This window comes from Lepidochelys kempii, chromosome 9 (assembly GCF_965140265.1).
Source record: "Lepidochelys kempii isolate rLepKem1 chromosome 9, rLepKem1.hap2, whole genome shotgun sequence".
NCBI lineage: Eukaryota > Metazoa > Chordata > Testudines > Cheloniidae > Lepidochelys > Lepidochelys kempii.
This window is the reverse complement of record NC_133264.1, coordinates 51,572,240-51,716,418: the sequence shown is the minus strand read 5'-3', so window position 1 is coordinate 51,716,418 and position 144,179 is coordinate 51,572,240. Positions and strand designations below refer to the sequence as shown.

At 45.9% G+C, this 144,179-nt stretch overlaps 2 protein-coding genes across 3 annotated transcripts; both read left to right on the top strand.

Annotated features, from left to right (window-relative positions):
• Positions 1-70,503: 70,503 nt before the first annotated feature.
• LOC140917010 (alpha-1,4-N-acetylglucosaminyltransferase-like) lies at positions 70,504-72,722 on the top strand. Its single transcript, XM_073358906.1, has 2 exons — positions 70,504-70,914; positions 72,111-72,722. The coding sequence occupies exons 1-2, from the start codon at positions 70,504-70,506 to the stop codon at positions 72,720-72,722; spliced, it is 1,023 nt and encodes a 340-aa protein (XP_073215007.1).
• Positions 72,723-77,649: 4,927 nt separating this feature from the next.
• Positions 77,650-119,230, top strand: DZIP1L (DAZ interacting zinc finger protein 1 like). Of its 2 annotated transcripts, XM_073360343.1 has the most exons (16): positions 77,650-77,723; positions 86,052-86,630; positions 88,420-88,504; positions 89,887-90,011; positions 92,420-92,581; positions 93,315-93,452; positions 95,244-95,306; positions 97,406-97,546; positions 98,817-98,847; positions 100,452-100,502; positions 103,726-103,859; positions 106,093-106,285; positions 107,245-107,455; positions 109,255-109,454; positions 114,088-114,227; positions 115,118-119,230. In XM_073360343.1, the coding sequence occupies exons 2-16, from the start codon at positions 86,115-86,117 to the stop codon at positions 115,295-115,297; spliced, it is 2,370 nt and encodes a 789-aa protein (XP_073216444.1). In that variant the 5' UTR covers positions 77,650-77,723; positions 86,052-86,114; the 3' UTR covers positions 115,298-119,230. The 2 variants fall into 2 exon arrangements, with proteins under 2 accessions (XP_073216444.1, XP_073216446.1); XM_073360345.1 differs by lacking the exon at positions 114,088-114,227 and having other exon boundaries at positions 115,118-115,199.
• The last annotated feature ends 24,949 nt before the right edge of the window (positions 119,231-144,179 follow it).

The following is a 144,179-nucleotide window of genomic DNA, read 5'->3' as shown; positions in this document are numbered from 1 at the left end:
AGCCCATGACCTATCCCTGACTTTTACTAAAAATATGCATGACAAAATGGGGAGCTTCAGGGTCCACACACTACCCAGGGGGCCCTGGCTTGGAGCTCCCAGGGCTCCCCTGCCACCCGCGGCGGCTACAAGCTGTGGGGCACCCGGGGAGCTCCTGAGGACCTCGCAGTTCCCAGCCTCTACAGGCAGCAAGGGGACCCTGGAACTCCCAGGTGCCATGGGCTCAAGTCACATAGGTCTCTGGGACTCATGGATCCCATGACTTCCAAGACAAAATCATAGCCCTAACTATGGGGTATACGGATGTGAGAGTCTCTCCTGATGAAGCTTGGTCAAGTTTGTATGAATAATTAAATATGCATTGGGGCAGAGAAAGCACGACCCTCGGTACATCCGCAGGCAGTTAGCCTCTACCAGGCAATGTCTAGACTGCTATTTTTAGCATGTTATCTCAATCAGTGGTAACACATGTACATTTACGTAATATAAGAGACCACGGCACAGGCAGTGTGGCCAAGCAGTTACAGCTGGGCTGGGATCCACATGGCAGTGATAGTGATCAGAGGAATCACTAGAGCCAGGTTCAATAAATAAGAGTTGCAATTGAAGTCAGGCGATGGTCAGAGACCAGAGAAAGCACCAGGCTGCAGTCAGGAGGCAAGGGTCAGGGTCAGGCTGAGATCAGAGAATGGAGAGCAGGCAACAAGATGAGGTCTGGAGTCAAAGCAGATCCAAAGTCTACATGGTTGCCCAATCAGCTTCCTGGGGCACCCTCCAGGGTTAAATAGGGCTCCAGGGTATTGTCACTCTGGGTCACTTGAGCAGTACTTCCTGCAGCTCCGACTCTCTACCTTGCTCCCTGGCTTAGTCCTGGGGGAATTCTGTGCCAAAAAATTAAAAATTCTGCAACAAAAAAATTAAAAGTTTGCACACAATATTTTAAAATTCTGCAAAATTCTGCATATTTTATTTCTCAAAATAACACAGTATAATCACACCAGTTTCAATTATTTTTCATTATTTATTTCAAAATACCTGTCAGTAAGTATATCTGTAACAATACAGGCAACAAAAAAGATTCAGGAAATTTTTTTTTTACAAATAGATTCCTTACTAGGCATATTAATACAGAACTCTGAGTAATAATTCATTTAAACTACAATACAGAACTGTATTCCCCACACTCCTCAGAAGCAGTGAAAAGGCGTGGGGGAGTCAGGGGTAATGGAGGAGCTGAGGGACAGGGATGTAAATTGCTGGGAAGAAGTCAGGGAGTGAACTTGGAAGGTTGTTGGGTACGGGTGGGAAAAGTATGGAACAGGGTTTTTTTGGGGGGGTGGGCAGGGGTGAGGAGGGATTGTTACATAACTTCCCCTGTGCAGACCCTGGCTGACCTCTTGCCTCTCCCATTCAGTCAGGCACATCTGCCCCGTCCCATTGTGTTCCTGCACCCCCATGTGTCCTTGTAGCCCCTGTCCACATGTGTCCCTCCAGCCCCACTCAGACATCCACTCCCACATTCCCATGTGGCCCTGCACCCCCTCTCCCTATGTAGCTCTCTCCCCCATCCCCATGTGTCTCTGTGCCCCCACCCAGACACTCCCCTGTCCCTATGTGTCCCTGTACCCCTTCCCCTGTCCCCATGTGTCTCTAGGCCCCCACCCAGCCACCTTCTGTCCCTATGTAGTGCTGCACCCCACCCTCCATCACCATGTGGCTCCGCACCTCTCTCCCACCTGTTGCTCTGCGCCTCCACTCCCATTCAGCCCATGCCCCAGTCTGTCCTCTCCCACTAGTCCTTATGAGCCACTGTCTGACCCCACCACCACCCCATGCTGTCTGTCTCCCCATAGCCCCTGTCTCCTGACCTGTCCTGACAGGTGCTGTGAAGAAGGTAGACTTTCTCTTCCTTAGCTGGCCAGGAGCTGCTGCTTTGGTTTATCAACACAATGACCTCTTGTGAGCAAAAAGCAGATCTACAGAAGTTGTTTTCTGCCCGAAGCTACCGCTGTTGTTGTGCCATGGCACCATCTGGTGGGCAAAAGGCAGAACTGCAACAACATTTTGGCAGAAGCTTTTTTTTGGTGCAAAAAATTAAAAAATATGCTGGGCTCATTAATTATGCAGGTACGCAGTAGCGCAGAATTCCCCAAGGAGTACTGGCTGTGGCTTTGCATGGGCTCCTGGTGATGATGTGGGACTATCAGCTGTTCCAGGATCTGCAAGCCTGGGGTCTCATCCCTAAAGCCTTACACCTGTTCTGGAAATTACACCTCCAGCTGCAGTGTAGCTACACCCTGAGAGAAAAATGAAAAGATTGTTCAGCACCCTGTCCCATCACATCCTGTCGTGATTATTCACCATGATGCTTTCCTCCACTCTGTGGTACAAACAAACCCGCACCCTGTCTTTCCTGTGGTATGATTTGCAAGCCACAACAGCAGAAGGTCTTCCCACCATTTAGTCTCCTGGCCTTTTATGAGGGGATTACATTTACTTAGAAAGAAATGTAAGCTGGATTCTTTCCCAGTGTTAATTCAAATCCTTTCAAACCCGGACTTCTAAGAAGTCTAAAAGGCAAATCCCTTCCTGCTCTGCTTGAAAGGCTGTTTAGAAATCTAAACACAGGGGATGCACAGGGGATGCCAATTTAATAATCCGTTATCAAACGTTTTCCATTTGTGATACGGTATCTTTTGTAAACAAAGCGGCTAACAAGCAGAGTGCATTCTGTAGCCTTTTGTCTGCTTCATCAATTACAGTAGAATTAGCTAGGGAGAGTATGTACACTAGGGTTGCCAACTTTCTAATTGGACAAAACGGAACACTCTTGCCCCACCCTCTGCCCCACCCCTCCTCTGAGGCCCCAACCCTACCCCTTCTCCGAGGCCCTGCCCCCACTCACTCCATCCCCCCTACCTCTGTCGCTCACTCTCCCTACCCTCATTCACTTGCTCATTTTCATCAAGCTGGCTCATGAGTTTGCAGTGCGGGAGAGGGTGAGGGCTCCAGGGTGAGGCCATTGTGACACTCTGTACCTCGGGGGAACACCCTGTACCTCCATGTTCATCCTTATAATATGATTGTGTGGTAACCAATACAAAGTTTGTCATGTGAGGGTCTTCAGAAGGTTCATGATGCACTGAGCATTGTTGTTATAGTAATTTTATAGGTTGTAATTTCATGCAAAACTCCAGGAACAGAGGGGCAGTTCACACCTCATCAGGGCATGTATGGGACAAACCCAGCCCAACCTCACAGGAACACAGGATCACAGGAAATGGCCTAGGCAGCAACAAAGGATCTGTTGGACTCTAGAGTGAGTCACCCCGCTTCCCTTGGTCAGTCAGAAACTACAAGATGGTAATTCTCACCTGACTCTGAAGGGGAGGGCAAAGCCAAGAGGGAAGAAAGAACATGATAAAAGGCAGAGACGTTTGCCAAGCTCTCTCTCTTCCACCTCCATGTACAGACACCACCACCAAGCAACTGAAGCTCTGATCAAAGGGGAGAGCCTGGCTGAAGCGCAACCAGCCAGCCTGTGGTGAGAAGTATCTAAGTTTGTAAGGGCACCAAAAATGTTAAGATCAGTTTAGAATGCATTTAGCTTTTATTTCATTTGACCCGATCTGACTTCTTGTGCTTTGACTTATAATCACTTGAAATCTATCTTTTGTAGTTAATAAATCTGTCTGTTTATTCTACCTGAAGCAGTGCGTTTGGTCTGAAGCATGTCAGAGACTCCTCTTGGGATAACAAGGCTGGAACATATAAATTTCTTTGTTAAATTGATGAACTCATATAAGCTTGCAGTGTCCAACAGGCATAACTGGAGGAGGTTCCTAGGGTTGTGTCTGGGACCAGAGATATTGGCTAGTCTCATTTGCTTGCAGGTCGCTGGGAGCAGCTTACATGCCAGAGGTGGGGTGTGAACAGCCCAGGAGTGGGGGTTCTCACAGCAGATCAGGGTAAGGTTGGCTCCCAGAGTCAAGGATTGGAGTGACCTAGCAAATCACCAGTCCAGATAACACCAGCTGAACATAACACTGGGTTAATCAGCACTCCCAAGCTGACCCCTTATATATCCCTGGATTCAGTAGGCTTCCAAGCTGTCACCCTCATAGGACCTTGGATTCAGCAGGCTGGGTGGAACAACACCTCCCAGCTGTCACCCTCCTATGCCCTGGGCACCGCACTGGAATAGAGCACGCCTGAGCTGGCTGGGTCGAGCAGCACTTTCAATCTGCCACCCTCATATGTCCCAGGTTCAGCCCATCCCTATCCCCACTTTCACATTACAATTGTTCTGGTAGTAACCCACTTGATGAGCAACTGCCACAGGATTTTTGGGTGCTGCAGGGATCTTTAGCTTAGGTACGATGAGCATTGCTGCAGAGTGAACAGGGGGTTCAGAACAGAACACCCACAAGGGGGTAGGGAGGAAGAGAGAGGGAGAGAGAGAGACAACCAGCTTAACCATGAAAGTTATTTATTGCCAGGAAATAACCACAGGGGAGGCAAACAAACAAAACAGTTATAATATTAAATCTAACTTAAATTTGATTATAAAAGTCAGGTTTAGAAAACTATAACTGATCACACAAGTCAGGGTCAAAAAGCTATACGAGGGGGGGGGGGACTGGGTTCTCACCACTCTGTGAAGCTTGAATTGATCAGGGTTCCCAGGTGGTGGTGGTAGCTGAGCATCCGGACTGCTGGAGATAAACAGAGCCCTCAGCTTGATCAGTCAGGAGAAGATGAAGTCCCAGTGGAACTGTTGCAGATTTTGGATCCAGGCATCAGAACACTTACTTGAGCATGAGTAAGGTTTTTTGTAGGGAAAGAACAATGGTTCAAGGGAGAACACTAGATTTGTTTATTGCGAAACTGATGACTCAAGGGAGTATACCAAAGTTGTTTTGCTCAGGCTAGACAATAGGAACTGATCATTCCTACCTATGGGCAGTATTCCTTGGAGGGAGCTCACAAGGCAATTCGGGAGCTTCACTATTTTGGATATCAATAAAGGATTTATTACTAGAATTGTTCTGATAACTACTGAGCTGGTTTCAGAGTAGCAGCCATGTTAGTCTGTATCCGCAAAAAGAAATGAGAGACTTATGGCACCTTAGAGACTAACAAATTTATTTGAGCATAAGCTTTCGTGAGCTACAGCCCACTTCATTGGATGCATTCAGTGGAAAATACAGTGGGGAGATTTATATACACAGAGAACATGAAACAATGGGTGTTACCATACACACTGTAAGGACAGTGATCAGGTAAAGTGAGCTATTACCAGCAGGAGAGCTGGGGGGAAAAGCCTTTTGTAGTGATAATCAAAGTGGGCCATTTGCAGCAGTTGACAAGAAAGTCTGAGGAACAGCAGGGAGTGAGGGGTGGAATAAACATGGGGAAATAGTTTTACTTTGTGTAATGACCCATCCACTCCCAGTCTTTATTCAAGCCTAAGTTAATTGTATCCCGTTTGCAAATTGATTCCAATTCAGCGTCTCTCGTTGGAGTATGTTTTTGAAGTTTTTTTGTTGAAGAATTGCCACTTTTGGGTTTGTAATTGAGTGACCAAAGAGACTGAAGTGTTCTCCGACTGCTTTTTGAATGTACTTGTGGCACCTTAGAGACTAACAAATTTATTAGAGCATAAGCTTTCGTGGGCTACAGCCCACTTCATCAGATGCATAGAATGGAACATATAGTAAGATATATATATATATACACACACACATACACACATATATACACATACAGATAAGTTGGAAGTTACCATACAAACTGTAAGAGGGTAATTAGTTTAGATGAGCTATTATCATCAGGAGAAAAAAACTTTTGTAGTAGTAATCAAGATGGCCCGTTTAGACAGTTGACAAGAAGGTGTGAGGATACTTAAGAAAATAGATTCAATATGTCTAATGACTCAGGCACTCCCAGTCTCTATTCAAACCCAAGTTAATGGTATCTAGTTTGCATATTAATTCAAGCTCAGCAGTTTCTCATTGGAGTCTGTTTTTGAAGCTTTTCTCATGCAAAATTTCCACCCTTAAATCTTTTACTGAGTGGCCAGAGAGATTGAAGTGTTCTCCTACCGGGTTTTGAATGTTATGATCCCTGACAGGTTTCAGAGTAACAGCCGTGTTAATCTGTATTCGCAAAAAGAAAAGGAGTACTTGTGGCACCTTAGAGACTAACCAATTTATTAGAGCATAAGCTTTCGTGAGCTACAGCTCACTTCATCGGATGCATACTGTGGAAAGTGTAGAAGATCTTTTTATACACACAAAGCATGAAAAAATACCTCCTCCCACCCCACTCTCCTGCTGGTAATAGCTTATTTAAAGTGACCTCTCTCCTTACAATGTGTATGATAATTAAGGTGGGCCATTTCCAGCACAAATCCAGGGTTTAACAAGAACGTCTGGGGGGCGGGGGGCTAGGAAAAAACAAGGGGAAATAGGTTACCTTGCATAATGACTTAGCCACTCCCAGTCTCTATTCAAGCCTAAGTTAATTGTATCCAATTTGCAAATGAATTCCAATTCAACAGTTTCTCGCTGGAGTCTGGATTTGAAGTTTTTTTGTTGTAATATAGCAACTTTCATGTCTGTAATTGCGTAACCAGAGAGACTGAAGTGTTCTCCGACTGGTTTATGAATGTTATAATTCTTGACATCTGATTTGTGTCCATTTATTCTTTCATGTAGAGACCGTCCAGTTTGACAAATGTACATGGCAGAGGGGCATTGCTAGCACATGATGGCATATATCACATTGGTGGATGTGCAGGTGAATGAGCCTCTGATAGTGTGGCTGATGTTATTAGGCCCTGTGATGATGTCCCCTGAATCGATATGTGGGCACAGTTGGCAACGGGCTTTGTTGCAAGGATAGGTTCCTGGGTTAGTGGTTCTGTTGTGTGGTATGTGGTTGCTGGTGAGTATTTACTTCAGGTTGGGGGGCTGTCTGTAGGCAAGGACTGGCCTGTCTCCCAAGATTTGTGAGAGTGTTGGGTCATCCTTCAGGATAGGTTGTAGATCCTTAATAATGCGTTGGAGGGGTTTTAGTTGGGGGCTGAAGGTGACGGCTAGTGGCGTTCTGTTATTTTCTTTGTTAGGCCTGTCCAGTAGTAGGTGACTTCTGGGAACTCTTCTGGCTCTATCAATCTGTTTCTTCACTTCCGCAGGTGGGTATTGTAGTTGTAAGAATGCTTGATAGAGATCTTGTAGGTGTTTGTCTCTGTCTGAGGGGTTGGAGCAAATGTGGTTGTATTGCAGAGCTTGGCTGTAGATGATGGATTGTGTGGTGTGGTCAGGGTGAAAGCTGGAGGCATGTAGGTAGGAATAGCGGTCAGTAGGTTTCCGGTATAGGGTGGTGTTTATGTGACCATCGTTTATTAGCACTGTAGTGTCCAGGAAGTGGCTCTCTTGTGTGGACTGGACCAGGCTGAGGTTGATGGTGGGATGGAAATTGTTGAAATCATGGTGGAATTCCTCAAGGGCTTCTTTTCCATGGGTCCAGATGATGAAGATGTCATCAATATAGCGCAAGTAGAGTAGGGGCGTTAGGGGACGAAAGCTGAGGAAGCGTTGTTCTAAATCAGCCATAAAAATGTTGGCATACTGTGGGGCCATGCGGGTACCCATAGCAGTGCCGCTGATCTGAAGGTATACATTGTCCCCAAATGTAAAATAGTTATGGGTAAGGACAAAGTCACAAAGTTCAACCACCAGGTTAGCCGTGACATTATCGGGGATAGTGTTCTTGATGGCTTGTAGTCCATCTTTGTGTGGAATGCTGGTGTAGAGGGCTTCTACATCCACAGTAGCCAGGATGGTGTTATCAGGAGGATCACTGATGGATTGAAGTTTCCTCAGGAAGTCAGTGGTGTCTCGAAGGTAGCTGGGGGTGCTGGTAGCGTAGAGCCTGAGGAGGGAGTCTACATAGCCAGACAATCCTGCTGTCAGGGTGCCAATGCCTGAGATGATGGGGCGCCCAGGATTTCCAGGTTTATGGATCTTGGGTAGTAGATAGAATATCCCAGGTCGGAGTTCCAGGGGTGTGTCTGTGCGGATTTGATCTTGTGCTTTTTCAGGGAGTTTCTTGAGCAAATGCTGTAGTTTCTTTTGGTAACTCTCAGTGGGATCAGAGGGTAATGGCTTGTAGAAAGTGGTGTTGGAGAGCTGCTGAGCAGCCTCTTGTTCATATTCCGACCTATTCATGATGACAACAGCACCTCCTTTGTCAGCCTTTTTGATTATGATGTCAGAGTTGTTTCTGAGGCTGTGGATGGCATTGTGTTCCGCACGGCTGAGGTTATGGGGCAAGTGATGCTGCTTTTCCACAATTTCAGCCCATGCACATCAGCAGAAGCACTCTATGTAGAAGTCCAGTCAGCAGGAGAGTGGGTTTGTGTGTGGGGGGGTATGGAGGGGGGGTGAGAAAACCTGGTTTTGTGCTGGAAATGGCCCAACTTGATTATCATACACATTGTAAGGAGAGTGATCACTTTAGATAAGCTATTACCAGCAGGAGAGTGGGGTGGGAGGAGGTATTTTTTCATGCTTTGTGTGTATAAAAAGATCTTCTACACTTTCCACGGTATGCATCTGATGAAGTGAGCTGTAGCTCACGAAAGCTTATGCTCAAATAAATTGGTTAGTCTCTAAGGTGCCACAAGTACTCCTTTTCTTTTTATGATTCCTGACGACACATTTGTGTCCATTTATTCTTTTGCATAGAGACTGTCCGGTTTGGCCAATGTACATGGCAGAGGGGCATTGCTGGCACATGATGGCATATATCACATTGGTAGATGTGCAGGTGAACAAGCCCCTGATGGCATGGCGTGGTTAATGTGATTAGGTCCTATGATATCCTCTGCAACATGCCATCCTTAGACATCTTGTTACTATTGCATGACACACCTAGTAAAATGCTGTTGCTCTACACAACCCTCTGTTGTCAGTCCTCTTGGTGTTCAGAGTTGATCTGAAAATATGGTATGTAATATTTTATAAATGGCATTTTGTCTAAATATCTTCTTTTACTCCTGGGGGAATTCTGCACCACTGTGCATGCATGGAATTTATGTCCTTTGCAGATTTCTTTGCTTCCCCACAGCAAAAGGAAGTCACAAGAGCGGTCATGCAACCCTCCCCGACAGTATGTTTCGGGTGTCCAGGGCAGCTGGCAGAGAGGTAAATCACTGTGGGGCAGGAAGCGGAACTGAGGAAGTCCCGGCTGCTGGCTCCTACCCAGTGATAAGCTGCCAAAATTTTAACAATGGGTTCCCTCCTCACCCCACGAGGGGGTCGTTGCACACCCCCGCCCCCCAGAACTCCTGCCCCATCCACCCCCCTCCCCTGTCTGCCCCCAGAACCAGGCAGGAGGGTCTCATGGGCCACCATAGTGGGTGCCCACCCCACCCCTAAGAGCCAGAAGCACCTGCCGGGGGGCGAGGTGGAGAGTCCAGGCGGTGCTTACCTAGGGCAGCTCCCAGGAAGTATCCGGCAGGTCCCTCTGGCTCCTGGGGTGGGGGAGTGTAGCTGGGGGGGAGCAGCTGCTTCCCCCACTGATCACATCAAAAGTGGTGCCTTAGGCGCTGACTCCCTGGGTGCTCCGGGGCTGGAGCACCCACAGGGAAAATTTGGTGGGTGCAGAGCACGCGCCCGGCCCCAGCTCACCTCTGCTCCGCCTTCTCCCCGAATGAGCCACCCCGCTCTGCTTCTCCGCCCCCGGCTTCCCGCAAATCAGCTGTTTGCATGGGAAGCCGGGGAGGACTGAGAAGCAGGCAGTGGCTTCCTGCTCAGGCTGAGGGTGGCAGAGGTCAGCTGGGGCGGGAAGCGGTTCCCCTGTGCCCCCCCAGGGTTACCTGCTGCGACGCGGGTGGCCCTCCTCGCGCCTCCCGCCCCAGCGCACCTCCGCCTCCCCGGGCCTGAGCGGGAAGCCGCCGCTTGCTTCTCAGCCTGCCCCGGCTTCCCGTGTGAACAGCTGATTCGCGGGAAGCCTGTGGGGGCGGAGAAGCAGAGCAGGGCGGCGCGTTCAGGGGAGGAGGTGAAGGTGAAGTGGAGGTGAGGTGAGCTGGGGCCAGGGGTGGGGTGGGGAACTGCCGGTGGGTGCTCTGCACCCACCAAATTTTCCCCTTGGGTGCTCCAGGGCTGGAGCACCCGTGAAGTCGGCGTCTAAGGAGCCACTTTTGGCTGGTTAAATTTAGAAGCTCTTTTAGAACCAGTTGTCCCTTGCGGAACAACCGGTTCTAAAAGGGCTTCTAAATTTAACAACCGGTTCTAGCGAACCGGTGCAAACCAGCTCCAGCTCACCACCGCTCCTAACCTGTGCTAGGCTCAGCTGCTAGTCTTGGCTCGGCTGGGCAGGATGGGACTTCCTCTTCCTCTACACAGCAACTGGGGCTGGGTCAGATGCACCCCCAGATTTCTACCCTGGCTGCAGGAAGCTCTGCAAACTGCCCCACTCCCCCCATGCTTCCTGCACCCATCGCTCCTCAGCTGCAGGGGGAAGGATCCCTGTACAGGGAGCTGCTCCCCCATCCACCCAACTCCTGTGCATCCAGACCCCGTCATAACCATACCCTCCTGCCAAGCTTCGTCCCCCCTGCACTCAGAACCCTCTGATGAGCCCCACTTCCCCCGCACCTGGACCACCACAATGAGCACCCTGATCCCCATCCCACAAAGCCTACCCAATTGCACCTGGATCCCCACCCTCTTCTGAGCCCCACTCCCCCAGCATTTGGACCCCCACTGAGTCCCTGACACCCAGACCCCCTCCGCTGAGTCTCAGTGACCTTCACCTGGACCCTCCTCCAGAGACCCATTACCATTGCACCAGAACCCCCCAACAAACCCCTGTACATCCAGATCCCCTCCACACCCAGATCCCCCACTGAGCTGCCTGCACCTGGATTACCCCACACAGAATCCTCTCAACCCACACCTGGATCCCCCACACTAAACCCCACCACTCTTGGATCCTGCCTTGCTGAGCCTACGTGGTGCACCTGGCATGGAGGGGCAAGGCCATGGGGTATTTCTGGTGCAGGCCCCGTCTTTGCATCTCCCACCTCTGTGCAGCCAGTGGCCTGTGCTCCCCAATACCATGCTGGAGCCTCTACATTTATTTGACAAATACAATTGGCAGAATTTTGCAGAGTTTTAAAATATTGTGTGCAGAATTTTATTTTTTTGGCACAGAATGCCCTCAGGAGTATTCTCTGTAGGAATGTACAACAGCAGGTATTCCATCCCATTCTGGATGATTCTAAAATTCTGTTCTCAGTGTTTACAATCTTGCAACTGATGTCTTGATTTTAATGGTTAAATAGTTGCTACATTTTACAGTTTGTAGATTTTAACCCACATTAAAATTTCTAGCTACAAAGGCTAATGCAACTGTATAGAGATGTTACTTTTTGGCCCCAGGGCCACATCTGGGTATGGAAGTTGTATGGCAGGCCATGAATGCTCATGAAATTGGGGGTTGGAGGACAGGAGGGCTCCGGCTGGGGGTGCAGGCTCTGGGGTGGGGCTGGGGATGAGGGGTTGGGGGTGCAGGAGGGTGCTCCTGGCTGGGACCGAGGGGTTTGGAGGGTGAGAAGGGGATCAGGATTGGGGCATGGGAGGGGTTCGGGGGGCAGGCTGCGGGCAGCGCTTACCTCAAGCAGCTCTCAGAAACAGCGGCATCTCCCCCCTCCAGCTCCTATGTGGAGATGCGGCCAGGTGTCTCTGTGTGCTGCCCTGTCCGCAGGCCCCGCCCCTGCAGCTCCCATTGGCTGCGGTTCCCAACCCATTCCCTGCGGTTCCCAGCTGCGGTTCCCAGCCAATGGGAGCTGCGGGGGCAGCGCTTGGGGTGGGGGCAGCATGCGGAGCCCTCTGGCTGCACCTACACGTAGAAGCCAGAAGGGGGACATGGAGTGGGGCAAGACCCCGACCCTGGTCCCCAGCTGGAGCGCCAGAGCAGGGCAAGCCCCAGACCCCACTTCCTGGCAGGAGCTCGAGGGCTGGATTAAAACATCTGGAGGGCCGGATGTGGCCCCCGGGCCATAGTTTGCCCACCACTGGCCTAGGAAGACACGATTAGGGTTATTTCTTTTATTTTTTATTGGCTTGTGGACTCCTCTGTGCTAACTCCCAAACTCTTTGGTTTTGCTTGTAACCATTAAGGTGGAACTCAAGAAGGTTACTCTTGATGTTTAATTTTTATAAGTGGGTTTTTTAATCTAGCAAAGCCTAAGTTCCATATATATTTTCTTTCTTTTTGTTTTTAATAAAATTTACCTTTTTTAAGCACAGGATTGGTGGGGGTTGTTTGGGTTTTTTTGGTATCCTAAGAGATTTGTGCATATGTTGTTTAATTAGCTGGTGGCAATAGCTTATTTCCTTTGATTTTCTTTCTCAGCTCTTCCCCGGGGGGCAGGGGTGTGAAAGAGCTTGAGGGTATCCTACAGGAAGGAATTCCTAAGTGCGCCAGAAAGGGTTTTTTTCACTTGGGTGGTGGCAGCATCTACCCATCCAAGGACAGAGAGAAGCTGTAACCTTGGGAGTTTAATACAAGCCTGGAGTGGTCAGTATTAATTTTTAGAATCCTTGCGGGCCCCCACCTTCTGCACTCTAAGTGCCAGAGTGGGGAATCAGCCTTGACAGGGAGGAAAATTGATTAGGAGTAATTAAAATTAAAAAATAATCTCGAAAATTCTTTGGATCCAAAGAATGGAAATGGATATTTCATGTTGAATAAGACTTTTTGTTTCATTGAGGAGAGAGACGTACCAATGGCACAAACAGACTTTCAATTAAAAATCTGTATTCTAAAAATTTCTGATAGATAAAAATTCCAATATTTGGCTTTATTTTTTCTTCATACAATTATATCTACCAAATAACAGTTTAAATCTCTTTGATCATGGCTAATATGATTGAACTGAATTCCATAAATGCCACCAGTCCTAACCGTAATTTAAAAAGGGAAAAAAGGGTTTTCAAGCTATTAAAACTGAGGCCCCAGATATGTTTTCTACAAAAAAAACCCCAAAAAAAACCAAAACCTCACACCTTAAATAAGAACATAAATCCCTCAAAGGTAACTGGTTCCACACTTCTTATATTTTTCCAGGAACATCAAATAAAAGAGGAATAGCAATCATTACTGCCAAACATATCTTTCAAATTAAAGAATAAATATACGGATAATCATAGAATCATAGAACCATAGAATATCAGGGTTGGAAGGGACCCCAGAAGGTCATCTAGTCCAACCCCCTGCTTGAAGCAGGACCAATTCCCAGTTAAATCATCCCAGCCAGGGCTTTGTCAAGCCTGACCTTAAAAACCTCTAAGGAAGGAGATTCTACCACGTCCCTAGGTAACGCATTCCAGTGTTTCACCACCCTCTTAGTGAAAAAGTTTTTCCTAATATCCAATCTAAACCTCCCCCACTGCAACTTGAGACCATTACTCCTCGTTCAGTTATCTGCTACCATTGAGAACAGTCTAGAGCCATCCTCTTTGGAACCCCCTTTCAGGTAGTTGAAAGCAGCTATCAAATCCCCCCTCATTCTTCTCTTCTGCAGGCTAAACAATCCCAGCTCCCTCAGCCTCTCCTCATAAGTCATGTGTTCCAGACCCCTAATCATTTTTGTTGCCCTTCGCTGGACTCTCTCCAATTTATCCACATCCTTCTTGTAGTGTGGGGCCCAAAACTGGACACAGTACTCCAGATGAGGCCTCACCAATGTCGAATAGAGGGGAACGATCACGTCCCTCGATCTGCTCGTTATGCCCCTACTTATACATCCCAAAATGCCATTGGCCTTCTTGGCAACAAGGGCACACTGCTGACTCATATCCAGCTTCTCGTCCACTGTCACCCCTAGGTCCTTTTCCGCAGAACTGCTGCCTAGCCATTCGGTCCCTAGTCTGTAGCTGTGCATTGGGTTCTTCCGTCCTAAGTGCAGGACCCTGCACTTATCCTTATTGAACCTCATCAGATTTCTTTTGGCCCAATCCTCCAATTTGTCTAGGTCCTTCTGTATCCTATCCCTCCCCTCCAGCGTATCTACCACTCCTCCCAGTTTAGTATCATCCGCAAATTTGCTGAGAGTGCAATCCACACCATCCTCCAGATCATTTATGAAGATATTGAACAAAACCGGCCCCAGGACCGACCCTTGGGGCACTCCACTTGATACCGGCTGCCAACTAGACATGGAGCCATTGATCACTACCCGTTGAGCCCGACAATCTAGCCAGCTTTCTATCCACCTTATAGTGCATTCATCTAGCCCATACTTCCTTAACTTGCTGACAAGAATACTGTGGGAGACCGTGTCAAAAGCTTTGCTAAAGTCAAGAAACAATATGTCCACTGCTTTCCCTTCATCCACAGAACCAGTAATCTCATCATAAAAGGCGATTAGATTAGTCAGGCATGACCTTCCCTTGGTGAATCCATGCTGGCTGTTTCTGATCACTTTCCTCTCATGCAAGTGCTTCAGGATTGATTCTTTGAGGACCTGCTCCATGATTTTTCCAGGGACTGAGGTGAGGCTGACTGGCCTGTAGTTCCCAGGATCCTCCTTCTTCCCTTTTTTAAAGATTGGCACTACATTAGCCTTTTTCCAGTCATCCGGGACTTCCCCGGTTCACCACGAGTTTTCAAAGATAATGGCCAATGGCTCTGCAATCACAGCCGCCAATTCCTTCAGCACTCTCGGATGCAACTCGTCCGGCCCCATGGACTTGTGCACGTCCAACTTTTCTAAATAGTCCCTAACCACCTCTATCTCCACAGAGGGCTGGCCATCTCTTCCCCATTTTGTGATGCCCAGCGCAGCAGTCTGGGAGCTGACCTTGTTAGTGAAAACAGAGGCAAAAAAAGCATTGAGTACATTAGCTTTTTCCACATCCTCTGTCACTAGGTTGCCTCCCTCATTCAGTAAGGGGCCCACACTTTCCTTGGCTTTCTTCTTGTCGCCAACATACCTGAAGAAACCCTTCTTGTTACTCTTAACATCTCTTGCTAGCTGCAGCTCCAGGTGCGATTTGGCCCTCCTGATATCATTCCTACATGCCCGAGCAATATTTTTATACTCTTCCCCGGTCATATGTCCAACCTTCCACTTCTTGTAAGCTTCTTTTTTATGTTTAAGATCCGCTAGGATTTCACCATTAAGCCAAGCTGGTCGCCTGCCATATTTACTATTCTTTCGACTCATTGGGATGGTTTGTCCCTGTAACCTCAACAGGGATTCCTTGAAATACAGCCAGCTCTCCTGGACTCCTTTCCCCTTCAAGTTAGTCCCCCAGGGGATCCTACCCATCCGTTCCCTGAGGGAGTCGAAGTCTGTAGGCAGATGTCTACTAGTTAAAGGCACAGTTGGTGATAGACTGCTAATTTTAGGATTTATGCTCCTAATCAAGGTCAAATGCCTTTTTTTCAGGAAATTATCTCAGATTAGAAGATCTTAGAGAAGGAACTGTTATTATTGGAGGTGATAATTGTGTTCTAGATACAGACAGCAGTATAGTAAAGTAGAAAATTCAGTCAATTTGTAATCTTTAATTACTAAAGATGATTTGTGTGACTCCTGAAGGTGTCTTAGTCCAAAGGAAAGAGACTACTCCTTTTCAATACCCAAGAGAATATATGCAAGAACTTATTATTCTAATCTCTAGATCTTTGCTTAATACAGGAACATCAAAGTAGCAAGGCTGTATCTCCTGTTCAACTCATGGCACCATTTCTTATTAGAAACTGGAAGGAGACACCTAAAAAAAATGGAGCTTAAACACCCCATTAGTAGATGATCAGAAAAAAGTTCAAGAAATCAGGTATAAGCAATTTAAGAAAAACAATGCTGACCAGATTTTAAAAAGCACTCAGTGGTAGGCCTTCAAAACAGTGATTAGGGGCAGCTTAATTAACAAAGAATCCTATCTTAAAGTTAGAGAGAGGAAATGCAAACATTACTCAATGAGGTTGAAAAATTGAAGTTATAGCAGAAATATCAATCACAGAACATTTTAAAAAAAATTAGAGGCCACAAGCAAGTTAGATTTACTACAAACAGACAAAGCTGAACAGGCGATCAGACACACAAAACAATTGTGTTATGAAAAGTGGAACAAAAGCGATAAATTACTAGCTAACAGACCAAAAACACTTAAGTAAAATTTACCTTCAGTCTGGAAAACTCCAAATCAACTAACAACTCGTTCAAAAATATGACAAGTTGGCAAAAGCCTCAATAGGGAGCTTTACTCCCTAGAGTCAGCTGACCATAAACTGATAAAGGAATATTTAGCTAAAGCTAACATATCAAAACTAGAACATGCAGACCTAGAATCCCTGGAGGAAGATATTAAACCAGAGGAAGTCCTAGAGGTTATTAAGCCCCTTAAAATGGTAAATGGCCTGGCCCTGATGGATTTCCTCCAGAATTGTTAAAGTGTTTAGGGTATATCTAATGCAACAATTAACAGATGTCTTCAGTGAAATATCAAAAGAAAGATCCTGGAGAGAAGCACAAATTGTAGTTATCCCAAAACCTGGTAAGGACTTATCCAAGTGTGTTTTTTAGAGGGCCTCTCCTTATTAAATCAAGTTGCACAAATATATGTTTCAGTCCTAGCAAACAGACTGAAAAAATTACCTAGATACATTACGAGAGACCAGACAGGGTTTGTACTAAAACAGATAACTATTGGATAATGTTCACAGAGCTTTAGACCAGACCCTCTCAGAATCTACCAAAGAGACCCATCTGTTTTTATCACTTGATGCAGAAAAAGCTTTTGATAGAGTAAACAGTCAGTTCTTAAAATTAAAATTATTAAACTCTAGATACATTTGGGTTAGGCCCTAAATTTTAAAATAGCATATGGACTGGAGTATAAGACAAATGCAACTATAAAAGTAAAAGGATATCTATCAGAAAATTTCCCCCTCCTTAGAGGTACATGCCCATTATCACCTCTTTTTTGCTGTGATAATAACATGTTTGAAAGGATCAGGTGGGCAAAAGGGGAAGGGGAGTGGCACAGTATGTAAAAATGGCATCACCTGTTTCTAAGTCACTGACCACTTGGAAGAAAATGATCTTGAATGCTTGTGGATCAGTGTCCTAGGAGATAAGACACAAGATGAGGTACTAGTTGGTGTCTGCTGCAGACCATCAAATCACATTAGGGAACAGGATGATGACCTCCTTATGCACCTATCTACAATGTATAAGAGGAAAAAACCTGATTGGAGACTTTTCCAGCATAGGTCACTCAAAATTGGTCTCATGCTGCCAGTTCTAAACCATCCCTGGACGTCCTAAATATAATAATGACAATTTCCTAACTCAGAAAGTATTGCAGTCAAACATGGGGGAATTCTGTATTAGACTTTATCCTAACAGACAAAGGAGGAATGGGTCACAGAACTAAAAGTTAATGGTAGCTTAGGTACAAGTGATTATGACTCATATGTATAATGTGCAAGCAGAACAAAGTCCAGACCAGTCATATATATACTTGGTGCTTTAATAGGGCCAATTTCACACAGCTGAAAACAATTATGAGCCAAAATCAGTTGGGAGCAAGAAATGAACCAGAAAAATGTGAACAATAATTTAAAAAACATTTAAAAACACCTTACTAGATACCCCAAAAGCCACAAATCAAGGGAGAAGGTTGTGCTGGTTTAAAAAAATAATCCTGATTTAGAGGAGAAGCAAAAGCAGGTATTTTTTTTTTACAAAATATTATAAGAAAGGGGAAGTAGATAGTAATTAATATAAATCAGAAGTTATGAATTGTAGAGAATAGATAGGGGAAGCCAAGGGAGACAAAGATAAATTTATGGCCAGCAGAGTTAAGAACAATAAGGTGTTTTTAAAATATATTAGGAACAAAAGAATCCTGGCAATGGTGTCGGTCCATTACTAAATGGAAATGTTAGAACTATCAGTTATAATGGAGAAAAGGGAGAGGTGTTCAAAAAGTATATCTGTTCTGTATTGGGGGAAAACCAGTGATGCAATTTCATCATATGGTGAGAACACTCTCTCTATTCTGCTAGTATCTCTGGAGGAGTTACACAGAAACCACAAACATTAAACATTTTAAAATCAGCAGGTGTGGATAACCGGATGACTAGCTGAGTTACTCACTGCACTGTTAATGCTGATTTTTAGTAAGTCTTGTAGCACTGGAGAAGTTCCAGAAGACTGGAAGAAAGCTAATGTTGTGCCAATGTTGAAAAGGGTAAATGGGATGACCCGGGTAATTATATGCCTGTCAGTCAGACATCGTTCCCGGGCAAGATAATGGAGTGACTGATGCGGGACTTGATTAATAATGAACTAAAGAGGGTAATGTAATGAATGCAAATCAACATGGGTTCATGGAAAACAGATCATGACAAATTAACTTGATTTTTTTTTCATGACAAATTAACTTGATTTTTTTTTGAGATTACAAGTTTGGTTGCTTAAGGTAGTAGTGTTGACTTTTGTAAGGCATTAGACTTGATGCCATGTGACATTTTGATTAAAAAACTAAAATAATATAAAATTAATATGGCATATTAAATGGAGTAAAAACTGGCTAAGCTATGTCTCAAAATGTAATTGTAAACAGGGAATCATCAAATGGATGTGTTTACAGTGGGGTCCCTCCGAGGGCAGAAGGGATCTGATCTTTCTGCCCCATTTTTGGCCTCCGCAGCTTTGTGCCCTTGGCAACTTGCCACATTCACCATACCCTGGTTATGGCCCTGCTCTCAAGTAGGAGTAGAGAAGTTATTTTATGTCTGTATCTGGCATTGGTGCGACTGCTGCTGGAATAGTGAGTCAGTTCTGGTGCCCACAATTCAAGGAGGTTGATAAATTGGAGAGGGGTCAGAGAAGAGTCACAAGAATGATTAAAGGATAGAAAACCTGCCTTATGGTGATAGACAGAGCTCCATTAGTCTATCTAGCTTAACAAAGAGAAGGTCACAGAGTGGCTTAATTACAGTCTAAATATCTACACGGGGAACAAATATTTAATAATGAGCTCTTCAATCTAGCAGACCAAGGTAGAACACAATCCAATGGAAGTTTATGCTAGACAAAATCAGACTGGAAATAAGGAATAATTTAACAGTGAGAGTGTTAAATCATTGGAACAATTTACCAAGGGTCATGGTGGATCCTCCATCGCTGACAAATTTTAAAAATCAAGATTGGCTGTTTTTCTAAAAACTCTGCTCTACGAATTACTTTGAGGAAGTCAGACTAGATGGCCAGAATACTCCTTTCTGGCCTTAGAATCTAATAGAGTCAATCGATCAGAAATAATTACAATACGAATCAAGGAACACAAATTAGCCTTACATGCAGATGATGTCTTGGTATTTTCTTATTAATCCAGCTCATACACTACTAGAATTGCAAGAGAAATCTTAACATTTGGTGAGGTGTCAGGATTTAAAACAAGTCATAACTCCTGTATGTAGATGTGGGAAAAAGATCTAAAAGATAAATACAAATGAGTAACTACCTCAATCAGGTATCTTTGAATATGCATTTCTAAAAGATGGCAAGTGTTGTATAATATTAACTATACTTCCAATTAAGGATATAAAAACAGATTTGGATAATTGGCCAAAATTAGATTTCATTGTCAGGCAAAATTGCAGCTGTTAAAATTAGTATCTTACCCCTAATTAGTCTCATTTTCTAGACACTCTGGTTTTAGTTCCAGTCTTAGCTCAATGGCAATCCATGGCAAACCTAAATCATTTGGGGAAATAAGAAACCCAGAGTTAACTAACCTACCTTACAAAGGGCATGGCTCTACCAAACATTAAGCTCTGTTATCACGCTAGTCATAACAGAAACCTGATGTACTGGGTAACACCAAACCCTGATAAGCACTGCGTAGAGATAGAACAAGCAAAAAGAGCAGCTTAGATAAGTTATTTAGAAAGCTAAACACATACCCATTACCTTTAACACCCATAGAAATTAATATAGAATTAAACTGCAATAAAAGCCTGGGAAGTTTTGACATTTGGGAACTTATAGGTATATCAGAATTTGGCCAACTGTTTAGAGTCAATACTTTTAGATAATTTGATGAATTACAACTTCCAAGACACACCAGAATTCCAGTATATCAATACCTATAATTGAGAGTTTTCAAATAGGCAAACCTAAGTAGGAAATTGATGGATTTTGGAAAACCACTCCCTACACCTATGAAACACAAAGGCTTATGCTCTACTGTATAACTCATAGAGAAACTGATTACTCATAGAATAATCTCTGCTAGTTAGAAGAAATAACCATGTTCGTGAAAGGATGTAAAGCTGACATAGGCACAGACAGCAAAACTGAGGAATGGAAGAACATATGGAGCAATGGTTCCCTCACATCAATAAACCAATTAATAAACGAAAATTAGAATAAAATTCTTTACCAATGGTACCTCATGACCCTTAAAATTAAATTAATTTATGGTACAGGGACAGGCTAATGCTGAAGAGAATATAATGAAATGGGAGATACGGTGGATGAGCCCAAAAGTTAAGACATTTTGGATAGCCATTGAGATTGCGTAAGGGAGATAGTGGCAGCTTGCAATTAACCTCTTGGTATTTTTATTTAATTGTCCTGAAAATGCTGCACCTTGCAAAAGTCAAAGATTTACTCACTCACCTCCTAGTTGCTCCTAGAAATACCATAGCAAGCTGGTGGAAGAAGGGTGACTCCTCTAAACCTATTGACTTGTCTCAGGAAGTGCGGGAAATTCTGGTACAAGAAAACTTCACTCATGTTAATTCCCTAAGTCAGAGTTTACAGGGGAGAAGGAAAACAGATAACTATTTACAAATCCAGTGGAACTTTTTGGAGTTTGCTGGAAGAGGGTCATCATCCACCATCAAGCCTGATAGTATTCAAGAAAAGTTCTCAAACTAAGGAAAGGAGAAAGTCCTTCAACAGTAGTCAAATTTAAATTTAAGATGTTTTTTAAAAAAGGAAAATAGATGGGGGGGGAGGAGAAAAGCTTACTATTGCATAGAGTTTAGAGAGGATAACTAGAAAACAGATTATGCATCTAAATGTAAGAACAACAGAAATTTGAACATAAACATGAGATAATGAAAAAACTTGAACTGAATCTATCAACTGACAAGGCAGAAGACAAAAAGCAGAGAAATGTCAACCACAGGATGTGAACAATATCACAAATTTGAAGAAGGCGACTGGTAGCAGGTCTTATCAATACAGCTTTAGGGGTTTCCATAGCATAATTTATAATCATATAGGCACTAAAGCTATACGATTTTATAACTTGTTTTATAAAAGAATGGATCTGTTTAGAGAAGTGATGGGTGGGGAGCTGAAATCCTGAGAGTGGGGCCTTCAGTGCACTATGGTGGGCAATACAGGTGTAGTTGCTCTGGACTGTGACACTTTTTCATAAATAAAACGTTTTAAAAGCAGCAAGAATCTAAACTGCACGTAATAGGTTTAAAACATCAGAACCTGAATAAGAACACAAGAACATAAGAACAGCCATACTGAGTCAGACCAATAGTCCATCTAGCCTAATATCTTCTCTTCCAACAGTGGCAAATGCCAGCTGCCCCAGAGGGAACGAACAGAACAGGTAATCATCAAGTAATCCACCCCCTGTCTCCCATTCCCAGCTTCTGGCAAACAGAGGCTAGGGACACTTCAGAGCATGGTTTGGATCCCTGTCCATCCTGGCTAACAGCCATTGCTGGACCTATCCATCTTAAACTTATCTCCTTCTTTTCGGAACCCTGTTACTCCAGCAGCAGTCATACCAGTGCCAAATACAGAATGCAGCATGTGTTCGGCCTGTGGCATTAGCCAAGATCTGCCTTTCTGAAAAGTATGTAGAAGAACAGAAGGAATCTCCCCTACCAGTTATGACAAATGGAGGATATGTGATTGAAATCTGTTTACAGTGCAACAGCTTTCATATCTAGTTTGGAACCAGTGGGCTGGTTGGTGGGCCAGGCCCTGGGGTTCAAACCATTTCTACATTTGGGAAGTAAAATACCAGGGCCTGATTCTCATCTCATTTAAATTTTACGCTCGTGTACTTCAGTGGAGGTGCTCCATATTTACATTAATGTCACTTGAAGAAGAATATGGCCCCAAATCAGTAAGGAACAGCCAATGAAGTTGTATCACCCTCACAGTGATAGTATGAGTTAATTCTTTGTGCTAATGAAGGAAACAGGACTTCCTTCTCTTTAAAGGTCAGCTGAGTTGCCTTTTAAAAAAACTATTTAAGATCCCAAACCTTTACTAGAACATGCATAGAGTTAAAAGTTGTAAATAAATGTTAACAAAATAGTTGGAAATTTAACTTAGCTCTTTTACTTACCTGCCAAGATCTAAGCTCAGAGTTCTGTTTCTCATAATAGTGTTACAACTGCACCGTAAACACCTTGTAAAACTTTGGAGCCTTCCATCAGACTGGAACAATGCCACTGGCTTCAGTAGAGCTGTACTGATATGCAGCTGAGAGGAGAATTTGAGTACCAGTGTTTACTGGTCCATTAAACTTGTAGGCCCAGAGTCTGCTCTCAGTTCCACCCATACAGCCCCATTGAGTTGGACCTCAGTCATCGGTTAATGGAGAAGAATCTGACACATGAACCTTCTGGGGGAACAGCCAGCTACTCTTTATTCGAACTATGTCAGCAAAACACCACTTGCCTGACTCTCAGCCAGCCCAGCCTCTTGGGGATGCATGATGAGAGGCTGGGGCAATGCACGATTATCATGCCCAGTGCATGACACCAAGGAACATTGCTAAGATCAACACTCAGCTCATACAAAGCAGTGCCCTGAAGAGCTACTCAACAAGGGCTGGGATGGGCTCTGGTGGGGCTAAGGGGAGGAACCCTGTGACCCGGCTCAGAGAGGAACTTAAACAGAATATTCTGGAGATGGCCATGAGCCACTGGCGGGCAGTCTCAGAATGAGGTGCATTACTGGAACCCCACAGGGCCAGACTTTCAAGAGCTGGTGGAGGTCTGAACTATCTTGCCCAAAGGATCTGAGACCCCAGAGCAGGAATCTAGTCACAATGGTGTCTTTGGAAGAGACCAGGCCAAGCTGTCATTGTGAAGTGACGGCTTCTGCAGCAGAGGAAACACACATTTCTTATGCACACTTGGCAGCCTGCCCACCTTAAAGGAGGTTCTGACAATCTCCATCAGCAAAAGCACCCAGTACTTTCCCACTAGCCAGAAAGAACATGAGTTCACAACATTAACTATGGAACAGAGATCTGCAGCACTTCTAGAACCCCAATCTAATATAAAAAAAAAAATCAAGCTGAGGAAACCTCACCTCCATCTCTTCAAGATTCTGCTCTCCTTCCACAGATGTCATCAGCTCGGCTGAATCCCAGGGATTTTTCACTGCAGCATGTAATTCAAATCACCGCCCAAGAGGAAATAGCCCAGATTCAGCAGCCTTGCCTGGTTTAAATAACCATTTTTTCATGCATCCTGAGAATCAAAACATCTTAAGATACTACAGATGTGTAGACCTGTTTGAAGTTTTTCAAATTCTGATATATTTTTGGTAGAATAGTTTGAATTTTTTTAAGACACCCCTCCCCCATTAAAAATTTTGATGACATTTTCATCAACATTTTTTCAATATTTTGAAAAAACAGTACCTTTCTCAGAATTTCACCTCCCTATGTGCACATGTAACCCACACACCTCCTGGGTGTGGTGTTCTGTCCCATCTAGTAACCCCAAGACCACTTAAAGAGCAAGATAAAATAAGTGTGCTTTATAGCCCTAGCTAACAGGGGGTTAAGTTTTAGCTCATGTGGTAGAGGCTCATGCTCTAAGCTCCAGAGGCCCCAGGTTCAATCCCGCCCGCCGACGACTAGGGTCTGTTGGCATTACATACACACATTTTCAACCAGCTCCACAGATTTCTTGGTTGCTTCACCAAGGGTCCTCTTGCTGCTCTATTCACCTATGGCCACTGTGCATCTGAATTTCACTTGAGTGTGATTTCCTAGGATGAAGTCAGCAGCAGTATCATTTGTCACATATTTTTATTTAAGGAAAAGCATTCTTGTGAAAGTCCCTTTCAGAGTGATACATTTACAAGTACTGTGTTACAGCAAGAAGTATATGGGCCTGATTACCCACTACATTACCCCAGCTTTTCACAGGGGTAACGCCCTTGATTTCAGTGCAGTTACACTGATGTAACATTGCAGCAATGCAGTGGGGCAGGAGGCCCTGTGTCTCCTGAACTAAGGCAGTTTTTCAAAGTAGGCTACAATTTTCTGCCTCTTAACTGGACTAATAGTTCTATTTGCATTTGGGGACTAATTTAAATGTCTCCATTCCTATTGTACTAGTCACGGCTCAATGGGCCAAGTCCCAGTTTTCTGCTTTTGGAAAATAAACCCACGAAGGAAATTTTCCCACATGCTCAGGGTCTAACTGATCATCATATCTGGGGTTGGGAAGGAATTTTCCCTTGGGTCAATTTGGCGAGACCCTAGTTTTTTGGTTTTTTTTGTTTTACCTTCCTCTGCAGCGTGGGGCACAGTTCACTTGCAGGTTTAAACTAGTGTAAATGGTGCATCCTCTGTAATTTGAAATTTTTAAGCATGATTTGAGGACTTCAGTAACTCAGCCAGAGGTTGGGGTCTGTTACAGGAATGTCTGGGCAAGGTTCTGTGGCCTGCAAAGGGTAGGAGGTCAGACTAGATGATCATGATGATCCCTTCTGTCCTTGAAGACTATAAGGGGAAAATGAAGACAAAGGGGATTATTGGGGAGGCTAACAAAAGAGGGAGTGCAGAAATAAAGGAACATGAAGAGTAAAATTCCTGTCCTAACAGCAACTGCAGTCAAAGTGTTCAAAGCCATAAAGTTTAATGAGTAACTTTACATACTTGGGGGGAAAAATCCCTGGCATATAAAAATGAACTGCAATCAAATAGATGGCAGAATGCCATAGAATCAAAAATGTAGGGCTGGAAGGGACCTTGCGAGGTCAACAAGCCCAGCCCCCTGCACTGAGGTAGGACCAAGTACCCTAGACCACCCCTGACAGTTAGGAAGTTCTTCCTATATCTAACCTAAATCTCCCTTGCTATAAGTTATGCCAATTACTTCTTGTCCTTCTTTCAGTGGCCATGGAGAACAACTGATCAGTCCTCTTTAGAACAGGCCTCAACATATTTAAAGACTGTTATCGGGTCTCCCAGTCCTCTGATTCTTCTTTTCTCAAGACTAAACATGGGCAGTTTTGTTTAACCTTTCCTCACAGGTCACGTTTTCTAAACTTTTTATCATTTTTCTAACTTTCCTCTGCACTCTCCAATTTGTCTGTATCTATCTTATAGTGTGGCACCCAGAACTGGACATAGTACTCCAACTGAGGCCTCACCAGTGCTGAGTAAAATGGAACAATTACTTCTCATATCTGCCATATGTCACTCCTGTTGATACACCCCAGAATACTATTAGCCTTTTTTGCAACTGTGTCACACTGTTGGATCATGTTCAATCTGTGATCCACTGTAACCCGTAGATCCCTTTCTACAGAACCACTGCCTAGCCAGTTATTCCCCATTTTGAAGTGGTGCATTTGACTTTTCCTTCTTAAAAGTAATACTTTGCACTTGTTTCCACTGAAATTCATCTTGCTGATTTCAGACCAATTCTCCAATTTGTCAAGATCATTTTGAATTTTAATCCTGTCCTCCAAAGTGCTTTCAATCCCTCCTAGTTTGGGGTCATCCACAAGTTTTATGAGCATACTCTCCACTCCACTATTCAAGTCATTAGTGAAAATATTGACTAGAACAGGGGTCTCAGACTCAATTTACCTTAGGGCCAGTGCCAGTCCTCGAATCCTTCCAGCGGACCAATAATGTCACCTCACTCCCTTGGCCTCATGCCACCCTGGCTGACTCTGCCTGGTGACTAGTGATGCTGAGTTCCATGGCTGACTATGGCCAGCAACTAATGATGCTGCCGCCATGGCTGACTCTGCCCGGAGACTAGTGATGGTTCTCTGTCCCTCTCCCCCAGCCAATGGGAGCTGCGGGGGGTGGCGCCTGCAGCAGACAGACAAAGCAGCGTGGCTGCATGGGTCTCTCCTAGCGTGACCAGATGTCCCGATTTTATAGGGACAGTCCCGATATTTGGAGCTTTTTCTTATATAGGTTCCTATTACCCCCCACCCCCGTCCGATTTTTCACACTTGCTGTCTGGTCACCCTAGTCTCTCCTCTGGGAGGAGGGGCATGTGAATCTCTCCTGCCCGCTGCCCCCCCACCTCCCATCCCCCTCGGCTAGCAGCCATGAGGGCCGGATGAAATAACCTTTTTAAAAGTTTCCTCGGGCTGCAGCTGGGAGGTTCTCGGGCTGCAGATGGCCCGCAGGCTGGGATTTTGAGACCCCTGGACTAGAACTAAACTCAGGACAGACCCTTTCAGAACCTCATCCTCCAAGATGAATGGTGAACCGTTGATAACCACTCTGAATATGGTTTTCAACCAGTAACATATCCCCTTTATAGCAATTTCCCTAGTCTCTTGGGTACTCCTGGACCCAGCCTCTCCAGCCCACCCCATATACAAAACTGTACTGCACCACAAAACAGGGGTCATAGCTCCAGCGTCTTTCTGGACAGCCATCTAATTTAACACAGAGCCATGCAGGGGACATAGGGCAGCTTCTAGCATCATTAACTCCTGTGTGGATTTCCCAGCAGAAATCTACCAGGTACAATGGAGACCAGAGAGGGGCTGATCCTGGCTCTGCCCCCTCCTGTGCCCAGCAAGGCCCCAAACAATCTGTAGAACTTCACCTCTATGGAATTACTGGGGAGGGTGACTCAGTTTCAGGGTTTACTGCACCTTTGACCCCTCCCTCTTCTGGTCTTCCTTGAGGGCATTCACTTAAGGTTTGGCTTCCTAGCAGTCTCCTGTCTTGGGCAGAGACCACATCTTTCTCTCTCCAGACCAGGGTTTAGGCTTGCAGTCCGCCAGCACCATATTGTGATTTGTCCAGCAGATCTGACCAGGGTCCAGCACCTGTGGTGAACCTTTCCCCAGGGGCTACAACAGTGTAACCCAGGTACCAACCAGACTTCACATAGCAAAGCAACTTTATTCTTCGGGCAAAAGGGTTACAGAAAAATCAAAAACCAACCAACCAACCTACACACATTCTATAGAGGGCCGGAGGCCACCCCTCAACTCCAACACAGGGCTCTGGTAGGTGTCAGTCTTTCAGACTCCTCAGTTGGGTCCAGTTCATGTCAGGTTTCAGGTCAAGAACCAGACCCCCTCTGGGGACAGTTCAGCTGTTTCTTTACACAGTTTTCACCTTTGGTCACTCACCTCCTGTAATAGGAATCACCAGTCACTGGCCCTCTCCTCAGAAGGAAGCTTCAAAAGCTGGGGTTTTGTATAACTGGTGTTGGGAAATTTGCATTAGTCACCCCCTAGTGTTCCAGGTTCAGCAAGAAACCTGCCCCTGTGAACCAGGAACACACAAATACACGTCATCTGTATTGAGACAAAGGGCTATGGATATTCCACAGCCCACACTGCCTGGCTCATCTCACTACAATGGCCTTTTGACATTTTCCTGTTTTAAACCTAAACTACAATATGATGCCCAAAGATGTTGCATGTGGCTGCAATATCAGTCACCGATGGATGTACACAGGAAATAAGGTGTCACTACTCCCCCTTGTGTGCCATCCTGACCTACAGACTCTAGGTCTGCTCCCCTCAGGGAGTGGAATTAGGGGAGCTTCAGGCTCTGCCCTGCTTCTCCAGCTACCAGTAACAGCTCAGGCCAATGCTTTCTGGGGGCAGCGTTACTGGTGCTGGAAGGCCAGTCTGGATCCTCAACTGGTATAAATCAGCATCCCTCCATTGAAATCAATGTGACAGATTCCCAGCTGGTGTAAATCCATGGAGTTCCATTACAGTCAACGTAGCTATGTTGATTAACACCAGCATTCTTCTCTGGGACTCAGAGTGCCAAATTTATTCCAAATTAAGCAACAGCTGGAGAACCCTTCCTGGCACTATTATGTTAGCTCCAGGTTTTGCTCAGGCAAATGCTGCTCAGACTAATTGTGAAACAGCTAACAGATTGTTAAAAAGCCCAGGACTTACCTTTTTCAGTTCTGCATTTCTTGAAAATATACTTACAGCTTGCATCAGACTTTAGACTGAGTGAGACGTTGTCAAGGCTAAATCCCCACTCTGGCACTTTGAGCGCAGAAGGTAGTGGCCTGCAAGGATTCTAAACATTAATACGTGCCGCTCCAGGCTTGTATTAAACTCCCAAGGTTACAGCTTTTCTCTGACCTTGGCTTGGTAGATGCTGCCACCACCCAAATGCAAAAAAACCCAAACCTTTGACCCAGAAAGGAACACTTGGGAATTCCTCCCTGTGGGGTACCTTCAAGCCCTTTCCCCCCCCCCACCCTTCGCGGAAGAGCTGAGAAAGAAAACAAAGGAAATTAGCTGTGCAACCAGCTAATCAAACAACATGCACAAGCCTATTAAGACACCAAAAATCCAATCCTGTTCTTAAAAGTAAATTTTATTAAAAACAAAAAGGAAAAAAAATATATCCGGAACTTAGGCTTTGCTAGATTTTAAAAGAGCAATTACAAAAATTAAGCACCCAAACTAGCTTTCTTGGGGGTTCAGCCTAAAAGTTACAAGCAAACAAAAGCATCAGGGGTTAGCACAGAGGAGATCCACAAGCCAAAATAAGAAATAAACCTAATTGCATCTAACTAAACATTCCCTATCTAAATTATTCTAGGTATGGAAGATACCTTTTCATACCCGGTTCAAACCTTACACAGCATTCCTGCTTATAGCATTGCTACTCCTGTCCCTGCAGCCCAGAGAACAACTGACCAAGAGAAAGTTTCTTTCCCCAATTTAAAAAGTTCTAGCCTTCCCATTGGGTCTTTTCATCAGGTGCCCACTTTTTTTTCTTTACCTGAACTGAAACATTTGGCAAATTTGTGCAGAATTCACCAAATTGTTTTGCTTGGGGAAACCAAACTCCAAAAAGATCAAAATGTTTTGTTCTCAATGTTTTCTAAACAAAGCATTGTGTTGTGAAAAAACTTTTCATTTCAACTTTTACTACAATGTTATTGTTAAAGAAGGTTTAAAAAACACTTTGACAAAATGTTTTCTTTCAGGTTGGACACAGCACTTTGAAATGCAATTGTTTTCAACTTTTTTGGTTCACCAAAAGTTTTTTGAAAAAATTGTTTCATACCAACTCCAAGCTATCTTTTTTCCAATGCTTTGGTTTGTCCAGCAAACCTTAAGCCTATATTTGCTTGCTTAGCAATGTGCTTGCTGTGGGCAGTCTGACTTTCCTGGGGAATTCACAGTGTAGGCAGAGAGCTGTGCAGCCTGGAAATACCCCAGTCAGGAGGGAGGGAGACATGTGTTTCTGCCCAAGAGAGGTGAGGGCTGGGGAGCCAGGAGCCTGAGGGTGGGTGCCCTGGCTGGACCCCAGAGGGGGAACACGGGTGCAATTGCCATGAACTGTAACAGTTGCAATGGCAATAAGTCACCCTGCTTTGCTTTTTGCAAGCTGGGTAGTTGTTGTCTCTTCTTTCCAGAGCAGATTTTTTGTTTTCTCCACTCACTCCCAGCTCCCTTTTTACCACACCGGGAGAATTAAGATTTAAAATTCTGCTTGTGGCCTTTATAAAAGAGATCGCTGCCCTGATGCAGGGAGTTCAGATTCAGACATAGCTTCACACGCTGATCGATCTTTACTCGCTCAGCTGCTGCTGCCCTCTGAGAATGCAGTGGAGAAGCACTGTGGCATCATCTCTCACCATGATGCTGTCCCTGCCCCCTCTCTCATGATGGGTCCAGGGTCTGGGGCCAGTCCGGAGGTTCCGCCACCTTACCCCGAAGTTAGGAGTTCAGCTCTAGTGGTGCTGGCTAGGTTACTTCCTGGAGGTTACTCAGCTCTGGCCTTGCACGCTGTGCCTTTTGCAAAGAGGTGCCTGTAGCTGGGGTCCAGTGGCATATCGGTCCTTCCAGCAGGGATTCAGTACTTGGACACAAGTCAGATAAAGGGGAAGGGGGGAAAAACTTCTGCCATGTGGCAAGATATTTTTTCCCCGCAGGTTTCTGGGTGGGGCTCAGGCTGGTGCTGTTTGTGAATTGTAAGAGGAACCCCTAGGTCAGTGATACTCAGACTGCGGCTCATGAGCCCCAAGTGGCTCTTTAATGTGTCTCCTGTGGCTGTTTGCAGCACATGGAATTAAAGCCCCATGTGATTTAATTTAAGTTATTAACGAGTCAGGATGCTTTTACTATGTTATTAACCAATTAAGTTATTGTCTTGTGCTAAGTTATTAACTTGTTTGTTGTGAGAATAAACTAAATATTTCCCTTCTCATACTAACTAAATATGAATAGTACTATAGTAAATGAAACCATGAACTCAAACTACAGTGGCTGTTCTGGTAATATTGATCATTAATTTGGCTCCTGAACCACTGAGGTCTGCGTATCACTTCCCTAGGTACTTGTGCCTGGCCCTTTTTGCTGCCAAACTCACCTGGCAAAGGCTTACATACAGATATGGAGGTGTAATGCAGTAAAATGTGACTGAAAGTAAGACCAAAACTGTGTAGCTGTGTACAGCTACAAAAATATTCAGGGATAATATATGCCCAATACCAGGCAAAGATGGCAATTCCCTCCCTCTCCCGCAGTGCCAGGGCTGGAGCCCACCTCTTAGTTGCCAGGAAGACGTTGGAGGCATAATTCTTCCCCTCACAATTACGTGCGTATGTTTCCCCTCACAATTACGTGCGTATGTGTGGCTTCCCCTCAAGATTAAAAAATCATGAGATCATCAGTGATGGTTCTTCCAAATCTGCCTCCTGATTCATGAACTCAGAGGGATGGGAAGAGGCTTTGCACCTGTCTCTTGTTCATCTGTGTACCGGCAGTGTCATTATAGGATAAGTATAAAATTAAAGAATTAGAGTTAGCTGAAGCTTGGCTAAGGAGGTATGTCTGTGTCTGTTTGTGTTGTAAAGAAGGCCCCAATCATTGAGTAACAAAGGCCGTGAGAATAATAAGTAGTATTACTCGCAGTGTGGGAAAGATGTCTGGTTCCAAAAGTAACTAATAAAATAAAGAGCTGCAGTAACAAGGCAAAGTAAAACGGTTTTAAAAGAAAAAAGCCCAAACCTTCCCACTGTTCTGCTGGCAAGCAAGGAGTGGGGGAGAAAATAAGAAAGGAAAGGTTTTGGAAGAAAGGAGGTTGTAAATCTTATTTGGATTAAGACTGGAAATAAGGATGAATTGTCTCAAATTATTTCTTGGGCAATCATGGAGACAAATATTAATGCTGCCTTCTTCAACAATTTTAAGGTAAAGAAAGCACAGCTGGGTTACCGAGCTTATACTTTGTGGCTAAGTCTTTCCAGGCAAAGTGCACCACCTGGAAGAATGAATACAAAAAAGCACAAAAGTAAGCTCAGTACCATCGAGAGAAATTGGCTGATGAATGTATCACTTTGAGAGATAAGTAAATGACTTAAGCAAGAGAAAGAGGAGTTAAAAGTAGCTTTTGCACAACAGAGTGTGTGGAGTATTCAACGGTTGGGGGGTTGTGGAAATGTTAAAGAGTGAAAGTGTTATAAGAAGAGAATGTTTGGTTTGGTGATAAAACCCAGTTGTGGCGATACAACTTGATAGAGTCACACTAGGTGGAACCCTGGTAGTCAAACAAATTACACAAGGGGGTCAAGTAGTGGCTACTATCACCATTATGTTTTTGTCCCCTTTACAGCCATTCTGAGGGAAAATGGGCCCTTTCCCCAAAGGAATGATTTGTAAATAATCAATTGCAGCAGGCAGAGATTCGAATAATTTGACTATGAACAATTTAGTCAAAATCACTAGCAGGAAATAAGGAGTTTCCATTGGAATTTGACTGCCTCCAAATGTACAAGATGGGAATGGAATCTGGTTATTAAGCAGTGCAAGGGATTTTAAGCCATTTTTTTTTTGAAAAATGTAAATATATTTTGTAACTGTGTAAGGTTTTAAGGACCTAAACCAACACTCCTGGTTTGTAAAACCCTATTTTGTATGTTTAAAATGAATTGGCTTTTTTAAAAAAAAATGTTTTTTTAACTGAAGTCAGTAATTGGCAAGGACATCACTTGTTTGTTAAGGGGTATAAAAAGTGCACTATTTTAAAGGGGTCTTTGCTAATACCTTTTTGACCACGTTGGAGCCAACCAATATGGGTATAGGCACCCTGGGGTTAGCCCATTTATAGGTATCTTGATCAAATGCTTATAAATGTTTTATTACTGGTTAGATATGTAAATTGCTTATTAGTTAGGCTTTTTAGGTATGTTTAGAGCAGCTGCATAAAAAATCATTTGGCCTTTGTATTTCATAAAGGAATTTATGGTGAAATTGGCATTTGGTGATTCCCCATATTAATATTAAGAATTTCAAATATTATTAATCATTCCAAGTCATCTCAGTGCTCTTTGTGCCTTATAAAATAAATTGCACTTGCACTCTGCGGACATGTAGCCACACTCCCTTTGTCCCCGCCTGTCCCAGCCTTTTATAGATGTGGTGGACTGCTAGAAATAGTGGCAGTAACACAAGACACTGGGGGAGCTGGAACAAGAGAGAAGTGTGTTTGGCTGGTTTGCAAAGGACACTCATTCAAGCTCACCATGGTGAGGTTGGAGACAGCATGAAAAGCCTAGGATGTGGTTTTGGAGGTAAGAAGATGGCATGGAGGAAAGACAAGGTCATGGGGGTATGATCAAGAAATAGTTTTATAGGAAGCTGCAGTGAATGTTTTGGATAATTTGTGTAAATGGTTCATACGTCTCTGAGCTCAGCCCTGGCTTGATCCAGGGCCAGAGATTAATTGTGAGCTGGATGTTGCTTGCTGGGATCCAGGTGTGGGTGCAAAGCGAGAAAAGCTGCTTCTAAGGAATATTTAAATTAAACCACAGTGTAATTTTGGCACATCTTTGAAACTGCTGTTTCCTTCCACTTTGATCCAAAGGGTCAAAAGTTTGTCCAAATTCTTTTTTAACATTTACATATAATAATCTTAAATGTAAGAATTGCACTATAGTTTTGGCAGAAAAGGCACTTTCAGCTAAACCCCTGTTTTCAAGTGCTTTTATAGCCCATAGCTCAGTGTTGCGTGGCCCCTCCGGGACTGATCCACCAATGATTTGACTTTTCTACAGCACCCAGCACCCCTTTAGTTCACTCTGAAGAAGCTCATAGAAATGTAGGGTGCAAGGGATCTCAAGAGGTCATCTAGTCCATCCTTCTGTGCTGAGGTAGGATTAAATACACCTCGACCATCCCTGTAGGAGTTTGCCTAGCCTGTTCTTAAAAACCTGCAATAACAGGGTTTCCACAGCCTCCCTAGGTAACCTGTTCCACTGCTTAACTATCCTTCTAGTTAGAACGTTTTTCCTAATAGGTAGCCTAAATCTCCCTTGCTGCAAACTAAGCTAATTACTTCATTGTGAGGCTTCCAAGGTGGCACAAGAGCAGGAATACCAATCTCTGGGCAGACTGTTAAAAACACAGAGCACAAACCCCAAATTGATCATGAGTTCTAAACTTAGATTTCACCAACCAACTGCACCAACTACAAGTGAGAGTGGCAAACTACAGGGCTCTACTGGCTAAGTATGATCACGGAAATTACAGAAAACTCATGGACTTTATTAATGACATCCCAGAGCACAAGAGACAACAATTCAAAGCAGTAGTCTCTGAAGGGCAGATTATTTCCCAACCAGCATCGCAGGTTGCCCTCGATGCTGTGGACCCAGCTGCCAGGTCCACCGCGATGGCCGTAGTGATGCATTGGGCTTCATGGTTTATCTCTTCTTCTTTCCCACGCGAGATATAAAACACCTTGGAGGATCTGCCCTTCGATGGTGAGAAGTTATTTGCTGCAAAAACCAGCGAGGTGTTGCACACCATGAAGGATTCCAGAACGACACTCACATTCCTAGGTATCCATACACCGGCAACTAGAAGAAGACAATACAGGTATCAGCCTTATCAATGCCCATGATACCCGGCCTACACATAACAACAGAGACCATATGACCACAAGCAGCAACACCGCCAGAGACCCAGGCATCAGCGACGACGCCCCACAACACCGGCACCATCCCAACCCCCTCCATCTAATAAGCAGATTTGAAGCCTTGGTCAAGGGTATAGAAGACCTCCCACCCCCTCTGTGCGAGGGCTGTCCCTTCATCCTCCCACTTCCTTGGTTCTTGTCATGCAGACAGCAAGCAGCAAAAGACCAGAAGTCTGAAGTACAGACAATGCAATGTTTATTGGGGTTAGTTTCCAAGGAAGCATATTCCGAAGCCCTTCACACCAGTCAGGCTTATCTCTATACACCGATAGAGCCTGTTTCCCAGTGTTCCCTTTCCCAGCTCTGATGCCACAGACCATTTACCCCATATCCCCTTTACCAGTTCTGACACCACAGAGTCTTGCCTGTGTCCCTGTTCCCTATTCCCGTTCCCCACCTTAGCAAGCATGATTCCAATTTCCCTTCCACTTCCTGTTTGACCCCCGTTTATAACCCCAATTATATCCCACTACACTAATTAATTTACACCTAGCAAAATTAATTATACAGCAGACAGAAACAATTAGAGAACCAGACAGATTAACAATAGAAAAGTGGGGGCCATAAAGATAAAACATACAGAAATGAGGGTTTCCCAGCCACAGTGATTGATAAGTGAGTTCTTGCCAGACAGGATGCTATCAAACTAAGTTTTCTTTAACCATCTTAAGATCTGTTTCTTTAACTGGTGGTGATGGGCACTATCAGGACAGGATCTCCTTCCTAACAGCCCAATACCACCTTATTTCAATGTGACTGGTTTGAAATGCGAGGATGTGGCCATACGCTTCCCAGCTTATGGCTGCCCCTGCTTCTTAGCCAAAGGCCTTAGCCTAAGAACAAGACCTCAGACTATCCTAGTGAGAGAAGGCCCATACACAGGTGGACTGTGGTTTTGATTCTTTGTTTTTATACAGCTAAGTGATAAAAATACCTCTAAGTTCTTAAAGTATAGGCCTTTACAGGCAGGCCTGAATATCTATATTCTAACACATTCCAGTACTTATGCTTCCCATCCAACCTTTTGCTCATCGTTTACTCCCATTCTAACACAACTGGAGAGCCATCACTACAGACAGATGGGCTCTAGAGGTCATTCAATTGGGCTATTCCATCCCCTTCCTGTCTGTACCAACCACCCCCTCCCCATCCCACCTCTCACGACCACTTGCTCCACCAAGTGGTGCAACATCTTCTACAAATAGGAGCAGTTGAGATGGTGTCCGATCAGCACAGGGGAAAGGGTTTATATTCCCACGACTTTTTGACAGAAAAGAAAAGTGGGGGATGGCGACCCATCCTCGACCCAGGCGACTCAACAAGTTTGTCAAAAAGCAAAAATTCAGACTGGTGACCCTCACAGCCATAATTCCAGCACTGGAGCAGGGAGATTGGTTTTCAGCCCTTGACCTGCAGGATTCTTATTTTCATGTAACTATACACCCTGCCCACAGGCGTTTTCTCAGACCTGTTATGGGTTCAAATTACTACCAATACAGGGTTCTGCCCTTTGGCATCTCAACAGCACCCTGCGTCTTTTCCAAGATTCTCGTGGTGGCATCGACGCACCTACAGAAAAAAAGGAGTCATAATTGACGATTGCCTGCTCAAGTCACAGACTCTCGGGGAGGCCATCCAAGCCACGCAGATGACCATTGACTGCTTCCAGGGTCTGGGCCTACAAATAAACAAAAACAAATCCACATTAACTCCTACTCAATGACTGGAGTTCATAGGCGCTCACCTTGATTCTACAACCGGACTTGCATCTCTCCCGTCCGACAGATTGGACATCATAAAGAATCTTGTCACCAGGTTGCAAAACAGCCTGCAGGTCACTGTCCAGCACCGACGGCAACTTCTCGGCCATATGGCCTCTTGCACTTTTGTGCTCAAGAATGCATGCCTTTACATGCGGTGCCTGCAGGATTGGATGACCACTGTCTAGAGACTGAATGTGCACGACCTAAACAGAATTCAATGCATACCCACCAACGTCACGGACTCACTCACATGGTGGACTCGTCCACACAACCTCTGCTCCAGAGTCCCATTCATGCAAGAATCCTCTTCCAACATAATTACCATAGATGCTTCCCTCATGGGCTGGGAGGCACACATGGCACACCACACCACTCAGGGACTCTGGTCCCCTACAGAAGCCTCACTACATATAAATCTTTTAGAGCTTTGAGCGGTCTGCAACGCCTGCCTCCAATTTCTCCCGTACATCCAGAACTGTCCCATCAGGATCATGACCGACAACATCGCCTGCATGTTTTATATAAACAGACAAGGGGGAGCTTGATCCCGCTCACTCTGCACGGAGGCTATGGAACTTTGGAATTAGTGCCTCCAACACAATATCCAAATTTTAGGGTCATACTAATAGCCCCTACATGGTCCAGACAGGTGTGGTACCCATTTTTAACGAGGATATCAGTTTCCCCACCCATTCCACTTCCCCCCTTCCAAACCTAGAATCACAATGCAGGGGTCAACTACAACACCCCAAAGTAATGATGCTGCACCTCAAAGTATGGCTCACCTGAGCAGTAAGTGCCGTTCTTTGAGATGAGTGTCCAGTGCGTGCTCCACTACCCACTCTCCTCCCCTCTACTTCGGAGTTTGGAGTGGTCTCCATTGTGGAGAAGGAAATGAGGAGCCCAGGCTGCGCACGTACGTTGTTGAGGCACATTTGGCTTGTGAGGTGGGCACCGCGTGTGCATGGCCTGTGCGAGTACCGCTGTAAAAATCTTTGAATGAAGACACAGGGGCGCACCAACACCTGGAGTGGAACACCCACAAGGACTGTTACCTTTCAGCTCTGTGTTCTTGGGGAACCAGGGCACTGTACGCAGCCTGTCTGACTCACGAAAAACCTTCCCTCCCTCAGCTTCCACTTGAACCAAAACCAGTCAAAAGAAAGATTTACAAAAAGCAATGAAAAGGCAGTGGGAGACACACCTAAACCCCTGGGACAAGGGTGACAGAATTAAGGAAACTCCCCTAGCCTCATTTGCATTGAAGATGGGACAGGGAAGCATCTCCAGTAGCATACAGAATGGAGAACAGAGATTCCAAGGCAAGAACTGCATGGAACTCTGGGACCAGAAAAGCAGGGAAGCACTGCATGATGGGGGATCTCTGCTCCAGTTGTTAATAAACCAACACCTGCACACACCCACCTCAGTAATTATCAGACCAATTCTAGTAATAAATCCTTTATTGATATCCAAAATACTGAAGCTCCCTAGTTGCATTGTGAGCTCCCTCCAAGGAACACCACCCATAGCCAGGAATGATCAGTTCCTATTGTCTAGCCTGAACAAAACAACTTTGGTATACTTAGTTTACCCATAAACAAATCTAGTGTTCTCCCTTGAACCCTTGAACCTACCAGAAACCCTACCCATAAGTGTTCTGATGCCTGGATCCAAAATCTGAATCAGTTCCATTGGGACTTCCTCTTCTCCTGACTGATCATGCTGGAGGCTCTGCCTGTCTCCAGCACTCTGGACCCTCAGCTACTACCACCATCTCGGTACCCCGATTGATTCAAGCTTCATGGAGTGGTGAGAACCCAGCGCTCTCTCTCGCTCTCTCTCTCTCACTCACTCACTCTCTCTCTCTCTCGGTATAGCCTTCTGACCCTGACTTGTGTGTTCAGTAATAGTTTCATGGAGTTAAGCTTCACGGAGTGGTGAGAACCCAGTGCTCTCTCACTCTCCCTCTCCCTCACAGGTGTTTGTCCAACCTGTTCTTAAAAACCCTACAATGATGAGGATTCCATAACCTCCCTGGAAGCCTATTCCAGAGCTTAACTACCCTTAGATTTAGAAAGTTTTTCCTAATGTTTAGCCTAAATCTCCCTTGCTACAGATTAAGCCCATTGCTTCTTGCCCTACATTCAGAGGACATGGAGAACAATTGATCACTGTCCTCTTTATAAAGCCCTGAACATAAATATTAATATTTGAAGACCATTATCAGGTCCTCCCTCAGTCTTCTTTTCTCAAGACTAAACATGCCCAGGTTTTTTTAACCTTTCCTTTTAGCTCAAATTGTAAAGCTTTGATCATTTTTGTTGCTCTCCTTTTTACTTGCTCCAGTTTGACCACATATTTCCTAAAGTGTGGCACCCAGAATTGGACACATATTCCACTATCACCCCCAGATCCCTTTCAGCAGTACTACCACCAAGATAGTTATTTCCCATTTTGTAGATGAGTATCTGATATTTCCTTTCTAAGTGAAATATATCACACTTATTTTCAATGTCTCATTTTGTTGAATTCAGAACCATCCTCCAATTAGTCACTCCACTCCATTGTCCCAGTCATTAAGGAAAATATTGAATAGCACTGGACCCAGGACTGACCTCTGTGGGACCCCACTAGTTACGCCCTGCCAGTTTGACTGCAAACCATTGGTACCTCCTCTTTGAATACAGTCTTTCAACAGCTGTGCATCCACCTGATAGTACATTAATCTAGACCACATTTCCCTACTTTGCTTAAAAGAATGTCAAGTCTCCTCCATCTCAGTCCCTCTGCTTTAACCCCTAGGGTTAAATGAAACCTCCTGCTGCTGTTTTGCCTCCATGACAGCCAGCAACTGTCTGCAAGTTTACTTCTGCGATTCACATACATGTCTAGATTCCTGGCCTGTTATAAGGTTTTGTGCCCTTCCTTGCACTGACTATTCTCATTAGGCAGGTTTTTTCCCCACGTCTTGCTGAGCAGTAACCTCACACAGAGCATCTCGGCTACCATCTTTACATCTGTAAGATTGCCTGTCCAGGCACTTGCAAGATCTGTAAAGCTTTCGTAGACTCTGAATTTCTCAGCAAATGCTCAGACAGCACCTTCACAGCCCATGACCAACCTATCTTTAGTTGGGGATTTTCTAAATTAAATGTTTAAAAATTTTACAGGGTATAATGTCATACAGGACAATCAAAGAGACAGAGCAAATTTGGGGTTACCTGCAATGGGAGGTTGAACTCAATGACCCAGGAGGTGCCTTCCAGGACAATTTAGGCCTTACAGGGTCCAAGACACCAGTACAAATAGGTTAGCCATGACTGGTGGAGGGATTTGTCCATGCTGCACGACATTTCTCTGTAGGTGTCATAAACAGAGGTAACAAGCCGGTCTTCTGCTACCCCGCCCATCCAATCACCAAAAAAAAAGCCAGAAAGCCAGGAGGATGGGGTTAATGAAGTTTAGGCCCCATGTGATTACAAGTGTCAACAATCTAAAAAGATAAAAAGTGATGTAAGGGGAAGAGAGGCAAATACATGCTACCATGGTACAGTTTGAAGCCTGCAAAAGTTACCAAGGTGGGTAGCCTGCAGAGAAGAGAGGAAGAGCTCAGGAGACCCCAAGTACAAGCAGAGGAGGTTCTCCTAAGGTTATCAAGGAATTGGCTGAGTTGAGAAATGTGGCTGATGGAAATGAGCCTCATGTTCCTTTGACAACCCCAGCCGTTTGTCATAATGGACTGCAGGGCTACCTGTGCTGATATCTAAAAGTCTCTGGTACTCCAAGTGATATGGTCTCTTTAATAGTGCAGTGGGGTTGTAAGTCTCACCTGCCAGTGTGAGAGTCTGGGCAACAATCCTGGATAGAACACAACTGAATAGGAGTTTGACAGTCTTATCCTAGCTCCCGCAGGTCACAAAACCACCCTGCAGTTAAGAAGTCTGTTTGAGAGAGGCTCAGTATCCGTACAGGAAGCATAAGTCAGATTACGACTGTGGTGAACTGAAAGAGGTCTGGTAGGCGCTTGTGCAAGAACTACCAGGTTACGCTTGACTCAGACCAGGCTCTTAACCAGTCACTTTCTTGAGCCTTTGCAGTATTGAGTACTTATTATTTAAATTCCTTACACTGGCTTCCTCTCAACTTTGCATACAATACTACTTTTCCCCAGGTAATGCTCATCACTAAGACATTGGCCATAAAAAACTTTGGTTTGCACCCAGCAGAGTTACTGAGCCTTCTCCTCAGCAGCTGAGAGCTGGTCCTGAAGAGACTTCTCTTTATTCTGAAGAATCTTAGAAACCGCAAACCCATTAAATCACCTTTGCTTGGGTTTCTGTTTCACGTGTTTTATATCTCAGCAGTTTGGGATCTAGTTTGATTTTGTTCCATAAGATGCTGAGGGTATTTTCCCTACAGATCTGCTTCAAGAACAATTTGGTTGCATTGGCTGCCAAAGCGAGGGTAAGCAAATGAATCAGACAAAAGACTAAACTCAGCGAACCCACATGGCTACAATTTGGATTTGGCAACAAGTAGCGGATGTTCAATATATGACAATGTGGTACCCGGAACTCTGCAGAGAAAAGCAAAATCCCCAGAATGTTCCTTGGATCGGTTCAGAGCAATTCAGGGCCAAGGTAGTTCCTTGTGAAACGAAATCAGCATCCCATGGCTGCATGCTGCTCCTGGGTTCAGTACTGTAGCTACAAATATAGTACTATTTCGGAGTGCAGATGCACCCACACAGACCTTCAAAATGGCCACAATTGTCGTTTCACCACCCATTTACCAAAATGTACCAAAGTATGTCATAAACCACGGGTGCCCTGAGAAATTTTTACTCGTCCATCCCTATGGAGCCATCCCCCACTGCAGCGGCTGGCCTCATGCCTTGCCCACCTAGTCTGTGCCATGCTCAGCCCCCATCTTCTAGCCCTGCCCACACAGGTGCAGTGTCACTCCCCATCCCTGCACATAATGCAAACCTCCAACATGGGTGAAAAGTGTCCTCTGTGGTTGGTATCACACTGAACAGAAGTGTCAGCCATCAGTGTGGGATTTCATCTACATCTGCACCAAACCAAAGAGGGTCATTTTCGTGAATTCTCCCTCAGCAACTACCTGAGTCCCACTGCAAACTAGGTGCAGATCTCCTCTGGCTCCTTCCCCTCAGGATCAGTTGGGTTGGTGCAGACAGAACTGGAACTCCTGTGGCCCCCACATGCTCAAGAGCTAGCTTCATCTTACTAGAGGCAAATGTAATACACTGGCTTGGTGTCATGTCTTTCACTAGTGGCTAGTTTACTCTGAGGAGAATAGTGTATCTAGATTCTTACATGGCCACCGTCAAGAAAGCCGTTGAGTGTTTGTTGCAGACTTACAGCTAACGATGTTTCTTCTTTGGGGCCTGCTCCTTCTCCCATCAGCCTTGATGGTGCAGAATCAGGCTCCTAGTGCACAGGGTGCTGGGTTCTGTTCCTGTTACGTTCATGGAACACACACTGTGGAGTTAGATAAAATATTCTTCCTGGAAGGTTGCAATGTCACTCTCCTTTATTTCATAAAATACAGAACCTTACCATACAAGAACCAAAAACAGAGAGAGACAAAGCAGGCTGCTCCCTAAGACAGAGGCACAACTCACCCCCACCTTACCGACTGCTGAAAGACCCAGGCTGCACATTTCCCTGTGAGAGAGGGATGGTGCTGCTTTGCCTTCTTCTCAGAGGCTATAAACCATGTGATAGCCCACAGATAAGTTACCATGCAGCTTTCTAAGCAAGCACATTTAGGCTTAAGGTTTGCTGGACAAACCAAAGCATTGGAAAAAAGATAGCTTGGAGTTGGTATGAAACAATTTTTTCAAAAAACTTTTGGTGAACCAGAAAAGTTGAAAACAATTGCATTTCAAAGTGCTGTGTCCAACCTGAAAGAAAACATTTTGTCAAGGTGTTTTTTAAACCTTCTTTAACAATAACATTGTAGTAAAAGTTGAAATGAAAAGTTGTTTCACAACACAATGCTTTGTTTAGAAAACGTTGAGAACAAAACATTTTGATCTTTTTGGAGTTTGGTTTCCCCAAGCAAAACAATTTGGTGAATTCTGCACAAATTTGCCAAATGTTTCAGTTCACCCAAATCTGCACTTTTCAGCCAAAAAAAAAAAAAAAAGTCACCCAGCTCTTGTCAATGGTGCTCGAACCCCCTAAGGAAACCCGTGCAGCAAAAGATTGAAATCGCAACTAAGCTTGTCAGGGAGAAGATGTTATCTAAAAGGTGTTTGCACACATCATCTTATGGAGTTCTAAATAGCCCCAGACCTTTGGGATTTGGGGGCCTGTGTATAAAGTATCTGTGCCAGGTATATGGAAAATCAGCAGTTACAGCATGTGCCTACAGGACAGTTGAGGAGTTTGGGGCTGCCCGGGGATGGGGGTTTATCCAAGTCATTCTATTTCTACATCTCTTTTAAATGCAATCTTCTGCTGAACAGTGTCCTTTGGCCTCTTGATAGGCTGTATTTTAAGCTCACAGCCTTGATTCAAACTGGAGCAGAGGTGATCTGAGAGCTCGAAAAACCATGGTCTGTCGTACTCTGCAAAGCACATTCTCCCTCTGCTGCCTGTTAATGATTCAGAGAATTTTAATGTTTGATTTTTATATTTCAGTCATGAACAGTCCTACAAACATCCTCCCATGCTGGCCCCTGTGGGTATGTGCACACAGCCCTGGGCAGCAGACCCCTCCCTAGGCCTTACAGCCTCAGCTCCAGCCCAAGCTGCAACGCCGTGTACACAGCTGTTTTGGGAGCACTAGCACAAGCCCCGCTAACCCGAGTTGGTCGCCCCAGGCTGGGAGGCTCGCTGCCACGGGCTGGGCAGCCATTCCCAGAGTCAGACATTCCTAGGAAGGCAAACAGATACGCGGCCCTCCCCTTAGCCTGTTTCTGTGACACACATTGTGCCTCTGCAAGAGTGGGACATCGTACCCGCAAAGCCTGGGGGCTCCCTGCAGGCTGCCAGGAATCCCTGTTGACGCCTATAGCCCTGCCTCAGCCACTCTCAGACCCCGGTTTGAGACCTGGCACAGCTAGATCAATGGACTGCTGTTTGTTCGCCCCTCAGGGGAGGACGAGACTTGGTCCCTGGGGTGGAAGGAGGGTCCAGTGGTTAGGGCCCTGGCCTGGGGCTTGGGAGACATGGGGCCTGTCTATATGGTGCTTTACTCCGCACCAGAGGGGTGTACATTTCGTCTGCACTAGCGTGTCTCACACCAACGGGCCCACTTGGCCCCTGCTGGCGCGCCCCAGAACTTCCCTGGTGCACGTTAGCATCACACTGTTTGAATGGCTCTACCATGGAGCTGTGCTGACTGGGCCCAGTGAAGGGTCTGGCCACCCTGTACTCGTCTGTAGGGTACCAGCACTGCTGCAAACAGGGCCAGTGGTACAAATGGGCTGGCTAAGGAATTTGGGGTCTGTGAAATGCCATAATTAAATGGACTAGATGCAGTGACTCTATGGTCAAGAGGGAAACAACCAGGTGAGAAGTTGGTGGATCATAGCGTGCATTTGCCTGGGTTCCCAGAGCCATCGCAGGCCAATAATACATAATGCAGAGTTGTAAAAGGGCTGTGACAGGGTAATTTCCGGCAATATCCTGAGCAAACCTTATTGAATTGAGTTTCTGTTTTCATTGTGGGCTGGGATTGTATGCACTCCATGGGGGAGGGGAGCACAGCCCCCCACACACTAATATAAAGCCACTCAGTTGTAACACCTCCAGAGAGACTGCGTCCTGGTCCAGCCCTCACTTCTCTTGGACAGAAACACATGTCTCCCTCCCTCCTGACTGGGGTATTTCCAGGCTGCACAGCTCTCTGCCTACACTGTGAATTCCCCAGGAAAGTCAGACTGCCTCAGCAGGCCGGGTTTGCTTTTCTTCTCAGAGGTGGCAAACAGTGCCATTGCCAGGGCCATAACCAGGGTGCGGGGAGAGGGGCAGGTGGGCAGCCGCCCAGGGCAAAAAAAACACAGGGGCAGAAAAATGGAGAGGAAAAATGATGGAAAAAACAGCAGGGGGTGCAGATATGCTTGCTCGCCCAGGGCACTAAAATGCCTCATTACGACTCTGGACACTGCCACCATTGAACTACCACCCAGCTCTTTCTAAGCAAGCACATTGATTCCTACAGTTCAAGTATTACAGAGAAAAAATAAAAGAAACTACATGCATGCTAATCAGTTTGCCAGCGGTCACTCCCCCTCCCCATCTCCACCAGGCCTCTGGTCAGTGTCAGACCTTCTAAGCCTTCCCTAAGGATGCGGGGGGCCCCTTGGACAGTCTGTTCATTCAATGGATCAGAAAGCAGGCCCTGAGTCAGTTTTAACTCAGGTTTCAGAGTAACAGCCGTGTTAGTCTATATTCACAAAAAGAAAAGGAGTACTTGTGGCACCTTAGAGACTAACCAACTTATTTGAGCATAAGCTTTCGTGAGCTACAGCTCACTTCATTGGATGCATACTGTGGAAAATACAGAAGTTCTTTTTATACACACAAACCATGAAAAAATGGGTGTTTATCACTACAAAAGGTTTTCTCTCCCCCCACCCCACTCTCCTGCTGGTAATAGCTTATCTAAAGTGATCACTCTCCTTACAATGTGTATGATAATCAAGGTGGGCCATTTCCAGCACAAATCCAGGGTTTAACAAGAATGTCTGAGGAACGGGGGGGTTGAGGGGGTGGGGTAGGAAAAAACAAGAGGAAATAGGTTACCTTGCATAATGACTTAGCCACTCCCAGTCTCTATTCAAGCCTAAGTTAATTGTATCCAATTTGCAAATGAATTCCAATTCAGCAGTCTCTCGCTGGAGTCTGGTTTTGAAGTTTTTCTGTTGTAATATCGCAACTTTCATGTCTGTAATCGTGTGACCAGAGAGATTGAAGTGTTCTCCGACTGGTTTATGAATGTTATAATTCTTGACATCTGATTTGTGTCCATTTATTCTTTTATGTAGAGACTGTCCAGTTTGACCAATGTACATGGCAGAGGGGCATTGCTGGCACATGATGGCATATATCACATTGGTAAATGTGCAGGTGAATGAGCCCCTGATAGTGTGGCTGATGTTATTAGGCCCTGTGATGGTGTTCCCTGAATCGATATGTGGGCACAGTTGGCAACGGGCTTTGTTGCAAGGATGGGTTCCTGGGTTAGTGGTTCTGTTGTGTGGTATGTGGTTGCTGGTGAGTATTCGCTTCAGGTTGCGGGGCTGTCTGTACGCAAGGACTGGCCTGTCTCCCAAGATTTGTGAGAGTGTTGGGTCATCCTTCAGGATAGGTTGTAGATCCTTAATAATGCGTTGGAGGGGTTTTAGTTGGGGGCTGAATGTGACGGCTAGTGGCGTTCTGTTATTTTCTTTGTTAGGCCTGTCCAGTAGTAGGTGACTTCTGGGAACTCTTCTGGCTCTATCAATCTGTTTCTTTACTTCTGCAGGTGGGTATTGTTGTTGTAAGAATGCTTGATAGAGATCTTGTAGGTGTTTGTCTCTGTCTGAGGGGTTGGAGCAAATGTGGTTGTATCGCAGAGCTTGGCTGTAGACAATGGATCGTGTGGTGTGGTCAGGGTGAAAGCTGGAGGCATGTAGGTAGGAATAGCGGTCAGGAGGCTTCCAGTATAGGGTGGTGTTTATGAGACCATCATTTATTAGCACTGCAGTGTCCAGGAAGTGGATCTCTTGTGTGGACTGGACCAGGACGCAGTCTCTCTGGAGGTGTTACAACTGAGTGGCTTTATATTAGTGTCTGGGGGGCTGTGCTCCCCTCCCCCATGGAGTGCATACAATCCCAGCCCACAATGAAAACAGAAACTCAATTCAATAAGGTTTGCTCAGGATATTGCCGGAAATTACCCTGTCACAGCCCTTTTACAACTCTGCATTATGTATTATTGGCCTGCGATGGCTCTGGGAACCCAGGCAAATGCACGCTATGATCCACCAACTTCTCACCTGGTTGTTTCCCTCTTGACCATAGAGTCACTGCATCTAGTCCATTTAATTATGGCATTTCACAGACCCCAAATTCCTTAGCCAGCCCATTTGTACCACTGGCCCTGTTTGCAGCAGTGCTGGTACCCTACAGACGAGTACAGGGTGGCCAGACCCTTCACTGGGCCCAGTCAGCACAGCTCCATGGTAGAGCCATTCAAACAGTGTGATGCTAACGTGCACCAGGGAAGTTCTGGGGCGCGCCAGCAGGGGCCAAGTGGGCCCGTTGGTGTGAGACACGCTAGTGCAGACGAAATGTACACCCCTCTGGTGCGGAGTAAAGCACCATATAGACAGGCCCCATGTCTCCCAAGCCCCAGGCCAGGGCCCTAACCACTGGACCCTCCTTCCACCCCAGGGACCAAGTCTCGTCCTCCCCTGAGGGGCGAACAAACAGCAGTCCATTGATCTAGCTGTGCCAGGTCTCAAACCGGGGTCTGAGAGTGGCTGAGGCAGGGCTATAGGCGTCAACAGGGATTCCTGGCAGCCTGCAGGGAGCCCCCAGGCTTTGCGGGTACGATGTCCCACTCTTGCAGAGGCACAATGTGTGTCACAGAAACAGGCTAAGGGGAGGGCCGCGTATCTGTTTGCCTTCCTAGGAATGTCTGACTCTGGGAATGGCTGCCCAGCCCGTGGCAGCGAGCCTCCCAGCCTGGGGCGACCAACTCGGGTTAGCGGGGCTTGTGCTAGTGCTCCCAAAACAGCTGTGTACACGGCGTTGCAGCTTGGGCTGGAGCTGAGGCTGTAAGGCCTAGGGAGGGGTCTGCTGCCCAGGGCTGTGTGCACATACCCACAGGGGCCAGCATGGGAGGATGTTTGTAGGACTGTTCATGACTGAAATATAAAAATCAAACATTAAAATTCTCTGAATCATTAACAGGCAGCAGAGGGAGAATGTGCTTTGCAGAGTACGACAGACCATGGTTTTTCGAGCTCTCAGATCACCTCTGCTCCAGTTTGAATCAAGGCTGTGAGCTTAAAATACAGCCTATCAAGAGGCCAAAGGACACTGTTCAGCAGAAGATTGCATTTAAAAGAGATGTAGAAATAGAATGACTTGGATAAACCCCCATCCCCGGGCAGCCCCAAACTCCTCAACTGTCCTGTAGGCACATGCTGTAACTGCTGATTTTCCATATACCTGGCACAGATACTTTATACACAGGCCCCCAAATCCCAAAGGTCTGGGGCTATTTAGAACTCCATAAGATGATGTGTGCAAACACCTTTTAGATAACATCTTCTCCCTGACAAGCTTAGTTGCGATTTCAATCTTTTGCTGCACGGGTTTCCTTAGGGGGTTCGAGCACCATTGACAAGAGCTGGGTGACTTTTTTTTTTTTTTTTGGCTGAAAAGTGCAGATTTGGGTGAACTGAAACATTTGGCAAATTTGTGCAGAATTCACCAAATTGTTTTGCTTGGGGAAACCAAACTCCAAAAAGATCAAAATGTTTTGTTCTCAACGTTTTCTAAACAAAGCATTGTGTTGTGAAACAACTTTTCATTTCAACTTTTACTACAATGTTATTGTTAAAGAAGGTTTAAAAAACACCTTGACAAAATGTTTTCTTTCAGGTTGGACACAGCACTTTGAAATGCAATTGTTTTCAACTTTTCTGGTTCACCAAAAGTTTTTTGAAAAAATTGTTTCATACCAACTCCAAGCTATCTTTTTTCCAATGCTTTGGTTTGTCCAGCAAACCTTAAGCCTAAATGTGCTTGCTTAGAAAGCTGCATGGTAACTTATCTGTGGGCTATCACATGGTTTATAGCCTCTGAGAAGAAGGCAAAGCAGCACCATCCCTCTCTCACAGGGAAATGTGCAGCCTGGGTCTTTCAGCAGTCGGTAAGGTGGGGGTGAGTTGTGCCTCTGTCTTAGGGAGCAGCCTGCTTTGTCTCTCTCTGTTTTTGGTTCTTGTATGGTAAGGTTCTGTATTTTATGAAATAAAGGAGAGTGACATTGCAACCTTCCAGGAAGAATATTTTATCTAACTCCACAGTGTGTGTTCCATGAACGTAACAGGAACAGAACCCAGCACCCTGTGCACTAGGAGCCTGATTCTGCACCATCAAGGCTGATGGGAGAAGGAGCAGGCCCCAAAGAAGAAACATCGTTAGCTGTAAGTCTGCAACAAACACTCAACGGCTTTCTTGACGGTGGCCATGTAAGAATCTAGATACACTATTCTCCTCAGAGTAAACTAGCCACTAGTGAAAGACATGACACCAAGCCAGTGTATTACATTTGCCTCTAGTAAGATGAAGCTAGCTCTTGAGCATGTGGGGGCCACAGGAGTTCCAGTTCTGTCTGCACCAACCCAACTGATCCTGAGGGGAAGGAGCCAGAGGAGATCTGCACCTAGTTTGCAGTGGGACTCAGGTAGTTGCTGAGGGAGAATTCACGAAAATGACCCTCTTTGGTTTGGTGCAGATGTAGATGAAATCCCACACTGATGGCTGACACTTCTGTTCAGTGTGATACCAACCACAGAGGACACTTTTCACCCATGTTGGAGGTTTGCATTATGTGCAGGGATGGGGAGTGACACTGCACCTGTGTGGGCAGGGCTAGAAGATGGGGGCTGAGCATGGCACAGACTAGGTGGGCAAGGCATGAGGCCAGCCGCTGCAGTGGGGGATGGCTCCATAGGGATGGACGAGTAAAAATTTCTCAGGGCACTCGTGGTTTATGACATACTTTGGTACATTTTGGTAAATGGGTGGTGAAATGACAATTGTGGCCATTTTGAAGGTCTGTGTGGGTGCATCTGCACTCCGAAATAGTACCATATTTGAAGCTACAGTACTGAACCCAAGAGCAGCATGCAGCCATGGGATGCTGATTTCGTTTCACAAGGAACTACCTTGGCCCTGAATTGCTCTGAACCGATCCAAGGAACATTCTGGGGATTTTGCTTTTCTCTGCAGAGTTCCGGGTACCACATTGTCATATATTGAACATCCGCTACTTGTTGCCAAATCCAAATTGTAGCCATGTGGGTTCGCTGAGTTTAGTCTTTTGTCTGATTCATTTGCTTACCCTCGCTTTGGCAGCCAATGCAACCAAATTGTTCTTGAAGCAGATCTGTAGGGAAAATACCCTCAGCATCTTATGGAACAAAATCAAACTAGATCCCAAACTGCTGAGATATAAAACACGTGAAACAGAAACCCAAGCAAAGGTGATTTAATGGGTTTGCGGTTTCTAAGATTCTTCAGAATAAAGAGAAGTCTCTTCAGGACCAGCTCTCAGCTGCTGAGGAGAAGGCTCAGTAACTCTGCTGGGTGCAAACCAAAGTTTTTTATGGCCAATGTCTTAGTGATGAGCATTACCTGGGGAAAAGTAGTATTGTATGCAAAGTTGAGAGGAAGCCAGTGTAAGGAATTTAAATAATAAGTACTCAATACTGCAAAGGCTCAAGAAAGTGACTGGTTAAGAGCCTGGTCTGAGTCAAGCGTAACCTGGTAGTTCTTGCACAAGCGCCTACCAGACCTCTTTCAGTTCACCACAGTCGTAATCTGACTTATGCTTCCTGTACGGATACTGAGCCTCTCTCAAACAGACTTCTTAACTGCAGGGTGGTTTTGTGACCTGCGGGAGCTAGGATAAGACTGTCAAACTCCTATTCAGTTGTGTTCTATCCAGGATTGTTGCCCAGACTCTCACACTGGCAGGTGAGACTTACAACCCCACTGCACTATTAAAGAGACCATATCACTTGGAGTACCAGAGACTTTTAGATATCAGCACAGGTAGCCCTGCAGTCCATTATGACAAACGGCTGGGGTTGTCAAAGGAACATGAGGCTCATTTCCATCAGCCACATTTCTCAACTCAGCCAATTCCTTGATAACCTTAGGAGAACCTCCTCTGCTTGTACTTGGGGTCTCCTGAGCTCTTCCTCTCTTCTCTGCAGGCTACCCACCTTGGTAACTTTTGCAGGCTTCAAACTGTACCATGGTAGCATGTATTTGCCTCTCTTCCCCTTACATCACTTTTTATCTTTTTAGATTGTTGACACTTGTAATCACATGGGGCCTAAACTTCATTAACCCCATCCTCCTGGCTTTCTGGCTTTTTTTTTGGTGATTGGATGGGCGGGGTAGCAGAAGACCGGCTTGTTACCTCTGTTTATGACACCTACAGAGAAATGTCGTGCAGCATGGACAAATCCCTCCACCAGTCATGGCTAACCTATTTGTACTGGTGTCTTGGACCCTGTAAGGCCTAAATTGTCCTGGAAGGCACCTCCTGGGTCATTGAGTTCAACCTCCCATTGCAGGTAACCCCAAATTTGCTCTGTCTCTTTGATTGTCCTGTATGACATTATACCCTGTAAAATTTTTAAACATTTAATTTAGAAAATCCCCAACTAAAGATAGGTTGGTCATGGGCTGTGAAGGTGCTGTCTGAGCATTTGCTGAGAAATTCAGAGTCTACGAAAGCTTTACAGATCTTGCAAGTGCCTGGACAGGCAATCTTACAGATGTAAAGATGGTAGCCGAGATGCTCTGTGTGAGGTTACTGCTCAGCAAGACGTGGGGAAAAAACCTGCCTAATGAGAATAGTCAGTGCAAGGAAGGGCACAAAACCTTATAACAGGCCAGGAATCTAGACATGTATGTGAATCGCAGAAGTAAACTTGCAGACAGTTGCTGGCTGTCATGGAGGCAAAACAGCAGCAGGAGGTTTCATTTAACCCTAGGGGTTAAAGCAGAGGGACTGAGATGGAGGAGACTTGACATTCTTTTAAGCAAAGTAGGGAAATGTGGTCTAGATTAATGTACTATCAGGTGGATGCACAGCTGTTGAAAGACTGTATTCAAAGAGGAGGTACCAATGGTTTGCAGTCAAACTGGCAGGGCGTAACTAGTGGGGTCCCACAGAGGTCAGTCCTGGGTCCAGTGCTATTCAATATTTTCCTTAATGACTGGGACAATGGAGTGGAGTGACTAATTGGAGGATGGTTCTGAATTCAACAAAATGAGACATTGAAAATAAGTGTGATATATTTCACTTAGAAAGGAAATATCAGATACTCATCTACAAAATGGGAAATAACTATCTTGGTGGTAGTACTGCTGAAAGGGATCTGGGGGTGATAGTGGAATATGTGTCCAATTCTGGGTGCCACACTTTAGGAAATATGTGGTCAAACTGGAGCAAGTAAAAAGGAGAGCAACAAAAATGATCAAAGCTTTACAATTTGAGCTAAAAGGAAAGGTTAAAAAAACCTGGGCATGTTTAGTCTTGAGAAAAGAAGACTGAGGGAGGACCTGATAATGGTCTTCAAATATTAATATTTATGTTCAGGGCTTTATAAAGAGGACAGTGATCAATTGTTCTCCATGTCCTCTGAATGTAGGGCAAGAAGCAATGGGCTTAATCTGTAGCAAGGGAGATTTAGGCTAAACATTAGGAAAAACTTTCTAAATCTAAGGGTAGTTAAGCTCTGGAATAGGCTTCCAGGGAGGTTATGGAATCCTCATCATTGTAGGGTTTTTAAGAACAGGTTGGACAAACACCTGTGAGGGAGAGGGAGAGTGAGAGAGCACTGGGTTCTCACCACTCCGTGAAGCTTAACTCCATGAAACTATTACTGAACACACAAGTCAGGGTCAGAAGGCTATACCGAGAGAGAGAGAGAGTGAGTGAGTGAGAGAGAGAGAGCGAGAGAGAGCGCTGGGTTCTCACCACTCCATGAAGCTTGAATCAATCGGGGTACCGAGATGGTGGTAGTAGCTGAGGGTCCAGAGTGCTGGAGACAGGCAGAGCCTCCAGCATGATCAGTCAGGAGAAGAGGAAGTCCCAATGGAACTGATTCAGATTTTGGATCCAGGCATCAGAACACTTATGGGTAGGGTTTCTGGTAGGTTCAAGGGTTCAAGGGAGAACACTAGATTTGTTTATGGGTAAACTAAGTATACCAAAGTTGTTTTGTTCAGGCTAGACAATAGGAACTGATCATTCCTGGCTATGGGTGGTGTTCCTTGGAGGGAGCTCACAATGCAACTAGGGAGCTTCAGTATTTTGGATATCAATAAAGGATTTATTACTAGAATTGGTCTGATAATTACTGAGGTGGGTGTGTGCAGGTGTTGGTTTATTAACAACTGGAGCAGAGATCCCCCATCATGCAGTGCTTCCCTGCTTTTCTGGTCCCAGAGTTCCATGCAGTTCTTGCCTTGGAATCTCTGTTCTCCATTCTGTATGCTACTGGAGATGCTTCCCTGTCCCATCTTCAATGCAAATGAGGCTAGGGGAGTTTCCTTAATTCTGTCACCCTTGTCCCAGGGGTTTAGGTGTGTCTCCCACTGCCTTTTCATTGCTTTTTGTAAATCTTTCTTTTGACTGGTTTTGGTTCAAGTGGAAGCTGAGGGAGGGAAGGTTTTTCGTGAGTCAGACAGGCTGCGTACTGTGCCCTGGTTCCCCAAGAACACAGAGCTGAAAGGTAACAGTCCTTGTGGGTGTTCCACTCCAGGTGTTGGTGCGCCCCTGTGTCTTCATTCAAAGATTTTTACAGCGGTACTCGCACAGGCCATGCACACGCGGTGCCCACCTCACAAGCCAAATGTGCCTCAACAACGTACGTGCGCAGCCTGGGCTCCTCATTTCCTTCTCCACAATGGAGACCACTCCAAACTCCGAAGTAGAGGGGAGGAGAGTGGGTAGTGGAGCACGCACTGGACACTCATCTCAAAGAATGGCACTTACTGCTCAGGTGAGCCATACTTTGAGGTGCAGCGTCATTACTTTGGGGTGTTGTAGTTGACCCCTGCATTGTGATTCTAGGTTTGGAAGGGGGGAAGTGGAATGGGTGGGGAAACTGATATCCTCGTTAAAAATGGGTACCACACCTGTCTGGACCATGTAGGGGCTATTAGTATGACCCTAAAATTTGGATATTGTGTTGGAGGCACTAATTCCAAAGTTCCATAGCCTCCGTGCAGAGTGAGCGGGATCAAGCTCCCCCTTGTCTGTTTATATAAAACATGCAGGCGATGTTGTCGGTCATGATCCTGATGGGACAGTTCTGGATGTATGGGAGAAATTGGAGGCAGGCGTTGCAGACCGCTCAAAGCTCTAAAAGATTTATATGTAGTGAGGCTTCTGTAGGGGACCAGAGTCCCTGAGTGGTGTGGTGTGCCATGTGTGCCTCCCAGCCCATGAGGGAAGCATCTATGGTAATTATGTTGGAAGAGGATTCTTGCATGAATGGGACTCTGGAGCAGAGGTTGTGTGGACGAGTCCACCATGTGAGTGAGTCCGTGACGTTGGTGGGTATGGATTGAATTCTGTTTAGGTCGTGCACATTCAGTCTGTAGACAGTGGTCATCCAATCCTGCAGGCACCGCATGTAAAGGCATGCATTCTTGAGCACAAAAGTGCAAGAGGCCATATGGCCGAGAAGTTGCCGTCAGTGCTGGACAGTGACCTGCAGGCTGTTTTGCAACCTGGTGACAAGATTCTTTATGATGTCCAATCTGTCGGACGGGAAAGATGCAAGTCCGGTTGTAGAATCAAGGTGAGCGCCTATGAACTCCAGTCATTGAGTAGGAGTTAATGTGGATTTGTTTTTGTTTATTTGTAGGCCCAGACCCTGGAAGCAGTCAATGGTCATCTGCGTGGCTTGGATGGCCTCCCCGAGAGTCTGTGACTTGAGCAGGCAATCGTCAATTATGACTTCTTTTTTTCTGTAGGTGCGTCGATGCCACCACGAGAATCTTGGAAAAGATGCAGGGTGCTGTTGAGATGCCAAAGGGCAGAACCCTGTATTGGTAGTAATTTGAACCCATAACAGGTCTGAGAAAACGCCTGTGGGCAGGGTGTATAGTTACATGAAAATAAGAATCCTGCAGGTCAAGGGCTGAAAACCAATCTCCCTGCTCCAGTGCTGGAATTATGGCTGTGAGGGTCACCAGTCTGAATTTTTGCTTTTTGACAAACTTGTTGAGTCGCCTGGGTCGAGGATGGGTCGCCATCCCCCACTTTTCTTTTCTGTCAAAAAGTCGTGGGAATATAAACCCTTTCCCCTGTGCTGATCGGACACCATCTCAACTGCTCCTATTTGTAGAAGATGTTGCACCACTTGGTGGAGCAAGTGGTCGTGAGAGGTGGGATGGGGAGGGGGTGGTTGGTACGGACAGGAAGGGGATGGAATAGCCCAATTGAATGACCTCTAGAGCCCATCTGTCTGTAGTGATGGCTCTCCAGTTGTGTTAGAATGGGAGTACATGATGAGCAGAAGGTTGGATGGGAAGCATAAGTACTGGAATGTGTTAGAATATAGATATTCAGGCCTGCCTGTAAAGGCCTATACTTTAAGAACTTAGAGGTATTTTTATCACTTAGCTGTATAAAAACAAAGAATCAAAACCACAGTCCACCTGTGTATGGGCCTTCTCTCACTAGGATAGTCTGAGGTCTTGTTCTTAGGCTAAGGCCTTTGGCTAAGAAGCAGGGGCAGCCATAAGCTGGGGAGCGTATGGCCACATCCTCGCATTTCAAACCAGTCACATTGAAATAAGGTGGTATTGGGCTGTTAGGAAGGAGATCCTGTCCTGATAGTGCCCATCACCACCAGATAAAGAAACAGATCTTAAGATGGTTAAAGAAAACTTAGTTTGATAGCATCCTGTCTGGCAAGAACTCACTTATCAATCACTGTGGCTGGGAAACCCTCATTTCTGTATGTTTTATCTTTATGGCCCCCACTTTTCTATTGTTAATCTGTCTGGTTCTCTAATTGTTTCTGTCTGCTGTATAATTAATTTTGCTAGGTGTAAATTAATTAGTGTAGTGGGATATAATTGGGGTTATAAACGGGGGTCAAAAAGAAAGTGGAAGGGAAATTGGAATCATGCTTGCTAAGGTGGGGAACGGGAATAGGGAACAGGGAACAGGGACACAGGCAAGACTCTGTGGTGTCAGAGCTGGGAAAGGGGAGATGGGGTAATGCTCTGTGGCATCAGAGCTGGGAAAGGGAACACTGGGAAACAGGCTCTATCGGTGTATAGAGATAAGCCTGACTGGTGTGAAGGGCTTCGGAATATGCTTCCTTGGAAACTAACCCCAATAAACATTGCATTGTCTGCACTTCAGACTTCTGGTCTTTTGCTGCTTGCTGTCTGCATGACAAGAACCAAGGAAGTGGGAGGATGAAGGGACAGCCCTCGCACAGAGGGGGTGGGAGGTCTTCTATACCCTTGACCAAGGCTTCAAATCTGCTTATTAGATGGAGGGGGTTGGGACGGTGCCGATGTTGTGGGGCGTCGTCGCTGATGCCTGGGTCTCTGGCGGTGTTGCTGCTTGTGGTCATATGGTCTCTGTTGTTATGTGTAGGCCGGGTATCATGGGCATTGATAAGGCTGATACCTGTATTGTCTTCTTCTAGTTGCCGGTGTATGGATACCTAGGAATGTGAGTGTCGTTCTGGAATCCTTCATGGTGTGCAACACCTTGCTGGTTTTTGCAGCAAATAACTTCTCACCATCGAAGGGCAGATCCTCCAAGGTGTTTTATATCTCGCGTGGGAAAGAAGAAGAGATAAACCATGAAGCCCAATGCATCACTACAGCCATCGCGGTGGACCTGGCAGCTGGGTCCACAGCATCGAGGGCAACCTGCGATGCCGGTTGGGAAATAATCTGCCCTTCAGAGACTACTGCTTTGAATTGTTGTCTCTTGTGCTCTGGGATGTCATTAATAAAGTCCATGAGTTTTCTGTAATTTCCGTGATCATACTTAGCCAGTAGAGCTCTGTAGTTTGCCACTCTCACTTGTAGTTGGTGCAGTTGGTTGGTGAAATCTAAGTTTAGAACTCATGATCAATTTGGGGTTTGTGCTCTGTGTTTTTAACAGTCTGCCCAGAGGTTGGTATTCCTGCTCTTGTGCCACCTTGGAAGCCTCACAATGAAGTAATTAGCTTAGTTTGCAGCAAGGGAGATTTAGGCTACCTATTAGGAAAAACGTTCTAACTAGAAGGATAGTTAAGCAGTGGAACAGGTTACCTAGGGAGGCTGTGGAAACCCTGTTATTGCAGGTTTTTAAGAACAGGCTAGGCAAACTCCTACAGGGATGGTCGAGGTGTATTTAATCCTACCTCAGCACAGAAGGATGGACTAGATGACCTCTTGAGATCCCTTGCACCCTACATTTCTATGAGCTTCTTCAGAGTGAACTAAAGGGGTGCTGGGTGCTGTAGAAAAGTCAAATCATTGGTGGATCAGTCCCGGAGGGGCCACGCAACACTGAGCTATGGGCTATAAAAGCACTTGAAAACAGGGGTTTAGCTGAAAGTGCCTTTTCTGCCAAAACTATAGTGCAATTCTTACATTTAAGATTATTATATGTAAATGTTAAAAAAGAATTTGGACAAACTTTTGACCCTTTGGATCAAAGTGGAAGGAAACAGCAGTTTCAAAGATGTGCCAAAATTACACTGTGGTTTAATTTAAATATTCCTTAGAAGCAGCTTTTCTCACTTTGCACCCACACCTGGATCCCAGCAAGCAACATCCAGCTCACAATTAATCTCTGGCCCTGGATCAAGCCAGGGCTGAGCTCAGAGACGTATGAACCATTTACACAGATTATCCAAAACATTCACTGCAGCTTCCTATAAAACTATTTCTTGATCATACCCCCATGACCTTGTCTTTCCTCCATGCCATCTTCTTACCTCCAAAACCACATCCTAGGCTTTTCATGCTGTCTCCAACCTCACCATGGTGAGCTTGAATGAGTGTCCTTTGCAAACCAGCCAAACACACTTCTCTCTTGTTCCAGCTCCCCCAGTGTCTTGTGTTACTGCCACTATTTCTAGCAGTCCACCACATCTATAAAAGGCTGGGACAGGCGGGGACAAAGGGAGTGTGGCTACATGTCCGCAGAGTGCAAGTGCAATTTATTTTATAAGGCACAAAGAGCACTGAGATGACTTGGAATGATTAATAATATTTGAAATTCTTAATATTAATATGGGGAATCACCAAATGCCAATTTCACCATAAATTCCTTTATGAAATACAAAGGCCAAATGATTTTTTATGCAGCTGCTCTAAACATACCTAAAAAGCCTAACTAATAAGCAATTTACATATCTAACCAGTAATAAAACATTTATAAGCATTTGATCAAGATACCTATAAATGGGCTAACCCCAGGGTGCCTATACCCATACTGGTTGGCTCCAACGTGGTCAAAAAGGTATTAGCAAAGACCCCTTTAAAAGAGTTCACTTTTTATACCCCTTAACAAACAAGTGATGTCCTTGCCAATTACTGACTTCAGCTAAAAAAACAATTTTTTTAAAAAAGCCAATTCATTTTAAACATACAAAATAGGGTTTTACAAACCAGGAGTGTTGGTTTAGGTCCTTAAAACCTTACACAGTTACAAAATATATTTACATTTTTCAAAAAAAAATTGCTTAAAATCCCTTGCACTGCTTAATAACCAGATTCCATTCCCATCTTGTACATTTGGAGGCAGTCAAATTCCAATGGAAACTCCTTATTTCCTGCTAGTGATTTTGACTAAATTGTTCATAGTCAAATTATTCAAATCTCTGCCTGCTGCAATTGATTATTTACAAATCATTCCTTTGGGGAAAGGGCCCATTTTCCCTCAGAATGGCTGTAAAGGGGACAAAAACATATTGGTGATAGTAGCCACTACTTGACCCCCACGTGTAATTTGTTTGACTACCAGGGTTCCACCTAGTGTGACTCTATCAAGTTGTATCGCCACAACTGGGTTTTATCACCAAACCAAACATTCTCTTCTTATAACACTTTCACTCTTTAACATTTCCACAACCCCCCAACCGTTGAATACTCCACACACTCTGTTGTGCAAAAGCTACTTTTAACTCCTCTTTCTCTTGCTTAAGTCATTTACTTATCTCTCAAAGTGACACATTCATCAGCCAATTTCTCTCGATGGTACTGAGCTTACTTTTGTGCTTTTTCTGCATTCATTATTCCAGGTGGTGCACTTTGCCTGGAAAGACTTAGCCACAAAGTATAAGCTTGGTAACCCAGCTGTGCTTTCTTTACCTTAAAATTGTTGAAGAAGGCAGCATTAATATTTGTCTCCATGTTGCCCAAGAAATAATTTGAGACAATTCATCCTTATTTCCAGTCTTAATCCAAATGAGATTTACAAACTCCTTTCTTCCAAAACCTTTCCTTTCTTATTTTCTCCCCCACTCCTTGCTTGCCAGCAGAACAGTGGGAAGGTTTGGGCTTTTTTCTTTTAAAACCATTTTTCTTTGTCTTGTTACTGCAGCTCTTTATTTTATTAGTTACTTTTGGAACCAGACATCTTTCCCACACTGCGAGTAATACTACTTATTATTCTCACGGCCTTTGTTACTCAATGATTGGGGCCTTCTTTACAACACAAACAGACACAGACATACCTCCTTAGCCAAGCTTCAGCTAACTCTAATTCTTTAATTTTATACTTATCCTGTAATGACACTGCCGGTACACAGATGAACAAGAGACAGGTGCAAAGCCTCTTCCCATCCCTCTGAGTTCATGAATCAGGAGGCAGATTTGGAAGAACCATCACTGATGATCTCATGATTTTTTAATCTTGAGGGGAAGCCACACATATGCACGTAATTGTGAGGGGAAACATACGCACGTAATTGTGAGGGGAAGAATTATGCCTCCAACGTCTTCCTGGCAACTAAGAGGTGGGCTCCAGCCCTGGCACTGGGGGAGAGGGAGGGAATTGCCATCCTTCCCTGCTATTGGGCATATATTATCCCCGTATATTTTTGTAGCTGTACACAGCTACACAGTTTTGGTCTTACTTTCAGTCACATTTTACTGCATTACACCTCCATATCTGTATGTAAGCCTTTGCCAGGTGAGGTTGGCAGCAAAAAGGGCCAGGCACAAGTACCTAGGGAAGTGATACGCAGACCTCAGTGGTTCAGGAGCCAAATTAATGATCAATATTACCAGAACAGCCACTGTAGTTTGAGTTCATGGTTTCATTTACTATAGTACTATTCATATTTAGTTAGTATGAGAGGGGAAATATTTAGTTTATTCTCACAACAAACAAGTTAATAACTTAGCACAAGACGATAACTTAATTGGTTAATAACATAGTAAAAGCATCCTGACTCGTTAATAACTTAAATTAAATCACATGGGGCTTTAATACTATGTGCTGCAAACAGCCACAGGAGACACATTAAAGAGCCACTTGGGGCTCATGAGCCGCAGTCTGAGTATCACTGACCTAGGGGTTCCTCTTACAATTCACAAACAGCACCAGCCTGAGCCCCACCCAGAAACCTGGGGGGAAAAAATATCTTGCCACATGGCAGAAGTTTTTCCCCCCTTCCCCTTTATCTGACTTGTGTCCAAGTACTGAATCCCTGCTGGAAGGACCGATATGCCACTGGACCCCAGCTACAGGCACCTCTTTGCAAAAGGCACAGCGTGCAAGGCCAGAGCTGAGTAACCTCCAGGAAGTAACCTAGCCAGCACCACTAGAGCTGAACTCCTAACTTCGGGGTAAGGTGGCGGAACCTCCGGACTGGCCCCAGACCCTGGACCCATCATGAGAGAGGGGGCAGGGACAGCATCATGGTGAGAGATGATGCCACAGTGCTTCTCCACTGCATTCTCAGAGGGCAGCAGCAGCTGAGCGTGTAAAGATCGATCAGCGTGTGAAGCTATGTCTGAATCTGAACTCCCTGCATCAGGGCAGCGATCTCTTTTATAAAGGCCACAAGCAGAATTTTAAATCTTAATTCTCCCGGTGTGGTAAAAAGGGAGCTGGGAGTGAGTGGAGAAAACAAAAAATCTGCTCTGGAAAGAAGAGACAACAACTACCCAGCTTGCAAAAAGCAAAGCAGGGTGGCTTATTGCCATTGCAACTGTTACAGTTCATGGCAATTGCACCCGTGTTCCCCCTCTGGGGTCCAGCCAGGGCACCCACCCTCAGGCTCCTGGCTCCCCAGCCCTCACCTCTCTTGGGAAGAAACACATGTCTCCCTCCCTCCTGACTGGGGTATTTCCAGGCTGCACAGCTCTCTGCCTACACTGTGAATTCCCCAGGAAAGTCAGACTGCCTCAGCAGGCCGGGTTTGCTTTTCTTCTCAGAGGTGGCAAACAGTGCCATTGCCAGGGCCATAACCAGGGTGCGGGGAGAGGGGCAGGTGGGCAGCCGCCCAGGGCAAAAAAAACACAGGGGCAGAAAAATGGAGAGGAAAAATGATGGAAAAAACAGCAGGGGGTGCAGATATGCTTGCTCGCCCAGGGCACTAAAATGCCTCATTACGACTCTGGACACTGCCACCATTGAACTACCACCCAGCTCTTTCTAAGCAAGCACATTGATTCCTACAGTTCAAGTATTACAGAGAAAAAATAAAAGAAACTACATGCATGTTAATCAGTTTGCCAGCGGTCACCCCCCCCTCCCCATCTCTTCCAAGCCTGTAGTTTGCGACTCTCAGTTGTAGAGTGGATGATGCATAAACTTTGCACCCAAATAGGTCCATTCTTTTGCTGTCCTTGTCAGAAGGAGTGGACTGGAAATGCTGCTGTTTGTTCTTTGGTTGTCTGCTTCTACTACTAGTGAATTTGGTGCTGCATGCATGAAAAGGAATTCTGAGCCCCTGGAGGGGACATAGTATTTCCGATCTGCCCTTTTGCAGGTAGAGAGTATGGTGGCTGCGGTTTGCTAAATATTCTTGGCAGGGTCCATAATGGCTAGGGTGATCTTGGAGGAGGTCGAAGGTTGTAATATGTCAGTCAGCTCATGCTTAGTCTCCGACACCTCCTCTACAGTCATCTTGAGCTCATTAGCCACTCTTTTGAAGAGGTCCTGAAAATGAGTAAAATAATCCGCTGTTATTGGGGGTGGGGGCATAGCCTCTTCTTGTGAGATGGATGAATTATTATTATTTGGAGAGGGTTCAGGTGCCTCCTTGTCTGTGTACACCATTGCAGGTTGCTCCTGTCCATCCGTCGCATTGATGCATGGATCCCTAGGAATCTGGGTATCTATACAGGAGAAGATCTAGTGTTGCTTCTGTGTGGGTTGTACCAGCTACTGTGGTGCCTGCTACAGGACCCCCACAGGTTCCAATAATGCCATTGTCCAGGGAAGGGCATGGGTGGTCCCATCCACGGATGTCCATACAAGGGTGGTAAGTCCCTAGAATATGAGGACTGTGGTCTCCTTGGTCCCATGCTAGCAGGAGTGTGAAGGATGGAGGACTGCTATGGTGAAAAAACTCCCTCCACTTCATCGTCCTCATCACTAGAAAAGTGAGAGGGAATAGGGAATAGCTGTTGGTGTTGTGACAATGGTTCTGGTGAGAGATCGGTACCAAGTAATAGGGAATCTGGAGTTGGCAAGACTAGCAAATCGCTGGAATTAATAAATTGTGGTGCCACGGTAGAAGGAGCTGGACTATATAGTGTGTAGTGTATCTCTTAAAACCTTGTGAGCCAGGCATAGTATAAACTGTCTAGCTGACAGGAAAAAAACTGGGAAGGAAAAAAAATTAAGAGAAGAAAGGGGAAAGGAAGCTTATCTGACTAAAAAAATTAGATAAACTGTATAAACAACTAACTATCTAAAGCAAGAAATAATTGAACAAGATTGCTGAGCTCTGTCTCAGACCAGGGACAGTAGAGAAGGAACTGAGAAGCCAGGTCCACGTGCGCATTATTGAGGCACATTTGGGGCATGAGGCAGGCACCGCTTGTGCGTGGTCCGTGTAAGTACTGCTGTAAAAATCTCCAAGTGAAGGTGCAGGGGCACACCAACACCTGGAGTGGAGCACCCACAGGGACATCTCTCGAAGAAGAACCCATGGCGGTGTTTCCAGGAGGAAAGATGTCAATGATAGATAAAATAACTGTAAAGAAAGAAGCGCAATAAATGCCTTCAGGAAAGTAAGCATGTCTCTCAGAGCAAACTACAAAGAGAACAGAATATCTATCGATGACAATGACAGAGCTAAGGAACCTCCCAAATGAGAACCTGGGCACGGGCATCATTTTGAAGTATACACAGTAACGCACTCAGGGTGCAATGTTCAAACGAACTCCGCATTGGCTATACTCTGGAGTCGGGGCAAAACTTCCATTAACTTCATTGAGAGAAAGGTTAGATAAAGGCTGGGAGCTTCTGAAAAATCCCACCCTCCACAGGAGAAAAACAGTGAGATCTCTGTGCTTGTGCTAGGATCCCAAGGAACCAGATGCCAGCATTATAAAAGAATGTCATCATATGCCAACCAAACATGAACACCTAGAAGATATGGCAGGTGCCACATTTTTCACCATTCCCGATGCAATCCTAGGATGCACAAGGCAAGGTATTTGCAACAGAGACAGGGAAGTGTTAGTACCATTATACAAGGAGATCTCATCTGGAATATTGTGTTCAATTCTGGTCTCCAATGTTTAAAAAAGATGAATTCAAATTGGAACTGGTGCAGAGAAGGGCTACTAAGATGATCAGAGGAATGGAAAACCTATCTTGTTTAGCCTAACCAAATGAAGGCAGAGGGGTGATATGATTTCTCTCTATAAATCCATCAGAGGGATAAATAGCAGGGAGGGAAAGGAGTTATTTAAGTTAAACACCAATGTGGACACAAAAACAAATGGCTATAAACTGGCCATAACGAGTTTAGCCTCAAAATTAGGCAAAGGTATCTAACAATTAGAGGGGTGAAGTTCTGGAACAGCCTTCTCAGGGAAGCAGTGGGGGCAAAGATCCTAGATGGCTTCAAGACTGACCTTGATAAGTTTATGGAGGGGATGGTATGACAGGACTGCCTATGATGGCATGTGGCCCATTGGTAACTGCTAGTAGCAAAAATCCCCAACAACTGGAGACAGGACACTATATGAGGAGGGCTCTGCGTTCCTACAGAGAATTCATTCACAGGTGTCTGCCTGCTGGGTCTTGCCCACATGTTCTGGGTCTAATTGATCACCATATTTTAGGTTGGAAAGGAATTTACAGATTGGTAGAAACCCAGAGGAAGGGGTTCCACCTTCCTCTGCAGCATGGGGCACGAGTCACTTTAAGGTTTAAACTAGTGTAAATGGTGAATTCTCTGTAACTTGAAGCCTTTAACCATGATTTGAGGACTTCAGAAACTCAGTCAGAGGTTAGGGGGCTATTACAGGAGTGGGTGGGTGAGATTTTATGGCCTGCACTGTGCAGGAGGTCTGACTAGATGATCACAATGGTCCCTTCTGACCTTAAAGGCTATGAGTCTATGTGTTATTTTTGGCTTTTTTTGTAAATTTCCTCTGCTAAGCAGAGCACAAGAACATGCACTTCTAATTTATGAATTTGCTCCACACAGTGTATTCCCTGCAACCCTGCAGGAACTCCTGGGTGATATTAGAAGTGTCTGATAATCCAGAGAGGATCAGTTTGATTTCCTTCTTTGACAGGGTAACTGATCTGGTGGATAGGGGGAATGCAGTGGACATAATATACCTGGAGTTCAGCAAGACTTCTGACACAGTCCCTCATGACATGCTGATAAGTGAGCTGGAGAAATGGGGGCTCAACAGAACTACCCTTAAGTGGATACATAAATGGTTAAACAACCACAAATAAAACTATTAATGGAATATAAATTTGGAGGGAGGTCTCAAGTGAGGTCCCACAGGGATCTGTTCTGGGTCCAGTGTTGTTTAACATCTTTATGAATGACCTGGATGTAGGCATAGGGAGCACACTGATCAAGTCTGCAGATGACACAAACCTGGGGAGGTTGCCAATACTTTGGAGGATAGAGTCACTGTGGGAGTGACAGAGGTTTTGAAAGACTGTACCCTGGAAGGGGGAATGCTGAGGGAGTTAGCCAGAGGGCTGAGTCATGAAGATGACACTGCAGTTCCTGGAGTGAGAGAGGGGCTGCAGACCAGAGAGAGAGAGACAGAGAGAGAGATGGTGTGACAGCATGCAGGATCCTACAGGCGGGAAATAGGAGAAGGTGGAAGGGCCAGAAACGGTCTGGCACTAGGAGATCAGAGGCCCAACCCTGAAGGTGTTAAGGTTGTGGGAGCAAGAGGCAGCTGAAGAGGGAGTGTCCCGAAGTAGATGAAAGGAAAGAGTCATATCAGGAGGCAAGGGCCCAGGAAGCCCCACTCAAGAAGTGACTGGGTCAGAGGAGAACCTGTTTTTGGTGTGGGGAGAAGGGCCATATAATGAGACATTGCACCTACAGAGAAAAGAAAGGAGTACTTGTGGCACCTTAGCGACTAACAAATTTATTTGAGCATAAGTTTTCCCACAAAAGCTTATGCTCAAATAAATTTGTTAGTCTCTAAGGTGCCACAAGTCCTCCTATTCTTTTTGTAGATAAAGACTAACATGGCTGCTACTCTGAAACCAGAGAAAAAAAAGACAGTCAATAAAAGAAAGGAGCAACAGAGGCCCATAATGAACCTATAGATGTTGTGGGAAAAGTGGAGAGGCAGCTGAGACTGTGGGGGAGGAGGAAAATCCCCAGGGAGAAAGCTGAAGCATGTAGGAATTAGTACCAAGATGACCCACAAGACTGTGGGGACTCAGACTCTGGGAGAGAGGGTTCTGGGGGACTCACTGGAGAAGATGAAGCAGCTGCAGGGGAGGTTGGTAGCTACAGAGCAGGTCTTTCAGGTGGCTGTGCATGACCCAGAAACCTAGTGGAAGAAATTAAGAGATGACATGCGGGTGGTCTTCTCATGAAGGATGATATAAAGCAGGAGAGGGATGGTCTGTGTGCTTAGCTTTGTAGGAAGCTGGGGAGATGATGCCTGCCCCCTTCCCTAGCATGGGTAGCAATCCTGAGTGGGAGAGTATGTGATGGGGTTTCCACCCCACACAGACTGGAGGTGGGTAGGCCTATTAACTCCACAGCCCGCACCTGGAGGAAGAGCCATGGAGCGGGGAACTGATTGCAAGCAGGTTCACCTGGGCAGGAACAGGCGGGGCCTATAAAGCCAAGAAGCTGGTAACAGAGAGGCTGCTGCTAGGAAAGGGCAGTCACGCCCTGGGAAGAGGGAGGAGTGTCTAGAGCTGATCTACCCAGAGAAAGGAGGGGAACTAGGAGTTGTAGAAAGCAGTCAAGGGAAGGAGCAGTGAAGGCTGTGATAGGAAAGCTCAGAGCTGCTGGGTTGAGGGTCCCTGGACTAGAACCCACCCGGGTTCCCCCACCTGTGACTGGGGAAGTGGCACCAGCAGGGCAGTGAATAGGAAGACTGCCTGAGTCACTGGAAGTGACAGAGATTTGAAGGAGTGTACCCTGGAAGTGAGGGAATCCTGAGTGACCTGGCTGGAGGGCTAAGTCACAAAGAGGACGCTGTGGTTCCTGGAGTGAGAGAGGGGGTGCAGACCAGAGAGAGAAAGATGGTGTGACAGCGTGAAAACTGTGGAAGGAGGTGTTGAGCTCAAGCACTAATCCCCAGAGTGGTCAGCAGGAGGTGTGCCAGACAAGAGGTGAGTGGAGCACCCTGTGACACCCACCTTGGTCAGTGCCAGATGCTTCAGAAGGAATGAACAGAACAAGGTAATTTTGAGTGATCCCATCCCAGCTGTCATCCCATCCCAGCTTTTGGCAGTCTGCGTGTCCCTAAATCTCTGAGCATGGGGTTGCATTCTTAATCATCTTGGCTAATACCCAGTGATGGACCTTATCCTCCCCGAACTTATCTAATTCTTTTTTGAAACCAGTTATATTTTTGGCCTATGCAACATCCTCTGGCAACGAGTTCCACAGGTTGACAGGGTGTTGTGAGAAAAAGTACTCCCTTTTGTTTGTTTTAAATCTGTTGTCTACTGTATTAATTTCATTAGGTGATCCCTGATTCTTATATTATGTGGAAGATTAAATAACATTTCTCTATTCACTTTCTCCACACGTTCATGATTATATACTACTTTATTTTATCTCCCATTTGTTGTCTCATTTCTAAGCTGAGCAGTCCCGGTCTTTGTAATTTCTCCTCATATTGCAGCTGTTCCATACCCCTAATCATTTTTGTTGCCCTTCTCTGTAGTTTTTCCAATTCTAAAATATCTCTTTTTGAGATGGGGCAAACAGAACTGCCTGCAGTATTCAAGATGTGGGCGTATCATGGATTTATATAGTGGCATTATGATATTTGATGTCTATCTATCCTTTTCCTAATGCTTCCTAGCATTCTGGTCACTTTTTTGACTGCTGCTTCACATTGAGCAGATGTTTTCAGAGAACTATTGACAATGATTCCAAGATCTTTTTTGAGTGGTAACAGCTAACTTAGACCTCAACATATTGTATGTATAATTGGGATTATGTTTGCCAATGTTCATTACTTTGCATTTGTTGGAGACCCCAGGGCATGGCCACTAGTTAAGTCGAGGGGATGGAAGGCCATAAGGGTCGAGGAGGTCTCCCTGCTGAAGGCCTAAGGGCTTCTTCTTAACCCCCCCTTAATAGAATTCAGGCCTGGCTGGTTTGAGTAAGCTCTTAAAACAATGTTGCAGCCGCAGATAATGCCTTATAGTGTAAGGTTTGCTGATGCCAAGCTAAAGATAATAGGAGATAGTTACAAGGCCAGACAGAATGTGCTGATTGTTTAAGTTGCTAGGAATGCTTGTTAGAGGTTGCAGGAAATAAACATTGTTGTAACCCATATAAGGAAGGCAGAGTGTTAAGTTTTAATGGGCTGATGTGTAGTGCAGTAGCATTAAGGAATATAAAAGTGTGTGTAATGACCTGCTCTGGTGTGCAGGATTTGAGATTCTATTGTCCCTGTACCTTGTTTGCAGCTGCAAATAAACTTTTCTGCTTCTCCACCCCGTTGTGATTGAGTGAAGAACACCGGGTAACGAACCCCTGCTGTTGTTTTGCCTCTTGGGACTGGGAGCCGGCAACAGCTTTTGGCGTCCAACGTGGGGCGACGAGGCTGCTATTTAGCCTTGCCTGGATCTCTTCTGGAGGTCGAGGATTGCAGCGACAACCAACGCACAGCACGCACCAGTGAGTTCATCGGGGGCCTTGGAGGAGATGCAGTTTGATCGACCCCGGAGGGCACGATGGTGCAACGCACTCACATAGTGGAGAAGCAGCTGCGGGCGACAGTGGGGAACTGCTCCCTTGGATAAGGTAGGAACCTTTTGAAATCCGGATTGTATGCTCTGTTGGAACCTGGGGACGCCCAGAGTTACCCTGTAGGTATGGGACAGGAACAGAGCACGGGAGGTAGGGCACAGTGCACGCCCCTAAGAGTGTATTTAGTAAACTGGAAGGTATTTGGATCAGATCCAATGACTAAGAGTAAATTGAAGCGATTTTGTACAGTTGACTGGCCTCAGTACCAATTAGAGGACCAGGAACAGTGGCCTCCCAGAGGATCACTAAATCATAATACAATCTTCCAGTTACTCCTGTTCTGTCAGCGAACGGGGAAGTGGAATGAGCATTCATATGCTTACTTGTTTATGACCTTGTGGTCTTGTACTGATATTTTACAACGCTGTAATTTAACCCCGATTGGCCCGGTAGCAATTAATGTCAGTCCCCGGACCCCCACCCCAAATGTAATGGCAGATCCGGTGTCCCCTTCGACCCCTACAGCCACACAGAGCGAGGCTCAGAGTAAGATTCCTAGTGAAGCTCATAGTGAGGTTCGAGCTCCATTTGCTGGACTATACCTGTTACTTACCAAGACTAAAATTGCTCGAAATGCAGCAGAAGGTAGACCAGCCCTTACCATGCAGGTCAATACTCATGCACCTTTTAATCCTATGGACCTGGCTGCTTTCAAAGCACAGGCTGGAGAATTTTCTATCAACCCAAGCAAGTTTGTATCAGTTTTTGAGGGATGTCTTAGCAGCTACAAGCCAGACTGGGATGATTGTAATGTCCTTCTGCGAACATTATTGACTGAGGTTGAACGAGAACAGGCCATAGCTAAAGCAAGGGAGGAAGCAAAGAGGCGATATGACCAGGACCATAACAATATCCCAACCCCAGATGATCAGGTTCCTATAAAGGATCCTAGGTGGGACCCAAATGACAATCAGGCTATGACCCACCTCACCTCCTATAAGGAGTTGCTACTGTGTGGACTCAGTCATGCAGCTGTCAGACAGAATAATTGGACTAAACCATATGAGGTAGTGCAGGATTTGAGATTCTATTCTCCCTGTACCTTGTTTGCAGCTGCAAATAAACTTTTCTGCTTCTCCACCCCATTGTGATTATTGAGTGAAGCACACTGGGTAACGAACCCCTGCTGCTGTGCCTCTTGGCACTGGGTGCTGGCAACACATTTATCAACACTGAATTTCATCTGCCGTTTTCTTGCCCAGTCACCCAATTTTGTGAGATCCCTGTTAACATTTCACAGTCAGCTTTGGACTAACTATCTTGATTTTGTATCATTTGCAAACTTTGCCACCTCATTGTTTACCCCCTTTTCCAGATCACTTATGAATATGTTGAATAGCACCAGTCTCAGTACTGATCCTTCAGGGGGTCCCTGATATTTACTTCCCTCCACTGTGAAAACTGGTCACTTATTCCTACCCTTTGTTTCCTATCTTTTAACAAAGTACTGATCCATGAGAAGACCTTCCCTCTTATCCCACAATTGCTCACTTTATTTAAGAACTTTTGGTGAGGGACCTTGTCACAGACTTTCTGAAAGCCCAGGTATGCAATATCAACTGGATCACCCTTGTCCACATGCTTGTTGACCCCCTCAAATAATTCTAATAGATCAGTGAGGCATGATTTCCCTTTACAAAGCCATGTTGACTCTTCCCCAACATATCATGTTCATCTGTGTCTGATGATTGGTGTGCAGTACATGGTACTTTGTCTATATTCTGATCTGGTTAATTAGTTAATAAAACAAATTACCAGACAAAGAAATGTGGGTGTATCTCCTAATTTTACTAGAAGTACAATTTATTCAGTTTACTCGCAGGCTTGGTGAGTATTATAGATGGTTACTACAGATTTCCCCTTCAGACACCTCAAATCCACAACTGTCAAACAATCACCCCCATGCCATATACTGGAATGGGAGCCCAGGTATGTATCTCTTTCTTGCAGCCTTATCCTAAACATAAAACAAGTGGCCCCCTTAGGTACTGAGGCTGCTGTTCAAAACCTCAGGCTGGCTAATGAATATTGGCAGATCTGACTATAATGGATATGCACTGGTAACATGCAATCAAGCGGCACACCCAGAGTGAATGCACCTGAAACAGTCCAGTCCAGATATAGGGCCAAATTCTGCCTCTTATGCAGCAACTTCTGATCTACTGGGTTGTGCAGGAATGCCTAATTTGGCCTATGCATTTATTTTTCACTTCATGCAGCCAAAAGAAAACAGAAGACTAATGGATAATAACTTGGCTTCCACAGGGACTGCACAGCCAAGTAGACTGGGCTTCTTCTAATATTACCAATGCCCTGCAGTGAGAATATACATACAAAAATACACTACCCACTTCTTTTGGGATTTCATATAATCTGAAAGGTGTGAGTGACTGATTCTTCTGCTCCTTTATATGGAACTCCTAAGACAAGAGAGAAGGTTGTTCATCGGTGCCTTTAACTGGGTCTTCTTCAAACACCCACCACCTTAGCTCAGGAGGGTCCCTTGCTTGCTTGTGTGCAGCATGCCACTCAACTAGAGTCCAGGCAGTTTCTCCTTCCTGTTATGACCTAGCGCCCTTTTCGTGCACTGAATTCCATTAAGATCAGTAGAGAACATCTTTGGTTTGAGGACTGCAAATTTCAGGGCTCCAACCCATAGACCAGTGGTTCCCAAACTTGTTCCACCGCTTGTGCGGAGAAAGCCCCTGGTGGGCCAGGTCGGTTTGTTTACCTGCTGCTTCTGCAGGTTCAGCTGATCGCGGCTCCCAGTGGCCGCGGTTCGCTGCTCCAGGCCAATGGGAGCTGCTGGAAGCAGCGCGGACAGAGGGATGTACTCGCCACTGCTTCCAGCAGCTCCCAATGGCCTGGAGCAGTGAACCGCGGCCACTGGGAGCTGCGATACGCCGAACTTGTGGACCCAGCAGGTAAACAAACTGGCCCAGCCCTCCAGGGGCTTTCCCCGCACAAGCAGCGGAACAAGTTTGGGAACCACTGCCATAGACGGTTAACAAGTCATTTTCATGAACTGCAGCGTGAGTCCAAGGCTTATGCCAACTCAGGTATGTGATTTAGTTTAACTCTTGAGTCCCCAGTTTTGTAATATGCTCTCAATCTCATAAGAAATAATCCAAGGTAGTAGTAATTTTTGAAATCCTATCCTGTCACGTTTTTTCTCCCAGTGATAAACAATGAACCACAGACATTGACTTTCTTTCTTTTTTATTAAGATTCAGATGTCCAAGGAAAAGCAAGAATGTTGAAGGAGATCCAAATAGTACTCTGGTTCCTTTTTTTCTTTGTCTTTGCCCTGTTCTATAAACTCTCCCTGAGGTCTGGCTGCATCTTCTCATGCATGCCTATTGCTGAGCAATTCCTGATGCAAGAGGATGTTGTGAGCCAGAGCAGAAGCATCATCTTTGTGGAGACCACAGATCGCCTTGAGCCTCCTCCACTGGTTTCATGTTCTGTGGAGTCTGCTGCCAGGATCTACCGTGACAGACCTGTTGTTTTCTTCATGAAAGGGCTGAACAATAGCACATGGCTGGATTCAAATTCCACTTACACAGCCTTCTCACTTTTATCTGCTATGAAGAATGTCTTCATTTTTCCTTTCCAGATGGAAACTTTGTTCCAGGAGACACCTCTGCTGCCATGGTATCACAAGGTGAGAGGAAATGCTTTTGAACAAGATTTAACATAGAGGTGGTGGAAAATGAAAACATTTTTGCACTTTTTTGAAGCTGTTGTCATTTTGTTGCACCCAATATCAACCCCTTGTTCATGACAGTTTGCCATGCGTTAGTCAAAATATTTATTGAAATTGTTATGGACATTTACCATTTCCTGATGACAGGAGGTGTGGTAAATGGAACATTTCAATAATGATTTTGATTAACCATTTTGATAAAATATGGTTAATCACCATTTTTTTTTCAAAAAAGGCAATGTATTGATAAAGGTTGTATTTGAAAAATTTCAGTCAGCGTGAATTTAAAGTGAGCTTTTAAGGTTTGTGAAAATGATTTCAGTGCTTGTTAAAGGTGTCAGACACAGCAATGAAAATGTCTGGGGACAAGCTCTAGAAGTGAGAGGGTCATTCAGAGAAATTTTGGGGGGGAAAAAAGGCAGTGATGCTCTTCCAAGTTCCAACCAGGCCTCTCAGAACTGTTGTTCAGGGAGTTCACACACCTTTGAGTTCTTGTTCTGAGTCCTTTGAGTCCTGTCTGAAAACTCAGGTAGACTTCACTGCATTATTCTGCACTTGTTTCATATTTCCATGGGTCGATTGACAACCATTATAGCTAAGGACGTCATTATTTCCATTATTTTTAAATGGAAGTGGAGAGTCTGGAGAATAAACAGGGACCTGGCTGCTATACTGGTACACCAGCCCTCCATGCACCGGCATAACCCCAGGCCTGAATTTCTCACTTTTTATCCTCTTTAAAGATTGCCAGGAGGGGCCTATTCCAAAGCTCACTGAAATCAATGAGAATCTTTCAATTGAATCCCACGGGCTTGGTATCAGACAGTGTGTGTAAATTGAGATGGGGGGAGGTTGTTTTTGTGGAAATTACAGTTCATAATTCATATTCTCATTATTTCATAAATGTTGCATATTTCCTTGGAGTTTACTGCACCTTGGAAACACCTGTAGAATCACATTGAACAAAACCTACATCTGCTCTTGCCTTTTTCTAGAAAAGTTTCATAACTGAAAAAGAGAAACAGCCATTAATTTTAAAGGGATTAAAGTAAGGATAGATACTGTTAAGAGTTTTATAGAATATATAGCTAATGGGATCAGGTGTTTTGAAGTGGAGTCAATTGCATCTCTATGATCCCTTTCCAACTCTGCAGGTAAATGCAATCCAGGAAAAACACTGGGTTCATGTCAGCTCTGATGCCAGCAGACTTGCACTCATTTGGAAATACGGTGGGACCTACATGGACACAGATGTCATCTCCATCAGGCCTATTCCAGTGACAAACTTCCTGGCAGCCGAGGCTTCCCAGGTCTCCAGCAGTGGGATTTTTGGCTTTCCTCACCATCACTGGTTCATTTGGGATTGCATGAAAGATTTTGTTCGAAACTACAATGGACGCATTTGGGGAAACCAAGGACCCCTCTTAATGACGAGAAGGCTGCAAGCCTTGTGCAACCTGACCAATTTCCATAATGTGGAGGATCAGAGCTGTCAGAACATTTCCTTCTTACATCCTCAGCGTTTCTACCCCATCCCTTACCCAGCATGGAGGCAGTACTACAAGGTTTGGAAGAGAAGCCCTGACTTCAACAACTCCTATGCTTTGCACCTGTGGAACTTCATGAACAAGGAACACAAGACTGTGGTTGCAGGAAGTAACACGTTAGTGGAAAATCTGTACAAAACATACTGCCCCACCACTTATAAGGCCCTTATTCAAGGCACAGAAAGCAGTGGTCATATGCAACGAAATAAGACTGAATGACTAGATCTAGCCAAACGAGGTGTCCTTTCCAGGACCCTGATAGTCCTGTGACTAAAATAAACTGCACAATGTGTACCTCCTCTTCGTCAGTGACTCAGCCATTTTCTGTCTGCAGACCACTTCGTAGGAAACTCTCTCAGAAACCACCTCTTCTCCCAAGTTTCCCTAGGACCTAATGAAATGCAGCTAGCCAGAGATGTCAAGAGTAACAAGAAGGGTTTCTTCAGGTATGTTGGCAACAAGAAGAAAGCCAAGGAATGTGTGGGCCCCTTACTGAATGAGGGAGGCAACCTAGTGACAGAGGATGTGGAAAAAGCTAATGTACTCAATGCTTTTTTTGCCTCTGTCTTCACTAACAAGGTCAGCTCCCAGACTGCTGCGCTGGGCATCACAAAATGGGGAAGAGATGGCCAGCCCTCTGTGGAGATAGAGGTGGTTACGGACTATTTAGAAAAGCTGGACGTGCACAAGTCCATGGGGCCGGACGAGTTGCATCCGAGAGTGCTGAAGGAATTGGCGGCTGTGATTGCAGAGCCATTGGCCATTATCTTTGAAAACTCGTGGCGAACCGGGGAAGTCCCGGATGACTGGAAAAAGGCTAATGTAGTGCCAATCTTTAAAAAAGGGAAGAAGGAGGATCCTGGGAACTACAGGCCAGTCAGCCTCACTTCAGTCCCTGGAAAAATCATGGAGCAGGTCCTCAAAGAATCAATCCTGAAGCACTTGCATGAGAGGAAAGTGATGAGGAACAGCCAGCATGGATTCACCAAGGGAAGGTCATGCCTGACTAATCTAATCGCCTTTTATGATGAGATTACTGGTTCTGTGGATGAAGGGAAAGCAGTAGATGTATTTTCTTGACTTTAGCAAAGCTTTTGACACGGTCTCCCACAGTATTCTTGTCAGCAAGTTAAGGAAGTATGGGCTGGATGAATGCACTATAAGGTGGGTAGAAAGCTGGCTAGATTGTCGGGCTCAACGGGTAGTGATCAATGGCTCCATATCTAGTTGGCAGCCGGTATCAAGTGGAGTACCCCAAGGGTCGGTCCTGGGGCCGGTTTTGTTCAATATCTTCATAAATGATCTGGAGGATGGTGTGGATTGCACTCTCAGCAAATTTGCGGATGCTACTAAACTGGGAGGAGTGGTAGATACGCTGGAGGGGAGGGATAGGAGACAGAAGGACCTAGACAAATTGGAGGATTGGGCCAAAAGAAATCTGATGAGGTTCAATAAGGATAAGTGCAGGGTCCTGCACTTAGGACGGAAGAACCCAATGCACAGCTACAGACTAGGGACCGAATGGCTAGGCAGCAGTTCTGCGGAAAAGGACCTAGGGGTGACAGTGGACGAGAAGCTGGATATGAGTCAGCAGTGTGCCCTTGTTGCCAAGAAGGCCAATGGCATTTTGGGATGTATAAGTAGGGGCATAGCGAGCAGATCGAGGGACGTGATCGTTCCCCTCTATTCGACATTGGTGAGGCCTCATCTGGAGTACTGTGTCCAGTTTTGGGCCCCACACTTCAAGAAGGATGTGGATAAATTGGAGAGAGTCCAGCGAAGGGCAACAAAAATGATTAGGGGACTGGAACACATGACTTATGAGGAGAGGCTGAGGGAGCTGGGATTGTTTAGCCTGCAGAAGAGAAGAATGAGGGGGGGATTTGATAGCTGCTTTCAACTACCTGAAAGGGGGTTCCAAAGAGGATGGCTCTAGACTGTTCTCAATGGTAGCAGATGACAGAACGAGGAGTAATGGTCTCAAGTTGCAGTGGGGGAGGTTTAGATTGGATATTAGGAAAAACTTTTTCACTAAGAGGGTGGTGAAACACTGGAATGCGTTACCTAGGGAGGTGGTAGAATCTCCTTCCTTAGAGGTTTTTAAGGTCAGGCTTGACAAAGCCCTGGCTGGGATGATTTAACTGGGAATTGGTCCTGCTTTGAGCAGGGGGTTGGACTAGATGACCTGCTGGGGTCCCTTCGAACCCTGATATTCTATGATTCTATGAAATCGTAGAATATCAGGGTTGGAAGGGACCTCAGAAGGTCACCTAGTCCAACCCCCTACTCAAAGTAGGACCAATCCCCAGTTTTTGCCCAAGATCCCTAAATGGCCCCCTCAAGAATTGAACTTACAACCCTGGGTTTAGCAGGCCAATACTCAAACCCTTGAGCTATCCCTCTCCCCAAATGTGTAGGAAGGTGGGGGTGTAAATATCATGTCATCACTAATGGTAAGTATGTTTTGTCCTTTAGGGTACAATTTTCCAAACTAGCTAAGTGATCTAGGAGCCTGAGTCCCATTTTCAAGTCATGTTGGCTTTGGGAGCCACGTATCCACTGAAAATTAGTGCGACCTAGGAACCCAAGGGTCAGATTTTCAAAGATATTGTGTGTCTACACATGCAGAAAAGTACTTTTGCAAATCCCATTAGGCATCTATCTGCATCTTTAGGTGCCTAAATGCCTTTAAAAATCTGGCCCCTTAGATGCTTTCGGAAATTTTTCCCTGCCATTTGCTGTGTGGTTGTACAGCACTTTGTGCAATGAAGCTCCAAACTGGCTGAGGCCTCTTGGTGCTACTGTAATATCAATGTTCAGTAATAATGAATATAATGATAATCATAGCTCAAACTTTCCCCACTCCAAGTGTTCATTTACATTGTTTATTTTTCCTCTCTTCTGCTTCAGCTATGGTGTACACTACCTTTTGGACAGTGACATTTTAAATTCACATATAAATAAAATATCTAACCCACTCCAGTGGCTCTGAATTTGTATTCCCCTCTCAAGCCTCCTTCAAGCTTCTGGGATGGACTGAAGAGGAAAGGGGGTTGTGTTTATTCATTGTTTCTTAATATATCTAAGTACTTGTGGCCCCATTCTTATAGCATTTGGGCAGCTCACTTAAATTATTGAATTTCGTCTCCCAACAACTTGTGAGGATGGGAAGTACTATTCTCCCCATTGTACAGCTGGAGAACTCAGGCATGGAGATGAAGGCTTAGATCCCCAACAGAACCTAGGCACCTAAAACCCAGTTTTAGGCACTACTGCAATCCACAAAACCCCCCATTCAGCTACTGCCTAACCCAGCAGGTGCTGAACTCATGATTTAAGTTCCCTTGGCACCTGTTTCTCCCTCTACTTACATGCGCTTCCTGCAGGACCCAGTCTGGTAGGTGTGCTCTGAGCACTCCTAACTCAGCACAAAATGGGCAGGGGAAGGAGGCCTCCCTTATAACCTTTAGCCCAGTGGTTGGGAAACTCACACCCGGTGAAGGGGATGCCAGTTCAATTCCCCCCTCTGCCTGGCAAGGGGAAGGGATTGTAACCTAGGCTTCCCACCTCTCAGGGGACTGACCAAGCCTCTGAACTATGGGGTATTCTGATGTGAGAGTCTCTCCTGATGAAGCTTGGTCCACTTTGTATGAATAATTAAATACGCATTAGGGCAGAGAAAGCACAAACTTTCGTACATCCGCAGGCAGTTAGCCTCTGCCAGGCTGTGGCTACATGGCAGTTTTTAGCATGTTAGCTCAATCAGAGGTAGCACATGAATATTTACAGAATGTAAGAGACCATGGCACAGGCAGTGTGGCCAAGCAGTTACAGCTGGGCTGGGATCCACACAGCGGGGACAGTGGTCAGAGGAATTGCTAGATCCAGGCTCAATAAATAAGAGTCAGGATCAAAGTCAATGAGGGTCAGAGACCAAAGATAGTGCCAGGCTGCAGTCAGGAGTCACCTTCCTGGGGCACCCTCCAGGGTTAAATAGGGCTCCTGGCAAATCAAAGGGCCACAAGGTACTGTTACTCTGGGTCACTTGGGCCGTACGTCCTGCAGCTCCTACTCTCCACCATGCTCCCTGGCTGTGACTTTGCATGGGCCCTGGGTGGTGGTGTCCCAGGCTCTGCCGACCTGGGTCCTCATCCCTAAATCCTTACACCTGTCCCGGAAATTACACCTCCAGCTGCAGTGTAGCTACACCTTAGGAGAAGAATGACAAGATCCTTCACCCTCACCCCTTGTAATTCATCATGATGTTTACCTCCACTCTGTGGTACAAATAAACCCTCCCCCTATCTTCCCTGTGGTATGATTTGCAAGCCACAACAGCAGAAGGTCTTCCCAGCTTTTAGTCTCCTGGCCTTTTATTAGGGGGTTTCATTTACTTAGAAAGAAATGTAAGCTGGAGTCTTTCCCAGTGTTAGTTCAAATCCTTTCAAGCCCAGACCTCAAACAAGTCTAAATAGCAAATCTGTTTCTGCTCTGCTTGAAAGGCTGTTTAGAAATCCAAAGCCCAGGGGATGGCAGTTTAATAACCCATTATCAAATGTTTGCCATCTGTGATATGGTGTCTTTTGTAAACACAGCCGCTAACAAGTGGACTGCAAGCTGTAGCCTTTTCTATGCTGCACAAGTTACAGTAGAATTAACTAGCAGGAGTATGTACACGTATCCACACGCACAGTGAACCCTGAGCTCTGTTCCCTTAAATCATGGGGCCTGATTCTCCTCTCACTCACCACAGTCAATCAGGAGTAACTGCACTGAAGTACCTAAAGCTACACCAGTGTCAAGAGGCTACATGGTAGAGGAGAGTCAAACCAAGTGTTGCCAGAGCAACAGCTTGGCTTTAGGGAGCATTTTACCATTTGTTTTTCCCTGGAGAAGCCGCCTCGGGGGAGGGGGAGGCAGGGCAGGCTGCTTTCATCAGCACATAGGCATAGGCAGAGATGTATTTTTCTCCCTATGCTGGGAGAGGGGAACTGGGATTTTGCTTGAGCTAAGCACTAACAGCTGCTTTTCTTGGGTGGCTTTGAATTTCCCGGTGGGAGATGCAGGGAGGGGTGTAGTGTTACAGCACAGGAAACCCTCCCTGTTTTCCATGCAGCTTTGCATGGCCCTTCTGTGTTAGGAACCACTTTAACCCTCTGCGTTCATCACTCCAAGGCGACCTTTCTAGACTCTTTCCAAACTCTCCCTCTCTGGGGACAGGTAAGGATTTGCTTTTCTTGTGTCCTTGGGCTGGGATTTGCAGTCTCTCCTGGCTGGTCGAGTAATAAATACTGGATGTAAAAGTCTAGCTCAGAGGAGGGCTCAGACCAGCGTTTCTCAACCTTTTTGATACCAGGGACAAGCTTGCTGCCTTCCTAAACTGTGTCAGGGAGATCTCAGGGACTGGGGCCGTGCATGGACCGATCCCTGAGAAACACTGTGTTAGTTGGAAAGAGCTTCTGTTCACACTCATGCTTTGGAAAAGGAAGTATTGCAGAGGTTCCGCTTGGTTAAGTATTAGCTGCTGTGTCATGTCTCTAGCAGGCTAACCGAGCACGGGTACATCCCACTCCACCTCCACTTGGCTGTGTGCTAGGTTTGCAGACGGTGGGGATTTTTTACAACCAGCCCTTGAGGCCTGGGATCTGCACATGGAATCCTTGGCTTGCTTCAGCTGTTAGAGGGTGTTTCTGTTGCATCCATGCAGGAGAAAGAGAGTTTTGTGTGGCTTCCCCCGGAAGGGAGGTCTGGAGCAAGTATACCCTGCCAAGAAAGGAGGGGACGGCACTCTGCTGTCACTCACTCCGGGTCTGGGGGAGGGCTGTTAGCCTGCTAAGCAGTTTCTGAACCAGGGCCCAAATCCTGAAGTCTATAATCTGGTTCTGAAGCCAGTGGGATATTTGCCTGTATGAGGTGGGGTCACCACCTTTGAAAGGCAAAAAACACAGCACCCTCCAAAGCAAGCCCACTGCAACCCCAACCCCCAAGCCAACTCCACAACACCGCCCCCCCCCAACAGCCATTTATAGTATCTAGAGATAGAATACATATAGATAAGACTGGTAATATGACAGGTTTCCTCACTCTCCTGTGACTCAAACCCTCTTACACACATACAGTGCGCTTGTGTGTTGGTGGGCGGACAGCTGCTCTCTTTTCAACAGTTTTGATCTGTTATCACTTAAACTGTGGAAGTGGGAACACTGCAGCATCTCTAGCTGGACACAGACACTTTTATGTATCCCAGTGTATTGGCAGAATAATGAAAATCTTTAGACCCACGTAAAAAAACCGAGCAGATTAAATTATTTTTCTGACAACTGGCAAATCTATTTAAAAAAATGGCCAGGCTGGTCAAATACTGTTCAGGTGGTAGCCCTAGAGTGAGGGTTGAGAATTGAGGGCCACCCTATGCTGTTCCGCTGTAATACAGCTGCCAGCATTTGGGAACTTTTTTCCAAGGGACAAATTTCCAAATAAGCAGGGTGGGAGTGTGGGGGGGAGAAGCTGCTGGCTCCTCTTGTGTGAATGGGGTGCTTTAGTCTTCCCCACAGCTCGAGTGCTTTTCAGAAGGGAAAAAAAGGCCAACAAAATAACCAGAATGTCCCTAGAATGCTCAGATAGCGGGGGGGGGGGAGGATGGGGGGTGGGAATGGGAATGGAGAGGTAGGAAACAATGTTGTTGGAAGATTCGATAATACTTGATAATAATTAACACTGATTTACACCCTTTGCATGTTCAAAGTGCTTTACAGACCTTAACTAAATAATCTTTAGATTGTATATTCCCTAGCGCAGGGACTGTCTTTTACTTGTGGGTTTGTAAAGCACCTAGCACTTCCCAGGTGCTTTGATAATACAAATAAGTAAGAGGAGGGGGAAGGCCCTCAGCCCCTCCAATAACCTGCCCCTAGTTTTCTAATTGTTAAAACAAACCGTCAAACATCACATCACAATATACAATGTAAATAGTGTTAAATCAGAACCTAATAAGTTCTCAAGCAGCATTTTTCTTCCTTTACTTTCCTGTATATTTTGATTATTATCTATGGAAATATTTTTGTTGGTTTGTATGTGTACAGTGAAATCAACATTTGCCGACATTTACCGATAAAAATCTAATCCTTCCAAACCTAGTTGTAGACTTACAGTTAGCCTCTTTTCAGAATAATACACTGGAGAGGCTGCATTTATCAGCTACTTCATCTCTCAGAATGATTAGGTGGGGAGTGGTTTCTCAAAGTGCACAAGGAAACTCCTCATTCAATTTCTAAAAGTTGTGGCCTTTTCTTAGCCTCATTTTGTACTAATCTATGACCAGTTTTTTCCTTGGAATTTGAGGATGAACTCAAAACATTAACCCCAGCTTAATGCTATGGAAGCCAAACCGATCAGGGCTTTTGAGGGGTTCAGATTTACACAATGGAGAGTTAATACCACTGTGCTGAGTTAGTCGTACAGCATTCTGACATGCTTGGACACAGCTGAGGGCACACAGTGAAGTCCTGGCTCCATTGTAGTCCATGGGCCTTCATTGGGGAAGGATTTCACACAGAGATCCTCAGCTGGTGCAAATCACCACAGTGCCCTGAAAATCAAGGGCGTTGTGCTGATTTATACCAGCTGAGGATCTGGCCCAGCTCTGATGGCCTCAGTACCTGCCCCAGCAGCTGGAGTGGCTCTCCTTACGTGAGGACAGCCCTGCAGTGCCTTGTCCCTTCTGCCATGTAGAGTCCTCACCTGGGGTTGGGGTGTTGGGCCATCAGTGGGCTCCCTTGGTTCAGTCTGATACCATGGGAAATAGAGTTTGACCGTACAAAACAAAGCCGCCCACCAAGGTCCTTCCACACAGTGCTGTGTATCAATGATCCTGAGGAAAACTACGGCAAAGGCAAACAGTTCACCGTCACCCCGACACACACTTACGGTAAGCAACAGCATGCTTAGAGCTGTATTGCCAGGCACCAAGTTCATGATGAAAATCAGGTTAAACACCATTCCCTAGGAGGGCAAGGAGACCATGAATATTAATGAGATTGCACAACAACACCTGCCTCCAGTGTCATGGAGCAGCTCATTAGTGGATTCTAATTGGTGCTCTGACAATACACAGGAAGTGTACCAGAGCTGAGGCAACCTGGAGACATTCATTCAGACTGTGTTGCTGGCTACAAAGTTGGATGGGGAGCCAAATTTATTGAATTTGGATTCAGCCCTAGATGCCTCTTTTTGTCTGTGTTACAGAGATGGGCGGGCTTCCAGAGGAGTTGGGGGAAACATTCTCCTTAGTTATATGTGCTGAGCTAAACAACTGGGTCCCTCCAGTCGTGTAATGGTAGAGGAAGTCCTGGAACAGAGGCAAACTGAATTTATAGGGCCAGATCCTCAGCTGATGTAAATTAGCACCACTCCCTCAATGCAAAAAGAGATTGTTGTATTTTTTGCATTTTACACAACAGAAATACTACATAGAAACAACAAAGGCATGGTGGGCTTCAGATAACTCTACTGATCAATTACACACAATATACAAGATCTAGTTACACATTACACACAAAAAACTATGTTAAAAATACTATTTAGGTTGCAAAGTTGAACATGCAAAAGTCAGGAAATGCCAGCATTAATGTTGTCTGTGTCTGTATTAGTATATGATCATGTAATTAAAGACCATACCATAGTGCTCAAGAAGAGCTAAATGAAGATTGTAAAGACAACCTCAATTCTGGCAATTCTTAGCTTTTGAGTGCTTGCCTTTGAAAACTCCGTAATGTTCTTTTCATGTTGGGTTTGTGTGTGGAATTTCCCAGGTTTTTTAAAAAGCAAACGGCAAAACAGAAATTCTGGATGGTTAGAGATAAGCACCCAGGTCTTTTCTCCTTTTTCCCTACCTCTCTTGTCCCACCCCGGGTTTGGGAAGATTTCATATTCCATGGGCTGGTTTCCCTCATGGAAGAGAATACCCCTGTTATCCCCTTTGACTGCAATGGGAGGAACATAGGATTTCTCACACAAAACCAGTCCATCGATCAATCTAGTGTGAGACCCTGCCTTCAGGAGTGGCTAAGGCAGCACATGATGCTTCAGAAGAAGGCAAAAGCTCCCATAAGGAGCCAGTTGTACACTACTATATATCTTTTGACCCATACAGTGATCAGTTTATGCCCTGAAGTGACTGATTCCCCATCTCCTCACCCAGCAGGACTATACTCTCTCTCATTCAAGCTCTCTAAAATACTATAAATATATGTAATATACTAGAACATTGTGTTCTCTATAATTCTGTATTTCTGCAGCAGCCCTGCAGTTACTTTTGCTATATATAAACAGTACAGTGCGCTTTCGACACTGTTATTACCTAGGTAACCATAACAACAGGAGCTGATAACCCAAGGCTAGAAGCGATCCCTGCAGGTTTCCATTTCACAGAGCGCTGCTCAGCATTCCCGTCCCCAGATCATATTGAATATCACATTGCATGACAGTCCCACTCTCAGGGGTCCCCTTTGTTTGTCACAGCAACAGTGAAATAGACGTTTCACTGCAGGACACAGAAAACTGATAGGAGTTGGCTGGGTTAATCTCAGCTTGCGTGCATCTGGCTGCGATTAACTGTTATGAGCCAGGGCTGGGGTTTGTGCCTGTTTTTTCACAGCTCCTGGCACATTGGAGTTCTGATCTCAACTGGGGCCTCTAGACACTACCACAGTGCAAATCCTAAATAAACAATGAATAGCAATCATTACTTCTGCAGGCAAGAAATATGGTGCATCCGGGTATTAGTCGTGGTAGCCTTACCATTAGGGTTGCAAACTTTCTAATTGCAAAAAACCGAACACCCTTGCCCTGCCCCTTTCCCAAGGCCCTACCCTGCCCTGCCCTTTCTCTGAGGCCCCCCTCCCTCTGTCGCTTGCTCTCCCCCACCCTCACTCACTTTCACTGGGCTGGGGCAGGGCATTGGGGGTGGGAGTGGGTGAGGGCTCTGGCTGGGGGTGCGGGCTCTCGGGTGGGGCTGGGGATGAAGGGTTTGAGGTGCAGGAGGGGGCTCTGGGCTGCGGCCAAGGGGTTTGTAGTACAGGCACACGCTCAGAGCTGGGCCAAGGGGTTGGGGTGTGGACTCTGGGAGGGAGTTAGGATGCGGGAGAGGGTTCTGACCTGGGGCAGGGGGTTCAGGGTGCAGGCTCTGGCCGGGCAGCGCTTATCTCAGGGGGCTTCCAGTTGGCGGTGCAGCAGGGCTAAGGCAGGCCCCTGCCTGCTCTGGCTCCGCACTGTTCCTGGAAGCGCCTGGCATGTCCAGCCCTTTGGCGGAGGCGTGGCCAGTCGGCTCTGCGCAATGCATGCTGCCTGTACCCGCTGCCCCTGCAGCTCCCGTTGGCCACTGTTCCTGGCCAATGGGAACTGCAGAGTTGGCGCTGGGGGCAGAGGCAGCACGCAGAGCCCCCCGATCACCCCTGCGCCTAGGAGGCAGACATGCTGTCCGCTTCCGGGAGCTGCACAGAGCCAGGGCAGGCACAGAGCCAGCCTTAACCCCGGGCCCCCGCCAACTGGACTTTTAATGGCCCGGTCAGCAGTGCTTTCTCAGAGCTGCCAGGGTTCCTTTTTGACTGGGCGTTGCGGTCGAAAACCAGATGCCTGGCAACCCTACTTGCCATCTCTATCCCAATGAGTGATAAAGTCAGGTCGTGCAGGATGGGCTTTTAAAGGGTTTTTATTCACTTCCAAAAAATCTATGAAGCAGGAAACAAGCCTATCCCATTTTTTGGTCAAAAAATTCAATTGTAGACAGAAGTATGTTGCCCAGGTGCACACTGTCCCTCTTGGAGAACTACTGGGGAGATACAACTGTGACAAATGCCCGCAGGTAGCTGATTTGCAAATTCACCATTTCCTGTCTTCCTTGGATGCAGGACAAGTGTTTCAGTGTTAGTCACAGCCAGCCCAATTCTCCTCCTGCTGACACCATTGCAAATGAGGGGCAACTCCATTGAAGTCCATGTGGTTTCTCCTGTGTTAAATAGGTGTTGGTGAGATCAGGCTCAGGCCCAGGACATGCACACCTAGGATAGATAGATTAGGCTTCGGGTGGTTCTGGGTGGGGGGAACTCTGGCCGAGTTCTCTCAGCCTGGCTGTTTGTGACTCTTCCTCTCCTTGTTGCCATGTGGCACCTTAGAGACTAACCAATTTATTTGAGCATAAGCTTTCGTGAGCTACAGCTCACTTCATCGGATGCATACTGTGGAAAATTTAGAAGATCTTTTTATACACACACAAAGCATGAAAAAATACCTCCTCCCACCCCACTCTCCTGCTGGTAATAGCTTATCTAAAGTAATCACTCTCCTTACAATGTGTATGATAATCAAGTTGGGCCATTTCCAGCTTTGTGTGTATATAAAAAGATCTTCTACACTTTCCACAGTATGCATCCAATGAAGTGAGCTGTAGCTCACGAAAGCTTATGCTCAAATAAATTGGTTAGTCTCTAAGGTGCCACAAGTACTCCTTTTCTTTTTGCGAATACAGACAAACACGGCTGTTACTCTGAAACTTGTTGCCATGTGTCACTCCATTTTACCCCCTTGGGCACAACTCAGGAGAAACATATGGGACGGATCCTCCCCTGGTGTAAATCCTCACCTTTGAAGTCAATGAATCTATGTTGAGTTACACCAACTGAGGATGTGGTCCATGAGTCTCTATTTAAGTGTGCTACAGCCTGTGAACAAGTGCTGCCTTATCTTCCTTTGGGAGTTCAGCCTGGACAGAAGCTCAGAAAAATCTGATAGAGCTCTGCATTCATGAAATGTACCAGATCTGCATAAATTCTCACTCCATTTCCTGGCCCTGTCAATGACTTGCTTCAGACACACACACCCTGCTCCCTCAAACAATTTCAGACAATGAACGCATGTTTATTTTAACCGCCTAGAGATCTCAGGCTGATGGCAGTATAAGTCTACAATAGTCTGCCCTTTGGCATCTTGTTACTATTGCACATGACACACCTAGTAACACACTGTTGCTCTACACAACTCTCTGTTGTCAGTCTTCTTAGTGTTCAGAGTTGATCTGAAAATATGGTATGTAACATTTTATAAATGGCAATTTTTCTAAATAACTTCTCTGTAGGAATAGAACAGCGGGTATCCCATCCCATTCAGGATGATTGTAAACACTGAGAGCAGAATTTTAGAATCCTGTAACTGATGTCCTGATTTTAACAGTTAAATACTTGTTACATTTTACAGTTTGTGGATATTAACCCCCAGCAGAATTTCCAGCTACCAAGGCTAATGAGAAAGATTCCTTGAAACTATATATAGAGGTTTACAGATTTTTAAAATATCTTTTAAGCCTGGTTATCTAGCTGCTCTAATATGTAGGTCTATATTTTAGGACACAAAATGACCAAACACTGTGTCATGGAATAACTTAGATTTAAGTCAGAGCTAGGTCACACAAAAAAGTGGTTTTGGCCTGTGGATGGCACAAATAAAAAATGCTGCAATACAGGCAATGTATCTGGTTAACACGTGGTATTTGAAAGCAGTCAGAACTGTGTGCTACCGTGAAGAACTGTGTGTGTGTATATGTGTGTGTGAGAGAGAGAGACAGAACATTTAAACAGTTGTAACTCAAAAAGGATGGGTTTCAGAGTAACAGCTGTGTTAGTCTGTATTCGCAAAAAGAAAAGGAGTACTTGTGGCACCTTAGAGACTAACCAGTTTATTTGAGCATAAGCTTTCATGAGCTACAGCTCACTTCATCGGATGCATGTTCCCTGAACAAGCAGCGGCCCTAGTTTGAGAACCACTGAGCTACAGCCATGTGTTATTGGGATTCATACACAATGGGTGCATGCATATGTTTTAGGTGTGTATGCAGCCTTTAAGTATAGGTATGCTGTATAGAGGTGTTTGTATGAACATAGATATGTATTTGTACAATGTAGGTATGTGTATGCATACCATTGTGAGTGCTAAGGCCACTATATTAAAAAGTGACTTTCTGAAATTGGCTCCTAAATATACATTTAGGCACCTGAATAAGTTCTCTGATTTTCAAAAGGGTTGAGCACAGCAGTTTGCACTGACTTTGTATAGGCATACATGTATATGCAAAAACTATGGGTACGTGCATCTTCAGTATATGGGTGAGTTCTATACATAGTTGGTAAAAATGTATTTTAATTACCAAAAAAAATTGAAGAAAATTTTCCTCAAAATAATTTGATTTTCATTAAAAATAAATAAAATAAATAAAAACGAACTATTGGAGGGACTGGTTGATTTATTTTTTTTTTACAAAAATCCAAAATATTCCAACAAAAGCAGAAACTTTCTTGCGAAAATTCAAAAAGCCATTTCTTTGTTTTGAAAAATGTTTTGACAAAATGTTGCGGCCAGCCCTAGGATCACAGAGATTTGAATGTATGCAGAAGAAAGGTAGCTTTGTGTATGCACACAGTAGATGTGCATGCTCAGTGCAGATCTGTGTGTGTGAAAAACAATAAACATACTTACCAGCCTTTTTTCCTTATTTTCCAGCCTTTCTCCCAAAATACATACTACCCATTGCATTGGCCTGTCTTCAAAACTAAGTGGCTGAATATGCCAGGGCACACCGCCTCCATGAGCTACCCAACTAGTGGTGTTGTCTTTGGGAACATGCTGACCAATCCAGGTGGAATTCCCTCCTTCAAATTCCAGGCCCGTCGAGACAGCGTTGACTGGAGGCGGTTCAGTGCCATAGATGTAGAGCGGGTGGCTCGGGAGCTGGACGTGACCACGCTCCAAGAGAACATTGTCAGCGTCACCTTCTGTAACCTGGACTCGGAGAAGTGTCCACACTGCCAGCAGCCCATAGACCCGGTTCTCTTAAAGGTCCTTAAGATGGCACAGCTGACCATCGAGTACCTGCTGCACTCGCAGGAGTACCTGACTGCCAGCCTGGCGCTGCAGGAGGAGCAGCTGCAGGCTACCCTGGAGGAACTGAAGCGCACCAAGCAGGAGCTGGACAAGCAGGCAGAGGAATTGAAGGGAGTGAAGGAGGAGAGCCGGAGGCGGAAGAAGATGATTGCCACCCAACAGCTCCTCTTGCAGGCTGGGACCAATAACTACCACAAGGTGAGCTCTGGGGCAGAGAACAAAAATAACCTCCCAGCCTTGATTGTCCTGGAGGTATGAGAGGAAGGAGCCTTTTCATCACTGACCTCAGAGGCAATGGCAATTCAGTCCCCAGCAGCACTAGGTAAGCGTGACCTAGACCAGGCACTAGACAGAAAACTTCCCTGTTCAGCCCTGATCCAGCCAATCTGAACTGGAACCTTGTGAAGAGTTCCATTGACTACCGCTCTTCTTCCAGGTAAGTGTGTGCTTAAATGCTTGGCTGGATCATGGCCCTGGTGGCTCAGGCACTCACCCAGGATGTGGGAAACCCTGATCAAGTCTCCCCTCTGCCTACTGAGGAGAAGGGATTTGACCAGGGATCTCCCACGTCTCAGGTGAGCTCCCTGAACCACTGGGCTAAGGGACATTCTGAGGTGGGTCTCCCTCAGTCTCTCCTGTTGAAGCCATTCCTCTTTCATCAAATGTCAGTTGGGTCAGAGCCAGTGAGAATCACTCTCTAGCCCAGCAGTTGGAGCAGTCCCCTGAGAGGTGGCAGATGCCTGGTCAAACCCCTTCTCCCCCCAGGCAGCTGAGCTGGGATCTCCCACATCTGGGGGAAGGGCTCTAACTACTGGGCTAAAAAATGTAAGGGAGGAGATCCTCCTTCTTCCCTCTCCCCCCAGGCTGTTTTGTGTGGAGTGAGGGAGGTACCTAAGATGCCCAGCTCCAGGCAACGGGCCTCCCTGCAGCCCAGACTTAGGTGCCTAACTCCAGGATGGGGCGTGGCTTAGGGCACACCCCTCTCCTTAGCATCTCCCATTGGCTATCTTAGTTCCCTGCCTAGCGTGCTGGCTTTGTGGATCCCATTCTTAGGTGCCTCTCTCTCCCCATGCCTTGTGTAAGGAGCTTAGGTGCCTCACTCAGGCTCTGTGGATCCCAGTGTGTTCCTGTGATTTGCTGGGCACCTAAAAGTTAGGGGTTGCAATGCCGAAGGCCCTTTGTGGATCCAAGCTGAGGTCCTCAGATTCTACAGTCCTGGGGGCCATATAAATACCTATGATAGATATATGACAGGAAATCTAGGATCACTCTTTCTTTGGAAACCAGTAGCACATTTCTTTCCTCCAGTCTTATTGTACCTACCCAGGGTACAATTATTAATTATTAAAAACCAGTGATTGCCAATAAATCATCACATCGGTCATCCAATTCCCTTACTTGGGAATGTCCTACAAGCCATTGAATTTATATTCATCTATTCCAAACCGTCTCTTAGCCGCAGCTCTTCCTTCTTTATTAATGGCTCCAGCTTCACTTCCATCTTTTTCAAGTTGAAGACCAATTTTTTTTTAATTGCAGTACTTCAGCCATTTTTGAATCATTAATTCATCCTCCTCCTCGTTTGTTAATGAGCCTTCTTTCTCCCTAGTATTTCTTTCCTCCTGAATATCTTTATAAAAGCCCTTCTTTTTGTCCTTCATCACCCTGTGGCTAGTATTGACTTGTTTTGGTCATCTCTTGCTCAAAGTTTTCCCTGCAAGCCTGAGCGGTCTCTGAATCATCTTCTTGGATTGTCTCTTCTTCTCCACCCCTACAAGAGGTTCTCTTTTGGCCTCAGAGTAAAGATACTCCTGATAATCATGCTGTGATAAGGTTCTGACACAGGTCCCAAGTATGTTGGGAACTCTGCTTTCAAGTAACAGAATGAAGTCTTTTTGTTTGGGGTGGGAAGATAGGATGGGATGGGGAGAGCGTGGCACTCTGGTAATCTGACCCCTTTCACTCATTCGCTTTTTCTAATGCCCAGTGTCAGCTGTGTGACAAGGCCTTCATGAACTACTCCTACCTCCAAGCCCACGTTCAGCGTAGACACACTGAGGCCAGCGAAGCTGGTGAGTATGGGGCTGAGCTTTTCTCCTTTGGCTTCTTTTTGGAAGGGTTTTAGGCCTCCTAGCCGCAGGGGATGGCAAGCCTTGGAGAGGAACGACATGGGCATGCAACACACTTTATTGTTTTTAAGATTGGCTTTTTCTGAAATACTTTTGTTCTAAGTATATCATACTTTCCTTTAAGGAACCTGCTGGGTCACTAATTTCCTCTGTCAAGGCCCTAATGGGAGCAGCACTGCAGGGTCTGAGTCCAAGTCCAAGCTGCTAAGGTGATCGCAGTGCATTGTCACCCAGCATCCAGTCTGAGAGTGGGAAAAATGTATCTTCTCACCCCTCAAAAGAGGTGACAGACCCAGGGCTGGGACTTAGAGTGGGTGCTGGCAGAGAGACCAGGGGCTGTGTAAGGTACAGTGAGCCCAGTAACTATGATACTCAGCATCTCTGAAAATCAATTTAGGTTCATAGAAATAGATCTACATGACTAACCTTAGGTGCCCATCTGCACTGCTGAAGATCCCAAATCAGTAATGAAGCATTTACATCTAAAATGAGAAACAACACATTTGAAAACATATAGATGTCTCCTTTATTCAAAAAAAAAAAGGAAAGTCAGAGTGGCCTAGTGGCTAGAGCAATGGACTGGAACTCAGGAGATCTTGATTCTAAGCCTGGTGCTGCCACTGGCCTGCTGGGTGACGCTGGGCAAGTCACTTCCCCTTCTGTGCCTCAGTTTCCCCATCTGTAAAATAGAGATGATGCTACTGATCTCCTTTGTTAAGCACTTTGCTATCTATGGATCTATTTAGTCACTTATCAAGACCAGAATTCCGATGCTTCAGCTTGGCAGATAAGATAATTCAGAACTGGAGCCACACAGACACCATAGTCACCTGTTCCACTACCCACAAACAGGTTGCCTGGAGGAAAGAAATCACAAGGCTGGGTACAAAAAATGCAAGCTGAGCTCAAAGGAGGGCTCTTCAGCTGCTGTGATATGCATTCTGTCCAGCAGAGGGCAGTGGTGTTATACATATATCTTCATGTGTCCCATCCTTAAGTCATTTGCCCAAGTATCTTATTTTAAAATGGCAACAGCTGTTCAAAAAAACCTGCAGTGAAAAGCAAAGAATGGCTTGGCATTTTTAATTTTGTTACAAATTTGAACATGTGCCACGTTTTGCAAATATTTTTCACGGAAAATTGAGCCCCTTTTCTGGGGCAAATGACTCAAGGGCTGATCCTGAAGCTTTCAGGTCAACGAGAGTTTTGCCTCTGGCTTTAATGAAAGCAGGATCAGGTCCTAAACATCCCAGATAAGTCACAGCAGAAGCTTCTGGCAATTCAGGCTGTCACTTATGGTTCCTCCGTTTGAATGGCCTTCACAGAGAGACAGAAGAAGAAGCAGGTGGAGCAAATGGAGGATGAGATTCAAGAACTAAGAATGAAGCTGAAAGAGACCCATATGCAGCTGGAAATTGAGAGAGAGGCTGAGACTCAGTGCAGGGTTCAGGTATGAAAACAAATGCATTTCCAAGGATTTGGGGGGAAACGGGGGAGGGAGGGAGGGAGGAAGGGGGAACATTTATTTTATTTTGACCTGAAACAAAATGAAAAACTCAGCGAACATTTTCCAACATCAAGGAAAATTCTAATTTCTTTTGAAATTTTTCACAGAAAATCTGCAGTGAAAGGCAAAACTGCTTGACAGTAACAAAATTTTGGATATGTCCTAAAAGTAACATTCCTTTAAAAACAAACAAACTTTCAAACTTTCTAGGCCTAGTCTATGCTAGAAAAGGTTTGCTGGTGTCACTATACAGGTATATACAATCAGTGCTATACCAGCAAACCCTCCTACTGGAGATGCACCTATTAGCGCCAAAGAGTGCTTTTGCTGGTATCGCTTATACTAGTCCCCGAAACTGAATGAGCCATGCTGACAAATGGCCCTTTTGCTAGTATAACTACAACTATACTAGGGCTTTTGCCACTATCAAAATGTCATAGAGTCATAGCCCTGACTCACATTATTATACCAACAAACGTTTCCACCGTAGACCTGACTTTAGCCCAAAGCCGGCTCTACACATGTTTTTTGCAGTGGTGTAACTAAGGGTATGTCTACATTGGGGGAGGGATAGCTCAGTGGTTTGAGCATTGGCCTGCTAAACCCAGGGTTGTGAGTTCAATCCTTGAGGGGGCCATTTGGGAGCAGGGCAAAAATTGGGGATTGGTCCTGCTCTGAGCAGGGGGTTGGACTAGATGACCTTCTGAGGTCCCTTCCAACCCTGGTATTCTATGATTCTATGATTGCAATCACAGGGTGTGGCTGCAGCCAGTTTTAGACATATCTGAGCTAGTTCTCATCTAGCTAGCTAGAGTACCAGAGCAGTGACGCTGTGGCAACCTGGGCTGTACAAGCCCACTTGGAATTCTGGGTAATTCACACTGTTCTCATAAACAAACTAGCGAAATGCAACCTAGATGGAGCTACTGTATGGTGGGTGCATAACTGGTTGGAAAACCATTCTCAGAGAGTAGTTATCAGTCGTTCAAAGTCAATCAGGAAAGGCATAACAAGTGTGGTCCTGCAGGGATCAGTTCTGGGTCCCATTCTGTTCAATATCTTAATCAATGATTTAGATAATGGCACAGAGAGTACACTTATAAAGTTTGTGGATGATACCAAGCTGGAAGGAGTTGCAAGTGCTTTGGAGGATAGGATTAAAATTCAATATGATCTGGACAAACTGGAGAAATGAAGTAAACAAGATGAAATTCAATAAGGACAAATGCAAAGTACTCCACTTAGGACGAAACAATCAGTTGAACATATACAAAACAAAATGACTGCCTAGGAAGCCGTACTGCGGAAAGGGATCTGGGGGTCACAGTGGATCACAAGTTAAATATGAGTCAACAGTATAATACTGTTGCAAAAAAACCCAAACATCATTCTGGGATGTATTAGCAGGAGTGTTGTAAGCAAGATATGAGAAGTAATTCTTCCACTCTACTTCATGCTGATTAGGCCTCAGCTGGAGTATTGTGTCCAGTTCTGGGTGCCACATTTCAGGAAAGATGTGGACAGATAGGAGGAAGTCCAGAGAAGAGCCACGAAAACTATTAAAGGCCTAGAAAACATGACCTATGAGAAAAGATTGAAAAAATTGGCTTTGTTTAGTCTGGAGAAAACTGATAGGGGACATAACAGTTTTTAAGTACATAAAAGGTTGTTGCAAGGAGGAAGGAGAAAAATTGTTTCTCCTTAACTACTGAGGACTGGACAAGAAGCAATGGCCTTAAATTGCAGCAAGGGTGGTTTCTGAGGAAAAACTTCCGAACTGTCAGGGTGATTAAGCACTGGAATAAATTGCCTACGGAGGCTGTGGAATCTTCGTCATTTGAGATTTTTAAGAGCAGGTTAGACAAACACCTGTCAGGAGTGGTCTAGATAATACGTAGTTCTGCCCTGTGTGCAGGGGAGTGATTTAGATGACCTCTCGAGGTCCCTTCCCGTCCTACACTTCTTCGATTCTATAATTACATACTCTTGTCAATTGGGGTGGTGATTTTATGTTGAAATAGTTATACTGGTAGAAGCGCTAGTATGGCTGTAGTTATACTGATATAACTATGCCTCATACCAGGATACCTAATAGGAATAAGCACCTTTATACCAATATAACTGCGTCCACGCTTGAGTGGGGAGGTGCCACTTTAGTTATACTGATATTGTTAAATCAAAACAAAATTTGGGTGCAGATACAACCTAAGCTCAGAGAAACTGACTGATCTGTGAAGTCAGATTGCCAGAGCTTATTTCCCGGGGGGGGGGCAGAAGATGCGGGGTCTGAATCATTAGAAAGCCTGTGTTTTCCTCTCAGCTCCAGCTTGGAGTTTATGTTTCCTTGGCAGGAAGCAGAGATAGTTCGCCAGAGAGAAGAGGAGGGAAGAAGGGGATTTGAGAGATGGAAAGAGGAGGAGAGGACAAAGTTTCAGGAGGAAATGGACGGCCTGCGGCAGTTGTTCCTGACAGAATTCAAGGACATTGCCAGCAAGAACTCTGCCTTGGAAGGGGTGAGTGAAATGTGAGGGTTAATGTTCTTCTGTTGAAACAGATGCTCAGCTTTTCCCCTGGCCTGTGTTTTGGCTCAATAAGTCCCATTGCTTTTTCTCTCTAATGCCGTCAGATCAGAACAAAATATCAAAAGTTGGCAAGGATGTTTTTCATCCACAGGCTGGTAAGTGTAGCTCCCCTTTATACCAATGCGGAAAGTGAAGGAGTGTCACACAAGGAAATGTCAGTGAAACTAGGAAGCAAACAAACTGGCTTAAAATAGTGCTGGGAACCCAAACGAATCACAGCACAGAAAAGAGACCTCAAGGGGTGCTGAACAAGCTCAGTGGAGTCAGTGGGATTCCAGAGCTCGGTGACTTGTGTATTCCAGCCGCTGCAGTAGCCCTGGCATTTTAATATGCCCCATTGCACCCCAGTTTGGCAACACATGGGTCTCTCTCAGAATGGGGGGAAATATTGACCTGTTCAAGGAAACTTCCTACCACGCCCCGCCATGTCATGTACAATATCAAGCCAGGATTGCTTGTGTGTAGTTCAGTTGCATTGTTATTTTTATGGTAAGTCTCACCTAAAGGAAAACAATATTCTAAGGTCAGACACTCCCATCTGACAGGCAATGCAGCATTTTGATAAGTGAGTCGCAGGTATCAGTGCTCGAGTCACTTCCCCATCAGGTACCATTGCTAGCTGGTATCTGACGTAAGCAGAAATATCTCCTTCCATCCTCTCCAGAAACTGCAGGAGCTGCAGGCCAAAAACCTGGTGGCATCCAATCTGGGGGTCCTGCGGGATGAGGACTCTGATGACAAGCAGCAGTGGGCACTGACTCAGAGAGAGCTCCAGGGCATGAGGGAGAAGATGGAATTACAGGTGAGGCAGTGCCTCCAGCTGCAGCAGCCCATTTGGTTCGGATCAGTTTCCCATCAGCCAGCTGTGGGGAACCTCTCCCATGACTGCGCAATATAGCACAGGGCAAGGGAAATCCAGTAATGTCCCTTGCATGGAACTTCATGGCACACTAGGGCTCACATTCAGGATAGCACTGGGCATATGCTTAATTTTTAGCATGTTCGTAATCCCAGGTGCTTTTCTGAATCGTGGCTTGCGTGTGTTTTCCAACATGCACAGCTCTGCAGAAGGGTTATGAGCCCTCGTGCTCTAGTACATAACTGACCTCTAATTCATGGGGGCAAGAAACTTTCCTTGGTGGCAGTTTAAGTCATAACCATCCCTTGCAAGGTGAAGCAACTTGGTGACAGGTATTGGAGTAGATAGAGCCCTGGTCTGATCCGATCTGGCAATTCCTTTTTGCCTATGAGGTGAAATTTTAAGACGTAGTTCTTGCTCTCTACCCACGGTACATGCACAGTGGAATGGTCCATTCTTTCTGCAGATGAGATTCCACTGGACAAAGGCTCCATCTGTTCAAAGTGAGGATTTGGACTATCTGACCAAACAAGCTCTCTGATTAAATGGACCCATTGCTCTCTTTTCTGCTCGATGCTTGTGTCTATGGCAAGGTTAACCTTGGTAGAAGACAGCTTGAGCAGACATTCCCAAGAGGCAAAAGCCATAGGCATGCATTGCATGGTTGACCATGCTTTTTATTTTAGACACAGTCATGGGCCAGCTGAAATATAGAACCTTCACTCTCCAGCCTCCTGTCCCCTCTGCTAAGTTATGGGGTTGTTCACCAGCCTTCCAGTTAGTGAAGCTGTAAATAGAGTGGGCTGCCAGTCGCTCCCAACAGCTATTACAATATATTTGACTACAATTGTTTGACTACACGCATGGCTCATTCCTTAAAACGTTCAAGAGACCAAATAACCAAATTTATTGTCTAAAGACAAAGCAGTAGAATACGAAAATGAGAAATACATGCCATTCTTCCAGGGAGCAAATTCTCACAGCAGATTCACCTTACACAGAAGGTGTGCTTCCCCAATGCCTCCTTAAACTAGCCATCTTTTATAGCATGGCTGTTCACACGTTACAAAGCACTATTCACATCACTTAAAGTTTAACTAGCCAGCATTGTCTTTGGTGCCTCACTGTACTTTTCCATCTGTCATTTGACTATTACATTCCAAATGTTAAGGGGCAGGAAGATACTCCCTACTACAATGCATTCATACATCTTACATTATTTTCTTGTACCTTTGTTTCATAACACTCGTCCAGCTAACTTTTGACAGTTTTTAAATTTCCTTAAGACAAGTACTGAACTATATTTGTCCCAGGGCATCATGGGATATATGACTTAGCATAAGTGAGCAAGAATAAGCATAGTACAATTTAACAATCTATACCCTGCACATAATACTATTAATGTGGTGTATGGGTGAGTGTGTAAAAAATAACCTATATGCATTGACTAACAAATAATGGCAGATTACAAGAGCACAAGAATACTGGCCTCTATGCCAGAGTGGGGTTGGAGGAAGAGCCCTATACCAGGTTTAAGGCTGCCCTGAAACAGCCTTATGAGGTCCAAAGGTCAAGCCAGAGAAAGCTAGTTCACTTGGAGAATGGAAATGTTGGGAGGTGCTCCTCTGCACCAGCCTTAACCTCTGAAACTTTGGATCACAGTAATGGTGAATAATGGCACACTCATGGCAAACTGAATGAGAAGAAAAAACAAAGGTATTTTTGATTTGTCAGAAAACAGAATGGAAGAAGAAGCTGAAGGAGCTTCAGAAGGAGCACCAGGTGGAAAAGGAAGAGGTAAATACCAGACGGACGCTAAAAGTGATGACTGAGAGTTCTCCCATGGGTAGCACATCAGTCATGAGCTCCTGAGGCACACAGTAAGATCCTGCTTGCACCACCTGGACTCACATCTCACAGACACATTTGCAGAAGGTTTTTTCTGCCTCAGTTTGAAACATCTGCACTATTAGACCACATCAGCTGCACAGAGCTCCCTCAGCAGAATTCGGCCCATCCACTAGAAACAAGGAAGGTTGCCCGGCAATGTAGTGCAAAGGTTGAATAGTAACTATTTTTCTTTGCCATGGGATGTTGTGAAGGCCAAAAGTGTAAGTAGACTCAACAAAGAATTAGATTAGTTCATAGAGTGGACAGTCAATGGCTGTTAGCCAAAATGGCTAGTATGCTCCATATGTCCCTAAAATCTCCAACCCCCAGAAACTGGGATTGGATGATGGGATGGATCACTCAAAATTGCCCTCTTCAGTTCACTCCCTCTGAATCATCAGGCACTGGCCAGTTGGAAGATACAGTACTGGTCTAGACGGACCGTTGGTCAGACCCAGTATGGCTGTTCTTATGGTCTTTTTCAATAGTAGCTTTCTTACAAAATAGCTCAAGGGGTTTTACAGTGAGGAGTTGCAGTAGGGTTGCCAACAGCCCGTTATTACAAGGGACTTCCCTTATTTTTTCATCTCTGTGCAACATGATTGGGAATTACTGAGTATTGCAAAAAGCTGCAAGAAATAGCCCTGGTGCATGTAGGTGATTATTTAATAAATAAAATAATAGTCATAATATCAGGAGGAGGATGGTGGGCAGGGATACTAAGAAAACCATCCCTTATTTTTGAAATACAGTTGTTGGCACCCGTACAATAGAGAAGAAACACTTTACAGAGCTGGTCATGGATTGATTAGGGTAAACAAAAATGTAGCTTGAAATATAAGGGCCCAATGTGACTCTAATTAAAGTCAAATAATCTTTGGCTTAAAGGGATAACCACCGGGCTGGGAGCCAGATGACCACAAGTTCAAGTCCTACTTCGGGGGGGATAGCTCAATGGTTTGAGCATTGGCCTGCTAAACCCAGGCTTGTGAGTTCAATCCTTGAGGGGGCCATTTAGGGATATGGGGCAAAAATCTGTTGGGTGATTTAATTGGGGATTGGTCCTGCTTTAAGCAGGGTGTTGGACTAGATGATCTCCTGAGGTCCTTTCTAACCCTGATATTCTATGATTCAATGGGAAGATTCCCACAGTGCCATCAGTTGTCACAGTGGCTTTATGACACAGCCATGTGTGCTTCCACAAGTGGAAAGTGACCATCCGCTGCCATTTCACAGGGGACACTGAGCACCATCAGACAGCAGCAGCTGTGGGTCACTTGTTACTAGAGCTGGTTGGAAAATAGAATTTCCGTTTTGTGGGAAATTCTGACACTTTTGAAATTTCTTGTGAAATGAAAATTTGTGACCATTGAAATGTTTCATTTCAATAATATTGAAACATGATAAAATATTAACTAATACAGATTCAACTTTAATATAATTGAAACAAAAATCAAAATGATACATATTAATTTCAATGATATATTTAATACTATTGATACATATATGTTAATTTTAAAGTAATATAGACAAATTTAATCAAAATTATAAAGTCAAATCTATAGTGTAGTTAATATTTTATATCATTATGTTTCAATAATATAGTGAAATATTTTGCCTTATGGAAACATCATCAAATGAAACAAAAAAGTCAAATGATTAGTTATGAAATTTTCCCATCAAAAACTTAGTCAAAATGATACTTTCCCATTAAATGTTTTGATTTCCATGAAGCTGCATTTTCCATTTCTTCTCTCTCTACTTAGTCTTGATTTGAATCTATGATCAAGCAGGAAAAGAGAGCAGCAGAAGTTTATAAATATGCCACTGGATATCAATGCAAAATAAAATCTCAAGGCAAAGTGAAAATCCAGGAGCTGCCCCACTTAACCTTGGCCAGGAGAGCAATCTGAGCTAACGGGCAAAATGGTATTTTCACCATATTTTCACCATATTTTATACTCGTCACATCCAGGTCTCATAATTACCTTCCTTGTCTCTCTCAGTTGAAGAGTGAAAATGAGAGACTCCGGGCCTCCCTGTCTCAGGAACAACGGATAGCTGCTGACTGCTTCCAACAGCAAATGGGCTCGCTCCATGCTCGGCTCAAAGAGCAGACCAAGGTTATCAGGTTGCAGGAGAAAACAGTAAGCTTGCCATGTTCTTGTGGGCCTGTGAACACAACATGGCTCTCTGTCCCACTCCAGAGGCTAATCCACACTTAGTTTATGAGTCTGCCACAGCCTTTGAGCTACAGAAGATGGCATCTTCAGCTCAGACAGTAACACAGGCAGTAACAGTTATTTGCTTTAGAGTGCATCTGAAGTATGATTTTTAAGCCACGCACTTCTCCTCAGTAAGGACCATTTACCTGAGGTATTTCAGCTTCCTACACAAACTGCTGAAGTACTAGAGCTATCCAAAAATGAGTGGAGGATTCTCATATACAGTGGGGAAAATGTTGGGGTTTTTTACTCAGTCTCAAAAATTACTGGTTTTGAGGGGGAGGAGGGGAAGGGCAAACAGTTATAAGGAGGCGAGAAGGGTCCTTCAAGGCCCCCAACTGTAACTGGTGCTGGTACTTGAGCTAAAATATAATGATGATACAATTAAAGATGTAAGCCCTGATTCAGCAAAGCACTTAAGTATGTTCTTAACTTTAAGCACATGCTTAAATGTTTTACTAACTCAGGATGGATTTAAGCAGGAGCCTGTGCTAAAATGCTTTGTCAAATCAGGGTCTCAGGCCTGGGCTACACTTCACTTTAGGTCAGCCTAGCTATGCCGCTCAGGGGTGTTGAAAAATTCACATCCCTGAGCTCTGTGGCTAAGCTAACCTAACCCCTGGTATAGATGTGCCTCAATTGATGGAAGAATTGTTTTGCTGACCTAGCTACCACTGCTTGGGGAGATGGATTTATTGCGTGGACAGAAAAACCCCTTCCGTAGATGTAGGAAGCATCTGCCCTATGATGCTACATTGGCATTGTAATGCCTGTGATGTAGAAATGGCCTAAGTCCCACAAAATCACAAACACCCCCCATTATCACATACATATGGGAACGAGCAGGCACAAGCCATGTGCAGAATAATAACGGGACAACATTTAGTATTGCAGCTTGGAGATTATTTTATTCTTTTCTCGACCTTTGACTGAGACAGCGTTACATATAATTATATATAATAAATAAAGCTTTTCTTTTTGTCTGCTGGCAAAGCATCCATCTAGGAACCATCTGGTGTATAATTCCACCAAAAATGTCTATGCTTTGGCCTTACATCGAATTATTTTGTGCACCCTTTGAGGTTGTGCCCAAATGTGAAAACTCCAGTTAGAGATAAAAAAGTTACTAGACTTTGCAGACAAAAGAAACCAGTCTTTGAATCATGGATAATGATAGATAATTTCTTTGCAGATCAAGATACTGTCTGCAAGCAAAGCTGAAGGTAATGTTCTGTCTTTTGGGTTAATGAGAGTGAGAACTGATAAGATTTCCATAGCTGTGACTGCACCACCCAGCTGCATGTACAACTTCATCTCTCTCTTGACAGCCTTTACAGCATACTTGCTGGTTCAGGCAAGCAAGCAAGGAAAATATCTGATTAGCATCTAAAGTTTTCTGACCCTCATGTCTAAGGGCTGGTCTACACCATCGCTCAAGTTGATGTAACTTACATAGCTCAGAGGTGTAAAAAAGACACTTGAGCAATGCAAGTTACAGTGACCTAAGTGCTGTCCACACTGGTGCTATGTCAGTGGGAGATGCTCTCCCACCGACATACCTTCTGCCTCTCACAGAAGTGGAGTAATTATGTTGACAGGAGAGCGCCCTCCTGTCAGCATACAGCATCTTTACCAGATGTGCTACAGCAATGCAGCTATGCCAATGTAGCGCGGAGGTGTAGACTTGCCCCTAGGGATTCAGATATAAATCAAGATCTGGCAATAAAAGTAAGAGCCCCTCCCAAATGATTCTTTGTTCCAGTAAATCAGTTGCACAAGAATAAGGAATTGTTCCATCTCAGATTTTCTCATTGAGATCGAGGTTTCCCACAATGCCAGTGCCGGGGCAAAGCAAGGACTTCCCTTCAGATGCTGTGGCTACTAAGCTGCAGAGAGCCCTGAAGTGTCAGAAACCAATCTTGGCAGCAAAGAGATTTTAAATATTCCTGCCATCACTGTAACAGTCCCCTCCCCACTAGGCACTCTCTTGTGGCCTGGCTTGGTATTGCAGCTCTCACACTGGGCCAGCACCCCCTACCGACCATCACTCCAGTGCTGTGGTGGCTTGTTGGATAACTTGGCAGTTGAGTTGGGTCAGGATTTTAAGGCCTCCCCTTCCAGAGTCACAACTGGCCCAACTAAAAGGTCCAAAATGTCCATAACAGAAACAAAAAAAATCCTTCCACCTTCTCTGGGGCTTCTTCTTGACTCAATCTGCTGCTCCCTTGCTGGGCTCAGCTACCCTTGTAAAGGGTTTACGCCGGTGAGGGAACCCAGCCCCACGCTCAACTCTGGGTTCTATCAACTCTGGGTTGGATCCTCTACCTTTATTGCAGTTTTTCAGGACCACTTCATGTCTTGAAGGTCTCCCAGTCTGTTCTGCATTTAGCCAGGGTTTCTCCCTGCCTGGAGAGCAGTCTTTTCTGCTTGCTTATGACCCTGCAGGAGCCATCTCAGTCCTGTCCCTCCAGCTCTTCCCCCAACCAGACCCTGCCAGCACTTAACCATGGCTCCTTTTATTCAGTAATCACCTAATTCCTCTCAGATGGGACCCATCCTGTAATCAGGGCTGGCTTAGGCCCAGGCTCTGCACCCACCTGTTATGAATACAAAGTTACACTCAAACGAATGGGGCAGACTTTCTCGCCTCCTCACATCCTACAAGGTCCTAAGAGTCTGTTGAGTTGCTAGCTTTGAAGACCACTGTTTTCATAGCATTCATCAGAGGATTGAGTCTTCCTTTTCTGGGGAGAAGGTCCCTTCCAGTGGGATATGTAACCAATCGTGCGTAGGTCTCTGAGTCATCAAGGATTTCTCTTCTCTGCAGTGACCCAGGAAACATCCAGGGTACCAGATCTAGAGGAGTCTTCTGAAGAAGGTATCTATCATATAAATGAAAGTCCTTCTCTCCTGGTGTCATGCAGGTGTTGGACTTTAGACGTTGATGAGGGTGTGCAAAAAGGAGGAATTTCGGGACAAAACAGGCTTTGGGTGAGGTACTCTGTCCCCGATGTTTTCTCCCTAAGTTTGAGCAGAGCACGGTCACTTGATTACAACAGCATCACAGCAAGCAGCCTTCTGCATGCTTCTTGTGATTAGACGTTTTCAGCAAGGATGCCCTTCTTGCACTCAGGCCCACACTGTCTCCCTGTTAGAAAGAACCTGACTGTACCTCAGCTCTCAACAGCGTACAACCTAACAGCACCCTGAGGGTAACGCCACCCTGATGTCAGCACTCTACCCCTCCCTCAGAAGAGTAGTGCTGTCTGCAGGAGCAATCCCTAAGCTCTGCGGAGAGTTTAAGTGGAAAGGAAAGCCAAGAATCACTTACCGACCCAGCCTGATGGAGCCATGTACTGTGAGCTGGTCAAAAATGGGGAGAAGTTTTTGACAAAAATAAAAGAAAATAATCACCCCACATTTTCATTTAATTTATTCCCACAAAAATAATTTTTGCTGAAAAATTGAAAAAAACTACCAAACAAAAAATCAGCTGAAAACCAAACTATTTCAATTTGGAAATACTGCTGTGGTGCCTCGTGGGAGTTGTAGTTTGGATGCTTCATGCTCCCGTTCTTCTCTATAGCCCATGATTCTGAGTTGGACTACATCTCCCAGGACGCACCATGGAATCTTCTCTTGGAGAGGGAGGTGGAACATCAGGGAATCCCAAGAGGAGACCATGGTGCATCATGGGATATGTTGTCTGATGAGTTTTCAGCAAAGCATTTCAGTTTTGCGGGATTCGGTTTTTGACAAAAAAATTAAATAATTTCAGAGAAAGTAGACACTTCATGAAAAATTTTGTTTAGTTGAAAATCCAATTTTCCATCAAAATCCATTTAAAATGGATTGTGCATGGAAAATTTGCAACCAGCCTGAGAAACGTAGTGTGAATGTGTGGCAACACAATAACTGCACAACTGAGCACCTGATTCTCCCAGTGAAACCTGGGATGGGCCCCACCTTACTCATTAAAGTGGTATAATCTGCTTTCCAACAGCAGAGTCAGGGATGTGGTCTGGGGTGGGTCAGCTTATAGAATCATAGAATATCAGGGTTGGAAGGGACCTCAGGAGGTCATCTAGTCCAACCCCCTGCTCAAAGCTCCCCAACTAAATCATCCCAGCCAGGGCTTTGTCAAGCCTGACCTTAAAAACCTCAAAGGAAGGAGATTCCACCACCTCCCTAGGTAACGCATTCCAGTGTTTCACCACCCTCCTAGTGAAAAAGTTTTTCCTAATATAAAACCTAAACCCCTCCCACTGCAACTTGAGACCATTACTCCTCGTTCTGTCATCTGCTACCACTGAGAACAGTCTGGATCCATCCTCTTTGGAACCCCCCTTTCAGGTAGTTGAAAGCAGCTATCAAATCCGCCCTCATTCTTCTCTTCCCCAGACTAAACAATCCCAGTTCCCGCAGCCTCTCCTCATAAGTCATGTGTTCCAGTCCCCTAATCATTTTTGTTGCCCTCCGCTGGACGTTTTCCAATTTTTTCACATCCTTCTTGTAGTGTGAGGCCCAAAACTGGACACAGTACTCCAGATGAGGCCTCACCAATGTTGAATAGAGGGGAACGATCACATCCCTCGATCTGCTGGCAATGCCCCTACTTATACATCCCAAAATGCTATTGGCCTTCTTGGCAACAAGGGCACACTGTTGACTCATATCCAGCTTCTCGTCCACTGTCACCCCTAGGTCCTTTTCTGGAGAACTGCTGCCTAGCCATTCGGTCCCTAGTCTGTAGCAGTGCATGGGATTCTTCCGTCCTAAGTGCAGGACTCTGCACTTTGTCCTTGTTGAACCTCATCAGATTTCTTGTGGCCCAATCCTCTAATTTGTCTAGGGCCCTCTGTATCCTATCCCTACCCTCCAGCGTATCTATCTCTCCTCCCAATTTAGTGTCATCTGCAAACTTGATGACGGTGCAATCCACGCCATCCTCCAGATCGTTAATGAAGATAATGAACAAAACCGGCCCCAGGACTGACCCTTGGGGCACTCCACTTGATACTGGCTGCCAACTAGACATGGAGCCATTGATCACTACCCGTTGAGCCTGACAATCTAGTCAGCTTTCTATCCACCTTATAGTCCATTCATCCAGCCCATACTTCTTTAACTTGCTGTCAAGAATACTGTGGGAGTCCGTGTCAAAAGCTTTGCTAAAGTCAAGGAATAACATGTCCACTGCTTTCCCCTCATCCACAAAGCCAGTTATCTCGTCATAGAAGGCAATTCGTTTAGTCAGGCATGACTTGCCCTTGGTGAATCCGTGTTGACTGTTCCTGATCACTTTCCTCTTCTCTAAGTGCTTCAGAATTGATTCCTTGAGTACCTGCTCCATGATTTTTCCAGGGACTGAGGTGAGGCTGACTGGCCTGTAGTTCCCCGGATCCTCCTCCTTCCCTTTTTTAAAGATGGGTACTACATTAGCCTTTTTCCAGTCGTCCAGGACCTCCCCCAATCGCCATGAGTTTTCAAAGATAATGGCCAATGGCTCTGCAATCACATCCGCCAACTCCTTTAGCACTCTCGGATGCAGTGCATCTGGCCCCATGGACTTGTGCTCGTCCAGCTTTTCTAAATAGTCCCAAACCATTTCTTTCTCCACAGAGGGCTGGTCACCTCCTCCCCATACTGTGCTGCCCAGAGCAGCAGTCTGGGAGCTGACCTTGTTCGTGAAGACGGAGGCAAAAAAAGCACTGAGTACATTAGCTTTTTCTGCATCCTCTGTCACTAGGTTGCCTCCCTCATTCAGTAAGGGGCCCACACTTTCCTTATTGAGAAAGTTATGGCAGAGACAGATTAAGGCAGAGGCACAAGAGACACATGCCTATGGCCCAGCTCCCAGGATCCTCTCGTGATGTTAGAATCTCAGCTTTTGTTTATATATGTCTTGCCCTTGTGGTTGTGAAGAAAAATTTCAAAACGTGCCACAGCTGGGGAACAGGGAGCTACCAATCCATCTTCTGCTAGGGAGGAGGGTCCCCAAGACGGACCAGGCCTCTGGTCCCTGAGTCTCTGGCTCTGACTTCGATATTGAGAGTTCGGTCCATCCAAACCCACCCTTGTGATTTTGGGTTTTGCCGCAGACTTGGAGGATACCCTGGACAGGAAGCAGAGGCTCCTGGAAGCCCTGCGGAGGAATCCCAACTTGCTGAAGCAGTTCCGCCCCATTCTGGAGGAGATGTTGGAGGAGAAGCTGGAGAGTATGGGCGTGAAGAAGGTGAGTATCAGGAGAGGGGAAACCAAAAAAGCGGGGAGAGAGACATCTCTCTATTTGCAGTGCAACCCCTTCCCTCCTTGTCCCTTTCACTCCTTCCAGTGTTTCAAATGTTAATTAGCTAGCCGAGGTATGTTAATATTTGTGAGGGAGCATTGCATGGATATAAAGAGCACCTCAAATTTCATTTAAGTTATTGTGCTATGTAGAGGTCCTAACTGAGATCAGGATCCCATTGTAACAGGTGCTGCCTAGACAGTCCCTGCCCAGTGCTTGTCATCCAGTTTCTGAGTCCTTCCTTCATGCTCCAGGGAGGGAGGGTGCACCCTTCCCAGGGAGAGCCGGCAGAGCTAAAAGCAACTGAGATCTTCATTGACGTGGGGCATGGCAGAGATGGGAGCACCCCCAGTCCACCTCAGGTCCTCTAGGGCTTGCATGCAGTCAGCATGTGAGTGACCCTGCAGGTGACAGAGCCAGTTCTCTGAGATTGTTCCTACCCCTTCAGAAACGTGTGGGATTGCACTGGGAGGACTAACCGCACCATTGCAGCTGCTAGAGCAGAGGTGGGCAAACTACGGCCCGCAGGCCACATCTGGCCCACAGGACCGTCCTGCCCGGCCCTTGAGCTCCCAGCCAGGGAGGCTAGCCCCCGGCCCCTCCCCTGATGTTCCCCCTCCCCCGCAGGCTCAGCTTGCTGCGCCGCCTGCGCTCTGGCCCGCCGCTCCTGCCGGGCAGTACAGCAGCGTGGCTGGCTCCGGCCGGGCAGTGGGGCTGCGAATTCCTGCTGCTCTGAGTGGCATGGTAAGGGGGCAGGGAGAAGGGGGCATGTCAGGAGGTGTGGATAGGGTTTGGGGCAGTCACGAGACAGGGAGCGGGGGGAGGTGGACAGGGGGGTGGGGCCCGGGGGGCGCTGTTAGGAGCGAGGGGTCCCAGGAGGGGGCGGTCAGGGAATAAGGAGCAGGGAGGGGTTGGATGGGTCAGAGGTTCTGAGGGGTGCAGTCAGGAGGCGGGAAGTGGGAGGGGGCGGATAGGGGGCGGGGGCCAGGCTGTTTGGGGAGGCACAGCCTTCCCTACCTGGCCCTCCATACAGTTTTGCAACCCCGATGTGGCTCTCGGGCCAAAAAGTTTGCCCACCCCGTGCTAGAGCAACGCTCGCTGTGTACGCTGGTGCTTCATAGGTGTAGAGCAGGGGTTCTCAAATGGGAGGTCAGGACCCCTCAGGGGGTTGCAAGGTTATTACATGGGGGGTCGCGAGCTGTCAGCCTCTACCCCAAGCCCCGCTTTGCCTCCAGCATTTATAATGGTGTTAAGTGTTTTTAATTTATAAGGGGGGGGTCACACTCAGAGGCTTGCTATATGAAAGGGATCACCAGTACAAAAGTTTGAATCACTGGTATAGAGCAACATGATAGTGGATGGCATAGTGGGTATGACTACACTGCAGATGAAGGTGGCATGGGTAACATTGGTAGTGGGGACTAGCCCAGCAGGGACTCTGGGTATGTATTTACATTGTTAGCCTACGCCAGGATCAATGTCACCATGTCCTCACTGCTATTGCTACCCGTGCTGGCTAGATTAAAGCTAGCACAGGTATATCTACACCTGCTACAATCACCCCTTCATTTGCAGTGCAGATGTACCCCATGGTTAGCCTTACTCAGAGCAGGTACAGTCCAGATGTGTGCCCCTGTGTGCTACCAGTTGCACTTTTGTGCGTGTGTGGTGTGTTACTGGAGAGGTGGGGGTTGAATGTCACCAGTCTCTAGTGTAGACAGGGCTAAGTGAGGAAAATCATTGAAAATCTCCCGTGTGTCTGGGGACTGGCTTACATTATGCTGACAGGAGTGGAGGGTTGAGAGTGCTCACTTGTCCACACCACTGGTAGGTACCCTGCTGCAGCACACATCAATGGAGCGTACACTCCTATGGGCTGAGACTCTTATTACATGTATGTCAACCAGCAGCACAAAGGATGGATGGAGTCTTATACTGGGTCACCTGATGGGGTAGGAGTCTCTCCATCTTATGCTGATGACCATTCTGGGTGTAAGGCCGGATCCAAAGCCAGGTGAATCTGATGGAAAGTTAGATGAGGTCCATAGTTTGCAGAAGGCTGGGTTCTCTTTCAGAGGTGATGGAAACCTTAGGGGAGAAGGCTTGTTTCACCATCTGAGGCAGTGTCAGAATTATGTCGGGCTGGTTTTAATGTTACCCACAATTCTCTCTGCTTTAGGCTGCGAAGGGGATTCCAGCTCAGACCTATAAAAATCTGAGCTCCCTCGTAATGACGCAGCAGCAGCAGAAGGCCAAGAAATTTCCAAATCTCCTCAGCTTGAGGGACAAGCTAGTTCAAGAGGTCACTTGGAAAGTCAAGCAGCGCCAGAAGGATGATGGCATTTTGCCACCGCAACTTTCAGTAGTCTCAGGTAAAGGGCTGCGATGCTGTCTTTGGAAACCTGTGCTGCAGACAAGAGTTCAATCCCAACATAGTGTTATTGTCATGAGACATTTCCGTGACCCATTGTGCATCCCCAAGGAAAACTGGGCAAGATAGATATTGTATTCAGTGTCAAATAACCATTTGCACTTGCGGTGTGCACTGCTTGCCTTGAGTGACCTTGCAAAAAAAGGTTATATATAAAAATAAAACGCACACTTCTCAGCTCTGGGGAATGGACGGGGAAGAGCTCAAAGGGAAAAGAGCTGCAAGAAGAACCTGGTCCGCAAACTCTCTTCCTTCTGCCTGTTGCTAGAACATGCAGAGATCCAGTTTATCAGCATCAAATGGGGGTTATAGCGAGCCACAAAGCACAGTGTCAGCACACATTAGTGGAATGCCACACAGGAAATACCAGAAGGATAGTGCAGGTGGAGAGAGTGGGTGGGGTGAGGGAATGAAGGTGATTCTAACCCACCTTTCTTCTTCCCTATTTTTGGGCCAGCTAGGGACCAAAACATCCTTCAGAATAGTTTAGAGCAGCCTAAAAACAGCTGTCTGTTACACCAGCTGAGTTACTGCATTGGCCAAGGATCAGACAGAGTCACATATGTCGACCTCTCCTCCCAATGTGAAGTGGATGTGTGTGTGTGGGAGGGGAAGGAAGTCACCTAACACTGGCTACATTGGCTGTGTGACATTTTGAGAATGTCAGATGGTAAAGCATGGGAGTTCTCATCAGCCACTCATTTTGTATGTTTTTTTTTCTTTTTTTAAGCCAATCCAGTTTAACAGCATCAATTTACAAGCATTAATCCTGCTTAATTAATTTTGCTGGGCAAAAACCTGCTTGGGCCAAGCAGCTTGTAGGTGTTAAAGAACAGCCATACTGGGTCACACCAAAGGTCCATCTAGCCTTTGCTCTCAGTGTCCCTTGTACCTTTCCAGCTAAAAGCCAGAAGAGCCCCCTGTCGCCTCGCCGGGTTGCATCTGCCAAGCCTAGAGCACTGCAAGTTGAGTTACAGCCCTATGCGGAGGAGACGCCCAAACCAGCTCCTCGGAGCAAAGCCAGCTATTCCCACAGCCCAGTAGAGGTGCCCAGAGTAATGCCACAAAGCAAAGCCAGCAGCTCACGACATGCTGCCATCCAGCATCCGAGGTGAGGCCCATCCACACCTCCCATCCTCACTACGGACATTGCACTCATGCCTTTCACTAGCATGCTTACTGGGGCAAGCAGCCTCGTACCAAGCGTGGACATCGCTATTCTATTACAATGTGGACTGCAGTAGCCCCAGGGCCCCACAGTGCTAGGTGAAGTGCAAACGCAGATCATTTGTTGTGGCAGGAAGCTTTGCGTGGGGTGCACCTGAAATGTCTAAGCTGCAGGACCCATGGAGGGTATGTTTACCCTAGGGAATTTCCAGCTCGAGTAGATACACCAGCACTAACTCTGATTCACAGAACCATGGGGTGAGAAGGGACTGCAAGGGTCATCTAGGCTAACCCCCTGGTAAGGTGCAGGATTTGTTGTGTCTAAACCATCCAAGACTATCTAGCTTCCTTTTGAAAGCCTCCAGGGAAGGAGCTTTCATGTGTTGTAATATGACAGCCATGATTGAGCTATCATGCTAAAAATAGCAGGGTATGCTTGGCATGATGGGCTAGCCGCCCCAAGTACATGCCTAGGGTCTTGGATGGGATAAGACTCGGGGTGACTAGTTCATCCCGCCGCCCATGCAGCTGCAGTTTTTTTTTTTAAATCATGTAGCTACTTTTTGCGTGCTAGCTCAACCAGAGGTCATGTGGATATGTCCACATGAGCTGGAAAGGACACCTCCAGCTCCAATACCAGATAGACTTTGGAGAATTCCATTTTTATTGTTTTATAATTTCAACAGATAATGCCATTGCCTAAAAATAAACTTTTATTTTTATTTTTGTCAATTTAAATAATTGTCTGGCCTCCCCCATAACTTCTCACAACTGTGAAAATTTAATGAGAGTAGATGTTGAGATTCAATTTGTCCAATTTGACCTTTAACTTTTTCAAATATTATATAACATAAAAATATCCCAATTAATTTTGTTTCCAACTGAAAAGTCTAAACATTTCATTCCAAGAATATCAAACCAAGACATTTTGACATAATCAAAGTGCTTTGTTTGGGGGGTTTTCCCCTCTACAGGAAATGCCAACACTGTTTTGATGAAATGAAATGCCAAATGAATGAAATGCCAAATGTTTTGATGAAAAATGTCCAAGTAGCTCTAGTAATAAAAGAGACTAGAAGGACAAGAACAGAGAGGCCATGCCGCTTAGGCAGAATGAAGAGGGCAACTGGGAGGGGATAAGAGATGACAGAGGAGAGGTATGGAGTAACTGGGTTGTGTAGGGTTTTAAAAGTGAGAACAAGGAGCTCACATTTGCCCCAGGGAGGAAGAGGAAGCCAACTGAGGGTTTTGAAGATGGGCTGGAAGTAGACAAAGAATTGGACAAGATACTTGAGTTTTTGTGGCAGCATTTTGGACTGAAGAGGATGAATTGGCAGTCAGAAATTCCTGCTCCCCCTGCTGGTTGGGAACAAGCTAGGTACTGAAGCTGTGATAGCCTGCTCTTGAAAGTGGTGTGGTGCTAAGACAGGGCTGAGGTGCATGGAGCAGCTGCTGCAAGTACCAGTGGAATGGGGGTGAAGGAAAACAGGCCTAATATTTGCCCCTGTACTCTACCTTGCTGTTCAAAGTTTCAGTGCTGGTTGTACATATGCTCTCGCCCCACCAGGGGACTTGAACACACAACCTTCTAGCCAACCACTGAAAGCACTGCCAATCTGTATTTAATGACAACGGTCTTGGTCTCCTCATCACAGATTGTCCCAGATATCCCTGACCCAACTGCTCAGAGCCCTCCACTTCCTCCATGTCTGACCTTTCCTTCTTCCATCATTTTACTTTCAGCACCCCACCCTTCAGTTCCGAGGAGGACTCTGGGGAGGACGGCGCCAGCCTCACCCCAGTGAAATTCAAACATCCCATCACCCTGCAGCAAGCGCAAACCCCTTTGAGGCTGACCCAGAATGACGAAACCACATCAGACTGGTCTGACATCGATTCCTCAGAGGGAAAAGCCAGCCCAGCCATGAGAACCACTCCAACAGGTGAATCATAAATAATAATTTTCATCTATCAGAATATAGTTAATGTGCTAAAATCAGAAATCTCTATCGTAGTTCATGCCCTGATACTGAAGGAAAGGGGCGATTTGCATGCACATCTGTTTCTACATTTGACAGCTTAAGCCAACAAAAGAGGTAATTCTGTGTTAGTGTCTATTAAGCCCGCTCTCAGCCTGGGGGAAACTGATTGTGAAGAGAATGGGGTGGTCATTCTCCAGGAATAGAATCCTAAATGCACTAGTGCCAAGGCCCCAGAAAAGGACATTTCTCACCTTGCTTTTCCTAACACAAGACCCAGAGGTACCAAGATAATGGGTGTCAGGAGTAAGACTTTGTTCTGATGCATCTGCACTCTTGGGAGTCAGTTACAGTGGCATGCTGCTGGTTCAGCTAAGGGGTGTTCACAGATAGATAGCCTGCACCCTGCTCTGGGGTAGTCCTCCCCATGAGAAACAAAACCAGCTTCTGTTTTCCTGCGGAGCCATTACTAAGTCACTTTGGCTCCAATCCACATGGGCAGTCCCACTGAAGTCCATGGGACTATTCACCCGCATAAAGATACACATGTACACATGTACCTTCCTGGATCAGGGCCTTTGTGAGGGGATTAACACTGATGTGCTTTCAAAATGCATTGTTGCTCCCCTCTTAAACCCCAGAGAGTGGGGTGCATGGTTCCTTCTTTATCCCTTTAGAATAGACCTTGCCATTAATCCAGGGGATTTCTAAATATCTTCTTTAGGTGTAAGAAATAATGTTGTTCAAAGGGACCTCTCAGCTTGGCATTTTTAAATGGACTAAAATGCTAGTTTCTGCTAGCTCACCCTGAAAGTGTGAGTGCTGTCTTTTTAAAAAATGCTTTTGGGGAACAAATATCAGGGTTTTTCTGCTGCCCTACTGAGATTTATCATAGAATCATAGAATATCAGGGTTGGAAGGGACCTCAGGAGGTCATCTAGTCCAACCCCCTGCTCAAAGCAGGACCGATCCGCAATTAAATCATCCCAGCCAGGGCTTTGTCAAGCCTGACCTTAAAAACTTCTAAGGAAGGAGATTCCACCACCTCCCTAGGTAACGCATTCCAGTGTTTCACCACCCTCCTAGTGAAAAAGTTTTTCCTAATATCCAACCTAAATCTCCCCCACTGTAACTTGAGACCATTACTCCTTGTTCTGTCATCTGCTACCACTGAGAACAGTCTAGAGCCATCCTCTTTGGAACCCCCTTTCAGGTAGTTGAAAGCAGCTATCAAATCCCCCCTCATTCTTCTCTTCCGTAGACTAAACATCCCCAGTTCCCGCAGCCTCTCCTCTTAAGTCATTTGTTCCAGTCCCCTAATCATTTTTGGTGCCCTCCGCTGGACGTTTTCCAATTTTTTCACATCCTTCTTGTAGTGTGGGGCCCAAAACTGGACACAGTACTCCAGATGAGGCCTCACCAGTGTCGAATAGAGGGGAACGATCACGTCCCTCGATCTGCTGGCAATGCCCCTACTTATACATCCCAAAATGCCATTGGCCTTCTTGGCAACAAGGGCACACTGTTGACTCATATCCAGCTTCTCGTCCACTGTCACCCCTAGGTCCTTTTCTGCAGAACTGCTGCCGAGCCATTCGGTCCCTAGTCTGTAGCGGTGCACTGGATTCTTCCATCCTAAGTGCAGGACTCTGCACTTTGTCCTTGTTGAACCTCATCAGATTTCTTTTGGCCCAATCCTCCAATTTGTCTAGGTCCCTCTGTATCCTATCCCTACCCTCCAGCGTATCTACCTCTCCTCCCAGTTTAGTGTCAGTTTATGGGGTGGGGGGGGGGCGTTTCTAGCAACGTAGAAACTGACTATACAGGGAGACAATGAAACAAACTATATACAAAGGGCTGTCAAATGGACACCAGAAAGAATCACTTATTTCAAGTAGCTCCCTTCGACTATAGAAGCCTTTGGTGCTATAGTAGATACCACAGTTCCCTGGCTGAATCCCCAGTGGGGAATAAATCCAGGACTTTTATCTCCAACGTGCCAGCTTCTCCTGCTTGAGCTAAATGATGTCCATTTCCTGGGAGCAGCAGTAGGCATCTTTCATCTGTGGAGCAGCCACCGCAGAGACAGACATTTGGCAAGCATGTTACATGGGTACCACATGTTTAGTCCCACATGTTGAAGTTGTCCCTTTAAATGACACTCCTGATGCACATTATTGGCAAAGAACTTGTTTACACCAAAGGTTTTTTAGCTAGCCCCTTTGTAAAGGCTAGTGTGAATGCTCCCCAAGCGTTTGTTGAAGGATATAAACCTGGTGAACCATGGGCAGAGGTATAGTTTTGATCTCACCGACCTTCCTTGCAGTAAAAACTTCAGAGCCTTGTCTCCACTACGGCTTTCCAGCAGGATAGTTAATGCGTGTTAATTATCCCGCAGTAAAACCAATGGTTTTTGGCAGTGAAAACTATTGCCTTTGTGGTTCTCCCTGTGCCCAGCTCCGTGGTCAACTACAGGCACTTTTATCCTGGAACAGACATTTGGGGCATGTTAAGACTATTTCTTACACACATGCTAACTATGTTGAGTTAACTGGCAATCAGTTAGCTGGAGGGCACTAAACAGGCCCTAAACCATTGGAGCAGCTTACCAAGGTTTGTGGCGGATTATCCATTGCTGACAATTTTTAAATCCAGATGGGCTGTGTTTCTAAAAGCTCTGCTCTAGGAATTACTTTGGGGAAGTTCTCTGGCCTGTGCTACATAGGAGATCAGACTGGATGGTCCTAATGGTTCCTTCTGGCCTTGGCATCTATGGAAATGACCCAGTGGCTCCACCTTCCATGATGTCAGTACTTTGCATCGACATCTCCAATAATTGGGTAATCTCAGTGATTGGCCATGAGCCACAAAGCCTTTCTTGTGCAGGCCAGCAGTTCAGAGCTGAACCATGCTGGGCGTGGACAAAAGTCATTCTTCCCTGGCTGCTAGTCAGCCCTGTCTATGAAATGAGCGGGTGCCTTCTATCCACTGCCTAGCTGGCAGCCATCTGCATCACAAAAATTGTCACCACAACCAGAGTCCACATCAGCTCTTTTCGGAAGGACTGACTAGACATGGAGCTAGAAGCTCCAACACTTAGCAGGAGCCTTAGTAACTCAGGATTGAGGCACACTGCTGTGGTAGCCTGCAGCTGATTGTATTTGTCCTATGGGTGAATTGAGGCTGGAAGTTAGGACTGTTTCTAACCATCGGAGGAGTGAGGTTTTGGAACAGCCTACTAATAGGAGCACTGGGGGCAAACAACCAAATTGTTTGTTTGAAGACGGAGCTTGGTAAGTTTGCAAGTGATATGATCGGGTTGCCTGAGATAGCATGGGACTGCACTCAGTGACCCAGGAGGTCCTTTCCAGTCCTGTGTACTATGGCTCCATGTCTAGTTGGCAGCTGGTATCAAGCGGAGTGCCCCAAGGGTCGGTCCTGGGGCCAGTTTTGTTCAATATCTTCATTAATGATCTGGAGGATGGTGTGGATTGCACCATCAGCAAGTTTGCAGATGACACTAAACTGGGAAGAGAGGTAGATACGCTGGAGGGTAGGGACAGGATACAGAGGGCCCTAGACAAATTAGAGGATTGGGCCAAAAGAAATCTGATGAGGTACAACAAGGACAAAGTGCAGAGTCCTGCACTTAGGACAGAAGAATCCCATGCACTGCTACAGATTAGTGACCGAATGGCTAGGCAGCAGTTCTGCAGAAAAGGACCTAGGGGTTACAGTGGACGAGAAGCTGGATATGAGTCAAGGGTGTGCCCTTGTTGCCAAGAAGGCCAGTAGCATTTGGGGCTGTATAAATAGGGGCATTGCCAGCAGATTGAGGGATAAGATCGTTCGCCTCTATTGGACATTGGTGAGATCTCATCTGGAGTACTGTGTCCAGTTTTGGGCCCCACGCTACAAGAAGGATGTGAAAAAATTGGAAAGCGTCCAGCGGAGAGCAACAAAAATGATTAGGGGACTGGAACACATGACTTATGAGGAGAGGCTGCGGGAACTGGGATTGTTTAGTCTGGGGAAGAGAAGAATGAGGGGGGATTTGATAGCTGCTTTCAACTACCTGAAAGGGGGGTTCCAAAGAGGATGGATCTAGACTGTTCTCAGTGGTAGAAGATGACAGAACAAGGAGTAATGGTCTCATATTGCAGTGGGGGAGGTTTAGGTTGGATATTAGGAAAAACTTTTTCACTAGGAGGGTGGTGAAACACTGGAATGCGTTACCTAGGGCGGTGGTGGAATCTCCTTCCTTAGAAGTTTTTAAGGTCAGGCTTGACAAAGCCCTGGCTGGGATGATTTAGTTGGGGATTGGTCCTGCTTTGAGCAGGAGGTTGGACTAGATGACCTCCTGAGGTCCCTTCCAACCCTGATATTCTATGATTCTATGAACTATAGTTGGCTTCTGAACTCCATCACTGACACCTTTCACCAGCAACATGTTCCCTTTTAAACTGGAAAAGAGGTCTGGAAGGAAATCCTTTCCCATCCACTCTGAGTCCTGATGAGCAATTCAGTTGTGCAGCGATATTGACCATGTGATTGCAGGGCCCTGGATTCCAATTCTAACAAGCTGTGCTCTGTGCAGGGACGCTGGTGTCCGCAATGGCTAAAAATCTGGAGCGCGCACTGAGCATGCCAGCAAGGAAGCCTGCTGGTGGGAGAAAACTCCTCCCTGCCGCGCCCTCTGATTCTCCGAAACCAAGTCACTCAGACAAGAAACTCCAGGTACCTTGTGCAACAGGCAGACTTTTGGAGAAAGCTGGGCAAGCCATACAGAGAATGGGAAGTGTCTGGTATTCAGGAATGCAACGATTTAGTATGGAGACCAGCATCGTCTCAAACCATTTCCCAGTCGAGACCACTATACAGCCAGAGACTCAAAAAATAACAAGCCATTGGGGTAGGGGAAGGAGTTTTAGAGCGTTCGCACTGGGGAGGAGGAATGTGTGTTTATGCTCTGGGCATGAGGGATTGTTTAGGAATATACTCAGGGGAAGACTTTCTGCAACTATCTCAACATTGTTCCCCCATGTATATTTTTTTCAGTTTTTGAAATGTCATGGAAATTCTGTAACTTGACACACTTCAAGCAGCTCTGCCCAATTCCTCTCCCAGCTTCATTAAATCAGGACTGGATGTGTCATTCTAAAATATATACTCTAGCTCAACCCACAAGATGTGGGCTTGGTGCAGGAATCCCAGGCTGAACCTCTGGCCTGTGTTATGAAAGAGGTCAGACTACATGATCCCAACAGCCTGGTCAGGCCTATAACTGCGTATTTGAGTTTCCTAGGGAGTCCTTGTAGTTCATGCTCCATAATACACATCTGAGCATGTAAGTAGTTCTGCTGCTGGGCCAGCCCTGCCTTGCACTGGGAAGTGCTGGGGCGCTGCAGCAGAAAACCATTAGCTGAAGGAAGCATTTGATAAACGTATATTTGGATTTGAATGATAAGGGTTTGCCACGTGGAAATGCTCCCCTGGGTGCAGAGGGCAAGCACTATACTAATCCCATGCCAGCCCCCTGCAATCAGCCAGGGCCATTATCAGCAAAGACAGCACCCGCTAATGCTCGCCATGTTTGCTCATTCTGTCTCCTCCCATTCCCCATGCAGTTTGTGGATGAGAACAGCGACTTGGAAACTTCCTCCCTTGAAGAGATCACCCAGCTCCTGGATGCTAAGAGCCAGACGAAGCAGCAGCAGCAACCAGCTGTGAGGCACAGCGGGAACTCGTCAGGGTCGCAGGGCACCAGCGTCTGGAGTTCCAACAGCATGAGGGCTGGAGGCTGGTGACTTGCTTGATAGCTCCCTTCGCCGTACCCTACAAGTGCTTGGATTTCAGGGCCCAGTCCCAAAGCTGGAAGTTCCTGCCATGTGGCCACAAGGCTTTGGAATCCCGCTACTCATAGGATGATCAGGCACTGGGCTCTAATTTAAAAACAACCCACCAGTTTAGAGCGATCAGAATGGGAATCCCTGTCCCATGGCCTCAAATGCTACCTAGCCATGACGCATTTTTGCAATGGCTGCCCAAGTGCCCTGTCCACAGTGCATGAGGGTCAGTGTATCCTGGGCTGGTTGGAAAAACATATCATTCAACACCCCTGCGTGTGGAGGGGCACATTCTGCTGCCCAGCCACCAGTGTGAAGAAAGTAGTGGGACTGAGCCTGTGGAGGGAAGACACTGTGTCAGCATTCAGGGGATACACAGGGCTCTGTGGGGGCAGGGCAAGGGCATGGTTGCCATCCTTTGGACACTCTGTAGTTGGGTCACGCATAGTATGAAGGCCACGGGAGCATCAAGGCTGCAGGTACATCCCCCAAGCTTCTCATCCCCTCCTTGGCCGAGCGGAGGAAGGAACCCCTCACTCCTCCCACCCAGAGAGATCCCCAGCAGACAGCTAACTGTGCATAGATTCACAGGATCAGGCCCTAAAGAAGTCCGATTGTGCCCCAGAGCTCCATGCACAGTGCAGACTCTCCTCATGCAGATCAACCCCTTCCATGCGGCTAGGGGGTCAGCTGCCTTGGTGGCATCATCCCCCCATTCCTCCAGGCCCGTGGCGGGTGATCCTTGGTCTGCCTTGGGGGAGGGGATAGGGCAGGGCCCTTGGAGGGATGGGGATGTATTTTGGACCCTCAGAGCCCTGCACAGCCATGAAAAGATAACACAGGCCACAGCTAGGTTATTTTAATGCCTCCCCACTGTCTGCACTGGGGAGCCCCCTTTAGGAGGGATCCTAGTGACAACTGCTGGCTGTGAGGCCCCATCAGCTCAGTTCCATAGGATGCACTTTGCCAGGGAGCAGGCAGGGGAGGAGGGATTGGGGCAGCCTGCCAGGGGCACAGGGTCTTAGATGGATGGCTGGTCCTCCCACATTGGGGGATGGTTGGGCTGGCCCCACTGCCTGTTCTTCAGGGGGCAAACCTCCTCTCCCCACTGGAACGCTGTCCACAAGGAGAGCCTCAGTAGGTTTCCATCCCTCTTCCCCACCTCACACTGGGGGTGTTCCCCTAGGAGCGGGAATCCGGCCCTGATTTTATAGCCGGGGAGCAAAAGATAAGATACAAGAAACAGGACTCTGTTAACCCCCTCAGCGCTGCATGGACAGGCCCCTCAGCATGGGCCTGGCTGCAGCTACTCCCTCTGACAGCGTATGCCAGCTCAGATGAGCCGTGTCCTACAGCTGGCAAAGCAATGCAGAGAGAAGGTGACAGAGAAAACATTAACAAGGATTGGGAATGCTTGGCAAGTTCTCTCTGAGAACACACATGTACAGAAACGTCCACTCGATGGCGCCATAGCCCCAGAAATGGGCAGGGCTGCTATACTTAGTACTGACTAAGGGAGCTGCTGGAAAGTCAGGAGCAGGTTGTAGGAACAGATCTGATCAAGCAGGTGCACTTGTCTAAAGCACATTAGAGAAAGCAGCAGAGCTCTGTCACATAAATACGCAGACTCTGGCTCTCCGTGAGCTTGCACCTTATGCCGTTGCTTACGCCAAGGAGCGTAAAATATTACCTGGTCAGAACGGTAGCCACTTACATCCTCCCCTTGCATGTGCATAAATTGTTACACAAGGTGCAGTGCAGAAGATCAGCCCCACAGTGTCATGCACTGAAGAGCATACGAAACCACATCCTGGGCTCTGTGTACTGAGAATCCACAAGGTTCAGCAATGAACTCTACAGTGCCTCACAATCTCCTCAGCTGCACCAGAGGGACACAGCCCATAGCTGTTACGACCGATAACACTGTGAATTTCAGGTATATCTGCAAGGTGGCTTGTGGCTGGGCCTTGTTCAGGTGCAAAAGGAGGAGGATGCAAACGCTTTCCTAGTGTCCCACTGGCAAGGGACCTCTGCAGTCTATGGCCACTCCAGAGGGCAGGAGCTGCCCCCTGCGAGTGCTTCCTGAATCTCAAGCCATGCCAAAAGGACAGGGAGTGAGTGGAGCCACACAATGCTGCCCCAGAGCTATAGGGCAGAGCCGTACCTCTGCCTACTGATAGCTCTGCCTTAATGACAGATCTGGCTCCCTGTGTGACTAGAATGGCTGGATACGGTGTATTACTTACATAATCAATATAACAGCCTTCCCAAATGCTACCTCCCACTCACTTGAGGATGCTTTTCATGGTACTTTTACAAGGCTGTGATAAATTTCCACAGACTCCAAAGGGTTAACAAGGTTTCACTGCATTTGCTCGAGCTCCCTTTGCTTTACAACATATCTGCTGTTGATTTGCACTGTCCTTCCTAATCAGGGTATTTTTCTTATTTGTTGCAGAGTTCCTCTGTGTTCCTCCTAGCAAGAGAGTTATTCTGCTCCCATGCCTTGATGCAGCAAAGCACTTTAGCATGGGAATGGTCCCACTGTCTTCAGGGCATCAGTGCTTGACATTATGCATGTGCTTAAGGCCTAGATCCTGAAAGTTATTTCAGGGGAGCTAGGCACCTTTGAGGAGCTGGGCCTAAGTGCTTTGCTAGATGAGTGTTTCAGAGGCAACTGCCTTCAGCCAAGTGAATCAAAAGAAATCCAATCTGTGTTCAAGGGACACTCATTTTGAAATCAGGTGACTTTTTAAAACAGTTAAAAATTATTCCAGGTATTAACCCTGACCCTGAGTCCGCCTGCCCTTTTTTGTTGTACAATCAAATTTTCATTTTTTTAAATATGATTTGTCTCCCCCCGGTGCAAGGGAAACTGACTAGACAAGGAGAAACACAAAGTGACTTGACAAAAAGTGCTGTCAAAGGTAAAAATTTAATGGAAAAATAGGAACAAAATTAGTTTTCAGATTGGCATCACTGAAGAGACTGAAGCATTGCTTGAAAGAAGAGTATGTGAAGAAGTGTCAGACTTCGGGGTGGTGGGGATTAAATGAATGGTGTCCCTTTGTTATGCCCATCAAAAACATCTATGCATGAGTTTGGAACTGGTTTTAGAAAGCAAAAGGACTCTCAAGAGCATAAGAACAGCCATACTGGGTCAGACCAATGGTCCATCTAGCCCAGTATCTTGTCTTCTGACAGTGACCAGTGGCAGATGCTTCAGCGGGAATAGGGCAATTATCAAGTGATCCCTTCCTTTTCATCCAGTCCCCATATCTGGCATTTGGAGGGCTAGGGACACCCAGAGGAGGGGTTGTGTCCCTGAAAATCTTGGCTAGTTGCCATTGCTGGACCTATCCTCTTCTTGTTATATCACCCTCCATATGATGGGAAACAACCAGGGACTTCCTGCTCTAGAATGGAGTTTGCCTGTGCGCAGCTGAACAGAAATGCATATCATAGCTTTACTCCCCCCTTCTTATTTTTAAATTATTGGAGGACCCTATCCAAAGAATGAATATAGTCCATGAAAATAAGTTACTGCACAAACTGAGTTTTGCTACTAAAATTTAGCCTTAAAAATGAAGTAAGTGCCAGGAAATCTATACATTTTTGTACATCTACTTATATGCTGTGTCTGAGACAATTTTGACAATTCAGATTTCTAATTTTTGTAAATTTGAAAAAAGGAAAAATCAGTGACATTTTTACAACCTCCATGTCCCTGCCCCCTTTTTTTTCAACCAAGTATAGAGCTGGTTGGAATTTTTACATTTTTGTAATTTCATTTTTTTTTTAAAGAAAAAGGTCAAATTAAAAGCAAAATTCATTACATTTTCCCACTTTTTTCAACCAATTTTAATTTCTAGTGCCTTTCTAGTGCCTAGTGTCATTAGGGAAAAAATATTTTAAACTAACATTTTACATATCTGGTCTCATTGTCTGTGGAATATAAAAGAGTCTGAGTTTAGGAGAATGGAAATAGAAATTCAATCCAAAATGATATTTCTGAGCTTTCATAAAATATCAAGAACACCTGGTAACTAGCAATCTCAAAACAAATATAAACAAACCCTATCTGAAAACACAGAAGTGTGTTCCACACACCTCATCACTAATTAATGTTCCCATTTTAAGAAAGAATTATGATTTATTTGTATTAATTATTTATTATGGCTACAGTGTCATAGCGAGGCCTGATACTCTACAATTACTTTAACAGACGTTATCCTTCTTTTTGGCTGGTGATCAGCCTATTTGTGAATACTTCCTTCAATATAACGTGTTTGTTTCAGCAGCGGGGTTTTCTTTTAAATTGTTCCTTCTGGAGCTTTTGTCTGGGGAAAGCAAATGAAAGAGTCCCACCAAACATGCTCTAGAATAGTAAATGAGTTTACATTGTCACAGGTCCAAGGTGTTAGCTGGAATGCACCTGAAGCTAGAGTAAACACACATGGGCTAAGGAAGTCAAATCCAGTTTTTAACTCATGGGCTGCAGGCCGCCACTCCCTAGCTGTAGCTCCCTTATTGTTATTAATGATTTCTGGTCGCTCCAGCTCAGCACATCATGCTAGGCGCTGTACAATCACATAGTAAGAGACAGACCCTCGCTGCAGGTCTTCCACTCTAAAGAGCCAAAACACAGGCATAAAGAGGTGAACTGACTCACACAGCAGGGCAATGGAAGAGCTCAGCTGCTGCCTTAGTCATTGGACCACACTGGTTCTCTCAGCTAGAGATGCCACATGCAGTCCTGTAGGCTTTGGCTCCCATTGCCATTCCCCTGGCTCCGCCTGAACCCAGCCCCTTCCCCACATGTCATTGCTCTAGGAATGGTTTGGGGGCAGGTGTCTGGCCTGTGTTATGCAGGAGGTCAGAAGAGAGGATCACAGTGCTCCCTTCTGACCTCGGAATCTATGAATATGAATCCCATGCAGAGGCCTAACAATGGCCTTTATATTGATGTCCACTTTGTATCAGGGATTCCAAGGCAGCTGTTCTCGCGGCCCTGGCCAGCATTTTTAACCATTTCAGTGTAGAAAGTCTATGAACATGTGGAAAGAACCATAAAGCCCACAAGGGCAGTCAGAGACTCCCAAAGTTTTGTGTCTCACTGACCCAGCCAACGGGAGAGTCAAAGCTCATTGAAAGGAGCAGGTAGTGCAGCATTCACAAATGAGGGGAAGGAGAAAAGAATCTGTGCGCCAGAGGTAGGGATGGTTGCAAACAAGAGACACCACACAATGGGGGCCACTGGTGGGAATGCCCAGGTCCCTTTCTATACTTGCTGGATTGAAAATAACATGATACACTTGTACTGCAGTAGTGTGCTACGGGGACATGAATATTCTACAGATTGATCAATCTTCTAACCAGCATACCAGGTCTTAGTATCCCTTAACACCTTCTGCTAGGAACCCTGGAAATGTATTTACCAGCCTCTGGTGTTCAGTTAGCGCTCCCATGGAACACAGTGCTGTATTAATTAAGTAACACCACCGGTTGCAATAGTCTTTAGATCAAAATCAATTATGTTTGACCTGGATACATAATTTCCAACCTGCAAACAAACAGTGCAGCCTCATGCTTGACAGAGCCTCTGCCACACTTCAGCACATTAGATAAAAACAACCAGTTTTACCAGTGTACGTGTATGTGTTCCAACTATCCCTATGTTGACTGGGTACGTCACCTCAGGATGGGATGCAGAGTTGAAGTTTCTAGAAGCTATTAATGACTGCTTCTTGGAGCAGCTAGTCCAGGAACCCACAAGGGGTGAGGCAATTCTTGATTTAGTCCTAAATGGAGCACAGGAGGGCCAAGAGGTGAATATAGTTGAACCACTCAGCAATAGCAACCATAATATAATTAAATTTAACATCCTTGGGAGTGGATGGGAAGATACCAAAGAAGCCCACCACAGCGGCATTTAACTTCAAAAATGGGAACTACACAAAAATGATGAAGCTAGTTAAACAGAAAATAAAAGGAACAGTCTTCTTTGAGTGCTTGCTCATATCGATTCCAATGATGTGTGTGCACACCGTATGCATGATCCTCAGAAGATTTTTATCCTAGCAACACCCGGTGGGTCGGCTGAGGCGCCCCCTGGAGTGGCGCCTTCATGGCACCGTATATATGCCCCAGCCAACCCAGTGCCCGCTCAGGTCCTTCTTACCGCCCGTGACAGTCATTGGAACTGTGGAGCATGGCTTAGCAAAGGCACCAACCCCTGAACTGTTGACTCCGGTGCGGCAAGGGCCGTCAAGTCCGGCACATGTAAGCTCCCCGGTGCACACGGTGGTCGAGCATAGGCCACTGTCCACGCTGGAGACATTCTCCACGGCGCGCGACCTGATAGCGCTCACCGAGCCGGGACCATCACAGCGTCCAGTGCCGCCGGTACAGGCTGTTCCCTCAAAAAGGAAAGCCCTCCATGCTATACCCTCCATCGCAGAGCGAGATAGGACGGCACCGATCCTGGTCCAGACGCCAGTCTTGTTCACGGCACCACATGCAGTCCCGGCACCCATCACCATCTCAGCGCCAGTCTAACTCGCGTGCCACTCCGCCTCACAAAGATCTTCCTCTTGGTACGGTCGGTACCGGTCCAGCTCCCGGCACCGATCACGGCGCCGGTCTGAGCGCCAATTTACTCGGAGTTGATCCCAGCGCCGATCCACCTATAGATCTTCGTCGAGGTCCAGATCCGGCTCCCAGAACCGATATGGCCACCGGTACTGATCGGGGTCGTGACACTGATCTCCATCTCCCCAGCGCACTACGGTACCACATGCCAAGATAGCACCGCAAATGTGCTCAGCACCACCTTGGCCATCCTGCTCCGCCTCGAGGTCACCTCAAACAGGAAGTGGCTACCATGTCCAGGACCAAGAGGTGGACGGGGCTAGCCAATGGCAGGATGAGGGCCAGGACCCTGGTCAGGGTCCTCCGCAATGGTCCTTTTGGACTCCTTGGGCTTACCATCAGGCCCAGGGTGTCCCCTCGGGGGCTTCTCGCTCTGCCCACTCGGAGCCCCGTGAGTCGCCCTCCCCTCGGTTGCTCGGAGGCGACTGCCCTGCCCCCAGTTCAGGCCCATGCCCCCAGCGTGGTGGACCTAAGGCAACTGGACCCTCCCCAGGAAGACCTTCCCCAGGACCCATTAGTCCCGGCAGTATCCTCCTCGTCTTCCCCAGATGAGGTGGTAGCGGGTACGTCCTCCTCTGGCCCCACACCTATAGACCTCCGTGCCCACCAGGAGCTGCTCTGCAGGGTGGCACAAAACATGAACCTCCAGGTGGAGGAGGTGGTGGAGGTAGAGGATCCAGTAGTGGACATTCTGTCTGCCTACACACCATCCAGAATAGCCTTGACCATCATTCGGACTATTCAGGCTAATGCCACTACAATCTGGCAATCTCCGGCCTCTATTCCTCCTACTGCCAAGCGGGTGGAGAGGAAATATTTTGTCCCCTCCAAAGACTTCGAGTACTTGTATACTTAACCCCAGACGTACAGTCCATCAACGAGAGGGAGAGACACGGCCAACAAGCCCCCCCCCCCCCGGCCCAGGACACTAGATGCCTGGATTTATTCGGGGTGCAAAATATACTCTCTTGGTGGCTTGCAGCTCAGAGTGGCTAACCAGCAGGCTCTCTTGAGCCAATACAATTATAATATCTGGAACTCGATGCAGAAGTTCAAAGAGCTTATCCCTCAAGAGTCCAGGGAGGAGTTCGGGGCTTTAGTAGAGGAGGACAAGAAAGTAGCCAGAACATCTCTACAAGCCTTGTTAGACATGGAAGACTCGGCAGCTAGGACTCTAGTCTCGGGAGTAGCTATGCGCTGCATCTCCTGGCTACAGGTCTCCAGTCTCCCACCTGAATTCCAGCAGACCATACAGGACCTACCCTTTGATGGCCAGGGTCTGTTCTCAGAGAAGACAGACTCCAGGCTTCAGAGTCTGAAGGACAACAGGGCCATCATGCGTTCACTGGGCATGCATACCCCGGTAATGCAACATAGGCCCTTCCGACCCCAACCGCAGCGCACCTACCCCGGCCCAGACAGGACTTCTTTAGAAGACGCGGCCGAGGTGGTAGGCGAAGACAGTCTGGTCAGCAGACGGGCCAGAACCAGGGTCCCCCCAAACTATCAGCGGGACCCAAACAACACTTTTGAAGGTGCGCCCGAGGATGGAGCACCAGTCTCCTTCCAGGATCATTCCCTGCCTTTCTACAACTGCCTCTCCCATTTCCTCCATGCGTGGTCCCATATAACGTCAGACTGCTGGGTGCTACGCACGGTGGAAAGTGGATACAGCCTTCAGTTTGCTTTTTCCTCCCCCTCCCACCCTCACTCCCCATCCCTCTTCAGAGTCCCTTCTCACGAGCAACTCCTTCTACAGGAGGTGCAAACGCTCCTAGCTATTGGAGCGATAGAGGAGGTTCCAAGGGAACTGAGGGGTAGGGGATTTTACTCCCGATATTTCCTAATCCCCAAGGCAAGGGGGTGGGGCCTACGGCCCATTCTGGACCTGCACGGACTCAACAAATTCATGGTAAATTTGACGTTCCGCATGGTTTCCCTGGGGACCATTATTCCTTCCCTGGATCCTGGAGACTGGTACGCCGCCCTCGACATAAAGGACGCGTATTTCCACATTGCGATTTACCTGCCACACAGGCATTTCCTTTGCTTTGTGGTCAACTGACAGCACTTCCATTTTACCATCCTTCCCTTCGGTCTATCCACAGCACGAAGGGTCTTTACGAAGTGTATGGCCGTCGTAGCTGCCTCCCTTCGTCGACATCAGATCCAAGTGTTTCTGTACCTCGATGACTGACTCATTCGGGGCCACTCCAGGGACGAGGTGCAATCTCATGTTCAGTTCACCATGAGCACATTCAGACAGCTAGGCCTGCTGCTCTATGTAGAAAAGTCCACTTTGGAGCTGACCCAAAGGATAGACTTCATCTGCGCAGTCCTAGATTCGAGACTTGCCCATGCGTTTCTACTGGACGCACGTTTTCAAGCCCTAGTGAACATCATCCGTGGTTTGCAAGGCTTCCTGACCTCAACAGTACGGATGTGCCTCGGTCTCCTAGGACACATGGCATCTTGTACATTTGTGACCAGACACCTCAGACTATGCCTCCGTCCACTTCAGGCCTGGCTCTCAACCGTATACCATCCAGGCCGGCACAGCATGGACATGGTGGTCATGGTACCACTGGACATCTTAGGCTCCCTGAACTGGTGGCTGACCCCCAAGTCAGTAGTTGAGGGGGTACCATTCCATGCCCCACAGCCCTCCCTGGCCCTAACCACGGACGCATCTTATCTGGGTTGGGGTGCTCTCCTTGGGAACCTTCGCACGCAGGGCCTTTGGTCCACACAAGAGATATCCCTGCACATCAATGTATGGAAGCTGAGAGCAGTGCACCTGGCTTGTCAAGTATTTCACAGGCACCTTCAGGGCCGTTGTGTTGAAGTTCTCACAGACAACACAACGGCCATGTTTTATATCAACAAACAAGGGGGAGCACGATCGTCCCCCCTCTGTCAGGAAGCCATTCTCCTGTGGGAATTCTGCATAGACCACTCGATCCATCTGGTGACGTCTTTTCTCCTAGGAGTCCAGAACACCTTAGCAGACCGCCTCAATAGATCCTTCCAGGCTCATGAGTGGTCGATTCGCCCGGACGTCATCCACTCTGTCTTCCAGAAGTGGGGGTCTCCCCACATAGACCTATTCGCCTCTCGTGAGAATCGGAAGTGCAAGGTGCTCTCTCCAAGAATGCTCCCCAGGTTCCCTGTTGGACACCTTCCTAATACTGTGGAAAGACCACCTGTGTTACACCTTTCCTCCATTCCCGTTAGTCCACAGGGTCCTGCTCAAGTTGCGCAGGGACAGAGCCCACTTAATTTTGGTCGCCCTGGCATGGCCCAGGCAGCACTGGTACACCACTCTCCTAGAGCTCTCGGTGGTCACTCCAATTCCACTTCTGTTGTGGCCGGACCTGATCATGCAGGAACATGAACGACTCTGCCATCCCGACCTGTGATCCCTCCACCTCACAGCGTGGATGCTGCATGGATAACTCAATCTGAGCTACATTGCTCCTGCTCGGTGCAACAGGTCCTTCTGGGTAGCAGAAAGCCCTCTACCAGATCCACGTATTCAGCCAAGTGGAAGCGTTTTTTCTGCTGGTGTGCTCTGGGTGATACGGGCCCCCTGCAGGTGTCAGTAGCTACCATCTTGGATTACCTATTATCCTTGAAACAGCAGGGCCTGGCAGTTTCATCCATTAGAGTACACCTAGCAGTGATTTCAGCCTTCCACCCAGGCAAAAATGGGCGCTCGGTCTTCTCCAATCCCATGGTCAGCAGGTTCCTCAAAGGATTGGAACGCCTGTACCCTCAAATTCAGCATCTGGTCCCTATGTGAGACCTCAACCTGGTCCTATCCAGACTCATGGGTGCCCTGTTCAAGCCGATGGCCATCTGCTCGCTCCTGTACCTTTCCTGGAAGACAACCTTCCCTGTAGCTATCACCTCGGCGAGGTGTGTGTCCAAGCTTAGAGCCCTCACGTCGGAACCACCATACACGGTGTTCCACAAGGATAAGGTACAGCTGTGATCACACCCAGCCTTCCTTCCTAAGGTGGTCTCTGCCTTCCATGTCAACCAAGACATCTTCCTCCTGGTCTTCTATCCAAAGCTGCACACCTCTCGACAGGACCAACAGCTGCACCCCCTAGACATTCACAGAGCCCTCGCCTTTTACATGAAGTGAACAAAACCTTTTAGGAAAACAACTCAGCTGTTTGTTGCTGTGGCAGACCGGATGAAATGCCTCCCAGTCTCCTCCCAGCGCATCTCGTCCTGGATCACATCATGCATCCGTGCATGCTATGACTTGGCTGGTGTCCCAACTACACACCTTACTGCCCACTCCACCCGGGCTCAAGCTTCATCCTCTGCTTTCCTGGCTCATGTACCAATTCAGGAGATATGTAGAGCAGCAACTTGGTCATCTTTGTAACTTTGTAACTTACTCACCTTTGTAACTGTTGTTCTTTGAGATGTGTTGCTCATATCCATTCCAAACCCACCCTCGTTCCCCTCTGTTGGAGTAGCTGGCAAGAAGGAACTGAGGGGGCGCTAAGTCGACTGGGGCATATATTCGGCGCCGTGAAGGCGCCACTCCAGGGGGCGCCTCAGCCGACCCACCGGGTGTTGCTAAGGTAAAAAATCTTCTGACAATCATGCACACACACACCTAATTGGAATGGATATGAGCAATAGTTACAAAGGTGAGTAACCAACTTATATTAGGGCTGGAAGGGACCTAAGGAGGTCATCTACTCTAACCCCCTGCTCAAAGCAGGACCCATCCCCAATTTTTCCCCCAGATCCCTAAATGGCCTCCTCAAGGATTGAACTCACAACCCCAGGTTTAGCAGGCCAATGCTCAAACCACTGAGCTATCCCTCCCACAACAAGAGTGAAATGCCTGTGGCTGCATGGAAAGTTTTTTTTTTTTAACAAAATATCATAATAGAGGATCAAATTAAATGTATTCCCCAAATTACAAAAAATAGTGAAAGGACAAAAAAATGTAACCATCAGAAAACAAAGTAAAAGAAGAAGGTAGAGGCAATAAGGCATTCTTTAAAAACTGGAAGTTAAATCCTACTGAGGAAAATAGAAAGGAGCATAAACTCTGGCGAGCCAAAGTATAATTAGGCAGGCCAAAAAAGAATTTGAAGAGCAACTAGACAAAGACCCCAAAACAGTAAAAAAAAAAATAGTTAAGTGCATCAGAAGCACAAAGCCTGATAATCAGTGGGGCCGCTGGACGAAAGAGGTACCAAATGAGCACTCAAGGTCAACAAGGCCATTGAGGAGAAACTACATGAATTCTTCGCTTCCGTTTTCACAGTTGAGGATGTGAGGGAGATTCCCAAACCTGAGCCATTCTTTTTAGGTGACAAATCTGAGGAACTATCCCAGACTGAGGTGTCAGAGGAAATTTTGGAACAAACTGATAAATTAAACAGTAATAAGTTACTAGGACCAGATGGTATTCACCCAAGAGTTCAGAAGGAACTCAAATATGAAATTGCAGAACTACTAAGTATGGTATGTAACCTGTCACTTAAATCAGCTCCTGTACCAAATGACTGGAGGATAGCTAACTTTTTTTTAAAAGGCACCAGCGGCACTTATAGACCAGTAAGCCTAATGTCAGTGTTAGGCAAATTGATTGAAACTATAGTAAAGAACAGAGTTATCAGACACATAGATGAACATGATTTGTTGTGAAGAGTCAACACAGTTTTTGTAAAGGGAAAACATACCTCACCAATCTATTGGAATTCTTTGAGGCGGTCAAACAAACATGTGAACAAGGGTAATCCAGTGGATCTATAAAAGCGGCAAAGAGTCCTGTGGCACCTTATAGACTAACAGACGTACTGGAGCATAAGCTTTCATGGGTGAATACCCACTTCGTCGGATGCAACCCATGACAGCTTATGCTCCAATACGTCTGTTAATCTGTAAGGTGCCACAGGACTCTTTGCTGCTTTTACTGATCCAGACTAACACGGCTACCCCTCTAATACTTGACACCAGTGGATATAGTGTACGTGGACTATCAGAAAGCCTTCACCAACAGCCCTTAAGCAAAGTAAGCAGTCATGGGATGAGAAGGAAGGTTTCTCATGGATCAGTAACAGGTTAAAAGACAGGAAACAAAGGGTAGGAATAAATGGTCAGTTTTCAGAATGGAGAGAGGTACATAGTCGTGTCCACCAGGGATCTATCCTGGGATCAGTACTGTTCAACATAGTTATAAATGATGTGGGAAAAAGGGTAAACAGTGAGGTGGCAAACTTTGCAGATGATATAAAATTACTCAAGATAGTAAGTCCAAACCTGACTGTAAAGAGTTAGAAAGGATCTCACAGAACTGGGTGACCAAGCAACAAAATGACAGATGAAATTCAGTGTTGATAAATGCAAAGTAATGCACACTGAAAAACATAATCCCAACTATACATACAAAAATGATGAGGACTAAATTAGCTGTTACTACTCAAGAAAGAGAGCGTGGAGTCATGGATAGTTCTCTGAAAACATCTGCTCAATATGCAGCAGTAGTCAAAGGCTAACACAATGTTAGGAACCATTAGGAAAGGGAAGACATAAAATAACATAATGCCACTGTATAAATCCATGGTACACCCACACCTTTAATACCGTATGCAGTTCTGGTTGCACTATCTCAAAAAGATATTAGAAATGGAAAAGGTACAGAGAAGGGCAACAAAAATGATTAAGGGTATGGAACAGCTTCCGTACAAGAAGCAATTAAAAAGACAGGGACTGTTCAGCTTGGAAAAGAGATGATTAAGTGGGAAATATGATAGAGAGGTCTATAGAATCATGACTGGGGTGGAGAAAGCAAATAAGGAAGTGTTATTTACTCTTTCACATAACACAAGAACCAGAGGCCACCCAATGCAATTAATAGTTAGCAGCTTTAAAATAAACATAAGGAAGTACTTTTTCACATAATTTACAGTCACCCTGTGGAACTTATTGCCAGGGGATCTTCAGAAGGCCAAAAGTATAACGTGGTTCAAAAAAGAATTAGCTAAGTTCATGGAGGACAGGTCCATCAATGGCTATTAGCCAAGATGGTCAGGGATGCCACTCCATGCTCTGGGTGTCCCTAAGCCTCTGACTGCCAGATGCTGGGAGTCAGGACTGGATGACAGGGGATGGATCACATGATAATTGCCATGTTCTGTTAATTCCTTTTGAAGCATCTGGTATTGGCCAGTGTCAGAGACAGGATACTGGGCTAGCGGGACCATTTATCTGACCCAGTGTGACAGAATGCACCCCTGTATTCACACCCTACATACTATTGTAATAATTTTTGTACAAAATATGCCCTGTAAGGTATTATTTGAAAACTAATAACTTACTGGTAAATAATATTATGGTGAAATGTATGTAGCAACATTATATGTAAAGTTATGAACATAAGCTGAAATCATGACTGAAGCGTGTTTACCAGACAATTCTTGGGAGTGGGTAAGCCTGTTTCTCAAAGACAAAGGACAAGTTGACTCCCCAGCCAGGTGTCATCAAAGCTGATGGGCCATTACCTATCAAATGAGTATTTAGCAAGGAAGGGGGGCAGGAACAAACAGACCTGCATCTCAGCAAGCAATTTAGCAAACCTCTCCCACACCAGATTCCATGTCTCCATGCTCTCAGCTGGAAAGAACTTTACCTAGCGTCACTCTCAGGGAAATGCATTCCAAAGGGTGACAACTATAAAAGTGAGGGGCAAAACCACCCCAAGTTCTCTCTCCCTATCCATCTCTCTTTTCATCTGAGAAGACAAAAGAAACTGCCATTGGATTTGGGGAGCAGACCCTGGCCTGAGAGTTTCATCAGCAATGTACTAACAACATGGTAAGGGACTTCGCCTTGAGAGAAGTCTAGTTTGTTAAATTTAGAAAGAGTTTTATCTTTATTTTTCTTGTAGCCATTTCTGATTTTAATGCCTCGTTAGTTGTACTCACTTCAAATCTTTTTGTAAGTAAATAAACTTGTTTTATTCTTTAATTGAAACTAATCCAGTGTTGTAGATTCTTTAGGTAATGCCATTTAAGGTAGCAAGCTGTTGTATGTTGATCCCCTTAGAGGAGCAACAGACCTAGTATATCTGGACTGTCCAAGAGAGAGCTGGACAGCACAGACCACACTTTGTTGCAGGGGTGGAGGTGGAATTCAGGACTGGGAGTGTGTTGGTGTCACCCTGAAAATAGTAACCAAGGCTGGTGGGAGCCAGAGTGTGGCTGGTGTTTGCTGGACCTGTGGCTATAGACAGACACTCAGGGTGTGACCTGCATGCTCTTTGGGTATTTGTTAGGCATCCAGGTTGGGACCTATAGCAGCAATGCATTGTGAGGCACCCCAGATTGCATGGCAAGTGGTGACAGTCCCTCACTGGTCTGGACTGGACCCAGAATGTCATTTCTAGTCTGGCCATTCATATGTTCTGTATTGTTTTTTCCGGTGCTGCTAATGAACACAAAGTTTGTGGCTAATGATGAAATTCAAGAAGTTTTAATCATTCTGGGTCTCCTAGGATGATTGTTACGCAGAAGCAATTGCCAGGTGATAATCTCACTAAAACTGGTTGAAAATTTTCCCATTGACTTGGTTTTTGGATGGAAAATTGGATTTTTGATTAAGTGAAATTTTCCATCGAGAGCATCTGCTTTCCATGGAAAATTGACTTTTGGGTTTTAAAAAAATGAAAAACCAAATATTTTTGGCCCCAAACTGAAAATCTTCAGCCAGAAACAGAAGTTTTCAATTTGGTGATCCTGCTTCATGTAGTTCAAGTACCTCATACCCCCATTCTCCCGTATGGAGCCAGGCTCCCCAGCTGACCTATATCTCCCAAGATGCACATGGTAAGGGGACTCCCATGATGCACTGTGGTGGTTCAACAAAAGGGGAGTCTATGGTGTATCATGGGATATGTCGACCAGCTAGGGAAACTGGTCCATAGAGGAGAATGTGGGCATGAGGCTTACAAATTAAGTTCCCATGAAGCACCAGGGTGGCATTTCAGTATCAACATTTTCAGTTTCTGATTGTTTGCTAAAAAGTCACATTTTTTTCATGGAGCATTTAGATTAAGCAATTTTAAAAATAAAAAAGGACCTTTGCTACAGAAATTTGCCTTTAGATTTAAAAAATCATTTTCAGTCAAACCAAACAAAACCCCCACAATTTTTGGATGGAAAGTTTCCCACCACGTCAAGTTATCATTTTGCAGCCAAAGGGACAAGACACTTAAAATTCTGCAGACACTGATGGGGCCACCAGTGTAGTCCTGGAAAAGTGTCAGACTGCCTGTTGTGCCTCATGTCAAGCCTTGATTTTCAGGTGGGCATAGTCTCCAGTTTAATCCAGTCTCTGTGTTCCAAAATTCAACGGCATCATTGCATGTCTGTTGCCAAGAAATTGCACATTAACAGTACTGAATGCTCTTGATGTGCTACACAATGATAATACAGGCTAGAAATAGAAGTGAATTTCACTCCCACCAAGCAGGTGGATTACCGAATCCAAGGGAATAAACAAAAAAAACCCAACAATAGGAAGTTCACAGCAAGAGAGAGAGAGTCAAAAGCAGGGGCAGGGAATCTTACTGTAACCCTTCTGCCAGGTGGAGCCAGCAGCAACAAGGGCCAGGTTCAGTATCTAGGGGTTCCTTTTCAACAATACAACACAATACTGGCTCGAGCCCCCACCCAGTGAGCTGGGACAGATACACACCACCTGCTGGGTGCCTCTAAAAGGGAACACTTTCCCTCTCACAAGCACAGAATCTGTGTAGCAAAGACTTTTAATAAAAGGATAAAAGTAACTCACCATTAATTTGGGAAAATACCACAACTAGGTTTCATAAACATAAACCATGAGCAAAAGACCCACCCCCAAGTAAGTTGGGCAATGTCCTTTTCCCCTCAGGTTCTTAAGTCCAACAACCCAAAAGTCCCTTTAATGTGTCCATCCCTTCTCTGCACCCCACTCACAGTTGCTGTCCTTGGCCAGTGCAGACCCAGAGTTCAGAGATTCATCCTCAGAGTTCACCTCCCATCCTGTGTGGAAGGGGGAGGGGGTAAGGAGGTACCTTACATGCTCCACTGCTCAGGCACTTGCTCATCACCCCAACAGCTGATTGCCACACCTCTCTATGGGGCTATGCTCTGGCCATCTCTGCCACCTGCCCTGTTGGCTGTGCCTCTCCACCAGCCACCCTTTTGGCCACTTGCCAATATGTCCTCAGGGCCCTGCACTTAACACAGCTCTCAGTGATTCCAGCTGTTAGTGGGGGAGCCTCACTGCTGGTGCATACTGAACAGTCTCTTGCAATAGGTACATTGTCCCAAAGTAGGTCTAATACTTAGACCTACATATCAGTGACTTCAGTTTTGCAGTATGTAAAAAGACTCTCAACTGAGCATAAATTAGCTCTTTTATTATACTGCAGAGAGAAAGAAAGAGTCAAATCATGCCTAACACCCTTAAACAGGAAATGACAGTATAAATACCCATCCTTACCCTCTCTTCACTCATAGGGCTTTGGAACCCATATCCCCTGCCTAGCGAGTGCTATTTAGTTGAGGGTGAGTCCCTCCATCAGGGTATCCCAGATATAGTTCTGCTGCCCTCGGTTCACACAACAAGGATAACAACGCTTTATTACTCCTGCCCCAATAACAAGGAGACTGGGGATCCAACACCAGACACAAGTGATCATTTGGGCAAGCAATCCCATCATGCTGAGCACCTACACCAGGTGGGTGTGTCCATGCAAATGAGATCAGCTCCTGAAATCTTTTTCCACAGCTCACCATTAGATGTCAGGGAGAGCTCATTCAGACTCTGCTTACATTACTATGAATTGAGTTTAAATAGAGAAACAAGTGTCTTGGTAATTGCTTTACACAAAGATTTACTTGTGACAGAATTAGAAAACAAATTTGGCTTCTCCCACAAGAGAAACACAAAAGAACAAAAGCTTAATCCAAAATGATTTTCCCTCTTCCTGTAAAGATGAGATTCCAAAACAAAAAAGACAATGCAATGCAGTTAACAGCAAATGCAAGTGGGGAGCTGGGCAGGCCAGCCCTCTACAAGCAGAAACCGTGCATGCAAATTGAAGATGCTGTTATGTTGTGTGACTAATGGGTTGCATTCTTAGCACTCAGACACACCCTTCTGAGATCCTAGCACTGGGGTAACTCCAAATCCAGCCTCATCATTTAGAGGTGCTACTCACCCCAAACCCATTGTTTAATTTTCTAGGTCATGCTGAGAGTTCTAATGGCAGGTTCTGGTCATTGGTTCTAGAGCTAAGTGGGCTCAGACCCACATCTGGGGCCAGATATCCTGAAGATCTCAGTGCCCAACCAGCTGAGCTCTTCTGAAAATCTGGCCTCTAGTTTTAGGGCCTGATTTTGCTTCTAGAGAAACTATCAGCCATGCTCTCATTTTGTTTAGACAGAAGCAGGACTGGTGCAATAATCAACAGCAGTAAATGTTTAGAGAGAAGAGTTACCACACATTGGATTAGGACCCAGATCTGAGTCAGGTTGAAATGACAGTTAGATTAGAAGGTGAATGCTAACGAATTGTTTCATTAGGGATGTTAGCCTTGCAAAAACCCCAGGGCCCAATTTCCCAGTGTAACTCCACTGAAATCAATGGTGATGTGTCAGCCACACATTGGAGTAATGTGGGCCCAAGAAACACTCATTACCTGGCCCTGGTTATGGCAGCCAGGCCCTGTGTGCATCCCTTCCTGTATGGACAGGACAGCAGTGTGTGGTACCCTTAATACTTGCCTCATCATCTGGGGTTTCCCTATTTGAGTGAGAACAGCACTGCACTGCTCTGTCCCGCCTGCCATACAGAAGTCCTCAGCTGAGGCTGGGTTGTTGGGCCCCCAGAGCAGGGGTTCTGGGAGTAAACATGACATTGAAAGGACTGGGCGAGACCCCCTCACAGAGCAATCATCTCAGGCTCTCTACAGACACGGGCAGATGTTGCTGTGATGCTTACACTACACTCACCGTTCCAGGCTTTTCTTCGCAACCACAAGGGCTATATATGGACATTTTCTTTCAGTGAAAGCTGCAAGCCTCACATAATCACAAGCCTCAACATGCTGAGCCTGTAGGCACAGGCCTTCAGTGCCTATGCCTTACTCTAACCTGGGCTTCCCTCACCTCTGCTGATTCCCCTCAGTCCCAACGAGCAACCCCCTGCTATTCCAAGCTTGGGCTCGCCTGGGTCCTGCCGTCCATCCAAGTTCTGGCAATGCTGCTCAATACCAAACTACGAAACACGGCTAATCCCAGCCCTCCACCATCCCCTCCAGCTATGCATATGCTCTTCTTTCCCAACCCAGAGCCCCCCTGCTAGTCCAGCGCTACACAGCCCTGCTAATGTCCCTCCACCAGTATTCCAGCCAAGGTGTCCCCTCCAACTTGCAGACCCTCTTGCTATTCCATTCCTGGGTTCCTTCCCCATCCACCCACAGCTAAATCAACGGGCCCTACATCCCAATATGCAGCTCTCTCTACTATTCCAGCTTTTGGCTCCCCCCTAGAAACACAGCTCTGTGGATGCCCACAATCCCAGCCTCCTGCTGATGTCATACATACTGTGTTGCTCAGACTTGTGCAGTTATTTAAAGTTGTGCAAAGTAAGCATAAATGGGTTGAAAACATTAGCAAAATTTTATATCTCCTTTGCACAGGGTAAAGGACTATAGCAGTTGCAATGCTGTGGAAAGTAAAGTTCTGTCCATATTTTATGATACACCTTTAACAAGCTAAATAATATATAAAAGTATCTGCATAGACTAGTCTCATCTGACTCATGAGTTGAGGGGTATTTCAGAGAAAAATCCAAACACATTTAGAGTGACAGCAACAAAAAGAAACACAAAATTAGCAGGATGAAATGTGGCTTTCTGAATGTATGTGAAAATGCATGCATTGTTCAAAATTATCCATCAAAACAAAATTGTTCATTTGCAAACACAAGAAAAAAATCATTTTGATTCCATTTGACTAAAATAATATCAGTGCTTGTGGTCTTGTGGGTGTCTCCACCCCACTTCCAATGGAAAACCCATAGAAACAAAATCTTATTTGGTTCCATTTGAAATGTTTTGTTCCATTTCATGTTGTTGGCAAATCAAAGAATTCTGTGCAAAGTTTTGAACAAAACTAGTTTTTGTTTGTTTCTTTAGATGTTTCCTATGGAAGATACTTACCATTGTTGACCAGCCCTACAAACTAATAAGGAGTTCTCTGTCTCCTTATTTTGTATGATGCCTGACCCTGCTGTCCTTTATGTATAAGGCAGGGCATTTCTTCCTTTTTACTGCTTGGAATCACTAGAGGCCTGATCCAAACCCTCTTGAAATCAATGGGAATATTTTATCAGTCCTTAAGTTTTCCTCCCTTAAGAAGGACCTCACCAGCAACTCACTCCAAACAAAGCTAGAATAAGAAATTAGGAAGGAGCCTCTACTGGTCATCCCTCAATTATCCTCTCTTTGGGAAGATGAAGGAGATTAGGCTGTCCATGCACATAAACTCAAGAAGTACCTCCTGCCCTGATCAGACCACTTCCTCTCTCTATTGCCCAGCCGGAGGAGCCTCCCTCTATGAAAAGCCATGGGGCATGCCAATTCCACACCATTGCTCATGGAAATCTCCACTCACACAAGAGACCAAGAAATGAAAAAATTACTGAAGCACTTACCACTCCCTGATTGCTGCTATAGACATCCTGGTTTAACCATAGCCTGACACACAGCGAGACTCAGATACAAAGGATTCCTTAATATCCCCAGGTGGTGTAAATCAGCCTAGTTCCATTGGAGTCAATAGACCAGATCCCCAGCTGTGTGTCAATCACTGTACCTCCACAGAAGTCAAAAATTTGTTTTAGAGTATTTTTGCATGGATTTTGTTTTTCCTGTTGACAGTTTCCTGTGTAGGGCTGTATCTAACAGTAATACCCTTATAGGCTACACACGTTCCTGGAAAACTAACAGGTAAGCAAACAGCATCAACATCTGCTTTTCAAAATGGAACACAGCTTACCCAAAAACCACAAAAGCTGAAAAATAAAGAAAAAGAAAAATCCTATCACATTTATGCAGCTGGAGTATCTCACCCAGCAAGCTACACTCCCATAATATTTGGGCAGCACGGTGTCATAAATCTTAGCGCTATTAATCCACAGCCTCATTCATTTCTGCTCAGCTATATAAAAGCAGTAACCTTGTCACTATAGGCAGGGAGATAGGGCTTTTAATTGCATATAGATTTCAGGAGAGTTCTTATCTCACAGTCCAATTTGGAGCTCCAGATATGGGTCTTTGCTTCCCTTGGTCAAAGTCAATACAAATTCACAGCACTCCATAAAGTGAGAAATGTCTCAGGAGCCCAAAGTCCTTCAGAAAGAACCTATAGCAAGCTCTATTTGTAGGCAATACGGGCAACCTTTTAGTGTGTTTTTCATTAGATGAGCCTAAAACAGTTGCACAAAGAGCTGAACACTAGCTGACCAAATTGTGTGAAAACAAAACCATTCAGTGGCTCCCAGGGGCCCCAACTGAAGGTAGGTGAGAAACAGTCCCTGCTCCAGAGAGCTTACAATCTAAAGGGACAAAAGAGATACTGGGAGGATTATTATTATCTCCCCTTTACACATGGGGAAATGAAACCAAGTGACATTACGTGATTTGCCCGTCACACAGGAAATCAGTAGCAGAGCCCAGGTCTCCTGAGTCACCAGCCTAGCCAACCTCCATAGCAGGCTCACCTGGACTTGGCCTTTGTCTGTATTTTCTTACTGCACCTCCATTTCTGTTCACCCCTTCCTTTCTTTTGTTTTTTGGTCTCTCCATGTCCTCTCTACTTGACTCTGAGTCCCTTGGCAAACACTTTGCCCAGTCTAACCCCCCTGGTGACCTACATTCACCCTCCCACAGGTGTGGTGTTAGGTTTCATGTCCTTTGCAAGCAGGCTCCCTTAGACTTATCAGCAGGGTCACCATGGAGACCACAACACTGGGCCATGATGTACAATTAGCAAACCGTGGCTGGGTAAATCTGCAGGATTTGGAATTTTCTCCCTTTTCTTTTAAATCTTGTCGTATAAAACATACTTTTTTAATTCAAAGTGGATGTGGAGAACAAGAGGGCTCATTCAGGGCATGCTGAAAATCTTTTCTGCTCAACCATGAGGGCTAGGAATTGGTTTTTTTAACTGTAAACTAAGATTTCATAATCACATGACTCCCAAAGCTGGGGCTTTGAATAAAGCACCGAATATTGTGAGTCCTGTGATAAAATCACCACAGCTAGCAACACTGAGATACATTAAAATCCAAGTCCCTTCGCCAAAAGATTTTAAAAGTGCCAGATTATGAATCCCTTATTCATTTTGCCATTTTAAAAAAAATGTTCCACCAAGAAAATCGAAACAAAACATTTTGTTTTAGATCAGTTTGACCCAAATTGAATATTTTGGTTTGTTGAATTGGTCAAAAAACATTTTGTTTCCAGTTTGCTCAGCATTAAAAGGCTTCTGCCTACGGAGCTGCAGTGTCTCATGGGAGTTGTAGTTCAGGTGCTTCACGCTCTCGTTCTTCCTTCTGAGCCTCTTCACTGGCCTACATCACCCTTGATGCAGCCCAGCTAGCTCGTGGAATGGCACCTCGTGGGTGTCATAGGTGGGATCCATGTGCCCAAGTCCCGCTTTTGGCTCCACTCCGACCCACAAAACTCCCGCCAAAACCGCTAGGTATTAAATTCACTCAGCGCTTGAGTTTTCAGAATAAAAATGTTTCTGTTTCCATGTTTCTGTTTCCAGGCATGCACACTACGTTGCCTCCACTGTGGCGTCTGGATGCCTAGCTCCCCACCTAAGTCCCAGAGTGAGTCACGCAGCAGGGGAGGCATGTGTTTGGCTGCCTGCTCATGTGCAGCAGTGGCATAGCTCGGAGTGGAAATGTGGGTGGGCCCTGACTTTCGGGTGTGTGGGCAATGACAGACTACGCTAGCTGAGCTTCTCCCCGACATCACGCCCTCTCCCTAGCCCTGGTGCCCCCAGACACAGGGCTGCACCTGCTGAGCTGGGCACATGCATGTCTCACCTTGGGCAATCACAGCCAGCAGCTCCTTCTCCACTGGGTGCAGCTCCCCTCTCCTGGGGGGGCCATAGCTCCGCCTCCTCGCCCCATGGTCGCACTGCGCGTTGTTAAAGCCGGTAGGGACCTGGTGCAGCACCCTCAAGTGCCTGCTACCCCCTTCCCCTCACAGCAGCTGCTGGTGGGGACCCAACCATTCCCGCTCAGAGGTGGGGGGAGGGGGAGAGATGTGTCAGCCACACCTCACCATGCACGAGGTTGATTTCCCAGCTCAAACAGCCCACGCTGTGTTCTGCATGGGGGAAGACCCAGGCCATGCGCTCCACACGTGGAGGGGGTCATTCCTGTCACCTCCTTTCCAATCCTCCCCCCTGCACACATTAGCAGCCTGATAGTTTGGCCGGGCGGAGAAGTGGGGCGGCAGAGCAGCTGGGGTGCTAATGTGTCTCTGCGGTGCTGTCCTTCGCTGCGTGTGCTCCTGCAGCCGGGCAGCCCCGAGAGGTCAGGCTGGCAGGGACCCTCTGGCCCACGGCTCAGAAAATTGCAAGGCAGAGCTGCCAGAGCGTAGCTTTCTGAAGGGTGGGCACATAGCTCCATCCTGGATTTCAGGTGCCCGAGTGATGCTCCGGGCCGTTGTGGCAGCACTACACCCCTGCTCAGATTTGGTTGGGCCTGGATGCTAAGTGGGTGAGCCGCGGCCCACCCAGGCCCACTTGTGGCTATGCCCCTGGTGTGCAGGGCCTGATCCAGTAGGTGTGCTTAGAGGTCACCTACCAGAATGGGTCCCATTCAAAATCTGGACAGAGGAGGAGGTTGCATTGCCAAACTCATAGCTTTTAGACAAGTGGCTAAAGCACTCACCTGGGATGTGGGTGACCTAGGTTCAAGTCCTCCCTCTTAGGCAGCCAGGGAGAAAGGGTTAAACAGGAGTCTCCTACTTTTCAGAGATGTGAGAATCACTGGGCTAGGGGACATTCTGATTTGGGGGCTCCCTCAGGCTCTCCTGCTGAAGCTGCTCCACTGTGGATTAAAAATTTGAAACAGTGTTTGGCTAGAGAGAGAGAGAGAAGATGACTCTGTAGTTTAGCGGTTTGCACGCCCACCTAGGAGAGCCTCGGTCACTTGCTCCAACCACTCTTTCATTATTGAGCCACAGTGGAACAGATTCAACAGGAGAGAGTGAGGAAACCTTCTTGCAGAATATCCCTTAACTCAGTGGTTAGCCCACTCTTCTGAGGGGTAAGGGACCGATGTTCAGAGCCTTTTTCCCCCTCAGGTAGAGGGGGAACTTGAACCTGGGTCTCTCACATCCCAGCTGAGTGCTCTACCCACTGGGCTAAAAGTATAAGAAAGACACCACCTCCTCCTTCAGGTATTTTGTGTGTGCCAAGGCAGGTGCCTAATTCATTCCAGCAAGAAATGCCTTAGGCACCAAAGCCATCTGAGTCCAAGTGGCTAGTTCCCATCTGTGTATTGCTAAGCAGAGCTAGTCAGCTCCCTGTGGCCAAAACTTAGGTATGGATCTCTGAGAGAGGGGCAGGGCTCATCACTCACCTGTCTAGCCAACATTTCTCAATGGCTAGCTGAGGCAGCTCTCCACTTAGCATGCTGGCTTTTGTAGATCACATTCTGACATGCCAGTGTCTCCCCATTCAGTGTCTCATTGTATGGGGAGCGTAAGCACTGAACTCAGATTTGTGGATGACACTGTTGTTCCCTGATTTTTCTAGATACCTAAAAGTTGTGGGCTGTGATGCTCAGCGTTGCAAGGCCTAAGTCCTTTCATGGATCCCATCCCACATTTCTATGGCTGCATCATGAAGGATGTAGTCCAGCCAGGGAGTGTGGCCCATAGTGGATAATGGGGCAAGGGACACCCAAACTACAACTCATATGAGGCACTGGAGCAAAATAGGCAGATGCAGTTTAATGTTGAACAGATTTGGAATGAAATATTTTGATACTTTGGAACTGAATGTTTTCAGAAATTTTCATTGATGTTTTCATTTCCCCCCGATTTAGCACAAAAATAAATAATTAATTGTTGGAATTTCCCTAGGAATGGAATTTCCACATTTCACTCCTCTCTATTTCATCCTCTGTGACATATCTGTTTATGTTCTTGTTATTCAGATACTCACTTGAATCCTAATCAGAATTTTGCCTCAATAATGGCAGGGTCAGTGAGCAGTTCAAACTAACCATGTTGTGTAAAAAAAAACTTACTACATTTCAGTGTCAAGTATCAGGGGGTAGCCATGTTAGTCTGTATCACAAAAACACCAAGGAGTCTGGTGGCAACTTTAAGACTAACAGACTTATTTGGGCATAAGCTTTCATGGGTAAAAAACCCACTTCTTCAGATGCATGGAGTGAAAATTACAGATGCAGGCATTATTATACTGACACATGAGGAGAAGGGAGTTACCTCACAAATGGAGAACCAGTGTTGACAGGGCCAATTCAGTCAGGGTGGATGTAGTCCACTCCCAATAACTGATGAGGAGGTGTCAATTCCAGGAGAGGCAAAGTTGCTTTTGTAGTGAGCCAGCCACTCCCAGTCCCTATTCAAGCCTAAATTAATGGTGTTAAATTTGCAAATGAAGTTTAGTTCTGCAGTTTCTCTTTGAAGTCTGTTTCTGAAGATTTTTTGTTCAAGTATGGCCACTTTTAAATCTGTTATAGAATATCCTGGAAGACTGAAGAGTTCTCCTACTGGCTTTTGTATGTTACCGTTCCTGATGTCCGATTTGTGCCCATTTATTCTTTTATGTAGAGACTGTCTGGTTTGGCCAATGTACATGGCAGAGGGGTATTGCTGGCACATGATGGCATATATAACATTAGTAGATGTGCAGGTGAATGAGTCCCTGATGGTGTGGCTGATGTGGTTGGGTCCTCTGATGGTGTCACTAGAGTAGATATGGGGACAGAGTAGGCAACGAGGTTTGTTACAGGGATTGATTCCTGGGTTAGTGTTTCTGTGGTGTATAGTTGCTGGTGAGTATTTGCATCAGGTTGGGGGGCTGTCTGTAAGCGAGGACTGGCCTGCCTCCCAAGGTCTGTGAGAGTGAGGGATCATTTTCCAGGATAGGTTGTAGATAGTTGATAATGTGCTGGAGAGGTTTTAGTTGAGGGCTGTATGTGATGGCCAGTAGTGTTCTGTTATTTTCTTTGTTGGGCCTATCCTGTAGGTGTCTTCTGGGTACCCATCTCGCACTGGGTACCCATCTCGCACTGGGACTCGGAGTGGCTGGCTCACTACAAAAGCAACGTTGCCTCTCCTGGAACTGACACCTCCTCATCAATTATTGGGAGTGGACTACATCCACCCTGACTGAATTGGCCCTGTCAACACTGGTTCTCCATTTGTGAGGTAACTCCCTTCTCTTCATGTGTCAGTATAATGCCTGCATCTGTAATTTTCTCTCCATGCATCTGAAGAAGTGGGTTTTTTACCCATGAAAGCTTATGCCCAGATAAGTCTGTTAGTCTTTAAGGTGCCACCAGACTCCTTGTTGTTTTTACATTTCAGTGTGTTGCCTTGTAACTGACTTGGGTTACTCTTTGTTCTTGTATGGTCAAAAATTTATTCTTGTGATTATTCCATGCCTTTATTCTATTCTATTCTATTATATTCCTCATCATTTTATGTACCTCTGTCATGCCACCACTTATCTGACTGCTATCTAAACTAAACAGTTCCAGTCCTTTCAGTCTCTCCTCTGACGGAATCTAGCAGCAGAAGTGAGAGCATACCAACAATTTTTGTCCCATTCAAAGCACAATGAAGTATTCAGTAGTATTTGTTTTTCTAATGATCCCTTTCCTTGAAGAGCTATTGAGTGCTAGTCAGGGGCAGAGCCTGAACTGGCTATGGCCCCAATCCTGCAAAGATGTTTAACTTTACAGCTGCAAGTAGACTCACTGAGTCCAATGGCCCTATTCACATGGGTTTGGTTAAACCCATGCATAAGGATTTGCAGGATCAGGACCTATGTTTTCTGTGATTCGGGGATTGTTCACAGTCAGCTGGTCATTGGTTTTTTTCCAACTGTTTGATTTGGTGCGGCTTGGAAACTGGAGGCTTAATTCACCACTATGTTACTTCAGTTCTATGCCGGGGTAAATCCATTGGTTTGCAGAGCTGAATCAACCCTGTGGCATTGTGATAAAGTGACTGCTGCTATCTTGATGGACACACTAGGGACTGAACTGGGAACCTCCACAGATAAGAACATGAGCTGTTGTAGGTAAAGCTCAAGAGTCAGCAATTGCTAGTTTGGGCTGTAATAGATTCATATCCTCTGCAGATCGGGCACAGAGGAGCCCATAACATATACTCACAGGTGGGTTACAGTAGCATATCTGTTGGATTTTCTATTACTGTCCCAGAATATATTTTTAACAGTTCATTAAAGGTAAATGAAGTCTGAGTTAGGTTGTTTCTCATATTCATATGATGATGAACCATGTCAGTAACAGTACAACTGGCTGAAAGTTCCACCCTATCTCTTGGAGATCCAACTGTATGGGATTAGACTCTTTAGCTGCCCAGCAGGAAATGACAAGCAAACCCAAAATACCTTTTGCACTTTCACATAATGAGCACGTGAACCAGACTCATGGTGAAAACCAGCAGCCATCTGAAACTCCGTTATCAGAAGAAACCTTTCTTGTGCTTTGCCGTTGCAGGTTCTCTGTGTTTACACAGTAAAAGCAGCCATCTGCTAATATGTGACTTATTTGCTTTTTAATAAGAGCATGGCTGGATTCCCTGGTAACAGGCAGCAATAGATCTTGCAAAAGTAATATGAGAGTTCTTTGAGTTTGTTGGACAAAATGGAGTCATTGGATCTGATGCTCTGATTCACTTAACTCTTGAAAGCTCAGGTGTAGATTCCTGATTGATCATTCCAGATCCATATTCAGTGTTCTGTATGGAGCACATTTTGGAGAACATATTATTAGACCTCAAAGCAACCCTACATATAAAACTGAATTTCCAGTGTAACAACAGGCAGGAAAGAAACTTTGAAAACCCAACAACAAAACCCCTTCTAGTTCTTCTTTGTACACCAGAAGAAGCAAAAAACAAGACCCATTTTCCCCTCTTTTGCAGATCACATCCCTCAGAGCTTGAGGCGTCTAAAGCCAGAATTAATCTAGTAATGCAGGGAAATTAATGGCTACTGTTTACCTAGCTTCAGGGAATGACAAAACGAAAGCCAAATAAATCAACTAACACTTTTTGAACTTAAAGTCACTTTATTTAATATTCAAGTAACAAAAACATAATGGAGCACAATATTTCCAGCATGCAAAACACAGACAGAAAAGCAAAGTATGTATCAGAGCTGTATGAAAATCTAGTCTTCAAAATAACAAACATATTAGTAAAAAAAAAAAAAAGCAAACATCTTAGTGCCATGTAACTAAATGGGCCTATAAAAATAATTATCCCAGTCCTCCAGTGGTGTAAATCAGCATATCTCCATTGAATACAATATTCCTGTGCAGATTTATACCTTCTGTGCCTCTGGGTTTAAGGAAGTGAGCATTCTTTGTACTTAATTGGTGACATTCACATACTCCCACCCCAACACAGTACAATAAGGCTTTGTTTAGGGTTCTGCACTAGGGTTAGGGGATGCAGTTCATCTCCGCTGAGCCTTGTGGCTTCACCACAGCCTCTGTGCTGCTGCTGCCCTTCCCCAACTGATGCATCCTTTCTGGCCCTTTGGATTCTTGTGGCTCCACCCCAACCCACCTCTAAACTCCCTTTATACACTCTCCTATTTGGAGCTAGTGTGGAGATACACATGGGGTGCATAGCCACTCCACCTGGGGACCCATCCAGCATGGGCTCACTGCAGAGCTTCAGTCTTGTGATGGGCCGTGTGCACGTGTGTGTGTGTGTGTGGACTACACGCAGTGTGAGTACGGAGATTCATGATACACTGTGATTAGGAGTTTAATAGACACACAACCAGTGTGTGTTGAAAGGTGACACTGTCAATACCTCCAGACATTAAAAGGATCAAATTGTTGGGGA

Excerpts from the sequence above, each read along its gene's own strand:
- LOC140917010 (XM_073358906.1), top strand. The coding sequence starts at position 70,504 with ATGTTGAAGGAGATCCAAATAGTACTCTGGTTCCTTTTTTTCTTTGTC. Across the intron at positions 70,915-72,110 it reads TGCTGCCATGGTATCACAAG|GTAAATGCAATCCAGGAAAA; the intron begins GTGAGAGGAAAT and ends CCAACTCTGCAG.
- DZIP1L (XM_073360343.1), top strand. The coding sequence starts at position 86,115 with ATGCCAGGGCACACCGCCTCCATGAGCTACCCAACTAGTGGTGTTGTC. Across the intron at positions 98,848-100,451 it reads GTCTGCAAGCAAAGCTGAAG|TGACCCAGGAAACATCCAGG; the intron begins GTAATGTTCTGT and ends TCTTCTCTGCAG. Across the intron at positions 106,286-107,244 it reads GCAACTTTCAGTAGTCTCAG|CTAAAAGCCAGAAGAGCCCC; the intron begins GTAAAGGGCTGC and ends GTACCTTTCCAG.